The sequence below is a fragment of the Siniperca chuatsi genome, linkage group LG17, assembly GCF_020085105.1.
Source record: "Siniperca chuatsi isolate FFG_IHB_CAS linkage group LG17, ASM2008510v1, whole genome shotgun sequence".
Taxonomy (NCBI): Eukaryota; Metazoa; Chordata; class Actinopteri; order Centrarchiformes; family Sinipercidae; genus Siniperca; species Siniperca chuatsi.
This window is the reverse complement of record NC_058058.1, coordinates 19,115,035-19,259,213: the sequence shown is the minus strand read 5'-3', so window position 1 is coordinate 19,259,213 and position 144,179 is coordinate 19,115,035. Positions and strand designations below refer to the sequence as shown.

Sequence of the window (144,179 nt, the reverse complement as noted above, 5' to 3'; positions counted from 1 at the left end):
GAGTTTCTGGTGAACATGTGTCATGCACAGCTGCTGTCTTGGTGCCTGCCGGCGATGCTTTAGGCCTCAACTGTGGACATCACAATCCGGAGTGGGTCAGGGTAAGAAGGAAGGTAAAGATTCTGTGAGGGTCATGGTATAGAACACAGTGAGGCCATAAGAGCATAAGGCCACAGGGTGATGCAAAAAAAGACAGTAAGAAAGCACATTGTGAACAAGTGACACAAAAGGATATCTTGTACTGTACTAAACAGAATTTCTGTCCCTATAAAGCCTTTGTCTCACATTCCGAAATCACACATATCTTCCACCAGTCCCACCAGACTAATGGTCTATGACAACTTTTACTCTTCAAAGTCTGTCAGCAGTATGGGTCCATAGAGACTGGGCCCGTGAATTTATGGGACCAGGTTAGTGAGTGGTAAAGGAGATGACTCTGGGAATGAGTGGAGGGCCGTTTAGTTAAAGCCTCTGTTGCTCTCCCAAAGGTCCTCTTGAACATCACACTTGCCCCCTGGAGACTATGACTCAGTTCAGTGCTCCCTTGCTCCCATCACATGCTCATCATGTCACTGAGAGAGATGTGTGCCGGGGGAAGAGCACACACAAGAAAACACACCCACACCGTTCCTGTGCTTATATGTGATTTTCCTTGACATCTGAGTCTGTTCTCATCACTCTTGTGTTTGTGTCATGTTGGTAAATGGCTCAAGCGTTTGTGTATGCGCGTGCACATGTGAGTAGTTATATGTTTATGTGCCATATGTCTTACAATGTTGGTAAATGGCCCCCCGAGCTGTCCAGGGCCTGATTCCACTCTGACAGAGAAATGACCATCCTGACCGTGAGGATAAACCAATAGTTGTTACAGATGGATGTCCGCACTCTTGATGATGAAAGGGCTTCATGACCTACATCTAAACCAAGACTGAAATTGAGGGTTGGGGAGTTTACACTGTGTGAAGAGGGTTTTGTCCGTTTCACACAAATACAATCTGTGTGACAATCTGTGCTTAATGCATAACAACAATTTCACATTTAGTCTCCTTAGAGTTGTTTAGATTTGATTGTTTTATGTATAAAGTGATTAAGTGATAGTGCTTTCGAAATCCAGTTCTTGCTTCTTGACATACTATTTGACTAAGAAAAGAAACCAATATATATTAAAAGCAAAAACCACCTTTGTTTTAAGCAGATTTTATTTAAAAAATATCATATCATGACATTGAATGAGGACCTAAAAGTGTTGATTTCTTTCCAAAATGGATGTACACCATAGTGTGGCAATATTCAAATGATCAAATATTCTCATTCAGAGTGTGTTGACAAGCCTGATTGGATTTACTGTTGATGCACATCTTAGAGGCATTAGGCAATCCATGTCAAACACACCATGTTTGTCTTTGCCTCTCCTCGTTTTCATGTGCCCTTGGTGAAAAGCCAGATTTCTTCAAGACCCCACCAAGTCCTTGCTCTCAGCACACAGACAAATAGAACTGAGCAGTTTGGAAACTGTACTGTGTGTGTGTGTGTGAGAGAGAGAGAGAGAGAGAGAGAGAGAGAGAGAGAGAAAGTCAGTGTGTGTTTGTTGACCCACTTTCACACAGTGAGAGGTAGAGCTGTAAAAGTTTCTCCCCCTTCCTTCCTCTGCTCTACCTCCTCTAACTCGCTCTGCCCTAGCATCCTAAGGATGCAGCCGTGACTATGGCAACACTGCTGTAGTGAGTAAAAAAGGGGAGACTTCTTCTTCTCACTTATTCCTTTTCTCGCTATCTTCGTTGTTTTTTTTTTTCTTTTTGTCAGCTCAAGGCTGTGTCATGGGTATGCATCTAGATGTTGTCTTTATAATGACAAAGATCCCTATCTTCTGATTTATTTAGCACGCCTGCATTGGGATTTTTCTCAGCAGTGAGTTTCTCATTCGGCCTAATTTGCATCAAATCACTTTTCTACACTGTTTCATTGGGGTGGGTATTACAAAGGTAAAGAAAAGAACATATTGCATCACATTCCTCACTTAGAGGAGTGACTGTGGGTTGGTTGTAATGGATGCCACTAGAAAAGCACCCAGAGGACTATTAGGATCTTGTCCTGAGTACCCTGTTAATGTTAAGGGATACTGTTGTTGTGCTGTTGACTTTCCTTTCAGCTTCCTCCTGATTCCTAGATAACACCTCCTCTGGCCCTGTTCTTCCATTTGCTTCATATGTGTGTGTGTGTGCGTACCATCTCTTTGGCACAGTCCCACCACCCCTGCCCAGCAGTTTGAAGCTGAGGACTCCTGGCAAAGACAGAAGGGCTTTTGGGACCTGCAGCCATATGAATTTTTCATTCACTTCCCTCAGCCAACTCTCGCCCCCTCTCTCCCTTTCTCTCGCTCTCACCAGTCCTCTCCCTCTCTCACTGACAAGTATTGTCTCTTGCTCAGTCTGCGATAGCACACCTGGTACCCGTACAAGCAGGGGGAGTAAACACAAAAGCCTGCCCCTACACACGCGCGCACGCACGAAGACACACACATTCACACTTGCTCAAACACAGCATGTAGCCTGCAGACAGAGTAAACAGCTCCCAGACAACAGCGCTTGGTATTCTACTTTCTAGTGTTGTTTTTTTATTTATTTTTTTCTCCATCCTCTCCTTCTTCTCGGGGTCCCTAAGGCTGGGCATGTGGAGAGAGGGCAGAGGAATGCAGAGGAATCCTTTCTGCAGGAGTGTTAGGGGAAAAAAACACAAGACAGCAGGAGTGAATACAAGCTGGCATTGCACACAAGGCACTACAGAGGAGAGTGAACACTCAGCATCACTGCATCAACAAACGTTGTAGTACTCTGTGGTTAGTTTGTGGTCAGTCGAGGGGTTGACATATTTAAAAGAAGGAAGCCAGCAAAGATTTAGTGATTAAATCCTATCTAAGCTAAGCTACACAGATGAGATGGGCAAATGAAAGAGCAACCAAGAAATAAAGAATCAAAAGGTTTTCACTTCTGTCATCTACCTTACTCATCACTTCTGCATCCATGCACACACAACAGAGAAACAATGACTGTGCAAGACAACCTGACATGTCATTTTCATGGGCTAGGAAATAGAGCTGTCAAGTGGCAGTGGCACAGCCAAGCCATTGAACCCGGACAGATCAGAAAGCAGTTGAACCCCGAAGCCATGACATTTTAGATTTCAGCTCCCGAGACATTTAAGATCTCAGTAGGTGACATGTTACCTCGGTCTGCTGTCTGTGCTTGGATGTACATGACCTGGCAGGTCCTCGAGCTTCGGGTAATGTCAGACATACAGAGATGTTGTTATGTTATTGTGGAACCAGTTTGTGTGGTGGCTGTGGAGCTCCTCTTTGCGTGGGTCTTGGGAGAAAGTGAAAATGGTTGCCTCCACATGCTCCTTAGACTCTTTGAACAGTCAGAAGATTCCCTTGATCAATTATTGATCAAAGCCATTACAAGCTCTGCGAAAAGTCGCAAGTGTGTAGTGATTCATGGTGTCCATGTGTATGGGGGTGTGTTTCTGTTTGTGTGCCAGAGAAAGAAAATGGTAGAAACTGAGGGGCATACAGATAGGGAGAGAAAAAAAGATGAAGAAACAAAGGTAGAAATAAAGGACAGAAAGACAAAATATTTGAGCTATTTTAAGGTATTTTCAGATATGAGGAAAGGCATTGAATGGGTTCTCTTGGGGAAATGAAACGTCTCTAACTTTTCCATCCTTTACTTTTGTGCTACATTTGCTCAGAACTGAAATGTTAAAACCTGGGGTCAGTATTAACACTGAAATCCACTCTAAAATACATTTTGATTTTGGGTTTTTAAGTTTAAGATCTACAAGCACAGATTACTGTCTCCCTAAACTGGAAATCATAGCAAGAACTGGACTGAAAATGTCATCAGGTGACACTTTTTGGCATCGGTCCATTGACACAGAATTTGTCTCCAACTCCTTGGCCTTATAGAATTTTTGCTTAAGATATAATACATCCAAATGAGTTTTGTATGAATGTAGGGTCGAATTGGAACATGTTGCTATATCCCAGTAAACCACAATAGGTGCTGTTATACTCTCGTAAGATTTGTTCTATTATTAAATGACTATGGGGCAGCTCCAAGACTTGTAAATTATATACCGCAGTATTGTCTCTCTGCTGGCCAGCCAACATTTTTAAATGAACAGCTCAGTATTATGGAAATATGTGATTTCTTTCGAGCAAGAGTTTTCCTTTTAATTTACAAGAAAATTGACAATATGTAGTTGCAGTGGAATGGACAGATACTTTCTTGGGCAGTGACGAAAACCTAAAAATCACAACACTGAGTAAAGGGGGGCTTAAACAGTTTAAAGGGTTAAACAGAGCACTTGGGGTGGCTTAGGGAGACAGACAGCACTGTTTTTTGTATTGTGTTTTATAAAGAAGAATATAGTTTGTTTTGTTTTTTTTTTTGTTTTTTTACTAATGTCTCCTCAGGATCTGTTTTTTCAACAGATTTTTTTTCTCAAAAGGATTTATTGTTCTTCAGCAGAATTTACCCCACGGGTATGGTCTGATTTACAGTATTTTACTGTCAAAATGGAGCATGGCCTATTACATAAACACCAATGTTAGAGAATCTAAATCAGTAAGAGCAGGATTGTATCAGTCGCTAACATGTGAGTTAATGACAAGCGCATCAGCTCAATGGTCTCATCAGCATGTCTACAATTGCAGTTTTAAAAGCTGCTGGGTGGCACAGGTTGGACACAAACTGCAGGTCTAGAACTGCAGGGGCCAGATGAATAAATGCATAAGCACAAAATCCATGCATATTGAAACCATGCATAACTCCCACACATAAACTGGTATTTAGAAAAGAAAAACCATACACATGGTTGTCTAGAGCCAGCCGCAGGTGATATGGTGGAGATGAAATATAAGGTAAGAGGCATAATCTAAACAATAAAGCATTGTTTGTTTAGGTTGTTAGCCAGTTTGACTGATTGTCAGATTTATTTATGCATTTGGCCCCAGGTCTCAAACTGGTGGGGCTGCAGCTCTGCAGATGAATGATATTAGCTGGTACTGGCTTTGAGTGGTATGCGTCAGTGGAATTGTGTCCTTGTTTTTTGTTCTATAAAAAGTTCTTGACCTTGTCAGTAACAATAAAAGCAGCCACTATTTTAAAAAACTGCTGCATAAAAATAATTCTGTATAGTCCTGCTTCATTTCTATGCTTTTTTTCACAACGTTGTTTAATTTGCGCTTAATGCCCATTCTGCAAAAATCGCTGGAACTGTAACCTAGGAAAGCAAGGGAGAGTGAAGTGAGTGAGGAGAGGTTCAGTTGTACGGATTGAAGAATTGTACTGTCCTCTTAACACTGATAAGTGTTTATACCACTTTGTGTGTCCATCTTGCATTTTCCATGACTTTACCATGTCATGTTTTCAAAAAATTGTAGTTGTAGTAATAGGGGTGACTGTAGCTTGCTAAGAATAGCTCTTGTTTAGAGTTAGTAAGTTTGATGACGCATTACCTTGACCAACCATGAACAACAACTCAGCCAGCTCCACTTGAATTTTCTTGGAACCTGCAGGGGCAAAATTAAATTCCAAGAACTATATACTGAAATGAGTACAGAGACATCTTAACAACCCTTGAACATGGTTTTACAATGCATCACGGTGCTTTCGGTTTGGATCATGGAAATCTCAAGCCGTCTGTTTACTCCACATAATGAAATCAGAGCAGTCAGGCCTTAATAGCAGCGAGTGATTATCAGCTCCTATCCTGTTCAGTTATGATTGGCAGTTGTAAATTCAAACCCCTGTTATGTCTGCCCAACAACACTGATTACAAGTATTAGATGTTATGAAGAGTGTCAGGGGCTCATGATGACAATTGGCAGTATACATGAATAGAATAAAAGGAAACAATTAACCTAGCAAAGATGACAGTGCTAAATAACGATTTAAAATGTTAATAGAGTTATAAATGTTTCTCTCATAAATGTGCATTATGTCTCTTTCTGTATCACATTCATTCCATCAGACACATCGCCTTGACACCCATCTCTACAATCATTGTCAAGCCCATTAATTTATTAATTTTGCTGAAAATAGTTCTAACTATTGAAGCAACAAAGCCTCCAGTACCTCTGAAACTTCCGCAGGTGTTTTCATCAGATCAAAAGAACAGAAAACTACCGTTTTAATCTCTGTGAAGTTTAAAAAAAGGTCTATCCAGTGCATTAGTGAGGGGCTGGGGTTGTCACATCTGTCTGTTGATGTGTGTTTTGGACTCTGACTCAAGCTGAGTACTAATGGCCAATTCAAGCCAATTACAGCAGTAATTGCAGAGCTCTTGGCATTTGGGCTTATGAGGAGAGAAACCTGTTCTGATTGACCTGGCCAGGTACTGAACAGAGAGGGACAGGTATAGACCATTTGTGTATGAGGGACTGGCTCTGTCTCAAAAGTCATATTTGAACAGTTTCTACTGAAGAATAAAAGGAACAATTGTCATATTTAAGTCTGTCTTCATTACATAAAAAAACATACCTAATGAAATAATTACCAACCACATAAATCTAAATAAAACAGCAAAAGGTAAAGTAAAGTAAAAAGAAACTGGCTGCCTTTGGTATACAATGCTTGTGAACTTTTGCTCTAGCTAAGCTTATAGCCTTCTGCAAACATTTCTCTCACAGTGCCATGTTTTCCACGGTGACTTCTCACTGTCAGGGCTGTGATGGCTCCAGAAAGCAGCTTCTCTGTTTTCTGCCCACATACTAGAGGACCTGGCCAGACACACACTGCCCGAGAGACAAGCTGCCATTTCCACAAACCTGAACACTGAGGTGCACGCATACACACCCACACAGAATACTCTGCACACACATGCAGATCTATGAATGGTTTTACTGTATACCTATGCAAACAGACATTAATAGATGCATGCATTACACTAGCAATGACTGTAAACATCCTTGAGTTAAATATCCAGCTCACGCTTGTATTTTTGGGTATTGTAAACAAATCCCATTAAAAAACAACAACAACAACAATGCATTAGTCCACCTCTCAGTACTTTCCGACTTACCCACCCTGTTTGTAGCTCTCAGCTACAAGCCCATTCATTTCCACTGATGATGCACATCCTTTGGGTCACAAAGGAGAATTACATTTTTAGCAAACATTACACACAGGAGTAAATAGTGCATTTATTGGCAACTATTTTCAACTGCGGATTTGGTACGCTAGTGAGTATTTACTGCAGCAGAACGGTGTATATGAGACTGATTAAAAATACACTACAGTGCCCATGTTTATTGTAATGAAGAAACATGTCAGCCAGTGCAACTGTGTGGCTCACTGATGTAATTTGTAATAGTTTTTGGACAATGGAGCGCTACGGCACAGAGGAATAAACTATATCAAGCTTTGGCTACACAGACAATACTTATTAACGAGATCAGTTTATAGTTGGTGTTGGTCTTTACATGAGATTTGTTGACAACTGTACAGTATCACTAGACTTTTCCTGTAAAGGACAGGGCTGCATTTTACCTCTTAAACAACCTTGAATTCCTTGAAGCACTGCCTCAACTAGATGCTGGAAACTTTCCACAGGGATCTTGGCCCACACTGACTTAATAGCATCACACAGTTCCTGCAAATATTTCCGGAGGCACATTAATGCATCTGATGGCACATTATCCTGCTGGAAGCATCCATTTGAAAAAGAGTAGACTGTGGTGATAAATGGCTTAACTTGGTCAGCAAGAACACTGTTTAGTTGAAATGATGCTCAGTTGGTGCTATGCGATAGGATTTGTTGAACAAGGTGACATTTTTCGTATTTTAAGTTTCCAGTTATTGGCGATCACATGACCATGTAGCTTCATCTTATAGTTCTTAGTTGAGGGGAGTGGAGCCAGGAGGGTGGTCCATATGCTTTACCCAGGGAGTTCTGAGACATCCTTCTGCACACACTTTTGGTCTAAGCGAGTTTACATTTGTGGCCTGTCAGCTAATATGAACACATCTTGCCACTGTCCTCTATGATGCATTTTTGTCCCCAGAATTGCTGCTGCTGTTAAGATGTTTTTTTTTGTGTTGTTGTTGGGTTTTTTTTGTTTGTGTTTGTTTTGCTTGTGCTGCTATCCTCTGTAAACTTGGTAATGCGTAAATACCCCAGTGTGAAGGCTGTTTGTCAGATCCTGGAACAAGCGCAACTGTAATGATCATACCATATTTAAAGCAAGCTAAATCTCAGATTTTGCCCATTCCAACAGTTAGCTGAACAGCAACTGAGCCTCTCAACTCTGCCTGCCTGCCTTATGTCTTATTTACACATCACTCAGTCTGGGAAGGCATGCTGTTTGCATAAAAAAGGGAGGTATGAAGTGAGAGTATTTTTTGAGAACGATAGAGATGAAGAGAGAGGAAAACAGAGGGAGGGTAGCCTGCAAGCTGATATGACAACAGAAATACCAGACAGTTCCACTGGAGTCAGTTTTTTTTTTTTACTGATAATTGGATCCCACCCTCAATAAAAATGATTGTATACCTCATCATGCGGCAGTCAGCCATGATTTTGCTTCTCATGACTACACTTAACTTTCTTGACAGACAAACACCTTTATCGAACATGTAATTTCAGTCTTTTGAAAGTCACTGATTGATTTAAAGTGCTTTTCCTTATAAGATATTCTACTGTGATTCTCCTGAGGAAGCCCCCCCACGCACCCTAATGTTCTCTGTAGCCTTCAGTTAACCATCTGCTGGGAAGGGAGCACATGGCAAAAGATGTGTTAATGAATGCATAGTTATATAATCCAGACCTGTGGTGGAAGGAAAGACCGAGAACGAGCAGCAGCCAGATCCACATCTTTTGACAAAGTACAAGAGAAAAAGGTAAAGAGATTCTTTGTGCCACCAGTGCCCCCAAGTGGCCTGAGGTGGCATTTTCGCTCCCTTTTTTTCACTTTTCAAACATGACATGACAACCGCTGCTTTGCCTTTTCTCTTTTCATAAAGAAAAACTCAAGAGACATAGGAGCTAATGTATCACACATGACGGCGCTGATATACGGATGGTATTGCTTTTTCAATGCCCACTGTTAAATGGGCTGCATGCTGACATAGTAAACCACAAAGGACAACTATTACAAATCAGTCCCCAGCCCTCCTGCTTTTCTTCTCCTCCTGCCAAGACGCTATACCTGGCCCTTGCCCTGGCCAGCCATCATGCCCCTTATCTATCAAAGATAGAGCAGAAGTAGGGACAGACAAGGACTTATGAGCACTTGGCTCTGTCTCCCCATTTTCTTCTTTCTCTCTCTCTCCTGCAGTCAGTACATTTTTCTCTCTCTTCTGCATCTATCTGTCTAGCTGGGTTGGATGATAAATCCTCAGGCAAGGTATAAAGCACCAGCGGAGCAGAAACTGCCCAGGTTACACTCTGTTGACATTAGTTAATATACATAGCAGGTCACCATTTACAAGGATACCTGCATGCCCGTCCCGTCCTCTGCCCTTCCACCCACTTACAAACACATTTCTCTTTCTCTTTCTTTCACTTAGTTTAATTGAGTTGCTTTATTGACAACTATTTGTTATAAAAAATACTGCTGTCACAGCATGCAAAAAAGGCAACAAAACAACAGCTCATACTGAGCATTCACATCCTATTATTGGGTTTAAATTTTTTTTTTTTAGTTTGGACATTCTGAATCCTAATTCCCAAGTTACCAATATTGGATTTAAAGCTATAAAATGCAAAAACAATGTATAGACTCATACAAAAATAATCCCTCTCTATCATCACTTATGACCCTTTAGAAGCGGTGTGGCGTCTGTATGTGCAGAGACCCTGCCCTCTCCCTGTATTTTCTTAGTTTCTTCTTAGTTTGCTGTGTTCGGGATATTTCTGGGTGTCAGCCTTTGGTCAGTGGTGTGTAGCTCCAGCCAATGACAGCACACATGCTGTGAAGTCGGGACTCGTAACGTAATGAGCAGCTCGCTCCTTCCCTCAGCGTTGTGCGAAGGTGTGGGCGATTTTATTTGTGCTTCAGAACCTAACAGCCGCAAAAGAATTAAAAAAAAAAAAAACGTTTTATTTCTTTGATTTACTGCTTTGTTGTCGCCAGCACTGCTCTATCACATTTAGTCATTCTCTAGCTTGCTCTCTCTCTGTAAGCTGCGGAGGAGAGGACAACTTTGAATGTTGGGTTTACTGACCACATGGAAAAATCCTATTTATTCTGCCTTAAATTGATATTTAGACATTGGGAAATACGCTTATTCACTGTTGAGTTAGATATGACACTTTCATATCTAGCCGCTAAATATAAAGCTACAGCCAGCAGCCGACTATCTTAGCTAAGCATTAAGGCTCTGAGACTCTGTCCAAAGGTAACAAAATGCGCCTACCAGCACCTCTAAAGCTCACTATTAACTATGACGTTAATGTTTAAAACTGTGAAAGATGACCTCTGAAATGTTTAACACTAATAATTTGCAGAAACAATGGCATAATGATTTTCCATACATGAATGTATTAGATAATCTTAAAACAAAATTTTATAAACTGTTAAACTCTGTTAGTCTGACTCACAGTGGCACGTGTAGATGTCAATGCCATCAATGCAGACCATGTGTGCTCTCTTGCTCTCACAAAAAAAATAGACGTCCTTTGGGTTTGAATAGCTCTCCAAGCAGACAATGCAGAATTATTCATCTTCCTCAGTTTCATCCTCATTTTGTTTTGTGCACTTCTTTCTTTTCCTCTTTACATTTTTGTCCTATGCTGCAGATACCTTTTGCTTTACTTTGGAGGAAGATGTTTTGTTCTGCTTCTGGTAAATCCAATTCTTCCTCCACACTCTCATGCCACACTCTCTTCTTTTGCTCTTCCTCAAGGGAATTCCTTACTGATGTGTCTGTAAGAATTGCAGTGGTTTTCCTTTTTCTGGTCTTAGTTATCTTTCCTGGCCCTGCTTTTAGGAATGGTCTTACCAAGACAGGCGAGAAGTCATCAAGGATGAAAGAAGAGGTTTTAACATGGTGGAGGTAATGGAAAGTAGCCCAGTGACAGGCACACTGGAAGTGGTGGAGAAAAGCTCAGCAGTAGGTACGTTTAAGGTGATGTACAGTGGCCCAGAGATGGATGCAGTGAAGACAAAGGAGGATGTCCCAGCTGCAGGCAAGGTAGAGGGGATGGGAGGTGGTGCAGATGCAGGCAAGGTGGAGGCAATGGAAGGTAGTGCAGTGGCAGGCATGGTGGAGGTGATTGAAGGTGGTGCAGTGGCAGGCATGGTGAAGGTGATGGGAGGTGGTGCTGTGGCAGGCACGGTGGAGATGATGGAGGATTGCCCAGCAATGGAGGCAATGGACACAGTGGAAGCTGGACCAGTGAATGATGTCTCAGGATTGTGTGGATGGTCAGTGATGCAGGATGGTGCAAAATCAGCATAGCTGAAAATTTCCCTGTTGAAGCGCCAAATGCCTGTGCACCTGAAGCCAGCCTGGATATTTGATGGTGTGGCAGACATTGGGAAAAAAATTCTCTCCCAGTTGCTTGTATGTCGTAAATGGACATGGTCGTTCCAGGATGATGTCTCATCCAGCTGTCAGTGAAAGTGTAAACCATCTTCATGAAAGGGACAAACACATTGGGTCCAGTAGCTGCAACTTGTGGGAACAGTGCAGGGAGTAGGAGAGAAAAATTATGCCAAAAGTCAATCCCTCGCAAGGACATGTGGGAGTGATAATTGTCGAGGATCAGCAAGACCTTCTGTGTTGGAGAGGCTCTTGTATGGGTTTGGAAGTGGCACAAGAACTGTAGAAAATCTTCATCCTGCATATATCCTGATTTGTTTTCTGTTCCTATACAGCTGGGGGGGTGGGAGGGGGCATTCCTTTGTATTTCTCTGCCAGATTGGTGAAAAACCTAGACATGTTTGTTTTATTAAAGCTTGTTGCCCTAGCTAAGCTCGTGGCTTGTGGCTGTCTCAGGGAAAGGCTTCGGTGCCTTTTTGGGAAACCATCTAACCAGTCAGCCCCCACCACTCCTTGCTCAACCCATAACTCGGGGTGCTTGCAGTTTTGAGCCTATGCCAGCTCATAGGCAAATTTGCGAACCTGTATGAAAGCATTTGTGTAAATAAAAAAAAAAAAAAACATATATAGGCTACAGTAGGTCAACATAAACTAAAAAAAACTGTTCATTCTACACAAATAATCATGAAGCATAATGAATTCATCAATTTATTATCTAACCTCTTTGCGACTTAAACCATAAAATAAGTCCGCGCCCTGAGGAGGTACTCTGACAATATGGTCTCGAGTGCTTGTTCTTGTCAGTACACCACAGCATTCTGGATCAACTGAAGAGTCTTAAGGGAATTATTCGGGCAGCCTGATAATAAGGGATAGTCCTGCCTAGAAGTAACAAATGCATGGACTAGTTTTTCTGCATCATTTTAAGACAGGATGTGCATGATTTTTCCAATGTAACGTATATGAAAGAAGGCAGTACTTGAAGTTTGTTTCATATGGGAGTTAAAGGATAAATCCTGATCAAATATAACTCAGAGGTTCCTTACGGTGGTGCTGGAGGCCAGGGCAGTGCCATCTAGAGCAACTATATTGTTAGATGTCCTTGAATAGAATCGGTCCAAGCACAGAACCTTGTGGAACTCCGTGACTAACTTTGGCGTGCACGGAGGACTCACCTTTGTACAAACTGAGATCGATCTGATAGATAGGATTTAAACCAGCTTAGTGTGGTTCCTTTAATGCCAATTGAATGTTCCAGTCTCTGTAATAGGATGTAATAGTCAATGGTGTCGAATGCAGCACTAAGATCTAACAATACAAGTACAGAGATAAGCCCATTGTCCGATGCAATTTGTAAATCATTTGTAATTTTCACCAGTGCTGTCTCTGTGCTATGATGCACTCTAAATCCTGACTGAAAATCCTCAAATAAACTATTGTTATTTAGAAAGTCACACAACTGATTAGTGACTGCTTTCTCAAGGATCGTAGAGAGAAAGGGAAGGTTAGATATATGTATATAGTTAACAAAAAACCCTGGATCAAGAGTGGGCTCTTTAAGAAGAGGTTTAATTACAGCTACTTAAAAGAACTGTGGTACATAGCCTGTTAATAAAAACAGATTGATCATATCTAGTAAAGAAGTGCTAACAAAGGGTAAAACCTCTTTAAGCAGCATAGTTGGAATGGGGTCTAAGAGACAGGTTGATGGCTTAGATGAATTAATTGTTTAACCATTTGAGGGCAGGATGTGATTAATCTCTTCTCTAATAGTTAAAATTTTATCATTAAAGAAGCTCATGAAGTTGTTGCTACTGAGGGCTATAGGAATACATGACTCAATATGACTGTGATTCTCTGTCAGCCTGGCTACAGCACTGAAAAGAAACCTGGGGTTGTTTTTATTTTCCTCTGTTAATGATGATTAGTAGACTGCTCTGGCATTACGGAGGGCTTTTATATATGTGTTAAGGCTATCTTGCCAGACTTAATGAGATTCTTCTGTCTTCCTTGGCCTGAATCTAGGCATACTGTAAAGAAAAAAACGAATGCCAAGTTTTCTGTTCTAACTTCATAAAATATGTGCTTTTTACAAGTGAACTAATCATCCTCTTTGGTTTTGCTGGGTCTTATACAATCAAATCAATTTAAATCCACTATACAGACAAACTGACAATGAAAGTAACTTTGCTTTTGCAGACATATAATATTCACACTTTCTGTCAATATCTAATATTGTTTGAACACATAAAACACATTATTTTATTTTTATTGATGAACTGCTATACTAGAAAAAACACATTTATTACACCCTTTTTAAATGTAATTTTTTAATTTAAATTTAGTGAAATATGTTCGAACAGAAAAGTATGTCAACACAGACAAACAAGGTGCTTACATTGGACCATGTGGCTCTTGCATCCATGATAAAATCTCGTATGCTGGGCGACTTGGAGGTTCCTTCTAGGCCGGATGTTGCCTGCAGGCCGCCAATTGAATAGGCCTGCTCTATCTTGTTTCTGATTGGAGGAATTGAGTGTTTTACAATGTCCCCCATTACAATTGCGCCGGGTCTCCCCTACTTGTATGGCATATTTGGTATCTTTGAAAACCTTCGGATCTTCAAAGTTCTTCAAAATGAAGTCTTTTGAGCAATGCTTGTCTCAACAACAAGGATTTGTAATGGTGGACCCGCCAAAGAAGAGCTTAGGTTTTAGATTGTAGACCTGTTTATACTGTGTGTGAGGAGCTAATAGAGATAAAAGTAAAATCTCTAGTTATAATTAATAGTCTATTTTAAACATATAATAACAGACTGTCACAAATATTGATAATTTTGTAACACAGTTAGTAGTCAAGTTAGTATCTCCTTGTCTCTCTGCCTCTGCCTACAAATAACCCATCTAATAAACATGGACTGGGACAAGTAGAGAAGCGGCCCAGTCTCCTGTCTGCTTCACTGGACCTGAACACAACCATTTCATCTGTTGAGCCAGCAGGCCAAATCAAGTGGTCTTTATTAAAGTCGCTTTGATGGATTCACCCCTGGCTTCCCCTGCTGTGATCTATCGCCTGTCCAGCCCTTGGAGGTCGTAATAAACTTGTTTAGCAATGGGGTCACTGCAGAGCATGTGCGTGTGAGTGTGCAGGTGCCTTTCTGCTTGTACAGTATGTCATGTGGCTCAGGTCTATCATTACAAACAGTGCATTGCATATCCATAGCCTGCTGGCACTGGATCCACTTGTGATGCTATTTGTAGTTTCCTCACAGATTCTAGCATGATTGCATCATATATTTATACACACAGATTTAAGCAATGGTCAGGCACAGTAGCAGTGCTGTTATCCCTTTGAGTAGTTTTACTGTCTTGAGCAGCTCCTGCATATTTCCTAATAGAGTAGTGAATCAAAGGCAGTTGAGCCTGGGTAAGTCATTCACTGATTCAGTGAAGCCATACACAGAAAGGCTATTTATTTGTAAAAATTAATGATTTCATGTTTTGTCTAGAATATATTTTTCTCTGTGTTAAGTATCTCTGTGACTGACTTGAATAAGCAGGACATGTCAAAACAGTTCATTACGCTTAATATTTCATTTTTGCAATTGTATTACATTTGCAACAGTCAGAAATGAATCACACTTGGGAATTGCAATCAGCAAAAGAAGATGAGATCTTTAAGTGTTCTGCAGTGAATGAAGCACGAAAATTAGCAGGTGTTGTAGACATGGCCAGCCCACATCCTTATGTGTCGTCTTCCAGTTAACAACGGCTGCTGTCCCCAGCTTACACCGGGAACATCCAGGTCATTGTTAGTATAGATGAAACTCATCCGCTTTCTAATGGGTACAGCAGGGACCACTGTTATTGGATGATTCATCAGATCAATGGTAGGGAGTGCTCATCTGACTTTCTGAGTGCAGCATGTGTAGCTTGTTGGAGTTCATGTAGCTTACATGGTAACAAACACCTGGCACTGTGGATTATAGGCACCAAAGACTATATATGATTTTATTGTTTTAACAAAGTAAAAATTGAATTTACAGCTTTGTTCCCAGATGTTATTACAAATGTTTCATTTTTGAAAGTAAATTACACCAGTGAAAGCATATGATGTACTTTTATGAGTGAAATCTCTCACAAATAAAGTTTTATGAGAGGTGTGCCTGGAAAGAATTGGGGATATTTCATTCTTAAAAGCCCTTTGGAAGATACAGCAAAGGGCAAAGCCTGTTATTGTTGCTGTTCTTGGTGGTGTTGTTTTATTAACAATGGTAAACCATTGAAGTCACAGTAGGTTACCTTAGGTTATATTGTGTATGAATTGGGCTACAGTTTTTTAACAAGTACAGATGTTTTACAGTCCGGTAACACTACTGGAATATAGTTACAATCAGGGCATTGCTTAGGAGAATTATAATTTAATATCAGACATTACATATATCACGAATACCAAGTTAATAAAACATTTAATGAAAAATTAGGATTTTATAAAAGAGTAAAGAGTTATTTTGTATTAATTGACTTTCTGTCGTCTAGACAAAAGGCTGTGGCTGTGAATCATTGCAGTTTGGTCACATTGATTGAAAAATGTCTTTACAGGAAACAGACAAACACACAACATACGTTTTCATACTTTAATATAAAAATAGGTATTGCGATAAAGTGTCTCTAAAGGTTTATTCATTTATTAATTGAATTTAATTTGGTGTTGAGTAACTGGTCATATGTAACTGCATAATTTGATGTGATCAGTTGTGTTTTAGTCATCTGTAACGAATCTCATACCCTCTATCTCCTTCCTCTCTCAGATGAACAATCCTTATTAAAATGTAGTTTGGGCACCTTTGGGAATAGGTATTGTTAGTGGAATTTCTCACTCAGGAATTCACTAAAACCACAGTCATTTGCTGTGAGTATGCACATGTCCCCAGGCAATTGCTTAATCATCCCTTTAAGATGTCCTGAAGCTGAAACCAACAACAGTCTTATTCAAATGTCCTCCCAAAATATACCGTTTCCTGGATATTGTTCATTATATTAATCGGAGGTGACATTCACTTCATAATCTGACATCATGATTGAGCCATGCCATCAGAAGTTTGCAGGGCGCACCATCATGGTTGTCATGGTAGCCATCAGATTTGGACCCTTCCAATAGTACCACTTGATGCCATTGTAGCGAACCACACTGGATGAGCTAGGGTAATATATGCCATTCAGGTTAGATGGACCGCAAGCCTCAAACCACCAACCTGGAGAGGAAATGTGCCAGAGAGTTTAAGGAAAAAGTCCGGATTGATTGAATTCAAGCTCATGAAATGCAACATCCAAATGTACAGCTGTAAGTCAGCACTAACTTTATATGAGCGCAGAGGGAAAATGAAATGCACATTAACAAGGGGGTGGATAGCAATGTTTAACAAGATGGGTTACAAGGAGAGACAGATTGAGACAGGGGTAGCGGAAGTTGAGGGAAGCTGTGTACCTCCAGATGCAAGCTGGGCACACTTGCAGGTGCAGAGGTCGTTGTCTCTGTCCTTGGTGCTGAACTGGGTGCCGGTGTGCGTGAGACTGCTGGTCCGTCCAGCTGTGCCACTGAAGCCCTCGGCATGAAGGCTGGATTTAGGAGAGTTGAAAAAGAATTTCAGCAAAAAGCCCAGCCGCGGGCACTTCTATCATTATTTAAAGCTGTGTTGGGCAAATTTGCTTGTTGGCAGCTCCAAATGGCAGTGAATGGTTACTGCCCAAAAACTGTTTGAGCTTCAGTTTCTCTGAAATTTAATTTTTTTTTTTGTGTTCTTATGTCTATTAACTGAACACCAAAGGGATGAGAGAGGCAACATATCTAACTTGGTGAGTCCTAAACCTGCTGTTTAGGAGACAGTGTGTAGTCCCCTTTTAATTTTTCATTCTTTGTCTGACCTGGCATTAGAATTTCACTTTGGCAAATAGAGCAAATAGACAACATCTTAAGTAGGGCAAGATCCAATGATCTTGTCTATTGCAGCTCCACCTTGTAATTTAGAGTCTGTGTACAGCGATGTACTTTTAGATAAAGCTCTTGTCTAGTGCAGTATAACAAAAACTGTATAAATTATTTCACAATCAAAGATAATAAAGATCAATCCAAATTGTCAAAGAATATAAAGTTCTAAACATCTGTGAACCACTGGAGGAGATCATAGCCTTTTTAGTATATGTATAATACATAGTACCATCTCCCCTAGGTTTCCATTGTTGCCAAACATCAATACAAAACTAAACCTAAAGAACGACTCATTATTTTTCCTCCATGCTGTGCTTTGTGAAACAAACCAAACAGTCTAAAAGAAATATCTGCCAGAGTTAAACTGATTTGTTGAATTATTTTCACACAGCAGCCCAGCAATGGAGTCTGTGTGCATGTGTGTGTCTTTTTGTGTCTGTTTGTCTGTCAGTGTGTGTGTGCATCAGTTCGGGTTTGAAGAGAGTGGACGAGGAGGTCAGCCCTGCTGTCTGGCCTCTCCTTTGCCCTGTCATTCTGTCTAGTTAGTACCAGACCCTCCCCTGAGTTATGTGGCCCCCTCCCCCTCCATAGCCCAGGGCATGTTGTCTGTGATGACTAAATGAAGAATCCTTCTCTTGAATTTGTAAGTTCACAGGGCAGGGCAACACATCATGCAGGGCAGCAAGAGGGGAGTTTGAAATGACAGTGCTGGGGACGGGAATAATGATGGAATAGCAGAGAGGCTGGAATAACACATGAGGGGATATTTTGTTAAATGACTTAACTTTACTCAGCATGATGGAACTGTGATGTGGTGAAAATTAAAATCTATCAAATTAGACAGGATGGCAACCACAGGCTACAGGATATCCTATTGGAAAGAGTGGCCTGTGGACTGTGCCAGTTTTTCCTGCTCTCCAAAACATTTGCATTAGCCATGACTTCCAGATGTATTAGTTGAGCTATTCCACCAATACCGCAGGCCACAGGCTAATCCTTTTCAAGGTGACTGTCTTTTTATATTGTTATTGTATCCTTTAATGACAAATATACTGTTACACTAAAAGGAATGTCTGCCATTGGTTTTACTATAAGAATGGCTATTCTTGGCTACCTCAAAGGGGAAAGTGGTCTGTCATGCTGATGATTAATGTATGAATAATGTTAACTGAGTTGTAGGTGAAGACCTCCATATTGCTCTAGGGAGTGCACTGGCTGCAGCTGAGGAGGAGGATTGCTTTGGCTGACTGGCTGCATAGCACCATAGCTCTGGCTCGGGAGTTATAATCTAAACCTAGACACGAAGCCAGCATCTTCAGCATGCTAGTAAAGCTGGTACATATTGAACTTGTTACACAGAACATGATCTCAAAGGTAGCAAGCTACAGAGGTGATTACATTCATTCAGGTGCTTCACCTCACACAGTGTAGCCTACAGCAAAATTGTAAAACATTCAGTTTCATCGTGCTAATTATGTGGAACAAACTCAGGCAAATGCAATTTGCTGCACTATTAGGGATCTTGGAAAGCATACACCCACATATGATTATGATTTGTCATCTCTCAGAGCATCAATCTCCATAAACTTCCATAAAACAAGGGCAAATTCCTGTGAATTTATATGAAATCTAAACTGAACTGTTTTGGTTTATATTTTATTTCTGTCTGTTTTGGAGGAAGCATGGCTTCAGCACACCCACACATATAATCTTGTTAGTGATTGCAGGGTTACCGAGGAGCTTGGTTTGAGTTGTCAGCTCCTGGCAGCGGCAGGTATTGTCCTGTTATACTCCAGTGGATCTGGCTCCCCTTTGGGGATTTTCAGGGGCAGCGGTAGCCGCTGTGATGGGAAAAGAAAAATGGAGGCAGACGAAAGTGGCTGCGTGCCCTCCACTGAGCTCATCATTTTGAATGACATTCTTAAAAATGGTCCAAGTGGTTCCTTAACTTCAGTGCTTGGGGATAAGAAAGCTTAGAGAGCGAGAAAATATGAAGGAATTTGAACTGTTGATAACGGTTTCTAATCTGTCGTGATATTAAGAGTCTTACACCCTGAGGGAAGGCAACGATTGAAAGAGTGCTACTGCATAGCAATTACGCCTTTCACAATAGAAGGCTCTTAATAAAACACTTTACTGAAATAAAACACCTCCATTATAGTCCTATTCATGTCTGATTTCTGACAAAGTGAAAGAAAGAATTTAATTGGAGACCTGAGTGTATAAGAAGTGTTTTAGTTTAACATTTTGTCATGTCGTGTGCTATCATGTACTAATTACTAAACACTTTTGGTAATTGGATGATTTAACAATGCAGATGGATTTCGATTTGAGCATAACGTCAGCACACACCAGAATAAAACCTGCATGTTTAGTTATAAATTATATAAATATAAATTATATTTCAGGCTGTTAGGTTACCTGTAGTTGTTGTCCTCTCCGTCTATGTGGAAGCGATCGTATTGTGAGAAGGCTTCGTTCCCCTCTCTGTCTTTTAGCTGGACATGCAGACTGTATTCCTGGGAGCTGGTCAGCTTGTGGATGATATCATTCCCCAGCCAGTGTTCCCCAGACGGCTCTCCAAAGCCCTGGATTAGACACAAAGACAGAGAAACAATAGAACAAGAAAATATTCTAACAAGGGGGATGATCTTACCAGTGACCTGCCAAGTGTTTTTGGAGTTAATATGAAAATGAACCTCAATTTAAGAAGTCACATTTATCATTCTGATGGCCCAAGACAGTCCACTGAGTTTATCCCAAAGCTATGGTCCAGTCACCTGAGACTTTAATTTGCCCTAATATCCTACCAATGATCCATCTGTGCCTGCAACACTAAGAGTAAAATTAAATCTGGCTTTGTGGACTGATCCACTGTTTGTTTGAAATTTAGAGCTGGACAACATACGCTTTGTATTACATTTTTGGCAATGGTAAAGAACACTGAATGATCACTAATACAGAATAAACTGTGCAAGAAGCTAGGAAATATGAACAAATGTAGATGCTTGCATACAGGGCACAGGGGGTCACTAAATGGTTTGATGAGCATGAAGATAATGAGAACGATATCATATAGCTTTTGCAATCAGCAGATCTCAACAAAATTGAAAACCTATAGGCTGCAATAATAACCCCTTTAAAACATAAAATGTCCCATCACTACAAACCTCTGTGCACCACAAAATCAAGACCTGGATCAATGCTTTTAGCAGGCTTCTCATTTTTAGATTTTACAGGCTATATCAACATTTTTATTTATTTTGTGAGTTTGCCAAACTACAAAATGATGACTGTTTTTCAGGGAGTAAAATGCCCTTCTGTACCATTTTGATATTTAAAAGAATTAGCAAGGATCGTGGGGTTTTGCTGTTCATGAAGACCAACAGGGTGATGAGTCTCTCAGTCAACAAATGATCAAGTATTAGCTAACTGCACGTCATTTTCCAGGCCCATATATTGTAGCCAGATAGCAGTCGAGCAGCAGCTAACGCTAGTAGATAGTAAACAATAGTCGTAATCAGTTACAGGCCTGAAGGTCTGCGGAGATACTTTGCTCAAACTGTCCCTACAGTTGCTGCTGCGAAGCTAACAGCCAGAGAGGACGGGACGGTTTCCCAGAGCCAGCACAGCAGCTCCAGACAGCGATACTCACAACTCTCCTGCTACTATAGCTAACATCACAACAACAGCATATCTTGGCAAACTAGACAGTAAGCCGAATGAAAGTCATATAATGTTACCTGAAACACAAATCATGGCTGGAATAGTGTTGTGTGGCTCACTCCGAGCCACTTTGTTTATTTCCCATTTACAGAGCCAGGGCTGTGTACAAACACCAGAGTTTTTTTTCAGCACACACTGAACGGACAGCTAGCGGACCGTGAGGAGATATTCGCTGAATTTGACAAAAAGACGTGTATTGGATTAGAATCACATACCACAGCAGTCATCACTAAATATGCTACTTGTAAATGTAATGATTAGAATAATGAAAAAGTAATTTTAGTAATGTAGGTACATTATCATCACTAAATGTGAACTATAGTAATTTTATCTGGGTTCCAAGATACAGATACACTTTAAAATGTACGTTTTTAAATTAGTTATATGTCTAATATAATAGGTCTAATATAATTTTTTGAATTATTTTAATTTTATTTTGTGGCACTCAATGGTTGTACAGTTTTCACAGTATAGTTTATTGTCCCCATTCGATGGAGCAGTGACCGCCTCCCAGACAATTATGTCTCAAACACTGCACTTATTTTGGACTGATATGCTAGACAGCTGTCTCCACCACCATCATCAAAACATCAGTTAAGGGAATATCTTTCACAAGAATGGTGTTCATCCCTCCAGTAGAGTTAAGAGACTTTTGGAATATATGCCAGCGAGGACTGAAGTTGTTCTGGTAGCTTGTGGTGTCCCCACACCTTACTACGACACGCTGTGTTGGTTTTTCCTTTACTTTATCAACCATTTGTACATTTGCATAAGGAGGCGGAATATATAGAAACAGGTGTATAAAAGAGAAATATCAAGGACATAACTCTGCAGCAGGAGTAAAAGTTAAATGATGTTAACAGGTGGAAGGCACAGTAATATGAACATGATTTCACAAAGGAAACCGCAGCGTTAACTGAAAACATGGTGCCATGTGGGTGTGATGGCTTTGACAGAAATAGTTCACTCCAGGGAAATGACAATAACATGCAATGTTCCAATCAACGATATGCCTTAAGAGGAGGGACGAAATATAGCTTTGGTTAATGAATCTCATATAGGGCTGTCAAGTACAGGATGGCACTTGCTTGACTGACAAAAGTGACTGTGAGAGGTGAAATCACAGTGTGAAAAGGCCAAATGAATTTGAAAATGCATACATTAACTGGCATATAGCCAGACTGCATACTTGTATTATTACATTTTCAAGGCAAAAGAATAATCAAACTCTACGCCAGCAGATATTAAGCATTCGTTGTTCAGTCTAACAGAAGGACATTTTCTCCTTGTTTACCTCTGAATTCTAAGTCAATTTGTCTAGCTGTCAGACTCTCTGTTTGTTATTGGTCTTAAGTGAGAGTGAATATATAGTGAGAACATTGGAGCATTTATCATTTGACCAGCAGGCCTGGGTGCAACATTTGATCAACACTGACCAAAGTTTCTGAGAATATGGAGTGTGGACGGGGCAGTGAAGCATTTTAGTACATACGGTATCTGCCATCTACAGGGCCTCTGTGCTCCCACACCCCAACTGGAACCAAATATTTATCATCCACTTATAAAAATATTGTTCTGGAAAGAGGTTTTTAAGCTGTGTTTTTTACTTTTTTTTTGGTCTCTCTCTTTCTCACTCTTTCTGTTTGTAGTCACAGTCCTCTCTGCATTTTATTTCCAATCCAAGCTGTGGCAATTGATTTGTTGGCGTGGGTGAGAGACAAATTGCTGCTCCACTCAATCCCAAACTAACCTCACTCATTTGTTCTGTGTGTAATTTAACACAGTCGAAAAGGCTTGCAAGCATATGTTTTTCTCTGTTTTTCTCTATTGCTCACACAGAATATTGATTTTATAGAGAAAACTTTGTGATAACATTTAAAAAAAGCATTATCTAAATGTAAATCCAAAAGCCAAAAGGTGTTAAAACATGCTTGATTCGGCCAGAGCACTGGAGCAATTTCATAGTCTCTTGTGTTCGATTGTTTTATATCCAGTTTGTTTTTCGTAGCTTGTATTTGGAAATGCTGTTATTTTTATCCCCACACACTCATTTCCCTACGTAGGAAAGCTATTGGGATCTTAAAAGATGGATACAAACAGTAGTGCTCTGTGGGTCATTGAAGTACATGACATGTCTGTGTGTGTGTGTGTGTATATGAGTGTGTGGGAGTATGACAGAGAGGGGGAGCGAGAGCAGGTGCAATAACATGGGGGGTGGTAGAGAACATGAGGGCGGCCAAATCCAACAACCGCAGGTCAACTGGGATCACAGGCTAGCCGGTATCCCACGGCTCTCCATGCCAGACCAGCCTTGGATCATTATTGGAACCTCCTGTCCAGTCCCGCAAAACTGATCCATACTACCTGTATTGAGAATGATGCACCCTAATCCTACTCTCTGCTGAACTCACCATTTTGTAGTCCCTCCACCCACGATGGAAGTCAACGGAGCCGTTTTTCCGATGCTGCAGCACCGTCCACCCGCCACCTCTAGTCTTCATATCACAGAACACCTGAACAACAAGCAACAAGCATTTATTCCTTAGGGCTGGGAAGCAAAAATGAATGCATTTTGAGTAGGGCTGCACAATATGGTAAAAAAAATCATATTGCGATTATTTTGACAGATATTACGACGGTGATATGATTCACGATTAGTGAGAATGATTATTTTTGTATCGCAATTTTCATTTTCACTGAAAAAACTATTAAAATCATGATGATGTGACATTTGCTGGGGTCTGTACCAAACAAACATGTTTTCTTACATATGGAGAACAAAACTTGTAGGCCAGGGCATCTCTGCAGCAATACAGTACTTCATTATAATGCTGTTTTGTCACACATTTTACTTTTATCCAAAAATTGCAGCTTCTGGAATTTAGATATTGCACTTGGCCATATTGCGATTTCGATAATATTTCGATTAATTGTGCAGCCCTAATTTTGAGAACTGGACAAAATGAGTCAAAAGGTGTTGTGCATTGAATGTTGGCATTGAATGCTTTGTCTACTTTTGAAAGACCTTTGGCTTGTCATTTTTGAGATACTGCAGCAACAACATTGACATATTATCACCTTATGGAGTTTAAGCCACCTGGCAAATTATTCAGTAATCAATTATTCATTTCCTTTGGTCTCCACTAGCTGATGAGGAAAATATCTGGCTCTTTAGCAGCTAAATGCCCCACTATGTTAACCAGCTAGTCGCATACAGGTGTTTGGTGCTGGGCAGGTAATGTGTAGTCGGTATAGTGCATAGTGCAGCTTTAGACTATAAATCATATATAAAAGTTATTTCTTTTTAAAACTAAAGCTGTTTGGCCATTGGCCATTAAAAATAAATAAAACAAGGGCTAAAACATGTTAATATTACCTAGATAGAGGTATAATAAAAAATATATGTATATTGTTATGGTATCAGTACCATATTGGTACCAATATTGAACATTTTTGCAACAATATCCAGCCTTTTCCTATTTTCCATTTGAGCCATTTATCACTGACAGCTAATCAATCCAAAGTGACTGTGTCAATAAACTGAGATTAGTTTCAAGATGTCACATTTTACAGCTTGGGAGTGCTCTACAAGAGGAAAGTGGAGAGAAAAGTGTTAAGAAATTACATAAAGAAATAAAACACACTATAGTCTCTCTGTTATTTGAAGGATGCCTTGGAAGCCTCAGGAATGGGGGGGACCCAACATTTCAGGGTGTCACGCAATGATATGACCCAGGTGGGAAGGAAAAACTAACAAATCAGCATGTTCACTTATCCCCTTGAGTGGGGGTTGAGGAGGAGGCATCTGCGTTTTTGGTTACACACATTGTTTTCTTTCTTACTTGGCTGCACATTTTGTCATGTTGATATGTTTGAAAGAACAAATAGGAATGAATTGTACTCATTCATCTAGTGACAGCATTTGAAATTTAGACTTGTTAAGGGACTTGTTTTACATACGCAAGGTGTTTAACTGGACATATTACAGTGGTAAGATTAGATGCATTTTGTTACTGAGATCCGTTTTAATTGAACAAGTGTATTCAGTCTTCATACCTCAAGGCTACAGGGTGGGACTGTGTCAGTTTTCTTAGGCACTATGTTTGAATCTCTATGCAATGTGGTCACCTCAAATTATAGATATTGTCAGTGACTTTTCTGACTCGAACAACCTCTACAACCTGCAATGTGGATAATTACTGATGAAACAAAATTGATTTTCTTGGCCAGTTGCTTGAATGTTGTCCACCAAACAACCGCCCTGACTTGTCTCAAGAGTACAGATGATGGTGTGTGGACAGCATCCCAAGGGGTCTCTCTATTTCGACATCTCAACTGATTATTTTCTGCTAGAAATGAAATTAGATTTTCCACCACTTTCCCAGAATAGGAAAGCTAAATCAAGGTCAAAAGGCACTCAGGTCTTTTACATCAGAAAACAGAGCAGGCTGGCAATATGCTGTGATTATCCTCTGGCACATTAAGCCAATGTTCTGGCCATGCATCACAATGAATACAAAAACAGGGTCATGAAAGAGAATTCTCAATTTAAGTAATTTCCCAAATGTGGTTGTTACTTTGATTTAGACCAGATCCATATTTAATACTCCAAATTCACTTATTATCATTATTATTATTATTATTAGCCAGCAAGGAGTCAGTTAGGGCCAAACCCATTACAATAAAATGCAAAACTCCAGACAACTTAAGCATTATTGCGATTTTTAAAAAAAAAGAAAAAAAAGATTATGCTGTGGTTATTATTTGTAAAGGGCTTTCAGGGGACAAAATAAGTACTTCACAATATGTGTTTAGAGAGAAGTCGTAATGTGTTTAATTTTATGAGCCCGGTGCATGTGCAGCTCTCACAAGTACGTGCAACAGAGTTATGAAAAATTTAAAAAGAAGCTGATCCAAACTAAGAATTATTTGGTTTGTAGACATCGTCATTATTCACAACCTTGGTGATTAAAAGTGACATAGATGGATAGATAACTCATATGGACAAATCTGCATTCCACGCATACAGTATGTGTATGCTTTTCGTCTCTTGTCCAACTGAGAAAGCCTGTTTTCTGCTTTGAAAATAGGGCAATTTGTATTTGCCCCACTTTTATGTAGCCACCCAGATTGCCAGCCACATTAGAATTAGATGGCATAGATTGAAAGCAGCAATGATTTGGGGAGTACTAACTTGCATCAGTGGAAAGGCACATTGGCCCCAGTTGGCAGGAAACACATGGCACCAGAGCCTAACACCTGGCTGCCTTGCCCACAGGAAATGAAGAGGAAGAACAGAGGAAAACAGAGGCGATGGAAGATGTTGCCAACCAGCAAACTAGACTGAAAGTAATGAATAACGAAAAACTGTTTCACTGTTATCTTTCTTTTTCTGTGGTAAGCTCTGAGAGTGAAGATTACAGCCAAGAATGCTAGCTCTGATTCAAAGAAAGGATAGCCTGCTGGTGGATGCCATGGTTGACTTAGCAAGGGCTAGCTACTTCAGGTCAGCGGAGGTACCTCCTAAGCTTTTCTGACTTTGCATTCAGCAGCGCACACTCACCATGAAGCCTGCGGGGCATAATGCTTCTGTTGCTTATTATTTTAGCTCTTTGTAACCCAGCATGGCACTCGCCTCCCTGCAAATTACCATTACATCACACCAGTTTGTCCTTCCAGTGTTTACTGCGGTCCAAAAAATAATGATAAGCCCTCTGAATGTCATTATGAAGTTTGTGTGAGCATTACATTATGCAGGCCGGGCAATGTAAAATGATTTGAGTGCTAAATACTTCCAAAAAAAGTTTCATGTCACAGTCAGTTAGGTGATATTTGCAAGAAAAGGCCAATGACCTTTAAAGCCTTACTACCTTGACAGTCTGGGTGGAGTTGGGGAGGCGTATGCTATATATTCCACTCTCTGTCACTCCAGACCGCAGGATCTCCGCACAGTCCCTGAAACTAAGCAGCTCCTCCTTGGGCATATTGGAGATTTCTGCAAAAACATGCAGGCATTTATTTACAGATGGCAACCTTATGGGTTTTGCACACAAATCCCAACCCCATATGTGAGTTTTCTTGTAACGTTAAGATCTAGCTTAAGCCTGCAGTGCATGCATGTACATAGTGTGTCAAGATTTGAATTACAAGCTGCTCTAGGTGATATTTTTCATGTAAAATGAATGCTTAAATCACAAATCCCATGCTGATGAATTGAAATACTGTAGAATCCTCTTTTTGCCTAAATGAAATTCTGGTGATTATTGATACTATTAGTCAGTCTGTTTTTGCACTAAGGAAGTAATAAATGATGGGAATGCAATATTACTGTGTGCTAAATACTAGTGAGTGAATGGTCTGTCCACTGATTCACATAATATTTGTTATGTCTAATATTTGTTGTCTTATACACGTCTTTTATACCTACAGAACTTTTATATATTTAAATGTGTATCTTTTGTTTAAAATAACTGATGTTGTCAGTACAATATGCTCATTCATTCAAAAACTGTAAACCCCTCAGCCTTACCATTGCAGTGGTTGACCATAGTCAGCAGCTGCTGAACAGTGTCTGTGAGCACGGCCTGCTGTCTCTGAAGTAAGGTGCTGTTGAGCGTAGAGCTGCCCAGTTCACCCTGGAGCTGACTGACCAGTCGACTCTGCCTCTCCAGAAGCTCTTTAAGCTGCTGCTTTTCACCCTGCAAGCCCTGCAGCTCCCTCCCATACCGAGCCTCCAGCGCTAAGAGCCTCTGTTCCAGAAAACTGTCAAAGACAAAAAGCAACAAAAATCACTGTGTCTTGTTGTGTTGAATCTTCACAGTACACTGGAGTAAATCAGAAGAAGTCAAATCAAGTGTTAAGATGCATATTGAATGGTATGTGAAGATATAAGAGAGAGGGTGCATGTGGAGAATCCATCCATTCAGCATTTATCTTTCACAGCCGAGGTTGCACAAACTTGCACATTTACATGAGGATGACTAATAGACATCAGCGCAACTGTCTCATTGGGCTAACATCATATAAACACCTGTACTGCAGCAGCATTCACAGATGGGCCTGCATGCTAAGCCCCTTGATCATAGCCATGAGGCAACCAACAATCTGACAAAGTGTGTGTGTGTGTGTGTGTGTGTGTGTGTGTGTCTGTCTGCACAAGTGCCACACCCCCACCTCCAAATGAAGATCATAAATCCCTGCAGCCTGATTTTTATGGCTTTGACTAACGACTCTGCAGCAGTTATTTATTGAAACAATCCAGCCACCTAGATTGAACAAGCTACTTTTCAGCCCTGTGCACACGCAGCTGCTGCACTAAACGTGTATCTCAATCTCCCACCTTAGGCAGCGACTCAGTATGTGGCCTGGAAGGAAAGCTGGATCAATCCAAATACTTTTTTAAATCACTTCCATTTCATATTTGCTTTGTGGTAGAACACTCAATAAAAGTGGCAAAGAAAGCTAACAAATTGTTCTCCAATATGTGTATTTTTTTTTTTTTTTGAGGAACAGTCAAAGTGTAGAGTGCAGTGGTAAACCAGCACAGCACTGTTTAAACAGTTAGGGGCTTTGACAGAACAAACATGGCATTTTGTATCACATTGCATCCTGGGCAATTAAACTGTTATGCTTATGATCTTGTGCTATTTATTATTATTGCAATGTATATTGCTATTAGACTGCTCTCTACTCTCTCTCTCTGCAAAATGCTGCACTTCCTGCCAATAGTATTTTACATGAAATGCTTATGAAAACAATGTCTCTCTGCTCTTTTTAGTTGGCAGCAGTTCAAATACTGGCTCCATGCCCTCAAGGATCAGCAGCAGTAGCCCTATACAATCACTGCAGTCCTTATTTCCCTTTTACTCCACAGCTGCCTGGCTGAAAATCTCTTATGACCTTTCTAATTTCTTGCGTCCCATCATGATGTGTACCCATGTGAAGATGTATTCATTTATTGACATGACAGAGCCATGTCACTGACTTGAAGGACGAGGGCCAAAGGGCAGAGCGGGGCCAAAAAGGGCCTGATGTGTAACAGGTGTTGGAGCTGGGGCACTGTGTTCTCCCAGTCACACGTGGTACAGATGGATGGAGTGATAAACAATCAGTTACCAAAAGAAAAAGAAAACACCCACCCCCTTTCATGCCGCCCAGCACCCTGTCCTTAACCCCTGCTGGCCCTAATTTGACCTTGTGTTCCTAGAGAGAAGAATGGGAAACCCCTCCTAACATGCACTGCCTATTCACTGCCGAACACACACACACACACACACACACACACACACACACACACACATATGCTCACACAATACACATTATATTGTTAAGTGCCCTGTTTTTCAGATCTGGTGGAGTCTTTTCTTTTCCAGTTGTATGAAAAGGACCAGTTTCATACATGCACATGTACATATACAGTACACTTTTGATGGTCTTTATTTTTGCCACCCAATGTCAAGTAGCTTTTTCCTGAGAAAACATTCTTTGGTGAACAGGAAGAGATGCGTTTTATGTTTCCTACAGCAGCCACACCAGCTCATTTGGAATCAGTAAAGGCAAAGAAGCAGCTAAGTGGGCAAAGAAAATAGCACCACCTACAACAACTAAAGCCTCACTAACAGAAAATCCAAGAAAAAACACAACATTGTGGTAAGTACCCTTCTTGACGGATAGGTGATCTATCGGAAATGAAAAGCAAAAACAACTGCAGAAAACTTGTAATGTCCAAAAATGAGAGAAAAAGGGCCTCATGAATTGCCGCTTAAACTAACATAATGGATCTGAAAATGAAGTGCCTATACACAGAAAAACCCACCAGCGAAACAACCCTGGAAATCTTGCATTGACTAAATTGTTCTTGCCTGAATAATCTTTTGAAGTGTGTGTGTGCTCACCCGTTTTTATCACTAAGGCGTGAGATCTCCTGAGTCTGGAGGAGAATATGTTTCTCCAGCCGGTTAGTGAAGAGCGAGTACTCGAGCAGCTGGATCTCCAGGCGACTTGTCTGGTTTAACACCTACAGATTGAGAAAAAAAACAGAAGAATAACTCTATCACAATACATGCCGGTTGAGGAATAGATAAAAATGATTGATGAAAAGATTGGCAAAAAAAGGGTGCCCACCAGTTTAATTAATGAAAAGCACCCTTGGGGATAAACAATGGCGCACAGTATATCACAAGGCTCATAATGCTCATTATTTGATCTTTTGATGAACACTTGAGCAAGAATTATCTCATACGCACCTGTGACATGTTTTGAAGTTGATGAAAGATGAAACAAAAACCTGAACAAAGCAGATATTTGTACAGGTTGCGGTTTCACATCAACTTTGATAAGAGAAAAAGAAAGCATGAGGACCAAAACAGCCCAATCTGTAATAACAGCTCTGTGGCATGATTGAAGACACATCTGTGTTGTGCTACTGAGTTTTATGTTTTAATTGGCTTGTTGTCAGACGCCGAGCTCAACTCATTGTGTCAATCAGAGCCTGTAGAACCAAATACCAGCTGTTTTAAAAGCAGTTGCCGCCACCTTTGGCCATGGCTTCTCAGCAGGTTACTTCTAATTTACATTTAATTAGCTATTCGCCAAGTGTTTTACAAGTGACATCATTTGTTTTTGCATGGGTGTGACCCCCACATTTGGATTGGATGCAAACAAGTTATCTCACGCTCACTCAAATGCTTCCTCATGAGCTCACCTGGGTCTCAACGTCTGTCAGTTTGCGGGTCTGCTCGGCTGATTGGCTGAGGAGGTTGGTTCCCATTTCCAGCATGGCAGCTGTCTGGGTGTGTACCGCAGTTCTTTTCATTTCCTCCATCCCAGAGCGCACATTCTCCTGGATGAAGTTCTCTAGCTGTAAGGCGAACAAGCAGACTCTGAGAATATTATCCAGGATGTAAGATTCCCTAGTTTCATTGTGGTGATAACCATATTTTAGGAGGTAATGTCCCTATATGTTCACTGACAGCTTGATGCAGTGTGAAAGTGGCAAACTTGGAGTGAGAAGTCTTTTTCACCTCAATCTTTTCAGGTGCTATGATGGAGTCATGGAATTTAGTAACCCTAGGGTATCTATCTATCAGTCTGCAGGTCTACCTCAGGCAAATACCAACCCTTACATGAATAAAATCATGCAGTGTATAGGCATTTCAATGGGATTTCAAAAAGAGCAGTAATGATATACACCAAGAGGGTGACATCATGATGTTCGTGTGCAGGACTTCAGGGATAGTCGCCTACACTCTGTAATCAGTCACAAGCTCAGAGAAAGATATACTGACTAAACCCATCATATGTTGCTGCAGGAGTATAAATAAGATGGCATCCATCTTGCTCCAATAAAAAGATTTTCTTATTAATGTGGTCGGTTTGAGAAAACGGCATCTGGAAGACAAATTTGTCTTTTCCTGCCGTGAACGACAGAATTTTGGTTTGACGCTTAACAGGCAATGGCCTGTGACTTGCAATAAAGCAAAGTAGAATATTGAGCAGTTATATTTATGACTTTTCTGGGGAAAGATCGGACTTTACTCATTAAACCACATGACTGGAAAATGAAGTCTCTAAGGAGAAAGCATTCACAATTATCCAGCTAATGAGTGGCTATTTGCAAAAATCTAAGAGAATTCAAATGGGACTATGATGGTTTGTTTTTTTCAATACAAATGCCCATTTCAGAGAGGAATGGGATTATGCATAATGCATTGCCACAGGAGAGGGCTTTTTCTATTTTGTATGCATTATGAAAAATACTGATCCAAGTGGGCAAATAGAGATGAATCTGCAATTAAATTGTTTTCCTGCTTGTAATCTTTCTCTCTTTGTCTCTCACTTCCGCTTGATCTCTCTCACTAACTCCCTCTTTCATTCAAACTCTCTCTCTCTTCCCCCCTCTTGCTCGGTAAATCCGTCTCTCACATTTTGCTACTTCAGGACAACTGAGACATCAGAAAAAATCCCTCCATAACGAAGGTTATGAAGAGATTACCAAGCGGATTAAGGCCAACTCCAAAAGAAGAACCAAAGATCCCTGCATCAGAATCAGCCTCGTGTATTGAAGCTGCTATCAGCCGCCTGTCCAAAGTGTTGCTATTATAGCCTTCTGTGATAGAGCTCAATCCTGAGGTCTTAATACACTCCATCTCCCACTGCAAATTGCATTAATTGCAGCTCTGTCACATGCTCTACTATGCAGCCAGATAAATCACATTTGGGATGTAGCATTATTCTGTCTTATTGTGTCTAAGAGGGACAGAGTAGGGATCAGTGCTGAGAAAATCATAGGAGTTGTATCACTTCATATTTTAATTGTAGAGCCATTAGACACATTTGTTCTCACTTACAATTACAGAGGAGAGGGGGAACATATCTGCAGGGTGTTCTAGCAAATGATAATGATGGATCGAAGCACATTGGGATAGGTATGACTGTGAGGAACAGGAATGAATAAGTTTCCATGAAAAAGGTGACTTGATTGATGTGTCAACACCATGTGAATCTACTTTTTATGAGAGGTACAATTAAGGGTCAGTTTACCAAAATGACAAAGACACATATTTTCTCACTTACTTCTTGTGGTGTCTAACCATGCAGATAGCTTTGGTTTTATTCAGATTTCTCCACCCAACACAATGGACAAGAACGAAATTTTGTTTGTAGAAAACTCAACAGCAGAAACAATCTCCATGTTATTCTGGGTCACTGTGGCCAGTTTTCATTGGAACTACAATACTTTCTGTTGAAGAATTTGTCCCTGTGAAAATGTTTGACAGCATGTTCTATGGATTCTCCAGAGTAACCAGGACATTGTTTCTGGAAAGAGATGTTACAGTTATTTTCAGCTGGAGTCTCATCAAGGCTAATAGTGGCAGTGACAGTCGATCCACCACTTTAATCTCTACTGAAATATTTTTTTTTAAATTCTGGATGGATTTCCATGAAATTTTGTGCAGGTATTCATGGTCCCCAGAGGAATCCTAATGACTTTTGTGATGCCTGACATTTCATCTAGTGCCACCAGCAGGTCAACACGGAAAACTAAGATGGTTAAAAGTTATACCTGCTAAACATCAGCATGTTAGAATTGTCACTGTGAGCATGTTAGCATGTGGACATTAGCATTTAGCTCAAAGCACCGCTGTGCATAAGAACAGTCTTACAGAACCGCTAACATGGCTGTAGACTCTTAGTCTTGTTTAAATGTAATTTTTCAATGCTGTGAGCGTCACAAACAAAATTCCATTCACCCCTTTCATATCAGATATCACAGAACCTTGGCCAAATAAAACCAAAACCATCCTATGCCTAGATACCACTAGAGGTTAAGTAAGAATATATGTTTTTTGTAATTTGGACTCCTTGAGATGTTTCTAAGTCATAGGCCATAGTTTGAGAACATTCAAACGGAGAAAAGGTGTGTATGTTTAAGGAAATAAAAGAAAATACCAATTGTATAATGTGAGTAATGTGGGTGATTTTAATGTTGTCTTAATAAAATAAGACTGGGCCAGGAATTCCGGTCACCAGGGGTAGCGTCGCCACCTTGATCTCTATGCAATATTTCTGCATTAGCATAATCTGCACAGGCTCTTAAAAGCACTAACGAAAGCACGCTCACATCCCTTTTGCCAACCCCTCAGGGCAGCAGAAGGTAAACGGGGGGTTGCGTTGGGGGTTAGTACAAAATAAAACAAACACTAGTTTCTTCTTGGAAACACCAGAGAAGAATTCTGAAACATCAATACAGTCCTGTTGCACTCGTTCACGTGGAGATTCCTCTGCGGAACATGCTGGATTAGTATGTGTGCTCCTTAGTTTGTGTGTGTGGGTGTATGTTTTCTTTCAAGGGGTTTGGGTGGAAGGCTCACAGTAAGAGTCATACCATCCCAAGGGAAGCTGTGAGTAAGATCATACAAAGTTTCACAGACACACCGACACACTTGCCTCAAGCTCTTCCGCATGTATATCACCAGTTTCGCCCCAAACTTATGCAGCTAGGCTTAATGAGCTCCACAAGGTGCTGAAAAGGCTTTGCCATCTGGGGTCAAAGGTCAGCATACCCTTGTGCATGTCCCAAAGATGCTCTCTAGGGTTGTGCTATGTTTATTTGGAAATCCCACCTACAGTATGATCATTTATACATCACTAAGGCCTGGTGGGGGTAACTTGTTGAAAGGTTGGATCTTTGTGTTCATTCCAGTCTTTATGTGGAGGAAGTTTGGCAACGGAGCAAGATATGTGTCAGCAGAGCTTTTTCTGTGGATGGGGGGGATTTAAACTGCATCTCCTTCATGACCACTCATATCACAGCTCTGGTGGAGAGAGTGAAAGAGAGAGACTATGTTGCACAGAATATACCCAAGATATGTACAATATGTCATGCTTTTGTATTCTACAATGCAGCCTGTGCTCTGCAGACTGTATGCATGAATAATATATTGCACGCACGAGGGAAAGTGTGTGTACTCTCTCACTATCTCTTCCTCGCTCCGTCTCTCAAAGACACATATACATACAGTGTGGCCTCATGGGAGTCTTTTCATGGAAGCTATAGGTCTCCAGTTCATAGACTGAGCATCAGACAGAGTGTGCACAGGGGAACTGAGTGTGTGTTTCCAAGTGCGTGTCAAGACAGGGTGAGCAAGATAGACAAAGAGTTTGAGATCTGAAGTCAAGGTGTGAGATGAGACACATTCATCATCCCAGAGGTGCAGAACGGTCCAGATAGACGTAAAGGAGATGGATAGAGAGGAACGGAGTGTCAAAAGAAAAGGGAGACTGGGGAAAGGAAAGGAAGGAAAAGGGCAGACAATTTTGTGGTGAGTGAGAGTGGGAAGTGACAGTAGCACAGGAAGAGCTTTGGCATTCATAATACCCCATTTTCAAACCCTGAAATATAATCAACATGTTTGCTCTCAGTTGGCCAATCTAAACACTCGACACAAACCCATATAATGGGCCCGAGGATTAGTTCATACCATAAATATTCTGTGAGTGATGCAGACAAGAATAGAGAGATGGGTGGAGAGGGGTGGCGTGTCAGTCAGTCTGTCCTAGACAATGGCCCAACACTGATTCTGTGCCCTGATGACCTTAGCAATGAAAACACTATTGTGAAGCCACTTTTAATCGCATCATTTCATTTTAGTCATAATCCAGGCTAAACGGAATTGCAAAGGCCAGTGGCCCGGAAAAGAGACATGTTGAAATGTGTCTCCAGCAGATAAACACATTTTTTCAGTAAGAAACGTGTCATATTTTTGTGTCAGCTGAGTTTGCTACACAGAGTCTTTTAATGGGCTTAAACATGAGTCACGAGTGAAGTTTCTATGTACTTGTTGCCCGTGGGGGTGAAAATACTAATTTCACAGGTTTAACTGTGTGAGACATATTTGGCACCGTCTGATATTAGCAAATGTATTTCATCGTCATCTCATCTTTCTCCTCTCGCATGCAACAGGGAGTTCTGGCATCCCAGTGGTCTTAAATACAGACACACACTGGCGTTGTCATGGAGCCAGATATACATACAGCAAGCATCCAGGAAATCCCAGCTAAGCGCTGAACTTATCAATAATGAAGGCTTGTCAACAGATGTTATCGGATAGTGTACTCTGTGGACATCCCATGCTTTTTTCCCCCCAGCATTTTGTTTGAAGGTCTGCAGGCTAAAATAGGACATGTAATAAGGACAAGAAGAAGACTGTGACAGCAAAGAGGTAGAGTAAGACTGGTTAGATGACACAGGACAGAACTGGTTTTAGTCAGCAGTTCAGAGACCTTACCTTCTGCAGCCACAGGGTGTTATTCTCCATGGCACTCTCCAGATTCTCCAGCTTCCTCTCCTGCCAGGAAGGCCTCTCCTTTTGGGCCTTACCTGGCTTGGATTGGCTTGTATCTGGCTCTGCCTCAAGCGGGGAGTCCCTCTGGAGGGTGTTGGTGACCTGGAAGTCCTTTAAGGGATGGCAGTGCTCCACCTCGGGGAGGATAAAGGTGTAGCTGCAGGGGCCGTGCTGCACGCGGTGCTGTTGGCGCTCTGAGCCGATCGCGGTGGCCAGCAGGTAGGCCAGGTAGGCAAGGGTCAGGGCCAGCAGGCGGCCCATGTCAGGAGAAAGAGAGGGAAAGGGGAGGGAGGGAGGAGAGGGGGGGAAAAGAGGTTGCTCCACCTGGTAGAGCAGGGAAGTGGGTCAGGTGAGTTTCCCCTTTGGTCCTCTGTATCTCCTATATCTTTTTTTCGCCTCTTGTTAAAGTGCCCCTTAAGACTCTGACTCTGTCTTCCTCCTGTCTTCACAGTCCAACTCCTGCTGCTCCTGTCTCTGCTTTATCACTTTCTCTTCTTCTCTTTTGGCTGGCCCTCCTTTTTGCTGTTGCATCCAGAAGTCTTCTTTTGCCCAGTTCCTGCTCCTGCTGTTCCTCGTGAGGGTAGACAGAAAACACACACAGGAAAAGGGGATTGCCTCTTATTGTAACTCCAACACTCAGCCAGCGCATGCAGCTCAGTTCAGGAAACCAACAGCAGACTTCCCTCCCACCATTTATGTCTCTTCTGAAAAGTTGCTTTCCTCACTGCCTTCTTTTCAAGCTGCTGGAGTCCATGCGTTGGTCCGGAGGAGAGGTGAGAGGAGGGGTCGAGTGGAGAGTGGCCCGCTTCAGGATGTTGACTGAAGTGGTAAAACTCTTAAAGTAGAGAGAGTGGCGGACCTCTCCACACACACATACACACATGCACCTCCTTAGCACATAATCACTCAACCACCCTTCCCTCTTTCACTTTCTCCCTCCCTCTTACGGTACTCCAGTTTGCGGGGGTTAGAAGAGGAAGCTGCAAAAATACACACTGCTCACCACAAGAACAAGAACTAGGAACTTTTTCTGACAACTTTTTGCTCCCTACCATCTCTCTCTCTCTCTCTCTCTCTCTCTCTCTCTCTCTCTCTCTCTCTCTCTCTCTCTTTCTCTCTATATATATATCTCATTCTCTCTCTCTCTCTGAAATTCAAATTTCCTTTATTTGCATAACCAAAATTAAGTACAATACTGCAAACATATGTTATACACAGATTATTTAAAAAGGTAAAATAATAAAAGCATGATAGTTTAATGCCAGTAAAAAAAGACAACAAATGGTTTGTAATAAGATATTTTAAACTCAAGGTTCAGTTGCTAGATTTTTCCTGAGCTTTCAACCATATCTCACAGAGCTTTCGACCGTATCATTCAGAAGTAAGTGAACCTTGGGATTAGAATATTTTATTTTACTGAAATGAGATAGTTTAGTAAGGAGTTTGACAATGTTATGTAATGGTAACATGAGAACCATAGAAGGAAAGAGATAAAACTAAAAAAAACTGGAGGTAGATTTTAAAGGTGTTGTTCTACTGGTTTTCCCTCTGGCTGTGACATATTTTGCTTCCAAGGCAATGTCATTTTTTCCCGAAGTAAATATAGAATTTTGATTTAGTCTGAGAGTGTGTCGAATTATTGGTATTGGAGTTTTCTTTTGGTGAAGAACTTGGTTCTTCTGTTTTTACACAGGCTGCACCATGTGCTGCTCTGTCTCTACCTCTTGTTGTTGGCTGAACTGACTCTGTCTGTTTTCTCTGATTTGCCAGGTTTGTCTGTGTCCACCACTGTCAGTGGCCAAGTCTGTGGTCACTCAGTCTGTATTTAATTATTGTATTAGCCTATTGTTGCGGACATTTGAATTCCCCTCACTTTTTGTGGAAGGAAATATAACTGTAGTGATACAGCAGCGTCGTCTATTTTTCAAAAGAGAACAAAACGTTTTTGGATATATTTGTTGTCTAAGTGTCTAAGCTTCAAGACTAAGTGGGCATTTCCCATGGCAGTGTTTGACTGACATCTGAGAACTGTAGTGCGCAGCTGAATGGAGCATGTCATACTGTATGGGCTACGGCTGTTGCTATAAGGCATTTACACCTTTTCTATCGAGCCCATATAGTGTTGGCTATCAACTGTCAGCGATTTAATCTTCAAACTGTTCACTCGGTAAGTGGAAGCTCGTTAGCCCAGCTTGCTAACGTTAGCACTAATTCCCACTGGACATCACTTTCCGTCCATGTTATTTCAATACTTGCTAAGTCATTGTCCAGCTCCTGCACACTGTGTTGTGTTTGTCCCACATTATACAAACGAGAGGGATCTACCTAGCATTAGCTATCTCTGATCAATGGGTCCAGTTGTGTTAATGGCAAATGTCCAGACTGTTAAAACTCAGCAACGGTTTGTCCTGTAATCTCAGCACTCCGTGTTGGGAATCATGACTCAGAGTGATGCAGGAGGCACTGAAATCACAGATGGGACTAAGCAACAGCTAACAGCGTCACTATCCTAGCTAGTTAACAGTCTGTGTGGCTTTTGGAATTGATATCGATATTACGAGCTATTTTAATGCCCACCCACACAGATATTTTACCAATTGACTGTTCAGTGCTAAATAGCATTATTTAGCAAGTTTACCTTGAGTTTTTGTTGTAGATGTCCAGTGGTTGATGTACTTTCTTTTTTTTTTGGCTTAAGAGCAGCTGGATCCTCTTGGCAACATAGAATACAATGGTGGGAGCTGGGTTAAGTGCCTTTTAAGTCTTTATAGAATTGTATTACTTTTTTTTTAGGTACTAATTAAAAATATAAATCGGTCTACTTCATTGTTTGTTCTGTTTCTGTGGCCTCCGAGAACACTCTCTCTCTATCACTTACATTGTCATCTCCATCGCTTTCCATTTCAAATCAAATCAAGTTTATTGTCACATATACAATATCTATTGAAATTTGTTCTCTGCATTTATCCCATCCTAAGTATTAGGATGGGCAGAAAGGCCCTGTCCCGGACAGGATCCAAATCTAGGACCTTCGTGTCACCACGCTGCCCACTACTGATGTCCTTATCTCCCGCTGAGGTATAAAAGATTCTATCCATACTATAGCACAGATCATTCACTTAACCCATTAAGACCGGATGCAACATTTGCGTGTATAATCATAGTCTGAATGGACGTGGTCACAGCAGGGCACCAAACTCACTTTCAATACATCCTGCTTCTTTTTTTTCAATACTCTCCTGTGACAGTGATCATGTACCACTGACTCAAACAAGCAAAATAAAACTAACATTAGACTTTCAAATTAAACATTTTCTCTCTTCCTCAGTTTTGTCTCTCTTTTTTTTGTGCTTTTTCCCATGTTAATACTGCATTAGGAGACAGTACAGTAAAGTATGAAAGTCTTAATCGTTCATATACCTTTCATGCACTGTAGAGTCTTAGCCCTTATCTCCCAAGCATGATGAGCATTCCACGATGCCACTGTTGTGTGGACGTTTAATGACCCAGCAGCTTAAAACCCAGTGTGTGGCCCTATCACTCAGCATACCAATGGCTTGGATCTATAGGGATATGCATCATCTCATATACATCCCGGTCATTCATGCACAGCACCCACCTTGCGAACACTGCACGACTGATTGATTAGTAAATTAACTTCATTGCATAGATGATGGTGCTGATTACCCAAGCAGAGCTGTCAGTGTGTGATTTTAGAAAACAAGAAAAATAAAGGATATTTGACTTCAGCCTCAAACTATGGTGTGGTTTTGTTTTATTCTGCGCAGTGTCTCTCTGTAGACTGTGGTCAGACATCAAATTGACTTGCTGATTCAAATTAAATGACTTCCAACTACTGTTCAGGGCTGGGAGAATTCCCTGTAGTATCTATTCTTGCCATGGATAATAATCAGATGTCACCTTATGTTCAATGCTGTCCCACAATTGTGAAAATCTGGAAACTTGGATATGAGCAGCACAATAAAATTGAAAAAAAGATGTTTTCCCACTGAGATGATTTATGCATGCTTCTGTTTTTATCTGTAAAACATATTTACATGTGAGACTTGTTTGAGATTAAATGAAAGGTGGATATAGCAAGTGTATTAGGTAACAGGACGCAGCAGAGTAATGATCTCGTGCAAACTCACTGACACTGTGATATGCTGAAGGAGACCTCTGACCGTGGTTCCCCTTGTGGCCTCTTTCTGGAGAATAAAAAGAGCACATTCACATTTTATTGCACTTAGTTTTTCATATAAAGACAGACTGAAGAGGAAGATGGGATTAGATCTTTTTGGCAGAGGACGGGACCAAGCAGAAATAAACCAAGTGACAATCTAAGTCAGGTTGGAGAGAGATGTATCGATATAATTATTTATGGAGATGACTTGAACAATCAAACTGCCTCAGGTCTGCCTTGTGTCCAGAAATACAGTATGTATCATCACACTGTTTCCAGTGTGTAATCACAACATGAGAGTAAATATTTAATAATAAACAGAGTCTGCTTTCAGTTACGCAACTGGATATGAGCGAAAGTGAAAAGTAGACGTTGCTGTGTGCAGAGAGGAGTTTGACTGCCGTCCAGTATTCTTTCTTGAAACAAATATCTGCTCATAAACCAGGCCTACATCCCATTCTGAAACACTCCATAGAGTATCTCACATAATATATATCTGTGCATGTAGGTTAGCTGTTGGATATGTGGAACAAACTCTTAGGCTCTCTTCTCTTTCTCACATATTTCACATATACAGTACATGCACATCTTGTATGTCGGTGTATCAGGCGGTCCACCCACTTTGGTCCAGGCTGAAATATCTCAACTTTGTACAGACATTCATGATTCCCAGACGATGAATCCTACTGACTTAGGTGATCCTCTGACTTTTCCTCTAGCACCACCATGATCGAGTCAAAGTTTCTGTTTGTCAGATTGTTTGGTTCATGACCAAATACCTGCAAAACCAATGAAATATTAGTTAAATATCCTTCATTGGTGAAGGTGATGAATTATGTGCTACAATAAAAACCTGTGTTAATATATTTTCACATCAGTCATCTGCATTATTTTTAGATTTATCCCAAAAATTTGAAGGAAACATCTCATATATAACATTAAGTGTTTTGTTCATTGAAATGTACATTTCAAAGATATACACATTTTCTGCCATATAAAACAAAGTATGATATAAAAAGAAATTGCCTGTGGCCCATAATTCAGTGTGCTGCAGTTTAACGCTCTCCCAGGGGAATGCTGGTTGTTTAGTTTAGTGTCTCCTGTCAGGTCGAGGTATTTCCCACTGCTCCCTGAAGGCCCTGAATCAATCCGCCTGCTGGATTTGAAGGTGACATTCAGACTGGGTTTCTTCCTCGTCTGCACCACTTGTCACCCAACCCTGTCCCCCGAGAAAAGTGCTATGAAAGTGGCAGAAACAAAACCATAAAAAAAGACAAAAGGAGAGCAATCATTTTGTGTTAAAAAGGCTCAAGAAAAGAGAATAAACATGAGGTCAGTATTTTATTTTATTTTTAGAAGCCAAACTTGCTGAAAGTGTTCACTATGCTGAACCCATCTGTAGCCTCACGTAGTGGGACCCATCACTCCACACAGCAATCTAAACCTTCCTCTTGGGTAGGATGGAAAGACCAGAGAGAGAACAGAACTGCCCCAGATTCCACTTAAAAGTTCCTCCTTTAAAGGCCCGTCCGAAACACTTAACACCCTCATCCACTCTCATCCACTCAGGCTGTCACTCACAAATGACCATCTGTTTAAGATCTGTTCGTTCAGACTGGTATATGAGAGAAATGTAAGAAGTGTCCAGCTCATGCTGGCCTGTTACTGTCTGCAGTGGGTTAATTATAATTATAACAACAATAATGATGATGTTAGCATAGCTTACTTATACTGCCTCCCCTCATGCTGTTTCTGGGAGGACAAGGCATCCAGGCAACAGAGAGCCCAGGGGAGCTGTTCTGAAGAGAAAATAAAGTTTAGCTCCGCTAATTTGAACTGGAAATAAGATGAACTTGAATGAACCGCATCTGACAAACCAAAGAGCGAGACCAGTCCTGCTATAGTCAGTGTTCACTGAAGACATGCAGGGCAACTAAATCAAACTCCTGATGCATTCACTCCCTTGTGGGTCAAATCACTTGGGCAAAGGTGCTTGAAGATGACATAATCACAAACTGACAAGTCCAGAACAAATAAAGCTCCAAATTCAGAGCTGGAGACTGAATTATAATTCAAATGCCATGGAGAGTGATTCACCCGTGGACCCTTTTGATTGTGTACACAATGATACACATTCATTTCCATGGAGACTAAACAAATAGAATGGTTGGTGTTCCTCTTTCCCGATACAGGATAGCATTACCTCTCCTGACCCACCTATCAAAACAACCAGGCAGGCTGTTCTAAAGAGGAAATTCCTGCACTGGCAAGAAAAATCTATGACTGACCATAAAACCCAACCTTACTGCAATTAAAAAAATTAAATGTACTTGTGTGGAATTGATTGAGGCTGATGCAGACAGAAAAAATAATGGTGTTGACAAATGAGCACTTGGGAAATAACAGTTTCTCATTCCAACTCCAGCATTCAGTCGAATATTAAATGTAGACTGGTAAAAAGTTGTGAGAATGTAGCGCTCAGTCTATGTTTAGGCCTGCCAACCACTCTACATAGACAATTTAACAGCCCTCATAAAAACAGGAACATTAAGCAAAGCAGGTCCAGGTCCACGTCTGTCTCTCATCGACCTTCCTCATCCGTTCCCTATTTGATCCACTTCTCTTGAATGAAAAATGTCCTGACTTTGCTCCCTTTATAAATTTCCCCATCTAAATTGCTACTCCTATCCGTCTCTGACACATACGGTCTGCTATGTGAGAGCTGCCGGTTTCACAGCCTAGAGACCATTATTCATAGCAAGCTGTCTCTTGTAAAACACCACAAGAACCTGTTCGAAGCCTGAACGCAATTAATTAGAGAAATAGGCAGATGTGTAATGTGGTGAATTTTTACCACTGTTGCTTCCTGCCCGATGATGACTTTTGCAGAATTTTAACAGAATTGGTTGTGGTGCTTGGAAATGATGTGTGGCAATGTGTGTGATGATGGCAATGAATGATATTAAATGATGATGTCACAACAGAGACTAAACTGTAAGCCATCAGGAAAATCATCTGCTTCATGCAATCACACTTCATGTCACCTTTGCTCCTTTAACATGTCTGTTTCCATTCTTTCACCCCCTCTGGTTAGAGAGGTTTTCAGTGGCTCCACACGTGATGCAACTATAAAGACCTGTAATGTACTGCATATGTGATTTCAAACTGCAGTGTGTGAGGCAGTGAGTGTGTGTGCATGGTTAGGAGGCACCTCTCTTGTTGTGCAGTGAGATTACGGTTATGCAAAGCATTTTATGGATGAAACACATATTGGAAGCAGCTGCTTTTCTCCAGCTGTTCTCCCATTGCCTTTGTTGTGTGTTGGGGATCAGGAAGTCCACCCTGGTGCCCAATAGCCCAACCGTTGCTACCTTCCAAGCTAATGAAAAAGACATGTACTTACAGGTATGCAGGCTTGAATCTGTTGCTTTTACTAAATGTCATGGAAAAGTTATTTTGATGGCTGCTGTGTCAAGATACTGTTGTTGTATTACAACTGCCGTGTAGGCACATGTGTCTCTGCTTTGTAAAATGAGAGGGGTATCAATGCCTGTGTGCCTGAGAGAGAACCAGAGAAACATGGAAACAGTCTTATACACACTGCATATGGCTTTGCATGTCTGTACTTACATTAGGTTTCATGTGGAACACATGCAACATGACCTCTAACCCCTCACACACTCAGTAGTCAGTTTCCTTTTCCTGACACCAGCACCTGGGTGCAGTTTTCCACTTTGCCCTTTTCACTCTGGGGAGTGTCCTTAGTGTGTGTGTGTGTATATATACATGTGTATGTGTGTGTTTGTTTGAGCATGTGCACGTACATTTTAGGCCCCTAGCGTCCGGTTCTGGAGGTGGTAACACTGGTAACACTGATTGGAACTCATTAGTGTGTAGCCTTTCAGAGGACTTAGGTTCATTGATAAAGAGTTGTTTGTGTGTGTGTGTTTTGTTTGAGAGTGTGTGTCAATGTCAATTTATGTATTTACATTTGTATTACTTGCACGTTTTCCCATTTACAGAGCTTTGCCTAAAATGGCAAAGAGCTATAACTACAGAAGCACTGCAGTTGAGACAAAAGGGTTTAACGTTTTTAGGCTGGCCAGCAAACTGCATAACAGATAAAAATGTTGCAATGCCTTAATTGTATGCCATTTAATATTTACATATTCCATACAAGATACCTAAAAAGTGCAGCTAGAGTACTCTGCCTTTGGAAAATTTTCAGGGAATGCAAGGGAAATACTGTATGGTGAGACCCTTTGCAGAAACAATTTTTTTAATAAAATAAACTTTGGGTTATTTATAATTTTTAAAAAATTATAATATGTATGATATATGTATCTGTATTGCTTGGTCCGTCTGTCCATCCACTAATACGGTAATATCCATATTATTATTATTATTATTATTATTATTATTATTATTATTATTTATATTGTAATTGATATAATAAATGAAGCTACAATTAAATACATTTAAATGTTATTTTAAGGTAGTTTAACCACACCAAATTGCATGAAGTCCACTAAAGTCAAAAGCTTTGATGGCATTTACCATTACCGCTACTCTGTTACGCTGGTTAGCCTACCTTTTAGCAGGATCTTTTAGCTGTTATCGTTGCCTCATTTTGTTAACAACAACAAACTGAAATACCAGGATGTTAGTTCATCAAAATGGATATTTTTCAATTACAGATACAGCTAGGTGGAAAAAGTAAATGTAGCTTTAGCTAAGGCTAGTCGTGGTTATCTCAGTAGCTAGCTTTAACTTCACATGGCTCTCTCGTCCTGTATTAAAATGGTAAGTGCTTTGAGACTAGAAAGTGAGACATATGCGGCCTGCGAATCAGATAGAAAACAAAATGTATATCACACTTTATCATTTATGTATCTAAATGAAATGAGACATGGTGGGAAGTGGAGGATGGCAAATTCCCGCCTCGTTGAGATGGAGCATTTACAGCTGTGCTACATCTGCCAGCTTCTGGCTATGTCATTTTTAATGGGAACCAAAACTACACACAAAACATCTGAGTAAGATTTTAACACAGCACCAAGACAATGTGTATCCATGCCCACACAAGTAAACATATTGTACAGACGCCACTACATTCATTGACGTGTGCATAAACATAGATAATCTTACAATCTGACACAAACACACATACAGGACCATCTTAAGTGGATCTCACTGAAGTCGTAGGAACATTATGTCCCCGTGAATTATGGTTTTAATGCTTCATCCGTTCCCATTAGGCTATCCATCATAGCTGGGCTCGCTTAGTCGTGGAGCAGTTTCATCAAGGGGGAGAAGGATGGGGGGAGACGCGGAGACATGCACATGGATGAGAGAGAGAGCGCAAAGAGTTGAGAGAGGAGTGGAAAGAAATGGCAAAACGGTGAAGAAAATAGAAGTGAAAAAAAGGATGCACATAAGTGGTTGTAAGCGAAGGAATTAAAGAGAGGGAGAGAGCTAGGGAGAGAGATGTTGATATGACCTGGAGGGAGATCAAATGTGTGGATAAAATGGGCGAGCAACAGCAGCAGTGGAGAGACAGAGTCATTTAGACAGATTGATGGTGATGAGGGAGGGCTTGAGAGCTCTCCAATACTGATAACTACTCACGACTGCTCCGACTCAGAAAATGGGCCGTGCGCGGTTCTGCGTGTGTGTGTGTGTTTGTTTTTTCTCATTTACTCATTGCACGCCCCTTGCTGCAATAGTAGCTCTGGAAAAGTGGCCTTGACATCGGGTGGGATCCAAACAATATTAAAACACAGCATTGGCCTGTTTAGACTTGCATGAACTAAAACACCAATTTCACCACTGCCTCTGAATTCAATTCCAGGTTGTTTTTGAGTCAGCTTGCATTTGGTGGTAGGTAAAGGAAAGAGAGAATTGTGGTGAGGACAAAATGTCCTACGAATGCAAGCAATTGCAGGCTGAAACACACAATTACATTCACATAAATGAATCCTATAATGCATGCTCATTATAATAGCTTATGCCATGAAATTGTGGCATAAGCTGGCCCTTCTATCAAACATGTTATTAACCCTCTTGTAGATTGTCATTGCTGAGTAAATATTGATTTGCATAAGCCTTTGTAACTGCATGCCTCCATCATATAAAACTATTTTTGTTCAATGACCAATTCTCCTTTCGTAAGATCAGGGACAAATGAAATTCTTGCAGTGAATACAGATCTGACTTCTGCAAGCAGCTATTACCTCCAAACAAACAGCCTTGATAGTAGACCTTGTAATTTTCTTGTTTAAAGAAAAGTACATCTCACACAGTTGTGTTTGTTTGGCTGACAATCACGTGCATAAGGAAGGTACATTTAAATGGCAGTTGCCCCTAGTATCTAAATTTTACCTTTGTCCCAGCTGCTTGTCAAACTTTTTAAATTTATACTGCCTTTTTACTTTGTTAAACAAAATGTCATTAATGTTACATCTATTATGCAGCATCAGTGTGATGTTTGGATAAGCAATATTACAGGAACATGTTATGTACCATAGTCCACTGACCCTGAAACCATGCGATGCCAGGCCACACAGGTCTTTATATGCAGGAAGTATCAATTCAGATGGAGGTGTTAAAGTATAATGTTGTCAGCAATATGGATCACTGGCCACAGAAGGTTTCAATCAACCATGCAGTATGAGAGGAAAAGGTACAGCAACTCTCACCAAAATGTCAGTGACAAATGTGCAGAGCGAGTGCTCTGAAGGTTGCGTGTTATTGGGAGAAGAGGGAGGGATGACAAGGAATGAAAGAGTGGAAGATAAAGAGATGGATGAAGCCGGACAGGAGACAGCAAAGGGGAAATGGTCACAGATAACGCAAATGAAGACAAGTAGGAATGGAGAGAGAAAGAGTTCACAGAGTCCAAAGAAGGAAGAAGTTGGTTGGGGTATGAGAGGACACAAAGCCATAGGTTGGGGTTAAAGCTTGAAACTAGCAAGTCTTATCGTTCAAGATCAGCCTGAGGGATGGGATGAGAATCCTCTACAGTGGAGTCTGGACGAAGAGAGGAGGAGGAGATGATGGGAATGCTACAGCTGGTTTGTTTCAGAGAGAGAGAGAGAGAGATGGAAAACAGAAAAGATGCAGCAAGCCATATGCGCATTCTGGCTCACTATGTTCCTCCCCGAGCACCTAAAGAGAAACAACACTGTTCTCAAAATTAAATACTAGCTCTTGTTGTTCTTATTACTTTACACTATTATGTAGTTGTTTGATGTAAGAAAAAAGGCGTAGTGTGTAGTGTCTTGCCTGATCTAACCCATTGCTCAATTTGTGGAGAGCATGTTCTAGCTTTCATTACCATACACCGCAGGAAAAGTCAGCATCAAAACCTAAATTCTGCTTAATATTAAGCCGGTCATGTAGCATCTGGTGTTACTCAAGAGTCTGTGTGTGTTTGTGTGTGTGGGTGTGTGTGTGTTGTTTGGGGAATGTTGGTTATTAGCCAGTTTTAATGCTTTCTACTTAGAAATGAAATGTCAGACAATGTCAGCATGGGATCTTGGGCAACTCATTGAAAGTCTGAAGGTGAATTTATGTGTGTTTTGCCGTATGATCCAAATACAGATGTTTCTCGTTTCATTTGACGTGGTTACCGCGGTAACGCTGCGGTAATGCTGCGGTGGCAGTTAAGGGGGGGTGAACTGATTTATCCAGGAGTAGCTGCAGTAGCACTAATAACCACCAGGTGGGACATGACCTGATACAGTCTCTCCATGCTGGGCAAGCGGGATGGGGGGGGGGCTAAGGCCATGTAAATCTAAATGTTCCACTATGTTCACCAGCTAGCCGCCAACTTTGTCTGTCTGTGTCTGGTGCTGGGCAGGAAGTGTCCAGTATATATATATATATCTTTTGCACTGTAATGAGGTTTATGAGAACGGTCAGACTGAACCAAAACAGTAACATTTCAGGCTGTAAAACCAAAACAATGAGCTAAAAGATGCTAAAATGCTTCGTAGAGCAGATAGGAAATGCAGTCTGGTGGTAATTCTATGAGCGACCACTTTCACATTACACATACTCATTTGATTCATGGTTAATATAAAAATAGTGATTAGTGCAGCTTTAAAATGTATCTAAAATATAGTTAAGAGAGTCATCCTGTGTTACAGCAAATATGTTTGAATTTTGGGTGTGTGTGCTTGTCTGAGGTGCTGTTGGGGGAGTTGAATGATTCAGGGAACCCAGAGGTTGACGGAGATCCTGAAACATGCCAGGGATTAGATATTTATTGTGTCAGGGTTGGATTTGAAGTGTTGATGTGTGTATTTCTTTGGCATCTGTTCTGTGTGTCCTCAAATTTACCTCATGGTATATAGGCTTATATCTGTCAATGCAGGCTCAGGCAGCTCAGACGTTTTTCTGTTGCGTAGAATTGTTCACTGAGCGATTACCTGGACCATCTTGGACTAATTTGTTCTTAAGTACGTATATGATAATGAGAGGATGAATGCTAGGATATGATTAAGAGCTTGTGCCTACCACTTGTAAAAATGAATCACACTCTGCTATATTCTTAGCTTAATCCAATTCAGAGCTGATGTTGTAATGTCACAGCAGGCGTAAGATTTAATTACAGTTCTCTTTAACAGTTTAAATGTGGCATTGTTAACAATCCATTTGTGCATGCCATCCAGATGCAATACACTAATTATGATACGTCTTTGCTGTTGTCTATCATAATTCTAATGCAGAAATTGACTCTTAAGTTTAGTCTATTTTACTGGTAAATGATCCTCGGGCATGTTATATAAACATACACACAGCAGCCCATCTCTGACGCCTGTGGATATGATTGGACAGGGTCTACAACAGATAGAGGAAATCTCAACCTGATATGTTTGAGTCCTCTATTTGTGTCTCTTTCTCTGACAGAATATGCAAATATGCATTTTTTATCTCATTATCTCTCAGGCTGTGAGGAATGGGAGTGTATCTTTGTCTCAACCATGTCTGTCTAAGAGAGACCACATATACAGTCCTCTTCAGATTTTCTCTCAGCCATTTTACTTTTAGTCAGTATCCAAATCTGGTGTTGGAGCTGCTTAAGTCTTTGTGATGTTGGTAATACTAACAACAGGTAAAAGTGAACTCAGTGACACATCACCAGTGGAGTTGCTGTTCCTGCTAGCGTGATTCTTTAACTCTGTTGTACATTATCTCCCTGTCATACTGCCATCATTATCCATACATAGATAATACACATACTTTTGTCTAACCCCTTTTTAAAGCTGCACTAGGCAGTGTTTTTTTTTTTTTGGCCACTTGGTGGCAGAACTCCACAAGCTGAACATCAGACATTTGACATATTAAAACCTTAAAAAGTTGTTATGGCAAACATGTTACCAGTTAACAGTTGCATATTTACACATTCAGCAGAAGCATTCATTTAGAGGTGTGTTTCTGACCACCTGACAAATCTAATTCCAATACTCACTCCCCTTATAGCTCTGTTTTGGTCTTCACCAACGCCTGAGAAATATATCTGGATCTTTAGCTGTTAAATATTTCACTATGTTCACCAGCTCGTCCCTAATGTTATCTGTCTGCTGTTTGGTGCTGGGCAGGTGGCTAAAGTGGGTTTATCAAAGCTTTTTTACTGAAAACAGCTGGAGATGAGGTTGATGAGAGCAGTGAGACTGAACTATAACAGTAAAACCAAAACGGTGAGCGAAAAGATGCTTAAATGCTCCGTAGAGCTGAGGGGAACTGCAGAGTTTGTTCATTTTTTGTGGGTTTGTCACTCGACACCTTTCATATTACACATAGTCATTTGGGTCATTGTTTATATATAAAATATTGATTAGTGCAGCTTTAAGTTATATTAGTCTGGCAGGTTAAAGTTTAGAAGCAAAGGCATTTCAAATCCATTTTTAGAGTTAATGGAGGAGCAACATATTTTGCCTTCACTTTTCTTTTCTTCTTCTTCTCATTCCTGCTTTTCAATCTTTGTGCTATTTTCTTTTAAGGAAGAGAAATGGAATGACAAGTGCAATGTGTACAAAGACCTCCTCAAGGCCTAAATGCAGGAAATGAGGTTGATTACAGCAAACCTGCATGAAATTGTCCTGCCTCCTGTTATGTCACGGCACCACTTCACCAGAGTAACATCACAAACATCACATTTATCATCGCACATACAGTAATTCATTCATTTCGTAATTTGAATATCTAATAAAGAATATCGCTGACAATAAAGATAATACATATCAAATGTCATCTTAACTTTAAAGAAAGACACACCAGCTTTGTGGGATAACATCCGGCATGGACAGTGCCCCCTTTCTGTCCCACATACACATATTTGAAACTGAGCAGATACAGTTGAATCCTGGTGTATCCCTTTAAGTCATTTTTTTGGATCATCCAGGGGGCGCAGAGCTTGACTGTTTATGACCATTGTTTGGTTGCCTTGGCTCATTTTATGTGCAGGGCTTTTTGAGACAATATTGGCCTGCACTCCATTGTGGATTTCTTTTGATTTATTTTGCATTCCATCAATGCAATGACAGTTTCTGTGCTGCACGGTTGTCAGACTAACACAACATTTTTTACAAATTTTTCAAGAGGAGGGTACTGAAGGTCCAAAACTTATATCCCGGGACTTGTTCTTGGCTGGGTGTAGAAAACGATGTAGAGGGCAAACAGCAGTTTGTAGTGCTCTGTTATGCTAGAGCAGCGCGGTGGGGAGTTAAGGTTAGTTTAATGTTACTGAGTTTGGATTTTTCACAAGAAAGTGACAGTATATATTTGTAAGGAACGGAAAATGTCTGATACTTTATTGCACATTTTAAATCCATAGCCATGAAAGAATAGGAGGCATATTGTGCTGTAGTAGATCATCAGATGTATAGGAAGCTTTTCAAAAGAAAAAAAACCCAAAACAGATTAAGTGATATTCCTCAAACTTTATCTAACATAAAATAGGTGATATGCCAATAATTATTTTAATGGAAGTGTAAGAACACAAACATACAATTTAAGCGTATTTCCCAAAATGTCGAACTATTCCTTTAAGTGCACCAGCTCAAAATGTGTAACACATGTGGCTGCATAATCCCTAAAAAGCCTAAAAACATTACTTACACATAATCTGCCGGTTTGCAGTTTACATCTGCAACGCATCTTTTGTGATAACTCGGATTTACTGTTTGTTATTTATGATGTTTGAAGTTTGGAAATCTCACACTAAGAGTTCAAATAGGATTTAAAGACCACATAGCCTCATGCCAGACCACCTCCACAGGCCAGTATATATCACCAATTATATTTGCTCATCGCCCAAAAAGTTAAATCAAATTCAGGAGAGGCTGGGAAAACTTGTGGAAGATACTACTTTAATAGTGTATCTTGCTACCATAATGCTGTCAGAACATGAAATATCAGTGCGTGTTAGCCAATGTAAACACATTAAAGCAATAGTAACAATCTGCTGCCCCTTCCACCTCAAAGATAAGGGATCTTTGATGGTGGTGGAGCGCAGCTCTGTGCTTTGGTCCGACATGCGATGTGTGCCATGCTTTGTTGCTTAGAAACGCCTCACCTAGCTCAGACTGGGGTCAGTGGCTGCTAAACGGCGTGTTTTTTCATCTCCGCAGCAGTCATCGTTTTGTCAGGCTGTGACTCTGGGCTGGTTCTCACTGTACAGCTGGGTCTCGCCATTACATCAGGTTCAGCCAGGTTGCAGGCTCGGTGAGAAGCCAGATCTCACTCTCGCTGACTTTGTAAATGCACTTCAAGATCTTCAAGATTTGAAAGTGGTTTTGAAGTGCACAAACCGATGAAGATTTTGAACAAGAAGAGGAACAAAAGTCTGAAGGCATGTGTGAACATTTATGTCTGTCTTTACATCACACATGCATGCACACACCCTCAAATGTACTGCACTGTTAGCTTCATGATCGACAACCAAATCACACCACAAAATGCCTTCATCTGCTGAATTCCCCAATAATTTTACACGTCAAAGAATCTTTAGGCTTTGACTGACTAGAGTGATTTTCACACCCAGAGAATAACCACGAAACACCCTAATGAATATGTTTCATACCAGACAGACTAATATCCTCTGCCTGTATATCATCAGCCTGTCAGTGCATACCTCTCCTCCCCCTGCTCTGTCTGTAAACTATGCCTCTTCAAGAAGACCTGACACAGTACGGGCCTCGGGGTCGGCCTCAAACCCTGCTGGGCTGTTAATGACCTCCTCTGTTATCGCTTTGCTGCTACTCCTCACACCTGCACTCAAGAATAATATTTACCCTGTCTGTCATCATCATACGGTGGGTGTGTGTGTTTGTATGTGTCCCCCTGTCTTTGCGTCAGACTTTAATGATGACTTCCATTCTCCCCTTCTCTCAGGCGTCTTATTAGAGAGGGAAAGGACACAGCCTGTCTGTGTGAAAACAGATCTTTCTCAGGAAAAGCGGGAGCAGAGAGCTGAATACCAGTGCAGAACCGATACCTCCCTGGTCACTCGTATTATTTCAGTTAGGCACTACTTAAATGCATGAGCACGCGTGTGGGTGTATATGTGCGTGTATGCTTGCTTCGTTTGGTTTTGTGCATTTGTGCTGAGGCCATATGATAACTGGGTGGGTATATGAGGTGAGGATGTGTGATGATCACTTATTGGTTGAATTTGGGTGGCATGTTGCTTCATGCATCTCTCAAGAAGCTATGATAAGTATGCTGTCCACTCGTGAGACAAGATGTGATTGCTTTCATTTAGAAAAATAACAGTTAAGTCATATTCCCCTGATAATTTAAACATGAGCAGGGAGAAAGAGACGGAAAGAGAAAGATTCAGAGGGACTGAGAGAATGGGGAGAGGCCAATGTTTTCCTTGTCTGTTTTCGAAGTTTGATGAGGCTGGGGAATCGTTTAAATTGAGAAAGACAACAATTGGATGATGATTCTTTTCAGTTTTCACCCGTGAGAAGATCTGCACAGCCGGTTTTTGGATACGAATGCATTTCCATGCATTTGATCTCTCAGCTTTCTCAAATTCGATGTGCTTGTGGTCTCAGTGTGTTATGCAGTTTTGTGTCTGAGATTTTGATGTGAAAATGCAAAATCAAATAAGATAGAATTGGTGCACTGTGGCAGATTTTCACATAACAACAGAGCAGCACTAGTAAACCAGGCTCAGTTGATGTGTATGAGACAGTCCTGAAAGACTATTTGTTAGTTTATTTTAGTTTAGTTTATTTAGCTTTGATCAATTATATACTGCATGAAAGGGTTAATGGGGTCTAAACCAAGCTCTTCCTTGATGTTGCAATTTTCAACTGCCTGAAGGAAGTGACTCGTATGGATTACAAAAAAAAATACTATTTTGTCATGTGGATTTGCAGAACTTTGCTGACATTGTCACTTTTGAAACATACTTGTTAGAGAAGTGGCATTGAGGCAAACACTTCACAGTTCACTAGAGCATAATGAATTAGATGACCATTAACAGTGTCTGCTTGTGGTCCCTGCAAAATGCTGATTTGGTGCACTCTTTTTGGATACTGCTACCCACGGAATCAAGTTCCGGTGCCTATTGTACTTCAGTGCCAGTTTTCACTTTCAAAGATTATAGCACTTTTCAAATATTTTTCAAATACTGTTGCATTTCTTTACTTTCGGTTTGTGTGTGGCTTGGAAAACTGATGTTGAAGTGCAAAAATAGATAATTTATACAAAAAAAGCTCAGTACTACACTGTTTCTACATATTTAATTATAATTAATATATTTAATGACTATCATTTTTAAAAATATAACAGAGGAAAATAGTGTTCATCAGGCGATAGTTAAAGGGGCAATATGTAAGATTTGGCCACAATTTTAGTTTAAAAAAATCAAAAAAATGAACTAACATTGTCAACAGAATGTGAAGACATAACAGTTCTGATGTTATGTCAATGACGTCACTGTGTTTGTTGCAGAGATATCTACTGAAATTAGCATGCTAACCTGCTAGCCCCGGCGCGTCCTGTGTTGTAATACCACTTGTGCGATAGTCCGATAGTATAGCTCAGGTAGTTCCAGCTGGAAGATGTGTGTGAGTGGTGAGTTCACTACGTTACACCAGCTCTCTTAGCTTTGTTAGTCTAATAAATGAACAAAATAAACTCACAAAATGTCAAGAAAGGCAATAGTCTTACACCCATTTTCCTTATCAGACAGCAAAATACAACCGTACATCTTCTGAATTCACGTTTCTCTCTTTCACTGAACTATTACGAGCTCATCTTGTTTACTCATCGTAAAACACACTTCATTCAAACTCCACAGAAACAAAACACAACTCACCAAAACCACCTTGGTTATGTCTTTCCACTGTTCCAACACTCACCAACTCTGGATTGGTCAAAATAAATCCTTAATCCATGCGTTAGATGTGAAAAATGTTCTGGCACGCTGTCACTGCCTCTCTGCCCCACCTCCCTCTCGCTCTTCTCCTACTTGACGCCTCTCCTGTCCCTGCCTGAACGCGCCGTGTCTTTGTCATCTCTGCAGAGTGCTGGTCGGCGCTGCTGGAAATCACCTCCGAACTCACCTCTGTTGGTCTCAGATGCTGTGTTCGGTCCCGGTCTGGCCGTGTTCACTGGCAGGCTGCTGATCTCGGTTCCGTTGCCCGTTCTGGTGCTCATTCAGCTAATAGGACCGCTAAGTTAGTTGCATCGCTAACTGAGCTAACTAGCTAACGGCAGTCAGCAGCAGTTGTGACCTGATATGTGATATGCTGCCCCCTATTTAATTAGAGTATAAATTAGATAGGTGGAGAGTAGTTCTTACATATATTCTTTATATTTATATTTAATATATAAATATATAATATTTAATAATTTTGTGCAAATTATGAAAAAGACAATAACAACTCTGAGTTAGAGTTTGATAAATCTAGTAAGTGAAATTGTGCAAAACAAATACACTACAGAAGCCACAACTGAGCTGGTTTCCTAATTTATTTAATGGGTCTGTTGAGATTCCCTGTTGTGTGCAATAAATCTCAATTTACTAATAAATGCATCTAAACTCAGCGTCCTCAGTACTGTGTTTGGATGCATTATTCAGTTGTAGCAGTGGAGGCCTCCATAGTAACCAAGCTGCTCTGCAGACTGCCATCTATTAATGTGTGTTTGCTGCCATCTAGTGGACACAGAGGCAATTGCTGTTTTTGGTGCAATGTAATCTCTGTACAATAGGGGTCACTATAAGGTCTTTTTTCACATTTCCATGAGTTTTGCATATTCAACCTCAAAAAGCCACTTTGGATTACTGTGGGAACTAATCTGCTCTTAGTAAAATGACCACTAGATGTCAGTAAATGACTCAGTTTGAATAGGTCTTCAAAACATAAAGAGGGGAGTGTTAATCATAAGGTACAATATTTGCTGTCTCTTACTTTTCCCTTGTGTCATGTTTTTTGTTGACAAAGTGAATTCTGTTCCCTCCTCCCTAATTGAATGCCTTTAATTTATATGTTATTTACTCCAAGGAACTTTCCAGTTCCTCTCATCTATGCAGTACAAAACTCACATGGGAAATGTTTGGAGATATTTACACCACTGTGCAAATGATAGCCTCAGGGTAAGAGACGAACAAAAGAGTACAGTCGTAGAAAGAGACAGAAGCAAAGGTGGATAGTTGTTCAAAGGCCTGTGTTGAGGTGTTTTACACAGTTGGCGTTTCATTCATTGGTCCACTCCCACAGCTTTGGGAGGAGTTTGACTGCTGCTCAGCCCAATTGGCTTGAGAACTTTGTAAAAATATGCAAATTATTCATAAAGCATCCAATCACAGTGGCAGAAACCACATATTCAGAGAGTTTCCTCCCACCACAAATCTAATGTGAAAACATGAGGTTTGTATGTGTGTGTGTCTGTGTGTGTGTGTGTGTGTGTTTTCCACAGTGTTGATGGGTGCACAGTGTAATTTTTCTTCTGCTTTCAGGGCCGCCTGTGGGGCAGGATTACACCTCTCTCTCTGTCCTCCTCCCTCTCCACCTCCACCCCCTCTTCATCCCTCCATCCACCCCTCTCCACTCTCACCTCTCTCTTTCCTCCTGAGTGGATTTTTTCGGGGCAGTGCACATAGCCCCCCCCCCCCTCTCCTCCTTCCTCTTGGACAGCTTTGCACCACCAGTTCCACGCTGTGCCGGCCTGGAGAGGACTAAGGGAGCGAAAAGAGAAGCCAGAAGAGAGGATTTGGTGAACCGAGGAGAGACAGACAGGGGAGCGGGACCATGGCTGCTCTCTCTGCCTTGCTGAAGACCTGGGTAATACTGCAGACCTTGTGCCTGGCTCTGGCCCAAGTGGTGAGTGGACAGGGGAGGTTGAGACCTGCTCTGCTCAGGCTTAGCTCCTTTATTCTGGGGTTCAGTGGGGATAAGGGTCCCTGGAAAGGGCCAGTGAGCACTGGGTGTCTTGAGGTGATGTTATAGGTTGTGTGCTGTCTTGGTGCTGGTTGAAGTGATCAAAATGCTGGCGGTTGAACCAACAGATATATTTGTGTACACCAGCTGGCTTTATAGCATAGATGTAAGAGAAAGATGAAATGGGTTTTCTGCTGTGGAATGAAACCGGACTATCTTCTGTGGATTATCATCCGTATCGTGTATGGACTTTTATCACTTTTGAAGATTTAACTGAGGAGTTACTATTGAAGGCAAGGATTTGCCATTACTGGTGTTACTTCTTTTGGCCAAGAAGATTTTTATTAATCAAAGAATGAAGCAAAACATTGACGTTTTTTTTTTTCATGGGCAAACTCCCATACACACAAACGTTGTCCACTGAGCGTGAAAGGCCCTATTCAAACAGACACCTACATGTTATCCACTGGACGTCTAACAGTTATTACTCTTAAGGATTATTTGTGTTTGTTTTTACAGTTTACACATTTTTCTTGAACATTTGAACAATTCAAAGTTGGATTCAGTTATTATTATTATTTATTTATTTTTACCACCTGATGGACTGACTGATCCGCTGAGATGATATTCAAGACAGGCTGAGGAGACAGTGGGGTGGAGAGAGGGCGTGAGGTGGGGGTGGTGGGGGTAAACAGTGCCAGTCTCATGACCCCTCCTTCCACATTCCTCCTCAGTCCTTTGTTTTTGCCCCTCTCCTACACCACTTTTATTCAATATTATCCAATGTTTTCCTAATTTTGGTTCATTTTTTGTTGTGATGCTTTCATACAAGTTGGTGTCAGTGGACACAGTGCAGTGACCTGCCCAGAATTGACCGATTTAATGTAGGTCTACCCTACATCATATGACAAGTTAGCTAATATTGTTTTACTATTTATTTAGGTGTTATTTACTATTGGTGAATTATTTGTTATTTCCCATTTGATTGGTATCAACAATTGTTTTAATCTAATTATACGTTTTGGTATGATCTTCTACAGTATCTGCATAATATTCATGTTGCTACTGGATATTACTGTTTATAATATTGTTGTGATATATGTACAGTACCATATGAATTGCTTAGGGTTTACTGTTGTTTATTGCTTGAGAGTCCTAACATTTCTTTTTGCCTGTATTTCAGAGGGGTCCACCTGGACCTCAGGGCCAGCCTGGCCCACCAGGCCCCTCTGGCACCCCTGGGTCCGATGGCATTGATGTGAGTATCCACGCAGGTTTGCCCAGCAGATTTGTCACAAAGACCATCATTGTGTTGGAGAAATACCAACCCTGTGCTGCTCTGCAGTACTGGAGTCTTACCAGCAGAGGGCACTGCAAATGAAAACACACTGGCACAAAAGAGCTCTGTTCCCAGCAGAGAGAGGGGTCTTTGAGAAGGGACCCTTACCTCACTTCTGAGTTTGTGTCACAGTAATGTGATACATTTGAGATATTCTCAGGGTTAACTACACGAGGGTTGTATAAATATGTTACACATGGAGGCTGCTGGGCTAGTGGAGCAGGAAACACGCTGCCTGTAAAACCCTGTTCCTGGGGTCTGTTCCCTGATCCAAAATCTCATGTGATTAGATATTTGATTTGTTTAGATCAGCTAATACGTTTAAACTATTAGCAAATGTCTATGATCTTAAACTCTATTGTACCACCTTCATTATAGGCATTTTGACATGTGACTGATAGATTGCTGAGTTACAGCAAGTTCTCAGCATTAGGTTGCCACCAGACTTCAGCTGGGATAAGCTAGTATATTAACTCCTCCCATTGCAAAGAAAGAGATCAGTGTTGCTTGGTCCAAACTGGAAGGTGTAGCCCCCCCCCCCGTTTCTACACTGTGGCTTTTCATTTTTTGGGTCTCTGCCACAGGAAAGGTGGGATATCAATGTGATGGAGCGAGCCTTTTATATATAAGCTTTAGACTTGATCTAAAGATTGTTTACACCTGCCTGGAAGAAAATGATATTAATGTTGCAATATGTATTAATGCAGGGCCACCATGACCATCTCAGTAACAGTATAACTTTCTCAACTTGTCCCATGATGTCCATTTTCATCATGTACCCTAACTAGTCTAACACACAGGCCTGTGATAATGTCTTTATTTTATTTATTAACCTTTAATTAAACGGGTAAGTCACATAAGGTCGGAAACCTCTTTTGTAAAGCTAAATATGTTAAATGACCAAATACCAAACAAAAAGGGTTAACATCTCCACTCTGTCGCTCTGCAGGGAGATAAAGGACCTCCTGGGCCCCCTGGTCCACCAGTAAGTTTGTACTGTACTTTTTCTTAGATTTTATATTACAGAAACTTTGATGTTTGATTTATCAAGACTTGGTTTTGTCTATGAAAATAATGTATTTTTTTTATTGTAGGGACAAAAGGGAGAGCCGGGAGAGCCAGGTCCTGATGGAGCACCAGGAGAGAATGGCATTGATGTAAGTAACTGACTGATGTTGGTATTTGGTGTGTGTTTGAGAGAAAGAATGAGACAGAGAGAGAAAGAGACAAAGAGTGTAAGAAAGAGAGAGAAATGGTTTTGAAAATGCTAATGAAATTATAACAAAAACTACTTCCCAAAAGAAACCTTCTGAGAGGCTTAATGTAAAAAAAAAACAACTGCTTAATAAGGAATAGAAAATTGAGGATACAAATGTGAAAAAAATCACACAAAGAATAGTTAGATAAGCAACAGTGTAAAAGAAAATGAATTTAAAAGAACTGTCATTACTAGTGAAGCATTTTAAACAATACATCAAATGAAAGCGAACAGTCTAGGTTATCATGAACAATATGTCAATGAAAGAAAAGAATCAAAATTTATATTAAAATTTGTTTGTGTTGAGCAATGTTTTGGGTGGGTCCCTGTGTTGTGCACAATGACGCACAAACAAGCCAGGAGTTTGGAGTGATGTGATATACAGTCGTGCTGACTGGAGAGGGCTATTAAAAAAAAAATATATATATATATGTATATATATATATAGACTGCTTTGCAAATTTGACAGAACACTCCCAACTCCAGGTCCACTAATACTTAGTACTAGCTTTTTCCTGAGCTTTCAATAGTGTCACACAGTCTTCATCAGCAATGGAGTTTGAGGATGGAACTGTTTACTGTTTAAGGTGAGTTTAGGACGTATTAGTAGTTTGTCAAAACAATCAAAACTAAAGGTTCACTTACTCGGTTTTTCACAAGATTTTGATTGTGTCCGACATGGTCTGGCTTTGCAGATGCTTCATGAGGTAGAACATTTTTTAAAAATGTTACACCTTAAGGATCCGCACAATGAGTTTTGATGAAAAATGTTGAATATAAACAAAACTGTTTACAATCTAACCTCTGCAGAGTACCTTCAAGTCATTATAAAGTCATTAAGCCTTTTTTAGCTTTAATGTAATATTTAAAGGAATTTTGAATGCTTCCCATTTCTCTGGTTTGTTCTTATTTTAATATCTTTTTCCAATTCAAGATTTTTAAGGAAAACAAGGCCATTAAACTACATTAAGATACTGTACATTTGCTGAGTTATTTTCATATTAAAGCAGTCAGACTTTCCCTCTGTGGTCTGGGTCTTTATTTTCTAATGACAGAAAAACTCTCCTGGCACTTGCAGTGCTGACCTTTGAACTCCTAACTATTGGTTTATTGTCAACACAGTGATTTAGTAATTAAAGCTTATTTCACCATTTCAGTCATAGAAATGTGCATTGCAGGACTGAATGAATTGCATTTAGGACAAATTATTAGGAATACATATTCAAACGATGAGGTTAATATACGTTATGTCAAACCCATTATACAAGGTACACGGTAATTTATTTATCATTTTACAACACAAGGTCCCTCGCTGATTACACCTATTCAATCTCTAGTAATAGCGATAGTAGCGAGGAGTTGGAGATAGAGACAAGCAGATGAGTTTGAATTGATTTTATAGCTTTGATGCACTTCAGTTATTGATTTACCTGATGGTGCAGCTTTTCTGGTGGAAGCAAGTTGTTGCTTCAGTCTTGGTCTTGGAGGGGAATTGAGTGTCAGTTCTTCTTGGTCACGTGCTAACAGAAACACACTCACATGCATTCCTCAGAGATTTAGCCAGTAATCCGCCCTGGAATCTCAATCTTGGGTTTGTTTCCTAATTACTGACAAGAACAGTGTCAACTTCGATTAAATGTTGTAAGATGAATTCAAGACATATAGAGCCTGTGGAAAGCACAGGGGTATCTGATAATTTCTTTTTGAACCTCTTCAATGTTTTTCCTTCTCTATTTTGACCTCTATATACATGTCTAGCATATCTGCCTGCTAACATCTCTTACTGTCTGTCTCCAGGGTTTGATTGGAGCAAAGGGTGATCGAGGTCCTATCGGGAGCCCTGGCCCTAAGGCAAGTGTCTAAACCTGCACCTGAAACGATCAAATGCACCATTATACTGCTTTTCTGTGGAAAACCTGTAACTCAGACATTAACATGTGTCACCTTGTGGTGGTGTTGCTGGAATAAAGCGTTCATATTCCTATTATCTTAACTGCTGTCTCTCTAAGGATTTCTTTCAGAAGTAATGAAATATTATTTTGCCTCCAGTATGACATTGAACGTCATGTAAGCTAATTTCATGCCCTGAGGATATTGTCCTCATTTATTTGTGTGAGATTCTAGCATGTCACTACTATAGTTATATTGTTGTTTTCTGTTGTCTGCAGGGTCAACCTGGACCAGGTGGTGAACCTGGACCTCCTGTAAGTAAACTATTTATTATCTATCACCTTTTTGCTACTATAAAGTAGATATGATGAGTAAATATCTAATATATTTTAAAATTATTATCTTATACTGTATACAGTGGTTGAAGAAGTACTCAGATTCTTTACTAAAGTAAAAGTACCAATAGAACCATGTAAAAATGTAAACTCCAACTTAAGTAAAAGTACAGAAGTATTATCAGCAAAATGTATCAAAAAGTGTCAAAAGTAAAACTCTTTGTGTGATATGTTATTAAATATTACATTATTAGATTGTTACTGATGTATCAATGTGTAAGTAGCATTTTACAGTTGTAGCTAGTCGAGGTGAAGCTAGTTTTAACTGCTTGTTAGTTTAGTTCAGTCATTCCTAACCTAAGGGTCAGACTGGGTCACAAGATATATCTGAGGGGTGGGGTCATGAGATGATCTACTGGGTATAAAAGAAGAAAACAACATCTTCTGCTATATAAAATTGTTTCCATTCTTTGCACTTTTCTCTAACTTTGCTTTTCTGTGAACTATTGGATCATTTTGCCTTTTGGGCTCTGAACAATTTAAAAAAAAAAATATCTGAGAAGTTTAGAGGGGAAATGTCTGCTGCTAACTCACATACTCACATACATCTAAAACATGACGAGGAGCCCCAACTAGATACTGCTTTTTTTGTAAGGGGTCACAAGTCCACAAGGATGGGAACCACTGGTTTAATCTTTAATGCATTGTATTTTATAAGCTCATCATATGTTTTATTTTTTTAAATGTTGAATCTGAAAAAATAGATAGTAATTATAGTTGCCAGATAAATGTAGTGGAGTAAAAAGTACAATATTTCCATCTGAAATGTAGTTGAGTAGAAGTATAAAGTGGCATAAAATGTAAATACTCAAGTACAGTTCTTCAGTAGATGTAATTACTGTCTATTTATTTAAGGTACATATGACTAATTAGATTACACTGTGTCTCATGAGAGTGTCGTGATACTTATGAAAATGAGTTATGACGGGCTGAGTTAGGCATTGTTTGAAGCCTAGTCACTTTCCTAACAAACATATTGTAACCCATCTGGTCTCATAAGGAACCCTCCCGAGTCCCTTTTTCTTCATGCCTGAATGCCTGACCAGCTGTGCCCCCTTTTGGGTTCAATTTACCCAGATGTGGCATATGCCTTCTACAGCTGACATGAGCCTTATTCCTACACACAGTCCTTAATGAAGTGCTATCAATGATCCACATTTTATGCACGTATTATCATTAAATGCAACCACTGACTTTATGCACACTAGCAAATGCAAGGCCAGTCAATTTAACAGTGCATTGTAAGCGTACCAGCACATCATCTGTAACACAGTCTAACACCACTAGGTGGTGCTCAGTGTCCATCAATCAGACTTCATTCAATATATTCAAACATTAAGTCCAGAGTCATCCAATGTCATGCTTGAATGCAACAGTATTAGTTAAATCCTTTGTTTAGCATTAACAGGCATCCTGTCTGGGGGCTGTGCTTGTACACCCAGCTGCCATGCGCTGCAGAGACAGGAGATCCTGCCCTGTGGGCTGTTCTTCCTCCAACAAGGCTTACTTACTTAATTACTTTGTTTATAATTAATTCCAAGCAAAAGACGCAGCAAACATAAACTGATTGCGTTTTGTGTCTTTGTTCTTCCTCAGCACAGTTTACCCTGCGCCCTGACACTGTACACACGTATTACTGAATTGCTGCTGCTATTATTAATTGGTTTTCGCACATGTTAATTGATACTTGATGGATTGGCTCCACTTGTGATACAGTAATTTAACCCCTCGTCTCTTATGTCCACACAGGGACCCGGCCTTCCAGGACTTGCTGTAAGTAGCTTGTATGGTATAATACAGTTATGCCTTTATCACTTTGGCTTTGCTTTGGGATGTGGGAATAATTTTGTGGCTGGTGGGATGTGTACACATTGTTCTTTCTTGCTCTCTGTGTCTCTTTGTCTAGGGCGCTCCAGGGCCAATTGGTCTTCCAGGTGAAATTGGACCAAATGGACCAAAGGTAGGACAACAGCTTCAGTTGTTTTTAACTGCCTTCATGACTTCAAAGACATCTTATAAACAGATTATAAGATACCAGAACCCTTACATTTTCAGCTTCTTATTCACAGCTTCTATCCTTCCTCCACTTCATTTAGGGTATATTGGGACCACCTGGACCTCCAGGACTTCCTGGACCTCCTGGCAAGCCAGTAAGTGTCCACCCAGGGCTGTCTGTCCAGGAAATATCTTATCCATCCGTCATATTTGATCTCTGATTTTGTAATGGAACAAAGATGGTGTTGGTGCTAGAATGCCTTTGGAAAACCTGAGATCAAGAGGTTGGAGTGCTGCTGAGTATCATGTTGTTGTAGTGGGGATGGATTAAATAACAGGAGCATCTTCTGTACATACAATACATTACAGTAACAACATGTGAGACGAACACAAACTACCCCCTGTATTGCATTACACTGCATGTACAGTATCCCTATTATTTTGTCCACCCTCTGTAAATCCAAGCTCATTTATCGGCCAGCAAATGTATCATTCTAGCATTCTAGCTAATTGATATCTTTTCAGTGAGATTGGTGAGAACAGCTGTAAAAGGGGGTGAGAGATAAACAAGCTACCTGAAGCTCATTGGGCTTAATCAAGCATATAGTTACATCAATCTAATTGCAGTTTACTTATATTATTGAATGGGATCACAGTGTAAAAGTAAAGCAAAGACAAACTCAACATCACATCTACTAATGCATGTGTGTAAAGTGCAAAACCAGCAGCAGTTAATGTGATTTTAAAATGTACTGTATGATAACAAAGCACCTAGCACAGCCAACGCTCACTGCTGCTTGTACAGGTCCCAACAGACAGTTAGTGGTGAAATACCGCAAACTGTTTTGAGCGGTACACCTTCAAGTCTATTTTCCAGTGGTATTTGTACTCTCCTGTGTGCATCTCTGAGTGGTTCCAAGAAGGGGGGTGTCTTCATTGAGAGTGATGTTCCCAGCCCAGGGGAGTGTATTTGTTTAGCTTTAGTGCTGTCCTAGGGTAAATAAACCCCCATTAGATCAGTAGGCTGTCTCATCTGACTGTAGCAGGAATACATCATCCCCTGTAGAGATACTTTACTTTCTAACTCAATCTATAAACAGAGAGAAGGAAAGATGGAGGGAGAAATAGATAAAGAGAGAGAAAGAGAGGGTGCTGGCTCAGCTCATGGGAGTAGGGGCAACTGTGACCAGGTGACTTTCTTCATCTGTCTATCTCTATCCATCCATCTGTCTATCTAGGGTCCTCCAGGGAAGTTCATTGGTGGAGAAGAGGGCAGTGCAGACTTCCAGGTAAGATCTAATGACATCCCTTTTCTTAAAAATGTGTTTTGACACAACTTCACTTTTCATAATCCATATATTTCCTTCTCTCGTCAACAGTGTCCTCTTAACTGTCCAGCAGGACCTAAAGGCCCCCAGGGACTGCAGGGCGTCAAGGTGAGTAGTCTGCCTGTTTGTTTCAAGTCGCCCTGAAACACTAAGCTTACATTTTTTCAACATGAATAATTGTGTTACATTACAAAATTGTTATGACACTCTACTGATTGTTGCCCTCTAGGGACACAAAGGACGTGCTGGTGTTCTCGGAGAGTCTGGTAGCATAGGAAAAATGGTGAGCTCCACAATCTCTGCTCGAATGGATACACACATGCACTCAAACACCCATACATGTACATGTTGTACAGCCTTGCACACTCACCCACCATTCAGGACCAGCAGAAGCAAGGATTAGCTCTAATGAAGCCCCCCGAGGCACATGACTGGCACTAATCTGGCTGCGATTAGTCAGGCCTGGCCCGGGCCCTGCAGTAAGCATGCAGCGAGCCAGATGAAAGGGGTGGTGAAGAGCCAGGTACATGAAGGGGAGGATGAGAGAGTCAGGGTTTGCGCAGCCCTCTCACCTCGCTGTATTAAGCAGAGCTAATGAGCACACAGTGGGCTCCAAGGGAGCGGCTAGCCAGGCCCCAGGAATTAGCCTCTGATCTTCCACGCACAAGAAGCCTTAGACACTCAAAACACTCAACGCACCAAGTTATCAATCCTCCCAGGCAGACCAGTATTTTAGAAGACCTGCCATGACTCAAGATTGCACTGTGCCGTTCTCTCTTTTCTTCTTTGAAGACAGCCAGCACAAGCTGTTTACACCCCCACTAGCTGCTCAAACCAATACACAGATACCTTTTGAAAAAATAAACAAATTCTACTTGCTGTGTTACTGATGATTATGTGATGCCAAAGACAAGTAGTTTAGTGAGCAAGACCAGTATCACATTTATCTTTAGTCTGCTGAAAAATATAACTACACCAGCTAAAACTAATCGATGACCCAAGCTTTGTTTTGGATGGATTTTACTGGCCATAACTGGACAGGCATGGCATGATGCTGGTGAGGGTAAAAAATGAGCTAGTGACCAATAAGATTAGCTCAACATATCTTTTTCTTTATCGGTTCTTAAACCTTAGCAGTGTTGGTAGGAGTATTTTTGAACTTTTGCCAGAACCAAGCCAGCCGTTACCCCCTTCTACAGTTATTTATGCTAAACTAAACTAATTACCACCTGTCTCCAGCTCCATACTTAACAAACAGGCATTAGGGTGCTATTGATCTTCTCATCTAACTCTCAGCAAGAAATTGAATGATCCTCCATCAGGTACTTTGACTATCTCATGGTACGTTTTTTTTTCATTGTTTGACAGTTTTTTGACCAGCTAGCTTCAACTGGCTGACTAGCTTGAGCTAGATTTTTAAAAAGCTTGACATGCTGGTATGCGACCATCAAAAACCAGTTTAGACAACAAATGCTACCAACAACACAGATTGGTTTTCGGCTGGATTTTCTGTTGAGCTCAGAGTTTCTGGGGTCAAACTCTGTGGACATGTACACACAATCAAGACCTCCTACAGCTTTGTGAAAATGTTTGATTGTGCCATGATTGGTAGCAGGCAGCTGTGCCACAGAGAGCATCACAGAATGAGAACAACTAATCAGCCTGTTCTTTTTCCTTTCCTCCATCAGGGTCCCAAGGGAGAAGTTGGCATCTCTGGGGAACAGGGCATCCCAGGACCTCCGGTATGCTGAGAGTTCAACTTTTTTAGTCACTTGGCAAAGTTAGAAAAACACAGGCTAATGTATTTTTTTTCGCATGGTATTATGTCTCACCCTGTTTTTCCCTGCTTCCTTTTAAGGGTCCGATGGGTCTGAGGGGTTATCCGGGAATGATGGGTCCTAAAGGGGAAGCAGTGAGTCCTGCCATTTCTTTTTTCACAGTCACATCTAACTTTTTCGTCCTCTTTCTCTTTGGGTACAAGGCTGTTCTAATTCTTAGATGAGCACCAAGGAGGCACAGCCAGACCTGCCCCCACTACACAAACATCATCCATTACCAGCAATGGGGACATATGGAAATGATGCTAACACAAATCTCTCCCCTCCTCTAATGAGTTGGGGTTGTCTGGGTCCACAGTGCCTCCATCTGTAGTTAATGATCCGCTGTAGCCATCCGTCTTACTGTTAACATTAGCCGCGTTAGCCAAGTTAGCGCCCCGGCTTAGTGCCAAAGCAAGAGTGGTTGGCTCTCTGTGTAGCTCCCATTAGTGAAGTGAGTTAAGCGCTAATTACCCCTTTATCACAATGAATAGTAGGCTACCATGACTTTGCATCCTCCCTGATCTGAAGTGATTGATGGCACTTTTTTGTTTTCCCACAGGGGCCTCGTGGTTACAAGGGCATCAACGGGCCTGTAGGAATTCCTGGGCCTCCTGTAAGTACACACACACACACACACACACACACACACACACACACACACACACACAAACACACACAAGCAGACTAGACTACTCATATAAAAACAGGTACCCACAGTTCTCCTTTGGTCCTCAAAGTCTCTCTCTGTTGTTTGCAGGGTGAGGAGGGCCCTCAGGGACCGCCTGGAGAGGCAGGAGACAAGGGAGACAAAGTAGGTGACTCTTATAGAGTTTTCCCTTGAACTTTATTGTCAAAGCAGTGGCGCAAGACAAAAAAGATGAAACACTTCTCTGAACTTGAATGGAGACAGTGATCCTGACTGCGAATAGCCTGACGCTGGTTTGGTTATCTTCTGCAGGGCAGCCGAGGTATCCAGGGCCCACAGGGTGCGGTTGGCAAAAAGGGAGAGAATGTGAGTAAATGCACTTTTGTTTGTGCACTACACAGTTGCGCTGGTGTTCAGAGAGTGTGCCAGATGAAGTCCACTGACTCATCTGCCTGCTTTTTCAGGGTCTGCCGGGTATTGATGGAAAAGACGGCACACCTGGTATTCCTGGAATCAAGGTAAGTTCTGCCAGCCGTGATAATGATGATCAACTTCAATCTCAGTAAAAGATGGCAATTTACTCTTTTACTGTTCTCTTTTCTGCAGGGCAGCCTTGGCCAGGCTGGGATGCCTGGTCCTCCTGGCCCTCAGGGAGCAGCGGTGAGTGATCCTTCAGTGTAGTGGGGTGAAATCTGTTTGTCTGAGGATTGTTCAGCAATGCCACTAAAGGCACATGCAAATAAGCCCGTCTGTAAACACGTATTGTCACTCAGACCACGTAGGGGGTCAGTCTGTTCTCCTCCCCAATTCAGCAACACCAGAACACAGACAGGGGAAACCAGCGGTGCCTATAAATCTTAGTATGTTTTCTTTTATTCTCCAGGTTTAGAGTGACCCTGTGACCAACACTGTTTTAGAATTTAAACCACCTTGAAATAGCATTCTCCCTCCCACCGACAGTGATTTATCACAATCAGACCAGTGGGTATACTCGTGTGTGTGTGTGTGTGTGTGTGTGTGTGTGTGTGTGTGTGTCTGTGTCTTTGTGTGTGCGCGTCATTCTGACTAAGGAGTAATGGAGCATGAGATGCACACTTTGCTGTGTGGTCATTGCGGTGACACCAGCACTGCTGCAAACTCAAACACCATAACTTACACTGCTTTATGCCCTACTATGATATACCATCACACACACACACAATCACTGCAAGGTATATGCCGATAGCTGACACTGCAGCTCGGCCTATTTTCATTATAATTATTATATCAGGCATCAGCATTATTACCACCCACATACTAATACCCACATTCATTACAATTTGCATTTTCAGGTTCACTCTCTGTATTTCAAACATATGAAAAGACAGTATACTGTCTGAATACAAGAGGGACATTGCGACTATATGATTTGCATCATTACCACTAGGCCACCAGGACACCCAAGATACATACTTTGATTTGCACTCATTTCAGTCTTTCTGTCTGTAGGGATTGCCTGGCAGTCCTGGGTCAAAGGGAGGGCCTGGATCTAAGGTAAGCCTTTTAAAAACTCATATTACATCATGTTATGGTGACCGCATTTTGCTGGTTTTTATTTCTTTAAATGTATTCCTTTCTCTTCCCTTGTTAGGGCGAGCCTGGACCTAGGGGTCATATTGGCATGCCTGGTGCCTCCGGACCTCTGGTAAGACATTAACATATACACAATATATGGATGTTTTTTTTCAGGTATTGCAGTTGTGTTCTTGTATTGTGTTGTAGGGTGAGTAATTGTACTTTAACTGCATTCTCCTAGGGTGAGCCTGGTCTTCCTGGTGAGCCTGGTATGGAAGGAGTTCCCGGACCCAAGGTACAAATCCAGAATTATCACATGAAAGCACTCAAATCTGCAACTATGAGCCAAATATACTCACCTCACCTGATTTCAACAGGGTGACAGAGGCCAGCGGGGAGAAGTTGGGCCACAAGGAGTCGTCGGCAAGCCTGTAAGTTGCTTCTTTTCATTTCTTTGTCTAAAAACAAATTTTAGCTGATCTGCAGTTATACAAATTCTCATGTCTCTTAACAGGGAAACAAAGGAGAGAGAGGACCAATTGGTGTTCCAGGTGCCCAGGGTCTTAGTGGAACCAAGGGAGACAAGGTCTGTGCCTTCCTGTGCATGAACAAATACATATATTGCTTTGTAAAACATGTGCATCTTTGCCTATACACTTCAGAATAATTTAGTTACCCAGACTTGTCCATTGGGGGCAGTGTTTACCTATGAATAAAAGTTTTGAATCCACAATAAATCACTGAATGAGGCAGGCAACAGACAGTAAATAAGCAACATAAATGATAATCTAAGCATCCTCATCTTCCTTGTTTTAGAGATGAGACAACGTCTTTCTTACTTTGTGATCTGTGGTGTCACTGGCTTGAATCAATATTTGTTTTTTGTTTTTATTTTTTAGGATATTATAATCTAGATTTGACCACATTTACATACCCATCTCTCTTTCCAGGGCTTCCAAGGAAAGGTCGGGTCAAAAGGAGACATTGTGAGTAGCAGTTTTGCTCTTCTAAACTGGATTTTCATAAACCTATCTCATATTGTTGTATGTTGTTGTTCAGCTCTATGCTGACAAACATTTTCTACAGTCATCCCTCTCTCTCCCCCTCTTGATCTTTTTCTCTCTGTCGCTTTTAGGGTGACCCCGGTGTTGAGGGATTGGCTGGCGAGAAAGGCGAAAAGGTAAAAATCATGACTGCACAACCTGAAGCTGTTTCAAACTTTTTGCTATAAATAACAACAAAAGTCTGTGAATCTACTAAACACTAAAACTTGCAGGCTTTAAATAAGAAGGTTTAAACATTTGGTTCTGAAGGCATCAAAGCAAAGTGATATATAGCAGGAAATGTTATGACCATACTGAAGTTAAAAAGAAGAGGAAGTCTGTCTTTGAATTTGCATACGAATCCCCATAATAATCCAGATGGCAAATGAGCTATTTACATGACAGTGAAGCAATGATGCACGTTGGCTCTTTGAAGCAGCATTTTTCGACATTCATTTACAAGAATCATTCTTGAATTATTGCTCAATGAGTGTCTCTGAGGCAGAAATGATGGATGGAAGTGATGAATGTGAAAATGACAAAGTCTCTATGTTTGCTGTGACAGGGTTTGTCTGGTGAACCTGGGCCCAAAGGACAGGTGAGGTTCTACTATGTGAAAATCTCATGACTGTTCCATAAAAATTCCAGACTTGAGCTTCCTTCCTTCCTTCAATTGTTCCCTTCTTTCTTTCTTTTTTTTTGACTCTTAACATCATCGATTTTCATTGGCTTCTTTCTTTACTCTCCATAAATTCACTCTTCTTCAATTCCCCTCTTTTCACAGCAAGGAATCAGGGGTGACTCCGGGCACAATGGACCCACTGGAGACCCTGGTAAACCTGGAGACCAGGGACCACCAGGACTGCCTGGTCCCAGGGGACTCAATGGAGAGCGAGGAGTACCCGGCATGCCAGGCATTCAGGGCTCATCAGTGAGTTCAGTTCACTCTTGATCACATTTATGATGCGTGGAACATATAGGGATATTGATTGATGCACTTGGTCGGTTGCTGCCTCTTTGCGATGCTCAGTCTCCGCTTCTTCTCTCCAGGGACGGGATGCATCTGACCAGCATATTATTGAAGTGGTGTTGAAGATGTTGCAGGGTGAGCGTCTAGATCTGAATATTTACCTTTGATATCCATAGGGGAGATTAGATTAGCTAATTTCCCGAAACTACTTTCATCTCCTGAGCAATCAGTTGCCTATCATCAAAGGTAATTTAATCAAAATGATGATGCTGTCTGCTCTGTCACAGAGAGGCTAGCAGCAGTGGCAGTGAGTGCCAAAAGGGCTGTGCTTGGTGGAGCAGGTGTAATGGGACCTCCTGGGCCTCCTGGACCTGCTGGGTCACCTGGCCCTCAGGGGCCACATGGCTTACCTGGTGCCCGTGGCATTCCTGGCATGATTGGAGGACCTGGACAGATTGGAAACACAGGACTTAAAGGTAAAAATAGACCGTAGAGCATCGATACATTTACATATTATGAATACACAGTTGAAAGTATGGCTTTTTGGTGTACATCTGAGCCCATCCTCTTTTGTCTTCCCTAGGAAAGAGAGGGGCAAAGGGAGAAAGAGGAGATCCCGGTAAACCCCATCCAGGACCACCAGGACCCCCAGGAATACAAGGTAAGAGCTGAAGCTTCAAATAACTGAAAAACAATGGAACTGTGCAAGATTTATGCACATACATGTAAAACAGTATGTAATACTGACCAAAGTTTTGCTTTGAAGAGTAAAGTAAGGGTGCAACAAGAAACTGAAGGACTTGGCATTACAGCTGTTGCCACAGGAGAGGCTGCTCAGAGGCATTTTAAAAGCATCATTAACTCCAGTCATTTAACAGATGCTCTTGAATGAGAATGTAATAGGATTGCAACAGTACACATTAATTCAAACAGTGGAAAATGCACTCACACTCCCCCGTGCACACATACACACAATTTAAATATATGCATACATACAGTACACATCTGTAATCCAAGTCTAGAATGGGGTTTAGAGAGATTTTCTCAACAGTGATCTTGACCCCCCGGAAATCAGTAAAAATCCCTACTTGATGTTGAACCCTCTCCCTCCACAGGTCCTCCTGGTGTTGATGGTGTGGCTCGGGACGGCAGGCCCGGCGAGAGAGGACCTCAGGGAGCAGCTGGAGAGGCCGGTCGCCCCGGTAAGGCAGGTTCGGCAGGCCTCCCAGGCTTTTGCGAGGCAGCGATGTGTCTGGCTGCGTCAGCGTACACCTCCCCGAGACTACAGGAGGCGGGAACAATCAAAGGACCTAATGTTTAGAGTCCTGTCTCTCCATCAGCAGCTCACAACACCTGGGAGAGAGGGAGAATGAAAGAGAGAAGGAGAGAGACCACTCTTCTCAGTAGGACAACATCGAGAACGAGGGGTGGGGGACAATAATAGTGACTGGGTGTATAGCGCCCCCTCCTGAAACTGACAACCTGAAGTTTTGACTGGTGGGACATACTCTCATCTTAATCCCCCATATCACCATGACAACAGCAGCTCACAGCCACCCACATCCTTCTGAATTCTCTAGTGTTTTTGGATGATGTCAGTGTCAGTCCCATCCAAAAATCCCAGCCCTGCTCCAGCAGTGAAAGAGGAACAGATTTATATTGCATCTTCTTGTCTCCCACCACCACAGTATGAGCTGAGAGGAGCTGAAAACCAAGCGTGGTGAAAAGGTGCTTTTCTTTTACAAAGTGGTCACTTTAAATGGTTTTACATATGCAATATTTTGTTTGAGACGTGTTTTGAAATTTAAATGCCCTGCCTCTCTTGCGACATCACACCTGATGCCTTAAAAGTGTACAAAAAGGACCAATAAATGATTGAAGCCTAAATTTACACTCAGTACTGTACTGTATTGCAAAATGTATTATTTCCATCTGTAAACTTAAGTGAAATCCCTGATTTACCTCATGTGTATATTGCCCCCCCTCCCTTCCCCTCCCTGCTTTCTACCCAAGTCTCATTTTAGAAACTAACGACTAGCTTTATCTCTTCCTCTTGTTGCCTGGCAACAGCATGTCCCGATGGGCACTCCCATCTCCCACAATGCAGTGCTGTAAATCTTTGTAAATGTGTGTTGATTATTATGTAGAGAAAAAGGAATGGGTTACGATATGCACCAACAAAAATCCTGTGTTAATGAATTCAGTGAGTAATAAAAAGTTCCTACAGATATAACGACTTTTTCTCGAAACGAATCAGCCCAAATGTGCTTCCTATGCCACTGTCAGCTTTCCACAGGGTGTCAGCGATTGAATGACTGATTTATTTTCATCAACAGAAGCTATTTATTGTTCTTTATATAATCATCTGTAAAGAGGGTTTTTTTTTCTGGCTGTCCAGGTCAACCCTAACCAATAAAGAGGAACCTTTTATAAAATCGAATGCTCTTCTGTATCGTGTGGGGAATGGAAACAAGTCTCTTTAGTTTGGCTCACCTCTTTTAGCTCCTTTTCTTTTCATTTCTCCTAATCTTTAATAGTATCAATTAATGCATGTAAATAAACTCCCACGCTTCCAGATGCTGCAGATGCTCAGCTTTTATCAAAATTCTTGCACCACCAAGGCCAAAAGTTCCCACCACACTACAATAGCGTGCAGTACTGTACTAGACTATACAGTATAATTGTTCTAACGCACATGTGCAATGAAAAACAACCACACTTGTACAATGCTGCTTTCAAAATATATGTTTTTTTTATCAAATTTTCAATAATACAGTAAATATATATACGGGTTGGCCAACAATGACGGTAAAGAAATATTTACACAGGCTGGAGAGTTGATGGACACACAGATGGATTGCTGAATGGGCCTACCAAGCACAGGCCCAGGGGCCCAAGGGCTCAGGGGGGCCGTGGACCAGAGCCTCTGTTTGAGGAATATTTCTTGTTGGAAAGTCAATCAAACAACTACAAAACGACCACAAAGAGACACAAAAGACTACAAAGAGATACAAAGCAAATACAACTTCAGTCTGGGTCTGCTCCTCTGCAGGAGAGGTGGGGGGCCCGGGGGCCCACTGTCTCAGAATCCATTCATGGATGGACAACTGTATTTGAATAGTGTTTGATACAACACAGGTCGATAATGATAACCACATGATACAGCCTCTTTGAAAAGCAATTTAATTCAGTTTCAAGTTGAACATTTCCCATGGGTTACCTTTAGAGACATAGTTTAAACTGCCGATTAAAGATGGTAAGAGATGGTAGTGATTTAAAGGTCCACAGACTTCCACATATAAAAATTATATTAAAAAATAACAGAAAACAACCCCAAAATACAGTAACATGTAACACTACAAAAGCCGTTTGTGGTGCTTTTCAGAATATTTTCTTTATCTTTACGTGATTACGTGTGGGCTTGGTGGCCGTGCTCAGTGTGCTGCGTTACAGTACCTGTGGTGAATGGGCTCAATTATTGCTCATATTTTCTTGAACAAGTGCCTGGTGAAGCAGACAGATGGCTATTACAGCTACTTTGGAATACAAAATGAGATGAGATGCTTTAAAATGGCTATTTCCAAAAAGACCGGAGTTAAAATGACACAAAATGAACTTTAGTAACATAATTACAAAAGCCAATATGCTTTCTTGTGTAAATGCAATTTTCTTCTATAAATAATTTGTCTTTCACTGAACACATTATTCCATTTTAAAAGCTCATAGACCTTAGAAAAAATATTCCTTTGGTTAATTCCTTCTGTTGCTGCTTTATAACCATTGACGATGAAAAATAAGTGACTTGCCATGTGTATGCCTTTTATCAAATCTGTTGAAAAAGTATAAAAAGCCACTATATATATATAAATATAAATATATACAGAGCAGTCAATCCATCAAAAAGGGTATGAATGCAGGTTTTTGACATCTGTTTCTACAGAACTGAAATACATTTCTTGGGATATTCTCTTACAATTCAAATTCTAATATGTATCACACCACAAGCACTGAGACAGAATATTAGAAATGCATGGGATGCACTTCGAATGTGATTCTGTGAGAAAGGAACAAAGATATGAGAGGTGGAAGCAAAGTGCTACAATAATTGTGTGTATTCTCTTCCAAAGATTTAGACAGAGAAAATGAAAAAAAAAACCAGAGGGGGCGAGAATTAATCAAGGAGAAGAAAATACAGATTGTGATTCTTGTCACCTCCCCTGGGTAGTTTGAAAATGTACAAAAGCACTGAAACACAGTGAGAGAAAAAAAGAGGCGAGACCAAAATAAGAGGCAGTAATATAGCAATGAATTGGCATTCATAGGGAAAAAGAATGATGCAATAAAAATGTGCTGCTGGTGTGTCTTCGCAGGCCTCATTCCAGCGGGGCCCTTAGAAAGAAATTGTGGATTTTTGCCCAGAACTACAGTAGAAATCTGTGTGGGTAAATCTATACAATTCAACAACAAAGGAGCTCCTTTATTTCATCTTGTGGTCAGATTTAATAACTTTGGGTCACGGTCTTTGGCTTCCTGTCTTCTCCGTAGTCTCTTTGCATCAGTCCCCTCTGCCACTCTCCTCCATCACCTCTAGCCCTCTACCAGGGGCCCTTGACAGGTGGGCCCTTGGGGCTGTACTCTACTTGATGGCTCATACAGTCTCCAGGATTACACCGGCCATCATTTCCCTTTGCACCAGACTGCCCAGGAGGGCCTGGGATCCCAGGAACACCCTGCTGGCCAACAGGACCTGGGGGTCCCATCTTACCGTAGCCGGGGGGGCCTGGGACACCTGGAAGAACAAAGTAAACAGAGGGAATGTAATGATTTTGGCACTGTCACTGACCTGGTACTTTAAAGAGGGTATATTCAAAAAGATAAACCAAAACATTTTACAGAGAAAAGTTAAAGAAATACTTTAACATTTTGGGAAATAAGCTTATTCGCTTTCTTGCTGGCAGTTAGATGACAAGTTTGACACCACTCTCATGTCCTTCCGTTAAATATGAAGCTACAGCCAGCAGGAGATTAGCTTAGCTCATAGGGCCCTAGCCTGGCTCTTATAAAAGCACAAATTTATATTTTTACCCTTCGCATACATAGCGTGTTAGTTGGCAGTGCGTGTACATCGCAAGGCTCAGTGTCTCTCTTATATCCTGCACTTGCTTATTGCACTTCTGGTTAGACCTAAACTGCATTTCTTTGCCTTGTACTTGTACATGTGTAATGACAATAAAGTTGAATATAATCTAATCTAATGATCTTTAGAGGTGCTGGTAGTCACATTTTTTACATTTGGACAGAGCCAGACTAGCTGTTTCCCCCTGTTTGGTCTTTATGCTAAGCTAAGTGGCTACTGGCTGTAGCTCCATATTTCCCGTACAGACATGAGAGTGGTATCAATCTTCTCATCTAACTCTCGGCAAAAAAGCAAATAAGAGTATTTCCCAAAATGTCCAACTTTTCCTTTAAAGGTTTATTTTAATCCATCTGCTATACAACTTCCCCAAGTAAAGTGTTGTCATTTAACACTGCAGCACCAATGCAATGTAAAAACAAGATGAAGGACTTCTTAAGGAGATCCACTTGCATCACAAAATATGGAAAATCAAGTAAGTACACACCAATAAGTAAAGAATCTCCAATAGATGATGTTATTACCATTACCAGAGGAACATGGTGGGAACATTAAACTAGCATTAAAATCCTATTTTGATCATTTGAAAATAAATAACTGCTCCATGCTAATTTGCTAATTTAGCCAAGGCTATCTAAACTCCATGATGATTGAGGATTGTCAGATGTAGATCTGGGTGGTATGAATTAGCCTGGTAATTTTAATTGAGACAATTTAATGTATTCAATTACTTTTATCATTTACTAATCAACAACAAATGCAAATGTTTTAAGTAATTAGCATAATTTATGTAAAGTTAGCCAATTCTGCCAGAAGGGTTTAGCATCAGACGTAGCTTGCGATTGTGCATAAAGCACTTTAAATATCTAGTGGAAGATTGTTGCAGATGTCAGCGCCTCAACAAAATGTGACAGGAGAAAGGATTTACTGTAACTGAAATTACAATTCAAATGTTTGAATGTCTAAACTTTAAAAAAAAAAAAAAAAGTTTTGTCAATACACATGGTGAAATGTGCCAAAGTTGCTAACTATTAGCTACTGTACAGCTTTAAATAACACAATATGGCCGAAATGTGATAAACCAACATTTCACAACACAATGCACTTGCTAATGGCTGTCCCATATCACTGATGATCAGCCATGGACCAGTGGTCCACATTACCTGGTGCTCCTGGAGGTCCTACATCTCCCATCTCTCCAACACCCTTATCTCCTTTTTCTCCATGTGGTCCTCGTGGTCCTATAGACAGAGAGTCACACATTTTGACCACATGACAGTTTACAGCTATGGTGCTTGAAAGATTATTGGTGACAAGGCTCACCTGGGGGACCTTGGCCTCCTGGACGGCCTTGTCTGCCGATCTGTCCCGGGAGTCCAGGTGCACCTGGAGACCCGGGATTACCAGGCGTTCCGTCCTTCCCTGGGGGCCCAGGCCGACCTGGGGACGCCACCATCTCCACTGGCATCTGCATACGAGACATGTAGTAGGCCATTCTCTCTGGGGAGCGGAAGCATGCAACAATGATTCCAAGAGAAGAGGTGTCCCAGAGGAGAAATTGAATAATTCTTTAAAAGAGAGATATGATACTGAAGAGAAAATGTTGCTCTAGTCTAGAAACTGCAGCGTTATACACAGTAAACATTCACATAACAATGTACATTTCCAGAGATTAGCACATGCCCTCACCATCAAAGATCTTGATGACCTGCTGGCGGATGAAGTTCTTGATTTCATCATAATTGACTACAGCCTGTTTAAAAATAGAGAAACGAACAGAAAAACAAAACATTAATCAAGGTAGATAATTAAAAATTTCATTATTTACAAGAGCAGATGGAGCTAGTGAGTGCCTCTGACATCACCTCTTCTCACAGCCAAGCTGGATATTGCATGATTTGGAGCTGATTAAAAGTTAAAAAATAAATTAAAAGTCAGGCTACAGTGCTGTAAGTGTAATGAAACTGTATCTCACATCATTTCCTGGTGACCCTGGTGTTCCGGGGAGCCCTGGGGGGCCAGATGAGCCTGGGCTTCCCCTCTCTCCTCTGGGTCCGACTGGCCCAATCATGGGCTGTGCATCCTTGGAGTGGTAACCTCCACCACCAGGGGGCCCTGGTCTACCTCTCTCACCCGGAGGACCCCTCTGGCCTGCAGCCCCTGCCTCACCCTGGGAGACACACACACACACACACAGACACACAGCTAATGTTAGTAGATAATAGACAATGTCAGTCATATTACTTTTAGCTTAGAGAGTGGATAAAAATGGATATTCATTCATCGCATTATCCACATTTTTTTCATCTTTGCATGAATTTCTGGCATTGCGATTCTTATTATCACTGATTATACACATTTATCACTTCTTAAAACTCACTGTTCTGCACTTGCTTTGAAAGAACGATCTGCTATTGATGGCCTTTCAACTTTACCTTTAAGAAATAGTTCAATATTTTGGGAGATATGCACATCCACTTAGATGAGAAGATTGATACCACTCTTGTGTCTGTATGTTAAATATGAAGCTAAAGCCAGGGGATGTTAGCTTAGCTTAGCATGAAGACCAAAAACAGTGAAAGAGTTAGCCTGGCTCTGTCCAAAGGTAGAACGAATCCACCTATCAGCAGCTCTAAAGCTCACTAATTAATACATACAAAAACTTGTATTTGGGCTATGGCTATGGCTAGCTGTTTCCCACTGCTGCTACTCTTTGTGCTAAACTAAGCTAAGCTAACCGTCTCCTAGCAGTAGCTTCATATTTAACAGAGATATGAGAGCAGTATCAATCTTCTCATCTAACTCTCAGTCACAAAGCAAATGGTTAACTATTATGTTCTTACGTATATTGCTTATATCTGTTTAATTATTTTGCTAATTTTGAGAATTATATGGAGATTATTATCAACCCTATTTCAGAGAAGAAGAAGCAGGCCCTTTAAGACAGCTTTTGGCTACATCTATATCACTTTCCACACAAAAGAGCCCAGCATTCGGATTGTTTAAATACCATTAAAAAAACAGCCCTGCTACATTAGCGACAGTGATTTATCGAGGACAAAGCAGCCCATAATGGACGTCTAATGTTTACATGTCACCAACAGACAAGCTGCTCTTGAAATAGAGAGGAGGGAGAAGAATAGAGGAGTCCATTCTTTTCTTTCTCCTCTGTTCTCCTCCTCTCTGCAGCTAAAACCCTGACAATGCCGTCCTGTCAGCGTGACAAATAGTCTCATCTAGCATCTCCCCTCATGCTTAATAGCATTATCCCAGAGGCAGAGAATAACTTTATCACTGTATCCACCTACAGTACTGTAAGCCTGTGTCTGAGGAGAGATCCAACAGGCTCTAGCAGGCGGCCGGCTAACAGTTTGGAGAGGGGTGAAGTGAGGTGAGGAGGAGGAGGGTGTCGGTGGGAGGGTCGGAGGGTTAGTGAACTGATGACTGTGTTAAGCGTGGGTGCTGAGCGTGCAGAAATGGAGAGAGCAAGCGTGTTCAGCACCATAGAGTGCCGGCCTAAGTCTCCCTGAGCTAAAAGGAACAGAAAAAGGGTGCATCTCGCTGCAGTCAGATGGTCTGCAGAGGTAATGGATGACTGATGCTCGGCTTGACAACACACACACATAATATACTGTGCCACCCTGAGTCGGCTCTTACCTTTTGACCTGGCTGCCCGTTGTCCCCTGGTAGGCCTGCCACTCCCTGTCAAAACAAAGAAAGAAATATCCATCAGTGGAATGAAATATACACATCACCACATCGATCTGTCTCCATTATACTTTAATGGGGACAAACACCACACCCAGACATTACTCACATCTTTACCAGGAGAACCGTCACTGCCCGGCTCTCCCTAAAAGACAAAGTCAAAGCAGGAGAAAAAAAGGTTAAGTGAGATATATTGGCATGGTAGCAGCTTGAATAATGTTTAATTAAATTTACTTCATTTCACAGGGCAAATTTGGAAGTTGATACACATTGAGAGGTACTAACCATGGCCCCTGGGTGCCCAGGTGGTCCTGGGCTTCCACTCATCCCTGGAAGACCCCTCTCACCAGCTTGGCCCTTATCTCCTTTTATACCCTACAGAGGAAAGATGGAGGATTCAGATTCTCTTCTATTGATTGCACTTTTCACAGCAGGACTTCACCCTCTCTCTCTCTCTCTCTCTCTCTCTCTACAGTATAGTTCATAATGCATCATTTTAACACTTTCTTAAGGCGCAAAATTTTTAACTTTTAACTTTAAATGAAGATATGATACACATACTGAAAAAAAATAAAGAAGATAGATAAGGATATGGTCCTTATCTATTTTCTTTATTTTTTTCAGTATGTGTAGCTTCTGTAATTACTTACTGTAATCATAATTAATGTTGGTATTATTTGTCATGCTCTGTGCTCACTATTTACAGTTTTTTATTCTGATCTCCAACACGTATTTGGCTGCTGAAACAACCCATTTTCCCCTTGGGAAGATTCAGCGAATTTAATACTATCATCCATTTCTTGTTTATTAAAATTATGATGGTCACGTTTCAGAGCATTTTCTCTTACCAAACCTGATGGACCAGGAGGCCCCGGTGGTCCAGCTGGACCTGTAGAGCCCTATTGGGGAAGGTTAACACAGACATTATTCAAATTTAACACACAAACATACCACAATATCTACAGATCATACATGTAGAAGCTTAAAACAGCAGTGAACATACAATGTGGCCGGGGGGTCCAGGTCGTCCCAGAGCTCCTGGGGTACCGGGATCACCCTGGAAATGTCACAGATTGACCTTTAGAGATCTGCATGGTTACACTCACTATGATATATATACATACATGCATATACATACACAAGTTTTGGGCTTGTATGCACAGATTATCAATGTGCTCTCTAAAAAGACGGTGTAGTCCCTCATTCGTCCAGGAGTGTTCTATCGTAGAAAGGTTTCAGTCAGGAGTGTCTGGACACTGTTTTCATGTTTGGCTCCCATCCGGAGGTCATTCTCGAATGACCTCCGGATGGGAGCCAAACGTCTTGATTCTGAAAACAGTGTCCAGATGACTACGACTGAAACCTTTTCTACGATGTGCTCTCTAATCTTAAAACAAATCGACTTGGGGAAATGATAGAAAGCAAAAATACTCACCTCATGTCCAGGTCTGCCTGATGGTCCAGGTGGACCTGCAGGTCCAACATCACCCTGAAGGAGTAATGAAAAGGCAATGATAAAACAACTTAGGCTAATGCACAACGGACAGCAACGGTAAGTAGACAAACAGACAGACATAGTGTGACGTTAGAGCAATGAGTTGTTGGCTAACCTTCTGTCCAGGAAAGCCAGCATGGCCAGTTTTCCCTTTGAATCCCTGAGGAGAGACATCAAAGAGAATGAGATTTGGTACAGTATCAAAATTCACAAAGTCGAGGCTGCCAAAGAACAGGCAGACGTATCTTTGAAATCCTGAACACCTGCTCTTGGGTCGAACACAAACTGAGATACAGAGAGTGTGCGAGAGAAATGAAAAAAAGAAGAGAGGCTACTCTTCTCTTCACTGAAGCTGACTAAAGTGTGTGAATGTCACTATCTCTGCTGTGTCCACATACAAGACAGAAAGTTGGAAAGATCTTAGAAGATCAGAGGCTTAGAAGTCTCAAATGAGGTCACATCACCAGTGACACCTACAACATTAATAGGACAAGTGCAATAATGATTGCACATGCTAATGTAGTTTGCCAACATGGGTGAGGTGAGTGAAATATCAGAGTCACAGTCCATGATAATTTAATTAGGATCTGTACAAAGCTCAAGAATTTAGATGATCACACCTGTCTTGAGATTTTTCTACACATTTTAAATCCAAAATGCAAGTCAAAATCTGAGGAGAGCAAAATATTCCCCCATTGCTGTAAATCCATCTCTCCATTAAGAGCTTTAGATAGGCTTTCAATGAAAAAGGTTTAGTCATGCAGGCTGATTTGCATACTAGTTTAGAGTTTGTGAGACCGAAGGTAAGCCATGGCAATGCAATTCTAATGCACTGTGGCTGTGGCTTAGTGGTAGGCGGCGGAAGGTCGGCGGTTCGATCCCGGCTTCCCTCGGCCCACATGAACCCGAGGTGTGTGAATGATTAAGTAGTTTCTTTGTACTGATGAGCAGTTGGTACCTGCCATCAGTGTATAAATGTGTGTGAATGTGATATGTAGTGTGTGAAGCATAGTGTCAGACGACTAGAAAGGTGCTATACAAGTACAGTCCATTTACATTTAATCCATCCAATAGTTGCAGAGACAATTTACTCAAAACCACAAATGTGAACCTCATGCTGGTGCTACACCATGGAAAGTCAGGGGATCTCCAAAGTGATTACGATACATTGTCTGGGCACCATTAATGTCTGTAAAAAATGTTGTGCCAATCCTTCCAATTACATCAGGGGATCTGATGACTGTAACTGATGACTATAACTTTGTAGAATCACTGTAGAACCTTATTTTAATCATTGTATTAATGTGCTTTAACAGTTGAGTTAGTTTAGTCTTTTCTTCTTTTTTTCATAATATTTGTTATGAATATTATTTATTTAATTTTCCACTCTCTGTGTTGGCTGGTCACCAAGGGGATGGGGCGTGGGGGGATGCAGATGTTGGCAAATATATAATGTATATTGTGTAAATGTTAAACTTATGAATAAAAAACACATACTGAATTAAAACCTTGTCTAACTGTTAATGCATGCTTTCAGATTATAATATTAGATTGATCTTACAAATAAACAACACCAAGTGGATACAAATGATCGGTACAAAAAATGCATTATTCTGCATATCATGTTAAGATCTGATTTGAATAGCATTCAAGATGTTCAAGATATGCACAGTACACTTCTCAAGCCGAATTCATTTTGTTTTCTGCACTGGACGGAGAGAGAATCAAATCAGGTCATGTAGATGTTAGGTGATACTTACTGGGATTCCTCGTGGTCCTACTGGGCCTGGAGGGCCAGTTTCTCCCTGATAATGAAAAAGTAGCCAGTGTCAAACGTCAGCTATTAAATGCATGTCTTTAACTGTACCAACTATGGCATGACCTCAGTGTGTGTTTGGATATTGTGCTTGTGTGTGGGCATGCCAACCATGTGATGCTAACTCACCCGCACCCCTGGTTTCCCATCTTTTCCATCCATTCCCTCAATGCCAGGGGGGCCCTTTCATTGCAAACACAGACAGCGAGTGCAGATGAGTATACAGTTCATAGATATGTTGGAATGTGTCAAATTTACATAATATACAGCAATATAACATGCATTTACCATCAGCCCTGGGGAGCCTGGTGAGCCTGGGGCTCCAGTTGGTCCCTGAGAGCCTTGAGCGCCATCATTGCCCTTTGAAAGTTGAGATTTTCAGTACAAACAAATGATAAATCTGGATGCAAATCAGAAACAGCTAGATGTGTGATTTGTACTCACCTTTTCACCTTTAAGCCCAGAGAGCCCTTCCCTTCCAGTTTTGCCAGTAAGACCTGGGGAACCCTAAAAATATACACAGTAACATACAAAGTCACTACAACTATTCCAAAGACAAGAATTTGCCATAGAGGAGGTAAAGCATTTACATACTGGTGGTCCTGGGAAACCTGGTTGTCCTTGGAAACCCTTGAAATAAAAAGAGTGACATATTAATATGTGTTTAATTTGTTTCTAATAGTCACATTTTCCTATTATGTGTATGTACAACATGTGTTACACATACCTGATCCCCTTTGGCACCAACAGGCCCTGCTGGTCCTGTGTCTCCTTTAATGCCCTGTAGACACAGAATGGCTCACATTATTCACAGTTATTTAAGTTTGGAATGATAAATCAATGTCAGGCTCTAAATACTGCTGAGCAAAATTTATGATGAAACACTGACCGGTGAGCCAGCCTGTCCTTGGTACCCAGGGTTACCAGGAGGACCCTGAAGAAGGGCAGAAAATGTTAGCCAGTGATATACAGCACTAGCTGCATGATGCATTGTGTATTACAAGGGTGCAATGTCTTACTGATTCTCCTTTCTGACCACTGCTTCCTGGGCTCCCGCGTTCACCCTTCAGTCCCTGACAAATACATATGGACAGTTAATCAATGTCAGTTCACATATCAATGTATCCACCTATACATTCATTAAAGCTGTCAGATTGTTGTCAATCCCATAGTTTCTTTATAACGAGGCGGTGAGAGTAACCTACAGGCAGTCCAGGTGGTCCCATGGTTCCTGGATACCCTGACGTCCCCGGAGGGCCCTGAGGTAAAGATCATATAATCTATCAAACAGGGAAAGCGGTTATTTTCCTATATGTTATAATTCCAGAGAATTTGATTGGCAGATACTTACCTGCTCGCCCTTCATTCCTGTGAGGCCGGGTGACCCTCGCTCACCCTGTTGACCCTGAGGATGACGGGAGTGAGGAATGATTAGAAAATGAAGGAGAGGACGTGATATATATGTCAGGAGGAAATGAGCGAAGGACAAGGCAAGTCGACATCAACGAGAGGGAACAGGTATCTGGCTTGTGCCATCTCCCTTTGGGACTGCCTACATTTGATTTTGTCCTCTGCTCTACACCTCTATGAGGCTTCAGGATGGTGATTTAGTTCTGTGGTGGTGATATTCTGAGGCTGAACGTTGCCTGATCAGTCCAGTTCGTTGGCAACAAAAGACTATGAGTGAAAATTAGCTGTATAAAGCAACACAATATTGTGATCACATTACAGACTGACTTTACTTCTGTTATGGATAACATTTCAAGAGAATGATTCCATGATGTATTGAAAACCTATATTTCACTGTCTACTAATTAAATATTGAATGTTGTTTGACATAAATATTAATATGCATGTGCAAGTGTGATCTGTTGCCTAGCAACAGCTGCTGCAAGCGGAAGACAGATGAGTGCTGGGATAAAAGAAAGAGAACTTTTTTAATATATGAGTGAATAAAAGAATGTCAGTGGAAGCTGGGCATTATCCCTAAAACAGAACTTCAAAAAAAATGGTAAGAAAAAGATTTTGCAGTGTATTTGGTTATTAGAGTGATTACTGAGGGTTGTAATTTAGAGAAAGTAATTTCTACTTGATCATAATTAGAGAAACTAATTAGTAGCTGATCATTGTGAGCAACTTCCTCACCACCAAACATAAGGGTCACACTTCTCTCCCTCTCCCTCACAAACAGTCCACACAGATACACCACTGCACACAGCAGAAGCAAACACCTGCTGTAAAGTGCTACTACGCTGCAAATGGATTCCATGCAGCGCTCACACAGCTCAACCATTTAGCATCTCTATTCTCCTAAAACAATAAATCTGTATGAGGAGAAAGGGGGGTGGGGGTGGGGTGGGTCCTCTGTCTGCACAGCAGTCCCACTCTCCATCACTTAGACGGGGGGAATAATTGAACAACTGGAGAAAGACAACCAAACCTTTTCCTCATCTGAAACAACTTTCATTAAAGAGCCACGGAGAGACGCAGGGAGGATGCAGAGATGGCAAAGGCGGCATAATCAATTGATGCTTGATTTAAACATGAGATGATCTGTATTTAAAAAAGCCAAAAAGACAGAGAAGACTAGAGGTACTTGTATGTTACTTTACTATTTCTATTTAATGCTACTTTATACTTCTACTTCATTACATTTCAGGAAAAAAATAGCGTACTTTTTACTCAACTTAATTTATTTGACAGCTATAGTTAAGATTTCACATTAAAAATGTTTTAAATATCTAAGATGCAATGCATTGTTAAATACAAAACCAGTGGTTTCCAACCTTTTTGTAGGAATTGTTTGCAGTTACCAAAGAGGGATTTCTCCTCTAAACTTCTCAGATGGTTTCATTTAAATAACAGTTTGAGGACAAACTGCCCACTTAATCTTCTCACAACCCCCAGAATTTATCTTGGTGCCCCTGTAGGTTTGGAATCACTGCACTATACTGTTCATAAGATAAAACTAGCTCCATCTCAAAAAGCAGCAACAGTATAATGCTACATAAGCATCAATACATCAGTATTAACAATTAAATAATGCAATTAAAAGAAATACTAATAAACTTTTTTACAATTAACACTTGAAATGATGAAGGCACTTGCAAATGTCAAGGTACTACAAAATGTAAACCATACTTTGGTGTTTAATTGTTACCTCTTTACTTAAGATTTCATCAAACTATTTTTTCTTATTCTGTCATCCACTACTAATTAAAAGAGAGTAAGAGCGGAAAAACAATAAAATGAAGTTGGATGTGTGAATAAAACTTACAGGTAAACCAGATTGGCCCGGAGGACCTGGGAAACCAGGAGGTCCCTGTGGACAGAAAAAGAAGAAAGGAACACTTTAAAACAGCTGAGATTAATTTAGATATCAAAATAAAATCAATTCACACCTCTGGTTAAAGCAGGTTCAAACGTGTTCCTGACAGTGATGTGAATACTACAAGCACTGTAGTATTCACATTTCTGTAAATCAGTATTCAAGATGTTATTGTGTTGGGCCACATTGTACAACATTTTCACTGAGACCAGTAGGGGGCTCTCTGAATTCATGGAAACACAAGTTCCTCTCAAGTCACTTCAAATCTAAAGCTATGAGACAAAAACCCAATAGTGCTGTCCTAAAATGAAACAAAAAATGAAACAAAAAATCACAGAAGTACTAATGCAAGGCAGAGATTATAATGCACTTTATAGTTTTCAAACACTTTTGAACTTTTGTAGTGAGTGGTAAGTTCGAAAACAATGTCATCAAAGTAGGCACATCCACACAGTAGATGGGGATTTCAGAATAAGAGTCCACCTTTATAGCTTTCTAGTCTTGTCATTAACAGGAAAATATGCGTTTTAAATCTTCTCTACTATAAATAAGCTTCGTAGGAGTTAAAGTTTAGCTGTCTGGAATAGTTCAACAAGAGAGAGTTATGTTGCTAAATCCTAAGGTCTGACAAAGCCTCACCATGATTCCTGGTATTCCAGCTTGGCCTCTGTCTCCTGGTGCGCCCTGTAGTAAAGATAAAAGAAAGAAAGGTGATCCTAAACTCTGTAAAGTCACTTGGATATGCATACTTGGACAAACATACACCCTCACATTAAATTAACAGTATGTATGTTAGACTCACTGGCTCTCCTTTTGTTCCTGGCAATCCAGGCATTCCAGGAACCCCAGGTGTTCCTGTGCAGGATCGGTCATCCTGTGAGGTAAATAAGTAAAATACTAGGAAATGTGCACATATGTCTCTGTGAGTGTATGCATGTGTTTCTGTGCATGTCCTTAGAATATGACAATGATCTCAACTGACCACTGCTTGTGTCGCCTGCTCTTGCTGCAGTCTCTCCAAACACTAGAAGCAGACAAGAGAATAAGTTATCAGAGCAATGCCTTACTGCTGGCACTATATCAAGTCAGACTGATAGCTTCTCGCATCAAGCTATGCAAACTTGAATACAATGCAAAATGAGGGATTGCCATTTTGCATTCATCAAAGCACAACAACAAACACAGTGAATCTACTATAGGTGACATTTCATATGATTCTGGATATGGAAAATCATGTAGCGAAGCTGGAAATGTTTCGACAAGAAACTCCCTGCCCCGCCAAGTCTCACCCTGTCACAGCTGTCCAAGGGGGTTACACCAGGCTTGCCCTCATCTCCTTTTTCTCCCTTGGCACCAGCCATGCCTGGCACCCCTGGCAACCCTTGGGAACAGCCCTCACCACAGTCCTCCTGTGTTATAGCACACACACACACATGCATACATATAAACACAAACACATTGATCCACAGTTTTCATGCCAAGAACTGACAAAGCAAAAAGAAAGGAAAGCCACTGAGTACAATAAAACCCCATTTCCCAAAATGCATTTTTACTCATGAACGTACATCAACATCTCCTCCAGTAGAGTCTTGAGGCAGCTGGTGTGGTCCAGTGGGGTTCTACAGATGGCAGGGAAATGGAAATTAAATTAATATTCATTTAATTCTTAAGAACTTTATGACATCAAAGATAATTAAGGAAAACTCTATTTATCAAAATCAGCTCTTTTCTTTGAGTTGCCCAATATTCTTCTCCAAATAGAGTTCAAGGACAGTGTTGCAATGAAGTATTGTTTCTTCCACGACTTCACACCCTGATAAGATCAAACACAAGACCACGCTTCTTCCCACTTTCATACACCGTATTGTATAACAGTCTGTCACTAACACTGAGATGGATTTTGAGTTCCGTACATGTTTATGACTGATGAAGACACTACCTTGGTACAGTTGAGAGCTACATACTAATTCTAACCCGGATAGGTTTGTGCAATCACATGGAAGCAGTAGCCAAATTAAGTACATTCAAGGATGTCAGTATGCATACACAATTTGCTCAATTTTAATTCAATGTTGATGGACACTATTGTTCCTCCATGCAATGCACAGATGTATTGATTATGAAATGGAGAACCTACTTACACATGATCTCATTTACATATTTCATGTTTTTCTTAACTTTGTTGTTTATTGTTGTTTTATACAATGGCACACAATGTTTGTATTGCAATTTGCTGAGTCTATCAAAGAGTCATTGAAATCTTGATGGGGTACTCTTCACTTTATCACCAAAAGCTACAAAAAAAAACCTGGTATAAACTGTCACAACCTTTCCAAGCAATATGTGTGTCAGACCGTCTCATTCAGTCCAATGTCAAGACAAAATTGAGGACTATTCACTCCTCATCCAACTGAGTATTTCTTTACACCACGGTACTGTACTCAATCATATGATTCTTTTTCCTAACTCTACAATTACAAAGCATTTAATGGTGCAGCATAATAATATTTCGTAATTATTTCTGTAAAAATCCAACTTAATTTACACATTAAAATAAAGTGGCCTAGGCTTATTACACCCTCACTGCACCACATTCAACCCTCTGTTTATTGCCATTAGGCTCTATATACAGTAGTAAGTTGAGTAAGTTTTGGTATGATTTTATGGCCCAAAAAAGCCTCTAAGCCTAAAGTAGCCTACATGAGCCCTAGAAAGTCAGAAGTGTTGACCATATATGCTGATACTTGATTCTCATAAAGAGTGTGACAAATATGAATTGGTTAAACAAAACAATAGCAGATAAACCCGAAAAAAGACAACAAGACACTAAGACAAGAAAACCTCAGTACCCATTTCAACTAATGACTGGGAAACTTCAGCACCAGAAAAGTTTACAATTCAAAGAGCAGAATGTGGCACCAAGAAAGCAGAACACATAACTGGCTCTGCTCACACATACTGTACATACACATACTGGATATGTGCAAGTACACATAAAATAATAAAACAGAGACAAATACCACAATGGAGTTATGCTGTCTATTTATAGTGAGTTCTGAAATAAAACCGGCTCACTCCACAAGCCCAATCACATTTACTGTGAAAGGTGGTCTGCTCCCTATCAAAGCAGTGGGACCCTTTCCACTGAGAGAGTCTGTCAATAGCACCTGGCCTGGTTTCAAAGTCATTACAAACCGATTTGACATTGTTCAAATTGGAGCCATTAGCTAGAAAGGCTATTTTATGCTGCATGCTACTGGCTGTTTTACGGGCTAGAACAAGGCCTTGTTCAAAAGAGGGTTCTCTATAATTATATGTCACTGTGCAATGTTCAATTCTGCCACACTCTAAAGGGAACTGCAAACTGCTAACTTTGTGATTTCTCTGAGTAACATGCTGTTATGTAGTTTTTGAGGGTCCTGAAAGCTATGCTGTCACTTTGAGTGACATAATACCTGAAGAACCATGAAAGATAGGAGGAGGCATTGATGGGTTTATCTGCCAACATTAAGGACAAACTAAGTCTGGACATGTGTGGGCAAGTGAGTGCATGGGGGCTAGAAGGTGCCAACTTTTCAACTGCAGTCCAATGTCTCATTGTGGGTAATAATATCTAGCAATTCTGCAATAAGTCAGAGCTTACACTATGACTCAGTCAAATTTCAGTGCATCTCTTCCTTTCACCCATGATCCATGGGTGCATTTAAATATACAGATCATGGCTGTTTGCAGTCATTTTAACAGTAGAGGTGTTACCTAATATGCGATCAATCAACACCTTTCTGCAGACTTTCTGTGCGATCAGTCTCAAATGTTTTCCAGAGTGGTCTCCTGATTTTCCAGGACCTCCCTTTCCTCCATCAAACTTCTACTTTAATTCCTGTGTTGAAGGTGAAGTTCCCCTTGAGTGCTGGCTGGAGATCAGCATTGATGTTCCCTTAATGAAATTAAGCCTTCAGCAGACTTGAAAGAAACAACACTGACATCATATAAAAAAAGAATCCACAGATAACTTCACAGCACTCCACCTCATTTCTCCACTTTGATCTTGTCCTTGCACTTACAGTAAGTAAACTTTGTCCACAAGAACACACAAGACCTTCAGAGGTTACAAACAGACGTTAGGCCAGATGCAGAACAGGCTAAAACTCTGAATATGCATATGTAGTGTTGCGAAATTCCTGTATGTATGTTTCACGTAATATATCTCAGTCACCATGAAATATGCAGGCATATGCACAAGCCTTATGTCCACTCCCACAGTAATCCATAAATATATATCAACATAACCATTTTTCAGTATTGTGTGACATAAACCAAATTTGCTCTGTCCCTGGTCTGGCATCAACAGCATCATTTAACAGTACAACAGCAGCACTTTTGCTCAATATTTATAATTTAACAGTATGTATGTACTTCTTTTTTATATAAATACCAGTTCCTGACACATGCATTTATTTTGTGCTTTTGCATCATTTTATATAAGGCCCCAGATCTCGAATTAGTCGCCTCTCTAATTTTACTTACGTATCCAGGTAAACCCGGGTTCCCCGGTATCCCGTCGTTTCCAGGGATACCCTGAAAGAAGGAACTGAGGTTGAACTGGTCTGTTGCCAGTCAAGGGTTAGCCACTCCCATCTCCACCAGTAGTCAAGGCAGAGTCAAAGGGTCAGGGCCAAAATGATCAAACCTGTTCCCTCTTCTGCCATGACTTATGAAACTTTAAAAATCTGAAAATCTGATTGAATTCAGGGAATCTATTTTGCGTTCAGCGATTATTCCAAATGCGCCCTTGTGAAAGACATGACCTCTTCCATTCAGTTACCATCACCACTTCTGATGTCTTTCTTACACCTTTGACTCTTGCAACACAGATCACAGTAACACTTTATTTGAAGGTCTGTCTGAATTCCAAACTTTATAAATTCATCAAACTGGCACTTTAAATAAGCATTACTTTATTCTTTTACATTTATATTTAAAACCAGACCTTCAAATAAATGTTCATGTCTTGACGGACATTCCCAAAGCTCGCTCAGTTGCTTCCCACATGGGTTAAAGCTTGAAGCACCGTATGGGTTAGTGCATTTATCATTTGATCCTGTTTTTCTAAGCCTATTTTAAACCAAACTATTACTACACATTCAGTATATAATGTCGCTCCATGTCCTACATGCATATTATGAACTTTATTTACCCATCAAGTTGCAAAGCATGTCAAAGCATTGCCTTTCTTAAGTACCCCAAATGCCCAAGCTGAAAGCCTACATCAGCCTTGTAGTTCAATCCAGGCTGATGGAGCAGCTACTGAAGTGAACTGAAGAGGGACCCCCCCCTCACCATCCTACTGCCCCTTTCTCTTACTTGTGGTCCTTGGATTCCATTAACACCCTGAGGCCCAGGTGGGCCAGGGGGGCCAGGAGGTCCTGGTGGGCCCTACAACACACAAAGACATTGTCACAAATGACATTACACATTCACAGTCAAACACAAATGAAGAATTCTATGATTTTTCGAAGCAAACTTTGCAAGGTAACAAAAGAAACAAAGCTTGCAAACAAAGCAAAGTTATCAGACAGGACTGCTGGCTGACAGGGCAGACCTGAGGCCCGGGCTGCCACGTGTTTATTGGAGTTCCTGGAGCTCCCTGGAAGGCAAAAGTAGTCAAAATCAGAGCAGCGCCGGTGCTTGCACAAACAGAATATACAGAAAATGCACAGTGAAGTTAAGAATAATGCAACAAATGTCAAAGTACAAAAAGATGCACAGGGGAAATAACTGAGCATGAATGTTTCCTCAATATGTCCCCTGTGGAGTCATAATAAACCCTCTGAGAGTGTGTTTAAAAAGTCAATGTGTATTCAGACTCCTGTTGTGAGGCAACAATTCTCTCGATTAAACTAATTGTTTGCCCACGTGTTTATTTCAGCGTGTGTGTGTGTCTGTGTGTGTGTGTGTGTGTGTGTGTGTGTGTGTGTAAATGTGTACTCACAGGTCCGCCTATGCCCGCGTGCACTGGGATTATGCAGTTGCACTCTCCAGGTACACCCTGAAATATGCATTTAAAAAAAAGACCCATAAAAAAGTGAAACTCTTTGCACAATTTTAAGCACAGGCTGCAAAACCGAGTCCTCATTCAACATTAAAACTACTCTACTTACTGTGAGAAAGTCAGAACTCTTTGAGCTTTCAGGGCTCTTTTGTGCAGTTTTGCCAAATCCTGAAATCTTATGCATCACTAAGACACTCAAAACGGCAGGGGATGAAATGCTATGAACGTTTTTTTATACCACTTTGTGAACTTAAAAGCATTGCATTACATACATTTGTCCCTAAAACCTTAATGTAGTGCAGGAATACAATGAATGTATGGTACTATGATGCAAAGAAAGGTATAATTCACCTAACATCTGTAATAAGAGGAGTCTATACAATCCTTCCCATTCACCATAACACACATGATCTCCCCACACACACACCTGCTCTCACTACTTTCCTCTAACATCCAAGTTGGGTTTTTACAATATATATGAGCTCTCCAACAGTAGCTCCAGACTGTATGAATACACTGAATAAAGATCTTAAATCATCTGCAAAATGTTTCCTCTTTTGCTCATTCCCTCTCAGTTTTCTCGACTTTTTCCTCTTCAACTGTGGGCTCCTGTCCCACATCTCACACCCATCCCGACCCTTAAGCATGGCCTCCATCACTTCTTCATCTCTCCCACTCTCTCAGTGACAGTCTGGACTGGTGGCTCTGATGAATGCGGTAATTAATAGTCTCTCACACACTCTCTCTTAAGGCCCCGAAACTCTTCTTGTCTGCCAGTACACTTGTCACCTCTGCTGCTACTCTATCCGTGCCCCGAGGCAGGTGTGTGCATGTGTGTGTCAGCGCATGTGTGTGTGTTTGTGTGAAGCGAGAGGGAAGGGGGGCTGTTGAACCATCTCTTGCGATTACCATCTGTTCCACCCCCTTATATTCAAACCCCTCCAGATCCCTTCATCCAAACAAAACGGTAGACTTACCTTGTCCCCCTTAGCTCCATCAATTCCCTACAAGAGAAGGAGACAGCGCAAATGCACACACACAGACAAAGACACACACACAAACACTTAGTTACTCTTGCTTTGTTGTTCCAGAGGAAAGCTCACGGGGCAGTGAGCTGAGTGTAGATCAGGGGACAGAGGATGAGATGGGAGCAGACGTTGCCTCTGTTATGGATCGAGGCAGACATCCTTGGTTACAAATAATGCCTAAATCAAGGACAATTCCCAAAGAAGCTCAAAGAAAATTAAAACTCTGAACAGACGCTAACAAAGAGGCAACAACCCAATTTTGCAACTTAAATTTCTTTAACATCTCTTCAAATTGTTGATGCACAAACAATACACACACATTAGACAATAAAGGAACAAGACAACTCACATGTCTGCCATCAGCTCCTGGCAATCCTTGAGAGCCGGGGGCTCCATCTCTACCCTGTGGGTGAAAAAGTAAATAGGAAACAGTGTTTGACAATATAACAGCAGGGCATTATATTCCCATATGCACATGCAAAAAGATGCATTTATGTCCTACTGGGGGTCCTGCTACTCCAATGCCCACAGGCCCCTGTGGTCCTGGAGGCCCGACATCTCCTTTGAAACCCTATGAACAGGAAACAACCAGTGTTAAGTCACATGGTTTCATTGTTTCAAACAAAATGAGGTACGTTTGATTGCATATTGCAACAATAAGTTGGGCTTCCACCTCTCTATTTTATGCTACCTTTTCCCCTGCAGGGCCAACAGGGCCAGTCAATCCTCTGGCTCCAGGAGCTCCCTGTACAAAACACACAGATTAGGCCAAAATCTAAATGTGTAGTGTATTGAAGTAGGACTTTATAAATATGAGAGAAACTTACTACAAGCCCTGGGAGCCCTCTTGGCCCCTCTTCACCCTATGACATAAAGGAAAAAGACAAAACAAAAAGAGGTTTAGGTGGTCTGTGGAGGAAACAAAGAGTGGAAATTTGCGTGAGGAGGCCTGACTGCAAGAGATGAGTCACAGTGGAGTACTAGGGAAGGACTGGCTTCCCCATGTCAACAAAGAAATGAAGATTCCACAATGAATCAAAGGATTTGAGAGCCCAGGATCATTTTAGACAGTTATTTACAACCTCATGACTTGATTGTTGGATGTAAGAGGCAGGGAAACTCTGATATCATGGGAGGATATGGTGTTCATTACTGAGATCACAGCAGGACCACATCCATCAGCTGTTGACATAAAACTACTTTACTGGTCCAGATGTGTTTTTTTAAGGACACATCAGACTTACTTGTGGTCCTGGAAGGCCGACTCCTGCAACTCCAGCTTCTCCCTACAGGAAGGAACAGGAGAACACAGATTAGAATCTGTCAGTGATGCATGAAGAGACACGATCCTCCGCATGTATTTATAAACTTGATAAAAACAATAAATGGAAATTCACACCTTGCCTCCTTTGGGACCGGCAGGCCCCTGCACACCTGGTAAGCCTGGTTTTCCCTGAAAAGAAAACATGTAAGATGATCATCAGCCATTCTCATAGTACAGAGAGCCAGAAGTAAATATATAAATAAATACACAATTCCCTCACATTTATGCCATTTTTCCCTTGTCCTGGGGGACCAGGTTCTCCTCTCTCTCCTTTAGGGCCTGGCACAGCTACACCATCACCCACTGCAATGCCTAGAGGAGGACAGCTGGTACAAGCATCACCCTGGGAAAACACAACAAATCCAAACTGTGATCCAAGGACCTTTTGGAACTATCGAACTTTTAAAAAATGACAATGCCCCCATTTAGCCAATCCGTGTCCATTTTTAACCAGTGGAAACCATCATTGGTCCAAAAGTGTGACCAGTGGTATCTTAGATATCACCTGTAATTTGATGTCTCTGTGGATGGAGAGACAAAAGCCAGATCCATATGAACTCAAAAAGACCCAGCTAGATCTCTATCATATATGGTCTGTGGAAGGACTGTGCAGAAAAAATGGCTGCTACTTTTAATACTTTACAATTGATGCAATAAATGTTAGTATTAAATCAGTCAGCAGATTAAGGTGCAACAAACTTGATTAAACAGTTCAGGTACTCTGTACCTTCTCTCCTTTCAAGCCCATAAGTCCGTCCAGACCAGGCTGTCCAGGCAGTCCTGGGGCTCCTGCAGCTCCGTCCAGTCCCTTATCTCCTTGATCTCCATGTTCACCCTGGTAACATTGACATATGATAATAAGAGGCCCTGACAGTCAACTCTATGTACTGTAGCTCTCAAAACGCTTACATCAAAGGTACCCTGTGGAGTTTCTGACCACTAGTAGTGCTATGGAGCAATGTTTTTATGAGTGAGTCCCCGTTTTGTTTTTACCGTGTGCGCGCATTAGGCACACATGCATGTGTTATTGGTCTCACAATATTCCACTGATCGACAGGTGGTGGCGGTAATGCGCCAATATAGGTAGTTAAGAAGAAGACCGCTAGTGAGTAAACAGGGATGCAAATAATGCAAGATTCATCAAAATCAGCTTTGCAAATGTTTTATGAGGAAGGAATGCACTCCACACGTTTGTTAGACCTCAAGGTTACTATGTATGTAAACATAACTTTTGTTTGTTTACAAGAAAAGTTGTAGCTGCATTGTTGATATTAAACTAAAGTATTACTTCTGTTATTACTGGGCTGATTTGAGTTTTTGTGTTTTATGAGCTAAATAAATCTCATAATAGTAATGGTATCAGCCTAAAAAATCCTGTATCAGTCTGGCTCTACTTTGACGTCCAAGTAAAGTGATTGTGGGAGAGCTTCAAGGTAATTTAAAGCAGCCTGGCTCTGTTGATGGCAGATTTATTTCTCAGTGTTTTGGATAAAGTGATGTGAATGTTCCAAAAGACAGACTTGGTGACCTGAAATAAGAGTGCCTGGGCTGGCTTGAAATATTATTCAGTACCATGTGGGGTGATTTTCCTGCAGACATCCTTAGTCCCAGTGGATTTCAAACAAGTTAAGAAAGTCTGACTGCCTCTAAAGGCCACCAGTGACTCCAAATAGTTTAATTCCTCCAGGTTATCCAATAGGTTATTTAAGCTAGACTGTTTTGGGTAAGTGGACATTGAGCTATTTAAAAAATGCACAGAATGTTGAAGAGACATTGACTAGTTGATTTTAATTTCTCAGCTGACATCAAGGCTGTTTAATGTGGTGCGAACTTGTTGCTGGGTCATTGATGCTATACACAGCGTGTGAAAATACATATAAAGAACAGCTTTTGCAAGACAAGTTCTATAAGAAACTTACCTTTTCTCCTTTTGTACCAGCAAGACCTGATGGGCCCTGTGTAAGCAAATTGAAGGTGATGAACAAACACATGCAGTTATATGATACACATGAAGGTGCACAGCGAATTCACACACCCACACTCAAATATCTGCAAGTATCGTGCAAGCCTCTATCCATTTGGGTAAAAATAACTGTTGACATAAAGCTAACCACAGAGGCACACAGCATGTCACTGGTAGGGGTGACAGAAACCAACAGAGATTTATTACACTTAGTAACAATTCTGCAGTAAGAAGAGAATCCCTGCATATCCTATTTGTACAATAAGCATTATGGTTATTTCGCCCTTAGGGTGAAATCTTTCAGCATCTCATACTTTTCACTCATCCAGATGCTGCTTCAACAAAATAATTTTTGGCAACAAAATAGGATAACAAGACGCTGCTTTGGTTTTGTGAAATTTGTTTGATTTAATTTCTATTATTAATTCAGATAAAGATAGATCATTCTGACACTGGCGGTGTATGCAGTATAGACTTCTACTGTTTAACTAAACTGTTAAAGGATTCTATCAAATAGTGTTTCTGGTTCTTGAGGAGATTGGTTGTAAGCTACAGTACTGTTTCATGTTCATTTAGTCAAGTTGTATTGTTTCATTTCAGGTTCATGAGTATGATCAACAATAAAAAACACAATAACATAATTTGTAATAATATGAAGCACAATAAAACAAATGGTCGCAATATATACAATATACAATTTAGACCATTCCGTATGATCAGACAGGAAGTCAATAACTTAATGAACTTCAACATAAAGTTATGAGTGCAATATTGTCAATACAAACACAAGAACCTAATTATATATGTTAATTTAAGCAGCAGGGATTAAAGAGTCCTTGGTTCTTTTGCTCTTGGCTTTAGGTCCTCAGAAAGCATCATAGTGCCCTCTAAAGGGACCAAGAAAGTCTTGAGAGGCCCTGACTTTTCCTCATCTGACAATTCATACTGTGCATTTGCAGTATGCAATGTTGTGTGTGCAAGGATAGCATCAGTCTGTTTTCTAGCCCTTTTGACCAGTCTCACTGGTTTGCTTCCATTGCAAGCAAGCCAACGATGCAAACACTTCAAACAGATTTAAATAATCTAAGATAAACCTGCCTGTGTACTTTTGTATACAATTAATTTTAATTCAGCTTCTAGATATTCTTGTGCTGGCCATCTTTTTCTTACAGAGCAATCGGACCTGTTTGCCATCAGCTCCGAGATGCCACATACAATTGTTTTAGTTTCCAGCAAACTGCTTTAAACACTAAAAATGTCCACATATAAGCTAACATGGCATTGTGGCAATGAGTTGTCTACCCCCCTGCTGTTTGTAAAAGGGTAACTAGTCTTTACCTTGTATATTATTTTCTAAGTAGTGCAGTACATTATTAACAAAATGGAAATACTCTGACTACAAAAAAACAAGACTGGACCTTTCTAACTCTAACATTGAAGCTAAAATCCAGAAAGCCTTTTTGAATGCATCCAGCCTCCCGCTGCACAGTGACAGTTTGTCGCTCTATTCTCTTACCTTTGAACCTTTCTGTCCATCCTTGCCACTGGGTCCCCTTGGTCCAGGTTTTCCCTGCCAAATGGACACATTTGATATAACAACATCACTGAATCAGGATGTGAAGCGAGACATTCTGTTTCAAAGAACTGAACCTCAACTTACCGGCTTACCATCAGCTCCTTTGCTGCCTGCACTACCCTGCAGACAGGTAAAAAAAAAATATCACTACAGTATCTGAATCTCACAAATTGATAAAAATGGATGGGTCTTTTCAATTGGTAATTCACATTTCATAGTAAGGAGCACCCTGCAAGCAGCCATGTCAAATGATTCTGGTTTTCTCACTACCTACGCCTTTCACTAATAAGTTCCCCACTGAGTAAAATCCCTATGGCAGGCAGTTTTGCGCCCTAAAATTAGCGCACTGCTGTGATTATCTTCCTCATGAAGTCTACTGAGAGCCCCATTCAGCAACCTACTGAGTGAGTTCCCCTTATGTAAGCCTAGTCTGCTATTGAGGTCACCTACTCTCAATCCTGTTTCTTTTTATGTTACTTACCTTCTCTCCTCTAAGGCCAGGTGAGCCTACAGTCCCTGGCTCCCCCTGTGGAGCAGAAAAAGCCAACGATACATCATTTTAATGAAGGTGCTTATCACTGCTCACACATGCTAGCAAACACACTGACGTTAACAAAATCAGAAACAGACATATAGTCAAAAAAATTAAATAAAATTAGCCAATCAGTTCATCTGTTATATATCATTGTTTCCTTTCAGTGAGACCAAAGTCATTCAACAAGATAAGACTGTTTGTTATTGTTTTCAACTTGGTTGTGTTTATGAGTTTTTATTCAGCACACGAATCACATTATTTCTTACAGTACTAGAAGAGACTTACTTGCTCTCCTCTCTGTCCAATCCCAGGCTCTCCCTTCTCACCCTTCTGCTGCAGGGTGTGGGCCATGACACCGGGGACGAGGTTAGGGGGTAAGTCTCCGAGAGTGGGGCACACAGAGCATGGCTCTCCCTAAAGCACGTAGACAGATCAGACGTGGGTCAACGATTGTCTCATTCAAATAAGGTAAATGAACATGGTTAGAAACATTCTGGTGCTCCAAGACAGCTGCAACAAATGTTATATAAAAAATGATGTGTACAGGTTTAGCAATAAATACAATGTTCACTAATTAGGGTTCTCTATCCAGCTGACAGCTGAATTAAATAGCCTAAACAAGAAATCGTTTAACCTGAAGCCTAATAAAGACACCAAGCTGACCTTTTCTCCTTTGGCGCCGTCTGATCCTGATTCTCCCTGCCAAATACAAAAACACAGACATCCAAGGAGGCAAATTAGTTCCAGCTCACCCTGATGAACATGTTTGCTTTGATATGTCTCAGCATAGCTTTGGAAGCATACAGTGGTGCAATTAGGCAGATGTGGGAGTATATCAACAATGTGTGGGTGGGTAGGTGTGGGTGCGTGGACTTAAGCAGGTTGGCATTCATGCACATACGGGTATGGACCTACTAAGGTGGTCGTGTGTAGGAGTGCTGAATGTGTGTGTGTGTGTGTGTGTGTGTGCATGCTGGTTGTGTGAGTTTAGTTCAGCTAGTTTGCTTGCATCTGCTTTAGGAGAGAAGCTCCTGCCCTGCTGATGTTAGCATATCTGAATGTGTAGGAATGCCAATGAGCTTGTATAGGTCATGCTTCCACAGAATATGAATGAACCACAAGTTGTAAATGAATGAGGCGGAACTTTAAATACCTTCTGTCCTGCCTTGCCATTTGCACCTTGAGGTCCCTGGTAAATATAGGGAAAGAAAAGACAAGAGAGGATCAAATAAAGTAAGAGTGTTGTTGGTTCAACTTTGCTAGAGTGAGGTCATATCTCCCTCTCCCTCTCTGTGGCTCTACCTTCTTCTCCTTCTGCCCTAACCAGGTATGACAGATGGATGCTGACATTATTGGAAATCGTTGCACAGAGAATCTCATGAGGCTCTAGATTTATATTCTTTTTTCCCCTCACAAATCATTCCCCATTTCATCTGCTGGGGTAAGTGGGAAGATGCAGAATGAACAAAAAGAGAAGCACAATGCACAGTATGTTGAGTCCTGACTCACCGGAGAGAGAGAAAGATGCGTTAAGATTACATTAACAAAATGACCTTTGCCTTGGAGAATAAACTTTTGACAGCATATCACGCTTTCTTTCCTTCAGCTGCTCCAACACTGTGAGAATTACAAGGGCAAATACAACCCCAAGGTAAAAATAAACGTCATACTTTCCCTCAGAATGATAAGAAAAATAAAATACACTATTAAACAAGTGCTCAAGGTTCAATCGTCAGCTACAGCTCCCTAATAAAACATCTAGCAAGAGCATAAAAACATTCAAGTGAACACTCAAGTTCAGAATACATTACAGTTTGACATTATGGTGAAACTGTTGTACTTACAGGCAGTCCCCTCTCTCCTATCCCTGGTAATCCAGTCTCTCCTTTAGGGCCTGGCTTTCCTTGCAGAGCCACTGTGTTACCCATGTCTATAGGCAGCACAGGGCACACTTCGCATGGTTCACCCTGAAGATTGAACACGAGTCAAAATCCACACAATATGTGGATGAGAGACAGGCATGCAGATAAAGAGATTAAAGTTTATATTGATAACATTTTTATGTAGACGAATATTTTTAAAAAATCACTACAGTATCTGAATCTCACAAATTGATAAAAATGGATGGGTCTTTTCAATTGGTAATTCACATTTCATAGTAAGGAGCACCCTGCAGGCAGCCATGTCAAATGATTCTACCTACGCCTTTCACTAATAAGTTCCCCACTGAGTAAAATCCCTATGGCAGGCAGTTTTGCGCCCTAAAATTAGCGCACTGCTGTGATTATCTTCCTCATGAAGTCTACTGAGAGCCCCATTCAGCAACCTACTGAGTGAGTTCCCCTTATGTAAGCCTAGTCTGCTATTGAGGTCACCTACTCTCAATCCTGTTTCTTTTTATGTTACTTACCTTCTCTCCTCTAAGGCCAGGTGAGCCTACAGTCCCTGGCTCCCCCTGTGGAGCAGAAAAAGCCAACGATACATCATTTTAATGAAGGTGCTTATCACTGCTCACACATGCTAGCAAACACACTGATGTTAACAAAATCAGAAACAGACATATAGTCAAAAAAACAATTACCCAATCAGTTCATCTGTTATATATCATTGTTTCCTTTCAGTGAGACCAAACTCCTCCAACAAGATAAGACTGTTTGTTATTGTTTTCAACTTGGTTGTGTTTATGAGTTTTTATTCAGCACACGAATCACATTATTTCTTACAGTACTAGAAGAGACTTACTTGCTCTCCTCTCTGTCCAATCCCAGGCTCTCCTTTCTCACCCTTCTGCTGCAGGGTGTGGGCCACAACACCGGGGACGAGGTTAAGGGGTAAGTCTCCGAGAGTGGGGCACACAGAGCATGGCTCTCCCTAAAGCACGTAGACAGATCAGACGTAGGTCAACGATTGTCTCATTCAAATAAGGTAAATGAACATGGTTTAAAAAAAATACATCCACAGAGCTTTTAGGAAAAAAAATAAAAATAAAATATATATATATAAAAATTTTGACGGGTCCAAAAGAATGTTTTGTTTATTTCTGTGTGAGATATCTGACGTTTACTTCCTGCTTCTAACAAGGCTTGTGAGCCAATAATATAACGACGTTGGTATCACGTGGTATAGTTCAGTTAGTGTGGAAAAAAGGGGACACTGACGTTAGCACATATTAGCTTAATAGTCCGAACAACAATAACCCATAAAATTACAGTTTTGCATATTTAAACAAAATGTACAGTGATATTCCTGAAAACCTTAACTAATGAGTTGTCACCAGTTATCACCAGATTGTCAAAGGTAGAAAAATAACAGCTTCAATCTCTAAGGAGCTATGTTAGCATTGCGTCCAGTTACCTAACGTTATAGTTCCCTCAAACAATGTAACGTTCTAACGAAGATGTATATAGTGGGCCAGGGTCTGACATAACCGATGGCCCGGGGCCCGTACAAGTTTATGAAGTGCGACTTGATTGATCACTCACTGGTCCGTCCAGGCCGGTGGCGGACTGGTCCGCTTATGAAGAGATGGTCGCTCTTCTTTAAGAACGGAGTGGATGTGGGATCCCAATATATTACCACTGTGTCATGTAGAAGGTAAATTAAAGTTCTGAAATCTGCATTCTAACATTAGCCCAATTATGAGACACTTCGTTGAGGTAACGTTAACTTACTTGTGGCTAGCTAGCCATGTATAGCCAGTTTATAGTAATGCCATCTGTATATAATGTCCATAGTACCACTTGTAAGATATTTTCACAATACTGCTTTATCCTGCATTTATGCACATATTTTATATCCTGAACTTGTATATTGCACTTCTGGTTAGACCTAAACTGCATTTCGTTGCCTTGTACTTCTACATGTGTAATGACAATAAAGTTGAATCTAATCTAATGTAGCCAGCTGCGTTGAGCTCAACAGCTACAGTACTCAAGTTAATGTAAAAATCTGAAAATACTGACATGATCATACAATCGTCCTTTCTCACTCTAGCCATTGTTGCTGTGTGGTGCTCAGCTGTTTTTTATAATCCGCATTGAGATTTGTTTTCAGCAAGAAAACACTACATGTTAGGGCAACACTATGCTAACACTCATGCTAGCTAACGTCAACTTCAATCAATGTTATCAATAGCATCTCTAAAGACAACGTTTACCAGTACCTTCTCTCCTTTATACCCTCCTGGTCCTCTTGGTCCCTATGAAAACAGCAGAATCACAGTCAAACACTGATGTAGCAGCTCACAGTTGGAATACTGTATATTGGAAGCTCATGCATACATTACTGACGATCAATCAATGTTTAAAAGAGTCTCTCACTGGATCTCCTGGCAATCCATTTTCTCCTGTAGGTCCTGTATCTCCCTGTTAACACAAATCACTGCATTTGTCTTAAGAATATTGTTACAGTTACCCAGAAAACAATCCTCAAAAAAGCATCTTTGTTTTGTTTTTCATGTCTAGTATGTCATTTTGGGTTTTGCTAATCTAAGAATGGTAATCCTACATTATCATGTACCAAAGGGTGAACCTACCTTGTCTCCCTTTGTACCCGGTTCACCAGGAGAGCCCTGACAGGAAAAAAGTACATAAATCTTTTCAAATGCCTTTCTTACAACGCTTTTAGGCTTCTGTCAAGGGCAATGAATGCTGCACCAAAAGAAGGAGTCCTGCCAAGTCCTGCCCTGCACTTCTGAGAGCAACGTCTAATAAAAGTACTTTTTGGTCAAACTGAGGCCATCTGTAAGTGTGAGTGCAAGGCCATTAAGATAACCAGTGAAATGACACCATCCAACAAGTGCATATAGGCTTCTTTTTTCCTGCAGAGTTCTTGAATTAAAAAAGACACTTACTGGTAGGCCTGGCTTTCCAACTCCTGGTGGGCCTGGATGTCCGGGCTTCCCCGGCTCCCCAGCCAACCCTTCGGGACCCACCAAACCTGGGGTACCCTGGGAAAACAAGTTCAACGCAGCTCTATTAAATCCAAACTGAACTGAATGTATGTGACAGACAGGTTGATGGTAGAAGTTCCCAGACTTAATGCAGACAGACCTTCTGTCCCTTGGGGCCGACTACACAGATGGACCCTGCTCGACCCTGGGAAATGGTGACAGACAGAGAGGGAAGTGACAGCATCAGTACGGGTCAGTGACATCATCAGTGTCAGGACAGAATAATCAAACAAGCTCTACAGAAATATATCTCCCAAATGTCTTCATAAATTGTTAGACACTTGTTGATTTCCCTCATTTGTTTGACATTTTACAATTGGAAAATAGAAAGAGTCTGTAAGATGTATTATCTTCAGTGGTGCATATGCAATATTTTCCGCCTGCCTGATTCAAGTCACATCAACAAGCACATTCATATTCACAATGTCAGATGGATGGGAGGCTTAAGAAAATCTATCCTCCACCAAATCCATCTGTCCACGACAAGCACTTAGCCTGGTGAACAGCTAAATGTGAGCACGTCTGATGCCGAAAACCAGGGGAATATCTCAGAGCACACACATGTTGTAATTTGTTCCTCAAAACTTTTCATGCGTCTACAGGATCACTGCGCTGAACAGGGAAGATTATAAGGTTTAAGTCTTCCTGAATAGGCGCCTGCCTATGTTAGAGACCAACAGAACAGTCAATGAGGCAGCATTGATTGTGCAAGCTTTGTTGCTCTAGCATAATCTAACAGGCATTAACAGGCTGACTTAACGCCATGGGAAAGAGGAGGGGGGAGAACAGATATCAATGGGCGTCTGAGCTTAAAGAGTAATACCATATAAGTTTACTAAATATCCGCTCTTAGCCTGATAAACGTGGCTGTGTAAGTGGATGTGTGGGTATGTGTGTGTGTACTGTAGGTGTATTAGTGTGTTTGTGAGCGCATGCTCACTTTAGCATTTGTGGTATTGAAAATGTACAATTCAAGCTAACTGTTACTTAACCTCAAAGCAAATGTCATGCCTGAAAGACACTTTTACTGATTCTTATTATAGAAACTCTGTAAGACAAAGTAAAAGAGAACAAAAGACACAAAAATTGCAAAATAAAAAAGACATACATCCTTCCCTGGAGTGCCTGTGAGACCCTGTGTACCGGTCTCTCCCTTCTGACCTTTTTCTCCCTAGACAGAGCCAGAGAAGGTGAGAAACATGCAGAGAGAGAGAGAGAGAGAGAGATAGAGAGAGAGAGAAGAGAAAATAATAAGGGGTTAGAAATTAATTAGATGATCATTAAAAGGCCAGATCTTCATTATTTATCACCAAAAGATGCTTAAACCTTTCACCTTGTACCCAGCTGCTTCGCCCCAGTTGGCAGGCAGCGCCTGTGGAGAGAAGGAATGGAGACAAGGCCCAGATCAATGACCTGGCTCTAAAGAGACATTACACACACACACACACCACTGGAGCATAGCAAACAACACAGTGATCAGTCAGCAACCTGTATGGACTACCAGCAGGACCCATATGCTCTAATGACACACACACACACACACAAAACCTGAGAAACAATCAATATAATATTATCATCATCAATAATCTGAGGTATATGCAGATGCATATATGTGAATCAGATACATCAAACTCATTCTTAGACACATACACATATGCATTAACACAGTCACAGAGACCTGCACACATACATTCATGCACACACAATGACTCACCGGTAAATAAACATAGAAAGCACACACTCATTCCCACTGCATAATTAATGTTGGGACTGGATGCTTGGAAATGAGGTTTTGAATAAAGATCAGACTACATAGCTGAAGGGTTAGTGGGGTTGGGAGGCAGTGGGATGTGGTGCTATAACCTGTAGCAGAAGATTGGCACTCACCGGCTCGCCTTTCTCTCCCTTCAGGCCCTTGGATCCCTCTGTGCACTGAGGTTAGAGACACTTGGTTGGCATGTATTATCACAGACCACACTTTTTGGCCAAATTTCAGGTTCATACTCTGCTGCATGCCAAATAACGAGACAATAATTTTCTGCAAAACGAGGTGCGAGCCTGAGACCCAGTGGAAAAGTTACTTACTGGACCTGAATGGAAGCCAGAACAGCCGTCGCCCTAAGATGGAGAGAGGCGGAAGAGAAGAATGATTGCTTGTGAGCGAAGAATACAATCAGTGAGCACTGAAGAATGCATATCAGCTAGGTGGTGGATTGGTCCATAGCCAGCATCATATTAGACTACAACGGCATCCGTGTGTGTATGAGTGTGTATGTGGATAATGATAGGCATCATTGTTCAGTGCTAGGCATGTCTGGGCACATGTGATGACATAACACATTTTGCTGATTTTAGTCTTACGAGCATGTCTTTCACACTCACCCGGTCGCCTTTTTCCCCTTTCAACCCAGCAAGTCCACCAAGATTTACTACCTGAAACACACACACATAGTGTTACACACTATTATATGTTTGACATATTCCAATGGAAAGAAGTGAAAGTAAAGATCAGTGATCCTTACATTTTCTTCCCTATTCAGGAGTAAACAACCAGCACACTACAGACACAGGGAGAGAATTATTATTAGACTGTATTTAATGTCCTTGAACGAGTTGTTTGTCTGAGTAAAAGGACGTTTGTGAAGGAAGTCAATGGGTTGAAGTTTCTGTAGTCACCAGGTGGTGGCACTGTTACACAAAATTAAACTGTGCTGATCCCTGTGCTGTTACGGTGTGCGGTTAAAAAGGATGGGAGGTGGGCAAGTGGGCACACAAACACACACACACACACACACAAACACAAATCTCCCATGGGAGAAGGAGATCAATAGGAATGTCAGATTCCCACAGCACAGGACTGAGCAATCCAGCTGCTCCTCACAGGAGGCCACTCACACATCTACATACACGTACCATATAAGAATAACCATTATAAATAACTGAAGCATTTTTAGCGGAAGCGGGTAATTAAAGCCAAATCCCCCGCCCGGTGTTTCTGTGAGTCTTGCTTTCACACACCAGAGCTTGCTGAGACCAGTTGCAATGACGAGTCACTCTTTCCGAGCTCATGTCTGACCGGGCTTAGTCGAGTCCTCATTTAGTTCCACTTAAAACCTCAGCGGCTTGCCCTTTGTTGTTTATTATCTACATTCAGCTTTGAAATGGAAAAGTCAGATTGCTGTAAAAGACAGCATACTTTCTCTGTGCATTATGAAATGGCACTACAATATTATTGTAATTAAGCCCACTTTGCTGTCATTAAATACTCTCAGTTAAGATTAATTAAGATTAATTAATTGGGAGCAGAACTGAAAATCTCTGAACATCAAAAAACACTATTCCTACTGTATTAATAAGTTGGTATCGCCATAGGTTTTGTTTTTGCTGTTTGTATTTTTACTGTCTATTTGTTTGTTGTCCCACAAGCACATGAGCATCCAAGCTGTGTGTCTACCTCTCTCTCTCTCTCTCCCTATTTTCTCCTCCTTGTCCTCTCGTTTCACTCAGGCTGGACCATTGGCCGTCCTGGGACCTCCCTCTCTCCCTTGGCTGTCGGTGCCTCATTCCAGATATTTTGGATCTCGATCTTCGTCCTCTAGGAGACTCAGCCTCTCCTCTCTCCCTTGTCTGCACGTTGTCTCGCTCTCCCTCTCTCTTGGTGTGTTTCTTTCCCTTCTCCTATCTGTGTGAATGGTGTGCTTGAGCCTCTTCCCAGGTCTCCATGGGGGAAGAGGAGGTTGTGTGACTCAGGTCTGTTTGGCGGCACCTGGAAGTTTCTCGACATCCTCCCGGATCCATATTTTTCATATATGTTTACAATCTACTTGGAATTTTGTCATCCTGATTGTCCATACTCTAAATGTATTATGTTGGTCTGTTCTGTACACACAACATCTACTGCATGTCTGTCTTAAAGTTGCAATAATTTTATTTTGGCCACTGGGGGCCAAGGAACAAGCATGTAACACAACATTAATATTACCACCTTAAAAATTTGATACAAAGAATGTGTTAGCATACAGTTGGCTATAACATATCTAGCTAACACAGAGCAATATTTGCATTCATTTGGAGTCATGTTTCAGGTGACCTGTCAAATTTAAGTCTAATATTCACTCTTATTTTAGCTCTGTGTTGTGCTGTGCCAACACCTACAGTATGCTCATTTATTAGCTTAAACATCTCACAGGCTGAATTTTTGGCACAAACATCCTGTCAGTGAGTCTTGTTCTTTGGTATTAAATCCCAGTGGGCTCATTTTTTGGCATTGTCTCTCTTGCTGCCAGGCATTGACAGAACAAGGGCAAGACCCAGCACACACTAATGACAGTCTAATAGCAGTATAAACATAAATCTAACTAATTTATAAATAATTTTCAAAATATGTACAATCGATTATATTTGGGGTTTCTGTGCAAGTGCCACTTTCTCAAATGCATGATAACTTACTCGCATGACGCATGATCTAACAGTAAAGAAAGGAAGTATATGCTGGGATTTCAGTTCTGGCATAGCCCTTTGTGTTAATATATTCCTGCTGATTGGTGGAGCTCAGCCTTTTGACTCGCATAACCAAGAAGACACTGATGTAGCGAGAACAAGCCATAGAGGAAAAGCTGAAGCTGCATGACATGAACACTGTGATAAAAACTGGTTTCTGACTGAGCTTTAGGATTGTGCAGCAGAAGCCAAATCTACCTCTTGTTCAGATCATTTATTACCATAATCATATTAATACATAGGCTTGGCATATTTGTTGGTATTTGTGTTGCAGTGCATAATATCAGGTTATATTATCAATGGATTCCTATGGGTACTATGCCTTTTTTTACACTGAAAAAAAAAAATGTTGCCTGTGTAATTTGACCAAATTAAATTCACAGAGCAGAAGAAAATTCACTTTTGTTTCTTTGCAAGTGTGTCCCCCACGGTGGCGGGGCAAGCTATGTGCTGCAACCCAGGTAATAACCTACATTGGGGAAGTCAGGGGAGGCGACCAGCTGCATTAGTAAGCACACACAGGAGCAACATAATGAAGCGTCTGGAGTTTTGTATTCTATTTGTGAAAAGAACATACCTATTGTAGGTGAATGACAAAATTAATAGGCAGCAGCAACTCCCAAGTGAGACTCAGCGCATAATGACGTGTAAATCAGTCCTCGGTCAGTCAGCAAGCTGGGTACGTATGAGGGAGGAGGGAGGAAGAAACAGAGATAGACAATTGCTTTTTCTAACCCCATGCACAACACACATACACACACCATAAAGGTGCACACACACGTACACACATATGCCCTGCATATTGTCTTCTTAATTGAATTACAGCAGCACACACATGTTGGAGGTCTATTTATCCATCCATATGCTTGCTAATTCTGGACCCTATTTCAGGATGTACTGGGTTAAAGGAAGGGTACACATCTGACTGGTCGCCAGTGCATTCACGTTGGAGATTTAGAGTCTTCAATTCACCTAACCTGCATGTTTGTGGACTATGGGAGGAAACCAGAGCACACATGGAGCCACTGTGCCGACGTATGGTCTGAGCCACTGTGGCGTCCAACAAGTTCTTTAATACTGCAAAATCAAATATGTGTATGTGTGGGTGTGAATTGCGAGGCTTACTTTCTCTGCCAGATTCTTGGATGCAAAAATATCCTGTTGGTAGAAAGAAAGATAAGAAAAGACAAGAAAGAAAGAAAGAAAAGGTCAGGCCTTTTTTTCTTTCACATCATATCTGAACATGAGCTCAATATTACTGCCATTTCTGGCTTCACATTGGTCCACATTGGTCTATGTTTAGACGCTAATGCTGACTTCAATAGCTTTGAAGGCCATTCAGAGAAGTATTATTTAGTCTGTTTTTCTCTATTTTGGCAGCACTGTAACCTACTTCTTATTTAAGCCCTACTCCTTGCTCAAATTGTATCAAAATAAAAATCTACATTTTCGAAATTCTTCTCAAACCTTTGAGCATTTAGTTTATATTCTCAGGCACTGGCAGCTCTGCTGCAGTTCATAGTAATTGAATCTCTTGAAGATGTTCCCAGGAATGGCAGCAATTTCAATTGAAAGTCTCTATAATATCAACATCATATGACATCTTTGGCATAGGCAAGTTGTTGTTTTCCTGTCGCATTTGCAGTGCATCCCTTTAAACCTCGTTGCCATTACAATACATTGCATCAGATACTCAACAAAGAAAGGAGAAATAAGGGCCATCTCAGTTTCACACATGGGTCATTAACAGTTATTCTTTATTCTGAGTGAAAAAAGAGATGAAAGAGGATGAGAAGAGCGAGCAAGAGAAGTACTGTACCTCGTGAGCCCAGAGGCAAATGAAGAGATGGACCCTGCTATGCACAGAGTTACAAAATCGGACAAAAAAAGTCAACAACAAGAAACATGGAGGACAGACTGGAAAGCTTAACGGAAACAATTTGTTCAAGGCAGCAAGTTAGAAGGAGAGAAATAAGGAAGAGTTTCAGCAAAGGGAAGAAGGGAGAAGATATTTTACAACTGGTTTTGGACTTCAATATAAAAAGTCGAGTAGAAACACACTGAGACTGGGGAAACACAAAGTAGACACAAAGAAACCTCTGTGTCTACTGAGGACTGGATGACCTTTCAGCTGGGAGCTGGGTTGAAAGCAAGGAAAAATAGATTTACGTGTTGGAAGATAAGAAACAGTGTGGGTGAGATTTGTCATACCTCAGGAAGGCAGTAACTTCTGTGACCCGAATGCAGACACAAGGAATGACACACACCTCTGCACCAAACCTGATTCGCCTAGTAGTTGCAAAGACGGATTTTTTAACATCACCAGAAGATGTGGTTTCTTACTGTATGTCAGTAAGTAAATTGATCCCGTAATCTTCACTGACCAGCTAACAAACTAATGCTGTACAGCCAAACCTTGTTCAAGCCTTCTTTGTTGAGTCTTGGGTTGAATATTTCACTCAATGTAAGCATGATTTAGCTTGAATGAAGAGTTGGAGCAAGCTGTGACAGAATATGTATGTAGTACTTTCTGATAGTGTGGAATAAGATATGCTAAGCCAGTTAGCCTAGCTAACTTAACTGAAACACTCTGTTCGAAAGTAGTAAAATCCAGCAGCCAGTACCTCTGAAGTTTTCAAATTAACAGGTTATGTCTCGTTTGAGTAACTGCAAGGCAACCAGTGGAGACATCAGGAAGTAGCTTCATATTCACCGTACAGACATGAGTGGTATCAATCTTCTTACGTAACTCTCTGCGAGAATGCAAATAAGGGTATTTCCCAAAATATCGAACTATTGCTTTAAAAGACTACCCCACCGATTTAGCATTGCACTACTATAAAATTGTCAAACAAAGTCAATATCGATGCAGCAAATCCAGAGATATGGTCTTTTTTAATCCACGCATTATTCTTCCTTGTCAAAACCTGGCGTCATCATTACCCACAATGCAACTCGACCGCAGACAGTTCGGTTGGAGATTCGGGTGTGTTATGCTAGTATCAGCTAATGTAGCCTCGAGCCTCTAGCAGAGATGCAGAGATGGGGAGCGGACTACAGAGGTCTGGTAAACTCACTTCTTTCAAACTCCACACCTCCAGATTTTTTTCATTTTCAAAGTTGTAGTCTTCTGCCCCAAACACCATTGCCACCAAGTGACATCACTTGTAGGCTTAATACAAACAATACAAAGGCTTAATACAATTTTTTCACACATTCAGCAGTACTCCCCAAGGCCTGTAAACAGACTTTCATGTGTAAATTGGTGGACTTCCCCTTTAAGGCTACTTCAACAACTGTATGTTATGGGGTTATCAAAGGAATATACATCCACAGAAATAGTAATTTACCAACAGTTGACCCCAGTTTACACTGTGTTCACTCCATAGCAATAATGTACATACTCTTTCCACATACAGAACACATGACATTGCACGTATGCTGAGTTTAATTCACTGTCATTCAGTGAGGCTTAGATTAATGGAACAGTGCTATGACTCAGAAACATCTGGCCTGCACACAGGAATTTTGGATTACATTGTTCATTTGCTGTGTATAAAGCTAAACTGCTCAAATTAGTCTGCATGTATGTGCATGTGTGTAAATGGTCAAAATAGAGCAGATGAGAAAGGTGACAGAATAGATATTTAAAAAATGGGAAATGAGGACAGAAATGTGTCTGGGCTGCATTCATGGCATTTATGCATGACTGACAACACAGTAAGGAGGAAGATAGTCGTAACATTACTAGGTCTGGAATATTTTACTATATAAGGATAAACATCATAAAACACATTAAAACAGTCAGTCTGCAACAACTGATAGCAGAGAAGAAGGAGAGAAAGAATGACAGGTGAGTGAGAGAAAGAAACAGAGGGAGATGCCATGCCTGAGTTATTGAAACTGTGTTTGCCTGGAAACATCTATGGGATTGATTACTCCTGAGGTCTGCCAGAGCTCTAAGTTAACACCAGCACTCCACAAGACAAACACCAGGCCCTAATGAATAGATAATTGGATATAGATCCCATTAATATGAATGATGAAACAAGCGGGTGTGGAAACAAAAATGAATTGCCTTTACGTTATACTGGACGAACTTCATGTATCACATAGCATTGAAGCAACCATAAAAAACACCATGGAAATTTGCGGATAAACTGCTCCCATGTGTTGCATAAGGCTCTATTTGTCATGCATTCGATGCTGCCCGCGGACACTTTGAATGATTACTACCAGCAGACTTGAACTGAAGTCATATAAAACTCAGACTGCAGCACGGTAGAAAACATGTTTTCCACGGCAGAGTTTCAAGGGAAAACAACTACGCCATTTGGTCTAAGTCCTACAGGCCAGTGTTTGCTTGCCAGCAGGAGCATATAAGACAACTTAAACTGTTTCAAGAACAAAGCTGTTTGAGGCCAAGTGCTTGTCCGTGTCTGTATGTGTTATGTCTGTGCCTGATGGGAACCATGTGATAATTCATGATGAGGAAGTGACTCTGACATTTCCCCTCAATTTGTTACTGGATATAAGTGCTTTTCATTGATTTTACAATGATCAAAGCATAAGAAGTGTATTTTAGTGTATGTGTGTATATGTTTATGAGTTTGTATGTGATCACACATGTTTTGCACTGTTTTTTTTTTCTGTAAGAATCTTTGTGTGCATTTGTTGGTGGGTGCAGGCTTTGACTTACCTGGTTAAATGTGTTTTCCAACAGGTCATTCTCAGCAGCACGGCGGCTTTTGGGAGTGTCTGGTGGGCACTGCAAACATACAATAGACACATAATGGGTAAAAGAACACTTTGGTGATTTCCAACCTGAATCCTATTCTTCTACTCTGGGCAGGATGTAACAATCTGACATAAAAAAGATCCCCCTGCATTTTGTGCCTATTGTTGCTGGTTGAGCTAAATCGTCAGGACTGGTAATCTGGCAGATGATCTAACCAGAAGTAGAGAAGTGAAATATTTCCTGGTTTAGTCTTATGTTTTACTGTAGTTATTGTATAGTCCAATATTTGTAATATTGCACGACACATTTTTATCTGGGATAAGTCTCTTCTTGTAAATCATGCGGTGCCTTGAGCTAAATGCTAACGTCAACATGCTAACATGCTCACAATGACAATGCTAGCATGCAGCTGTTTAGACGATGCTAGCATTGTAGCAGTCAAACTACAAGGTCAGAGCTATTGACAACTAGCAGTTCTAGCTCTTTCCTTTGTGTTTCAAGGAGCTGCAGCCTTCATGGGTATGTGAGCATGAGGGTGAGCGTCTACATATGTGCACACATGCTCCTCCACTTCTTATTTCAAGCAAAGCTTGAAGGGAGCTCTGCAGCACACATGCATTGGGCAAATGAGAAGAGGTTTCCTTCTTCAGCATTCAGTCCTTCCTCCAGAGGACTCTACAGTTTCAAACGTCTGAGGGAACTTCTCACCCTATTTGTATCTTTCTCATAAATCCATTTGGTAATGAAAAAGACACATACGCATGCACACACAGACACGTAAGCACAGACACCCTGGAGAATTCTGACAAAAAGTTGGCTGAGCACAAAAATACCTTCAGCTTAAAAATAAACCCAAGAACTGGCCGTTTGCAGTTCTTCCCATAACAATCACTTACTCTGTTTTGCCTGTCTAACAGAAACATTTAGGTCCAATGAATCTGTTTTCTATTTGATAAGGCTTTTGTCTGAAGCCTGCAAAAAATAACTGCACAAAAATACTGATCAAGACTAGAAGTAGATATGCAAGAGAAAGAAAGGGATATATAAAGAAAAAGTGTAGAAAATGGTATTTCTGAAGCTGCAAGAGAGCAAGTGATACTTTCAATTAGGCTTTTGGTCACACTTTAGGAGTACAAACAATATTGGCAAACCACAGTTGATGTGACATAATTGCACACAATGGAATTACCCTAAACCCTAGTCATTTGTATACATAATACTCTATGTTAAACAAAGCCTCTGAGGAATATTTTGTTAACTAACATAATAAGACAGGCGTTTTAATATTTGTGGAAGCCTAAGTCAAGTAACTGAGAGTGTTATATAGTAAGGGCTCTCCCTGCATATCAAAATCTAAGGTGGGCAGCTATATTTTTTTCTTCTTTCTGACCACCTAAAAAGGGTCGGAAGAAAAAAATTGAGCATGATGCAAAGTGTTGCTGATTAACAAGAATAAGCCTCCAGAGCAAACGCAGAGACTGTTTAGGGTGTTTAATTCTGATAACGCAAACTCAGCTTTTCTTGCAGCTGTTGCACAGTAACCTTTCAGCCAATAACTGACTTTTATTGTGAAGCAGCTGCAACAAGTGCTGAGTTATAGTCACCAGGGTCAGTCTAGATTAGCACGGTGGCACAGTGGTTAGCATTGTCGCCTTACAGCAAGAAGTCATGGGTTCACTTCATGCAGGGTCTTTCTGTGTGGAATCTGCTTGTTCTACCCGTGTTTGCACAGGTTTCCCCCACCATCAAAACATGCATGTTAACAGAGGTTAGAAGGTGCTCCAAACACAGATTTTTTCACTGGATCAGTTGAAGAGTGGCAGGCGCCTAATGACTGAAATTAAGATTTGTGTGAGCCTGAAACCTCTAAAGGCACAATTTTAAAGCCATAGCAAAGCCCTTTCCTGTGACGATGTTGCTCCATATTCATACCCGACCTTAGCCCCATGGAGACTGGGTTAGACCAATAATTTGAGGTGGCAAGGGGGCCAACTGGTTAAAATGGATGCCCTTTGAGTTGGCATAAGAGGTTCACACCCCTTGTTGAGAAACATCAGCACCACTGAAGAATTTTGTGAAAGTCAGTGAATTCTTGGCAGGCAACCAGTGGAGACTCCTGGAAGTAACAGCTTCCAGCTAAGAAATAATCAATCCACTGTCGAACTGTGAATTGTTGTTTTCACACTTTGTTTTTTGTAATGAGATATAACGTGTTAATTAGTGCTGTTTAGAGCTGCTGGTAGGCAGATTTTGTTACCTTCATACAGAGCCAGGCTAGCTGTTTCCCCTGTTTCCAGTTGTAGTGCTAAGCTAAGCTAACTGGCTGTATCTTCATATTTACTGCACAGACACGAGAATGGCATCTATCTTCTTATCTAACTCTCTGCCAGAAAAGTAAATAAAAATATTTGCCAAAAAGGTGAACTTTTCGTTTATATTCCAGGTTTACCATTATTTGCATTTTATAGGATAACGCAGGAGCAAATTCACTGTAGAGCAGCTGTGAATAGTCTCTGCTCCACACAAATCCCTTGTTATTGTTAATCAATCATTTATCAGTTAGTGAGTGTTGCCAGTCTCACCCTTGCCCCAGGTATATCACAGCAGGCCTCCTGAATGGCGAGGGAGGGGTCACAATACAGCATCACCTGCTGAATGTCCATCTAAGAAAGAGAGGGAGAGAAAGAGATTGTGATTTATTTATCATGCAGGTCTCCATAAGTCCTCTGTGTTGTTTATTTAATAATGTAAATAAAGTTTAAATAACCAATTCATTTCTCATCTATATAAACCATTAGGAAAGCACTTTGTCAGGAGGTTTAGATGCGCGTGTACGTGTGTGCGTGTATGTATGAACACGTCCTACCTGCGCAAACAAAAGACCCTGGCTGCTTTCTAACTAGGCCAGTTAATTGATCGTCAAACTAAGTGCCTGGATTACGGGATCTATTCAGCGTTAATGGTCCCGGCTCACTACATGCCCATTCTCCAAGGTAGTCCACTCGCTTTTTTAATCAGGACTGAATAAGAAGAAAACATACACACACATATAGATGTACACATACACACATGGAGAGAATGAAGGATTTCAGTACAAAAGTCTTTATGCGAGGTTGGTCCACTATTTCACTCTGTCCTTCCTGCTGGAAACATGGCTCTATAGGGGAGTCTGGAAAATTTTAATTAATTAAAATGCCAAGTGTATATTGAATTACATTTTGTAAGCACTATCATGCCATTTTCCATGGTATAGATCCCAATAAGGGAATTTGGCTCATTCAAAACACTTCTGAAACGGACAAGTAACAGTTTGCTCTAAAGACTAAAGGTCACCACACTTTCAAATAGTAAGTTTAGATGACATTTACTTTGCAAAGCTTAGCCTTGATCAAAAGCTCTTCAATGCCAAGATAGGGCAGTCAGACACTGCATGTTTAATCAAAAGCTCACACAAATTCTCCTCTCATTTCAGTATTTTCTTTTCCAGTTCTCCATAGATCCGTACCTGCACAGGCGCAGCATCTGAAGCCCGAATGCCCAGCAGAGTGTGTCCGTCAGTGGGCAGAACTCCACGGGGCTCCAGGGGTTTGGTCTCAATGGAGCTGCAGTCCACGTGGAGGGAGGCAGTTCCGAGTTGCACGCTGAGGGCCACCTTGTGCCAACGCAAGTCCAACAGGGCTTCCACCCCCTCCCCGGTAAAAATGCAGCTCACCAGGTCAGCTGAGGGGTCTACCCCCCTGGCACGCAGGGACAGGGTGCCATCAGGGCTGTTAAGGTCTACAGAGAGCTGGGTTTTGGGTGGCGATGTCAGGGTTAGGGGAGAGAGAGGAGTGGAGGGTATGAAGATGAGAGGGGTGGGAGAAAAGTGATGTATGAATATGCACAAGTGCTAATTAAACACACACTATGTTCAATATGTCAATGCACAAGAAAAATGTACTGCATCTCAAGTTGTCTGACTGGAAGTGGCTTCAACAAAAAGTAATATGTACATGCTGCTACCACCTAACAGAGCTGTAGAACACAGTAGCAGAGAAGAGGTAAAGGGGAAGACATATTAATTATACACATGAGCAGTACAGCCAATCAATCACTCCTAATGAGGCGACTTGGCCTCCATCCATCATACACATTGAGTATTTAAATCTGGCATCAGACTCTTAGTGATTATGGGTACTCTGAGGGACTCCAGTGCTTCATCATGGAACACACATGAATAACAATGAAGGTGAATGAAAGAGGACAGCAGAAGATGATCGAGGGAAGAGCGACCGAGAGACAGGGAGCTAGAGAGACGGGGATCGGAAGAAGAATAAGAGAGGACAAAAGACACGTGGAATGAAAGGGGGAGAGAATTGAAAAGGTGTCACAAGAGAAAATAAATCGAAGGGGAAAGTGGATGACTATGCAAAAGAGAGATGAGAGACAGGAAGAATGAGAAGACAAAGGGCATGATGAAGAAAAGGTAAGAGATTAAGGAAGAGAGAGAAAATTGAAGGAGGGAATGAGACAGGGAAGGAATAGTGATAGGAGGAAAGAGAGGCAGGAATGCATGAAGGCGATGGGGAAACAGAGGTTGAGCTGCACCTGCGGATATCCCTGCTGGTCAGATATCTGGAAGAGGTAGATGGTGTCTCTCAGGGCAGCCTTCTTTAACGCCAGGGTGAAGATCAGGGTGAACTCCTCAGGCAAGCCATGAGGAAACACCTGACTGGAACACAGAAGTTCAGAAGGGTCAGGGACACGTCACTCCTCCATACGTGGCAGCTGTGAAACGGTGAAGCTAAGCACAGGAGAGTCTACAGTCTGGAGGAGCTTTGTTAAGTCTGAGAAAATAACCCCTGATGAGGTTGATTTTGTCAAAGCAGCCCTAAATAAAATACCTTATTGAATAGATGTATAGATGAATAATGTTGGACATGTTATTTGAAAAATCAAATCAATTACTCATTACATATTACTCACTGAAAACGTAATCACTCCACAGCAAAAGTAATTAGTTCCATTACTTGTTAATTTAATTTCATTACTCAGCAAAGCTCTATCAAATGTGACTTTGACTAACTCCAAAACCTCCAACACTGACATCTTCTGTACACGACACTGTGGTTTAACAAGCAGCCAGCCTACAGTATGGAAGTATTTAGTGCCCTTCAACTGCGAGCTTAGCCCCAGTGACTGCACACAGCTCTCCAGACATCTCGTCCTTACAATGAAGCTGTGGTGTTGTTCACACACCCTCCAATTCTGAATAAAACCCAGGTGATTCCAGATTGTAGGCTCACTGGCCAAAAAAGGAGGAAAAAAGGAGACGCAACATGTAAATAAGAGAACTTTGGAGTTACTGGTACATTTCATCTCTTTAGGTAGAAGCTAAACACTTTTCCACACCTCCAGACCTTGTGCCAATCTAACACATGCCAGACCAGTCTGACCACACAGACACAAAACTGATATCAGCTCTCCATCCAAGTGCAAACAGGATTAGTAATTGTAGGAAATGAGTTTCAATTTGTAAGCCTTTACATTGTTGGTTACTAAAAAAAGAAATAACATTACTGTAAAATGTTACTGTCCAACACTACTGCAGTTGTACAGTAGGTCTGTACTGTATGTGTGTATACAGGTGTAGGTAAGGGGATACATGTAGGAACATGTGTGTATAAGTGCATATGTGTCAGTGTCCTGGTGTATATTGTGTGTATTTGTATGTTTTTCATTTGAGACTAGTGTAAGCATTGAAAACAAATTTCACTCTGGGACAATAATGACTATCCATCTGTCTTGACATAAATGCAGTTGGTAGCCAGAGAGCTAACTCAGCTAATTCAATTGAGCTTTTGACAAATTAAGACAACTTTTGGGTTCACCTATCTTTTTTTGATGTCCTCATGAGTGAAGTGACAACGTAATTATATGTGTGTTTCCTGTGTGACCTTCTTTATATCCTATGCATGTTTGTTTTTCTTTCCCTATTTCATTCTTTTTTGCTTGTCTCCCCACAATGTGTGACTGCAGCCAGCAGTACAATGCAGTGCCCACTGTGTGTAACCCCCTGGCATTCATTTTCATAGCAGATACAGTCTGGCGAGCCTCATCCCTCAGTTTTGGTCAAGGGCATCTAAGCACACAAATATACACACACACACACACACACACAAATATTAACCGCCATGGATGTGTGTAGATGTATTGAGAGATGAAGGGTTCACAAACAAGCCCAGTGAAATGCATGCTCACTGAGTTGGTGAGCACTTTGAAATATTCTCTCTTGCTCTATTTCTTTCTCTCTCTCTCGCTTTGCACACACAGACACACACACACACACACACACAGAATTGTTGATGCTGGCAGCTGGTTTCCCGCTCCTAGAAGTGGGGTGACAGTGATTTATGACTGAGGGAAGATCCAAGGGAAAACAGCCAACTACGGGACGTCAAAACAAAGAGAGGATGAGTAGGAGAAAAGGTGAGAAAGAGAAAACGTTGAACCTTGAGATCTAGAGAGAGAGAGAGAGAGAGAGAGAGAGACAAAGAAAGACAGACAGAGAGAGGAAACTACAGTGAGGGACCAAGAAATTCTACATATAATATAAAAATGCATGAGAGTTTGGAATGAACTAATCCACAGAAAAGTATGTAGGTAGACAAAATGAAGATGGAAAGAGAGTGTGTGTGCAAGAAAGAGAGACAGACAGACGAATAGAGAAAGAAAGAGAGAAACCAATGTTGAGAATAGAGTTGTTTTGCTGTCGATTAGTGACACGAGCTGCAGGGCGCAAAACCACTCACAAACTATTGACTTTTAAGTTGGAAGTACCTCACCTTGGCCTCTTACGTTCAGAGTCCCGAAGAAAAAAAACACACAAACCCCACAGACACACACGCACATACACACAAACGTGCAATGGGGAGATAAATCACTCAGTATGGGCCAGACAGATTCAGATCTAGCCTCTCCCAACTCTGAGAGAAAGTTACTTCTGCTTCTCTTGTTTAAAAAGAAAGGTAGAAGAAAGTCTAGTGCAAGCCAGAGAGGCACAGGGGAAGAGGGGGAGAGGAAATCTAATGTTGAAAAAGCAGATCTTTGGTTTAAGATGGGAATATCACCTGGAGAGATGTACAGGCACCCTTACACTGGGTTCTAACTGTGTTGGAATCTATTTCTTTCAGTGGAGAGGGTTTCTATCCCTGAATGTATTATACACACCTAACTGAAAGGAATTTTAAACAGCTCGAACCTGACACATAAAAGGAAGAACATAGTTTCACGCTACTGTATAGTGGCCAAATTTTGTTACACGTTGCATTTTTTTTCCTATGGCTATTTTCTTTTTTTTTAACAAAACTTTTAAACAACTTTAGGAAGAAAATTAACTGTGTAGACAGCAGCACACACCTTGACAACTATACTTTGGATATGGGAATTTCTATAGGCCTGCTGCTGATAGTGCCCCACTATGGTTCATATCACCATTGGCAGCACTAGCCAAAGCCTTTTTGGGGGCTTGAGCAGAATAGCCCATTCTCATTCCCAAGGTGTCAAATACCAACATTTTGTCACGCCCCCTAGCGTCATATAAACATGCACAAGGTACCCTTTAGCGTCTATTAGATGCACAGGGCTGCCAGAAAGCCTTTATGAAATCAGGTGACGGAATTTAAAAAGTGACAAAGTCCGCTTAAGGAGGTGGTGGGGTGGTTGGGTGTCAGGACTGTCACCAAGGAGTCCGGAGTTCGTGTCCTGTGTGAAACCAAAAGTTAACGTTGACTTTAAAGTTTAAAGTTGCGTTACCTGACTTCCTACTGCCTAACCAAGTGGCGTTACATCGTTTGTGTAGGCGTCTTCTACTAACACCAAATGGTACCTTGTGCGTTTATATACGAGGGGCGTGACAAAACGTCTGTATTTGACGCCCTGGGAATGAGAACGCGTTGGAGCAAAATTTGATTCACGGTGAATAGTAGGTGAAACTCTGAACAAGGCTAGTCCAGGCTAGTCAAGGATAGTCTAAGTTCAGCATGCTAACATGCACACAATAACAATGCTAACATGCTGATGTTTGGCAGGTAGAATGTTGTTTGGTTAATGCATTGAGTCTGGTACCACAAATTCAGTCTACCAATCCTCCCCCTTCTGCAGATGTAAGCTGAAATATCTTTATAGATGCGCTCCTCATTAGCCCCTTTTATACAGCCTGTTCAAGGTGGGAATATTGTGCCATTATTCCTTCTTGCCATTCTGTACGAACACGGAATGGGGGGGCATTGTCGTTCCGCTGTTATGCCGGCAGTGGAGATGGTAACAGAACTGAATCGAGGTCTGTAACTGGGGGAGCTGGCACGACGCGACGCCGTCGCGTTAGCCGTCATGCCTCTTTTGGTTCCAGCGTAATGACGGTTCTTCATTACGGCAGTATTGCAGTATCTCTGTTTAAAAAGGGATATTCACTTATATCCCCTTTTATTCCCCTCCTACATGATAGCTCTTTTATGATCCTTCCATGGTCACAGAAACATTTTAAGAGCACCAGTGCACTCCTTATCCTTGGTTGCTTAGAATTTTATTAATCTCTTAATATAAATTAATTCTACAGTTGTGCTTATTAAGTAATTCCTGCATAAGAACAGAAGCAAAATGCTTAATGTGTCAGCAAACTGTAAATTGTACCACTTTTGCTATGTGATAATGAGTGCCAAATTCATTAAACGCATTTCAGTTCTGTCATAAAGAGTTGTGATCTTGGCCTCATGCCATAATATCACTCTCCTACACGCTGTAGCTGCATAAAAGAAACAGGCCCAAAGCAATCAAATCATATTTTGCTGAAATTAAAATGCATGTGACCAGCTGTGACTGGTGCCCATTTCACTGTCAGCAAACAACTGAGAGAGGCGAGAGACAAGTAGCTTCATCTGGCTGTCACTCATCTGTGTTACCCTGGATTAGCTGAATGGATTAGCCTCTGATACAAAGCAAAACGCTGCCTTCCAATTACTATACACACGTCTGACACTTCAGTCAACCTCACCGGCGATGAATTAAAAAGCTGTTTGAGTGACAGGGCTGGATGGGAGCCATGTGTTATTCAGTTTCAGAAATACAGTATATACTCTGGGACTGGGAAAGGGGGGACATCCAATGTAAGATGCTGCAACTGCACACATACTGTACACACACAGACAGATTTAAGCAGAGAAGCACACACACACACACACACACACACACACACACACACACACACACATATGCTCACCATCACACACACAAGCACACACATGCATACATGCTGAGCTCACACATACTCATACTGTTACTGAGAGAAAAAGCCACAGAACAAGCCTGAAGGTTTGTTCTGATGCATTCACTTACTGCCTGGATTCAAAACTTTAACCCTCTTGTTCCCTCACCACTATATCCCAACGCCCATCTGTTCTCCGCCTCCACTCTTTTTTTCAAAATGCCTGAAACCCTTTCATATAACACACTTTAAGTAGGCAAAAGCAAAAAAAACAAACATTAAAAGCAAATAATTAACAAAAGGGAACATTAGGACTAACTGATGCTGACAGACAGTCCTCTCTCATCGTCTACTTTTTGGTGAGGCGAGAAGGCAAACAAGGAAAAGGCAAATGGAAAAAAGCAAGCATCTCCTCTGATTCTGTTTAGTCATTTTGAGAAACATGTATAGAAGACAGTGAGTTCTATGTATAGAGAGAAGCAGAATGAAACGCAGACGACAGCAAGGCTGATATGCTAACATTGATTGTTCTCTGTCTGAGTTAAAAGGAAGTCACCCAGGTAGCATTCTTCATTGATAAAACTGACAGCAAAGCTCTCAATGGCATCACAATTTCAATAAACGCTGCACCATAACAAAATCCCAAACCACCATCACAGAAGAGATAGAGAATGGTGTTCTCGTCTTCTCTCTGTACGGTTAGAGGCAAAACAAAAACATCTTGGATTTTCCTCTTTGGCTCCAAAGATACTGATTTCCTGAGAAGTGACAGTTTTTTAGTGTTCCCCCCACCCGTTTTCATAAGGACAACTACTCTCTAAGCCAGTGACAAACAATATATGTGACACTTTTAGAACAAAATGTCTCTACCAAAAAAGAGTGTTTTGTCGACAGATTTATCGGGCCTTCAAGCAAGTGGAGCTCACAGTGCTGGACAGAGTGATAAAATACTCTAGGCTGACCCAATTGGCGAATTCTGAAAAACTGCTTTATCGGTGGGTAGAAAGAAGCTCAGCCGTCTGAAAACCAGCTATAGTTTGCAAGAACTGAAAAGAAAACACGAGGACTGAAAAACAGCCAGCACAACCCCAATAAGCACTTGTCATGCAATTCCAAACATAATCAACACTCAACAACTGTGTAATAACAACATGAAAACCCAGGAAAGCATAATTAAACCATGTCAAGCTGCAAAACCTTGTTGTGAAAGGAAGCCGTGCTCTGTTGGATTTTATGGCTGCAGGTGTCTTCACCCAGAAACAAGCTCAGGTTCTCAAATGCGGCTATTAAATTCATACCCTTGCAACTTTTTGATTTTTTTACTGGCAACTGCCTACTAATAAAGGCATCACTCCTATAGTTTGTGCTCAAGCAAATAAGCCAGACATTCCATTTGAAAACTAGTTACAATAAGTATATGTGGTCACACCCGGAAAACCAAAATGCTGTTACAGTTCAGTTTTACAAGCCAGTGTCAGTGGTGAGGGAAATGAAGTGGGCTTTCTGGAAATGCAATCAGAGATTGACCCGTGGAGTATGGTTTGCCAAGTGTCTGCTTTTTACACAACAGCCATTGGACAGCACTGACATGTTGAGTGAGGGTTCAGAGGCTGATTAGCCATAGGGTGTTCAGTATCTCTGCCTTACTCTTTCTTCAGACATGGCATGTAAAGCGAGAGCCTGTCGACATAGGCCTAAAGAAAGCTGAAAATCCAGCAGAAAATTCACTTTATTTCACTTCCTGTAATACATTCTCCAGCACCTAAAGCTGTACACGATGTGTTTGTGCAAGATGTGTTTGTCTGTAGGTGCTGGAAACTTACTCGGTGGGGCGTAGGAGTGCAGTCTTGCCCAGGCGGAGGATGACGGGTCCTCGAGGGTTGCGGATCTTCTTGACATCGACACTCTTGAGCAGGGAGAATTGCCTCACCAGATTAAAACCTGATAACATAATGACATTCATCAGCACCCACGTAAATTAAACTTAGAGAAGCATATGTATCTGTTTGAGTATTTGAATTTGTCTTTTCACCAGTGATATTGTGCCTGGGTGTCTGAGGAAACTTCCACTCATCCACTTGTAAGGACGGGCATTGTACATCTTTGGAGACAGAAAACACAGAGGGTTATGCAAGAAAAAAAGTCAAAAAGTAAAAACAGCAAAAACCCTGAAATGTACTATAATGCAAGAATTCATGAGAAGAAGAGCACATCGGTCTTTGGAGGTTATCCCAAAAGTAACCTTTCACACTTACTGCTGGGTGAAATGGACCGAGTTTGTACAAGAGAGAACAAGCAACTTCAAACATCCATACATTTGAGAGTAACAGAAATATTGATCTAGAAGAAAGAGAAAGGGAGCTGGTAAGGGTGAAAAAAAGAGTGTAAAACACAGAGTGAGATGAAATGAGGGCAAAGCTGTGCAGAGATGAACACAGCCCAGTCTGTCAAGTTGTCTAGCACCAAGCTTGTCTGTCGCGGTAGCCTCTGTTTGATGGATATGTTCTCACCCTGTCAGGGGAGGTTACAGAGAAAAGTGTTGCCTGTCAGAGCGGCCTGCCTCACTAGAGGGGGGAGATGTGAGATGTATCGAAAAAAAGGGCCAGTACAGGTAGAAATGAACCCTGTGAATCACTCTGATCCACAGTTAATTGATCTCTTTGGGGCCAAGGACCAAGGCCCCAAGCAAGACGTTCTACTGGGCACAGTTTTTCATTTTTTTTTTTTTTTTTTACAAAGACTGCCCTGCGTTAACCAAAAATAAAACCTAATAACTTTCTCTGAGCTGTGTTGCTGTCACTAATATTCTAAATCATTAATGTGTGCTTTATGCCAAGGCTGAAGGTTAGATATTTTAATCTAACCTCAAAAACACAAAAGTGTAAGGACTAGGATAAACTGCATGTTTATCGTTTAAGGTAAGCTGCAAAAATTAGCATGCCTGGCTAACTAGCTACCTAAAATAGTAACTCATAGCATTATTACCAGAGGCAAGGAGCAGTCACAATATAGGCTTTAGCTAACTATATTATTATATGGGTAACTTTAGAAAAATACTTGTTCAGGACTTGAACATCCACTGCTTGGGATCCAATGTGCTAATATATAGAGTTTTGAGTAAAGGCAGCTCTGCCCTGCTCTTTATTTGGTTTGTGGAAGTCTACACTCCAACAACTCCTGTTAAACTTGCTTTAGATAGTATTGTGTACTGCATGGAGAGTAACTCATTGCTTACTTCTCATCCTCAAAGCCTTTTCTCATGTAAAAGTGACGCATACTGATAAAATTCAAACATTAAAACATAATGTTGCTTGTCCGAGTATGTTTTTCTATAGTTAGCTTTCAGCCTCAGTCTTTTAACATTATATTATATTGTAGATAGCTTTCATGCACATACCCTTCTTGTTTTAGTTAGCTGGAGATAGCGTTTTCAACCAATTCAGTTTTAGTGTTAGCATTAAATTACGCTAGCTAGCTACAGCTGGTAAAAATCTGCTAGCGACAGTTCATTTCAGCCGACAAAATCCATGATCGCCGTCTAGAAATCAGAAGCATACTTTTGTTTGCCTCTGTGTGAAATTGAAGACCTATTTTTTCACAAATTACTGCAATTTTCAAGTGATACATCTGCCACCGTTGTCACTGTAAACTGTAATGTGCGAGATCAGAACGCTTGACAGGAATCGTAACAGTAACTAAGAGGGATGGGGCTTAGCTAATGGTCTGTTGTGTATGCAGGGACATAGGTGCTAACTCAGATTGGTTTGAAGGTCACTATTGATTGGTGCTGTTAGAGAAGAAGACAAAAGCCTGAAGAAAAAGCTCTTCAAACAAAAGTAATGTTTTTGTGTCTCCGAGCTTTATGGATTCAGTGTAATAAAGTTGTTGAAAATGTCTTTTTGATGAAACAGTGAGTGCACTGCATGGAGAGTAGCCTTGAAGCGTGCAACGGCAACACACTGTCTATGCTTCCAACCACAATTTAACTTTATCCAAGCTGGAAGTCACATCAAAACGGGGGGAAAGAGTCTAATATAATTACTAAAATAATAGCATCCAACTGACTTTAATTAAGAGTTAGGAATTTAATTTCATGGAAGCCGACTCAAGAAAGAATGAAATCACATTTAGCACTTCATCACCTATTATCAAGTTCATCACTTGACACCCTACAGCTTCTGCTCATCTAGGCTTCAAAACACAAAGACATTTTCAAAGCGCAGGACATTTCAACCTGTCTGTTGCACAGTGTCATTCTCTTATTGCTGTCCACAAGTAAAAATCAAGGTGCGGAAAAGAGATGTCAAACAGTGGTGTTATGGGAAACTGAGAGCAACTTGAGATGAAAGACATTTCATGAATTGAATGTGACTTCTGAACAAAGTAACAGATATAGTGGAGAGTACAGGAAGTATCAAGTACAAGTTTAGAGTCTTCTGAGTCCTCTGATTCTCTCGCTCACTCTATCTTACATTCTTGACACTATTTGTCTCTCTCTCTCAAATTCAAAGGGGCTTTATTGGCATGGGAAACATACGTTTACATTGCCAAAGCAATTGAGAAATAAAAACAAAAGTACATAAACAGTAGAATTTTGGGTTTGTAATTCTCTCTCTCTCTCTCTCTCTCTCTCTCTCTCCCTCTCTCTCTCTCTCTCTCTCTCTCTCACACACACACACACACACACACACACACACACACATGCTGTATTTATAACTTGACTGGCCCATCCTGAAGTCTTATCTGCTAACTCAGCACACAGTACACTCTCTGCAGCCTCACAAAGCCACTACTGCCTTTTAAAAAAGTCACATACAGTGCATATTCACACACATACACCAAGAGCTTATCTTCATATCTGCCATCCCAGGTTTTTTGAAGTCAAGAGATGGTGAGATTTATCTTTCATCGCCGCTTACTCTTTCTTTTTTCTTTTCCTTTTTCTGTTTTATTTATTTATTTATTTTTGGTTTTTCATCACCGCTCCATTTCCATCAGACAGAATCAAGATGAAGGTTTTTGTCAGGAGTAATCTTGGCTGGAGGCAAGCGAGCAGCCAAATGAGGTGGAGAGAGGAGGAAGATCGAACACAAGAGAGCGAGGGGGGGGGGGGGGGGTGTCGCTTGAGGAAAACCAACTTGCCCTTCACACCCAGACTTTCTGAGGTGACTGGCTGACTAGAGCTTCTATCCTGAGATAAAGACATAAAGTTACATGGTGGTTTTTAACGTAAAGACTGTGTGTCATCTCTCCAGTGGCCATTTGAGGACATCTCAAACTCAGTTTGTCAAGCTCATGCTCATAATTTTCATCAGTCTAGCTGTATTTTAGCATGCTTAAGTAGTTCAACATGCTTCAGCAACTTAGCTGTACAGTAGATGGAAACCGTTAGCATAGCATGCTAAAGCATTATGTTCACACAATACAAAGACATTAACTTGCCAAATTAAAGCTTTAGTATGTTAACATGTAAGCATTAAGCTCAAAATACAGCTGAAGTTGATGAAGCAGAGCTAAAGCTAACAAAGTACATTCAACCCTCCCACACATACTGTTGTGAAGACTGGAGAAGGATGTCGTCCATTGTGACACACTGACATCAGCCGCTGAGACTCAAACATCAAGCTTTCAACTTCATGCTAATGTGTGCTGATGTGCAGGAGTGACAACAAATAGCCTCTCCTTCACTCCACAATGTAAAGGAAATGGAGGAAAAAGTGACCATAGCGGCCAACAGCTTTCCAATAATATATAGCTTTAAACCCAGATTTAAACTTTATTTTGGCCACTTGGCAGCAACCGACCAAGCTGCAAACACAACATTGACAATATATCACCTTATTATGTGGCTTAGAGGTAGAGTGGGTCGTCCACTAATCGGAAGGTCGTTCGATCCTGGCTTCCTCCATCCCGCATGTCGATCTTGCATGTCATCAGTGTATGAATGAAGTGAATGTGATATGTCGTGTGAAGCGATGTTGGGCCTCACCTCGCCTCACCACATGTAAGAAACAAAGACAGGCCTACCTGGAAAAGCTGAAGCCTCGACTGAGAAACAAAGGACAGACAGTAGAACGGCGCCAAGTCCCTATAGCCGTTAACTCACACCCAGGTGTAAGACTGACGCGAGATCCCAGTGGAAGCCAACGCGAGATCTCAGTTGAATCTAAACACCTATTGGACAAGACACGCAATACAGCGCATGAAATCTCGGCGCACGGCTGTGACGACATCGCGTCTATAAAGCCACACACTGCTCGTCGTCTGCGCATCGCGTGAACTTTTCCTAGGAGAGTCTTAACTCTCTGGACGAGCAACAGGCTGTTTTGTGTTTGCTGAACACACTTTTCGATCCTTATCGTTTATTCACCATAACGATCCCATATGTGCAGAAGAAAGAGATACGGACTGACCGTTTCTTCATGGAGAGCAAGACCGCTGCTGAGCCTCTCTCCCCACCGACGTCGACCACTGCTTCCCTTTGCTGCAACTTGAAGGAACAGTTTTGCCATTGGAGCCGCCGATAGTGTGGATCCGGCTCCGTTAGCTCGAGAGGACTTCCCTGGATAACCAAAACGGACTGATGCATAGCATCGCTAACCAAGAGCGATTTTCAAGTAAGAGGCTTGTGTCTGGGCAGAGATAGATTTTATAACTGCATGTTATTTCAACTAAGCTTCATTGTTGTGAATTGTGTTTTGCTTATTTTGGAGAGTAATGGACCGCCATGTCTTCAATGCTGTGTGTTTTTCTGTTTTTCTTTGTGTTAGCACGTTCCATTTTGTATGCTTATTGTGTTTAGACTAGACGGTAGTAGTTGTTGATTGAAGTTATTGATTGTTAATCAGTGCTATGGTTAAATAAACGCTATATATCTTTTAAAGAGCAGTTGCATGTTGTTATTGTGTGTACGTGTTGTGATAAGAGCTGGTTGTGACAGTCAGAGCTTGGCTCTCACCCTTCACTGTCCCCCTTATTAAGTAAGACAGTACTCTAAATATCAGCATTTTTAGGTGGACAGCCACCTTGGTGGCCACGTTTGGTTACTGGTCCTTGATCCCAGGGTGGTAATTATTAATCCATCTTAGTAATTTTGATAATATTAATTATTGTATTAATATTCATAAATACCTTTGATATTTCTGCTAATAATCCATATTAGTATAAATATGAACATTCACTCCTGTTTTAGGTCTGTTTTGGTCCAGCCAGTCGCCAACTTTGTCTATTTGTCATTTGGTGCTGGGCAGTTAGTCTATAGTGGGTTTATCAGAGCTTTTTTACTCTAAACAGCTGTAGGCCATAAAACCAAAACAATGTGCTGAAAGACACTAAAACGTTTCGTAGAGCTGAGAGGAGCTGCCGTTGCGTGATAATTTTCTGTGGGTTTGTTACTATAAATGACCCTGTTCACATTATATATTGTCACTTCAGGTTATATATATATAGTGTATGATCTGCATTTGCATATAGGTAAATCACATTAGTAAACAATTTTATAACATTTGTTACCACTTTTAAAGCTGTGAATCATGTTAAATGCTGTGTTGTAAAAGCGTCACACTTTTGCTCACCCTCATGGGAGAAACATAACTTCTACATAACTTAGAGGATGGATGATATTTTAGTGGACTGTTGCGTACTCAGGCACTTTGGCAGTTTGGCAGAGGACACACTGTGGAACTTGAACCCCATTTCCTCTCAAGCTGTGATCAAAGGAAAGCATTTGCTTGTTGACAAGCTAATTAGCACATAGTATGAGTGCCACTCCAGGATCCTGCTAGTAGCTGCATGTAGCCTTAAAGAGATTGGATGGTCTTGGCTGGGTTCACTTCCTCATTGATGGGTTATGTTTGAGTCTTGCCAAAGCAGGTAATGATACTGCACTGGCAGTCATGCAGCACACTGCTGAGTGTTCACCCAAGTCTCCACCTTGCCAAAGATAAAAACTCAGGACATTTTAGGTCTTTAGAGAAGTGAAACACTACTTTTTGATGTATACAGACTTACATTTAACTTGGAGGGGTACAAGTAAAAGGTGTCAGACAAGGACAACATGAGAACATTTGATTATTGTAAATGCAACAATATACAAAAAGTAAGGAAACTCAATTATTACTTGTCCTCAGGCCAACGACTAGACAAAGATCTACCACTCAGGCATTCATTATAACAAAGAACAATATAAGTGTAAGTATCAACTCTAGCTGACCCACTGCAATATCGCAGCTAAAATAAGCAATGTGTGAATTTTCTTGAATCATGACTGATATTTAACCACGTTCAGAAGGTTTAGGAATCAATGGCCTTATCTACCAATGCCTTGTTGTGGCCAGAGTCTACTGAAACCAACTGCCTCTGAGTTGTAATTCTGTTTTCAAAGAAGCAAACACTTGGCAGAGTGCTTTCATGAGAAAAAAGAGGTCAGAAAGGTGCTCACAGTGTGTGGTGTGTGGTTTGTAATAAGAAAGAGTATGGTAGGTATTGAATGTGCTTTACAATGTGGCATTCCAAGATAATTGTACTGGGCTGCTGATCACTTGAAAGTCAGACTCAGAGGGAGAGTCTTCCAGGTCCCCGAGGTATTAAACACTTCCAACATATGAATGGAAAGGGGTATGCTGTGTAATGTAGATGATGATACAATACAATGATTCAATGTAGCCAATGTGTGGCTAAAATGAGGGGGGAAATGATGAACTGAGAGGGAGCTTATAAGGAAGGAGGGATTGAGACAGAGGGAGAGAGTGTGTGTCTCACTTGCCCTCTCGGCCAAATGAGACAGACAAGAGAGAACATTCCTGGTTGTTTTCCAGAGATAAAATTGCAGCACAGAGGAGTGGAAAGACTTAAAACGTTGCACTTCAGAGAGATGAGCTCACTCATTTTCCCCTTGTAGGCCTCTGGCTCACATTCAATACACTCTCACAAGCTCACACACACATAGGCTGGACTCATGACACACACATTTACAAGCTTTTCACAACGATAAACTTAAGACAGGACATGCAGAAGTCTGCGCACTTCTCAAATTAGATTGTGTTGTTTGACAATGTCTGGCAACCAGTGTGCATATACATATTGGTATGTGATTAAACTGTTTACCTATATGTCAGCTCGAAACGTTCAATATTAATTTTAAACATTTTTAATTATATGTCTGATCACATTGATCACTTGTTGGTCATTTGTATGCACTGTGCAGTATTGAGATGTGACTCAATGCTACTTTACTGAGTACTCATTATGCTCTTTGTATGCAGGTCTGATGAAGCTCCCAATGCATTTTTTTTCTGTAGAGAGTAGAGACATCACAGGACAGGTTCATTCATGAAGCAGCAACCCTGAAGCAGTTACAAGTGTTTTTCTCAAGTTCATTTCTTGCCAATGACATACAGAAATCACTTCACTTTCAAGAGACTTAAAGCTGCACAACTCAGTATTTTTATATTAACAATGGATCAAATGACTACTCTTCATGTAACGTGATAGGGGTCGCTCATGGTAACCAACCCACCTGACATTAGATTTGTCGGGTGGCCAAACACACAATTCCAAAGGAAAGGAATGTTGCACTGTGTCTGCTGGATAAGAAAATAGGCAGATGTTTGCTAATAGTTCTAGCCATGTCAGTTTTATAAGGAGATGAGTCAATGTTGTGTTTACAGCTTGCTTTTGCACCCATATCTTTGAAGAAAAAAATACCCCAATGCTACTTTCTTGGAAAACTGTCATTTTACATTTTTTTATGTAATCCCACCCTTCTACCTTTGCCCATCCTATGAATCAAACAGCTTCTCTGTTAACTGATATTTTATTGGTGTACACTTAAGTAGGTCATTCTTTGTGATGTCCCCTCCCAACATCCTGTTTCCACAGGCACTGCATTGTATTAAGAAAGTAAAGAAACCCTTTAATGTTTTTTTAACATAACCCTAACCCTCACATAGAAAGTCATCTGTATGTGAAGGAATAATTTACTTATTACTCACTTATTATTAGTATAAGTAAGGGACAACAGTATGCAATCAGTATCATTATCAGCATAGAGGCAAATCATACAGTTGGCGTAATCATTTATATCCTAACCACAAATAAGATTCTCCTAACCAGGCACTGTAATGTATCTGTTTTTACTGCAAGCTGCTTGTTTTCTCTAACTTCTGTTTCTGTGCAAATTAGCTTATTACTACTACAATTCATTGGTACCAGAAAACATACAACTTAGCTCAAATGCAGACAGAGAGAAACTGAGTCAAAACAAATCAATACATAAATCCATTACTTCAGACTGTGTAAGGTCTGTGGTGCAAAAAAAAAAAACAATATCAGGCAGGGAATTTCAGCAATTTAATTTAACTACGGGGACTAGTCTCTCCGGCTGGTACACTGCAGAACTGCAGTGCAATCATCCAGCTCGACTCTTCAACACTAGTTTTACTTAAACCTGCTTCCTTGCTGTAATGTCAGCAAATTACCAGTAAGTAGAGATTTGGATGAGTCAGAAATAGTGTGTGTATGTGAGTGTGTGTGTGTGTGTGTGGGGGGGGTGCTTGCTGTGACAAAGTGTTATAGCTGCACTTGAGAAAGCACTTTTCTTCCAACCACTGGGGGAGAGGACTCAGGGGAGCTGCAAGCTGACTCAGTCTCATCTGAAAAGCTCTGACTAGGGTCTCCCAAGAGGGACCCCCCTTCTCCACAAAGCTCCCTTCAGAGCTCCACGAGCTATAGAGGATTGTTCGGCCCCATGAGTGATATCACAGAGCCGGCCCCTGAGAACACACTGACAGTGCGATGAGGGAGTGTGACAGTTCAGAACAAAATAAATAAATAAAACAATAAAAGAGATTTCTCTGCCTCTTGATTTTTTGGTTGTCTGTTTCTCTGTCACACACACAAACACACACATATACACACACATACACCACATTCATACACCTGGATACAAATAGAAAAACATTCACATTCTCTCCAACACGCCAACAGACAAATAAACTAGCATTTCAACCAGCTCGCAATCACATATATGCACATACAGATATTCAAAATCATAAAAACTCATGTTTCTCTTATACAAATACACAGAAAGTCAGAATGATTGATGGCTTGTGAAAAGGAACACAACCGCACATGGTAAACACACACGCCTCCTTGCCACAGCCTAACTACCCCACCACCAACAGCCAGTATCAAACAAAAATTACGCAAGCTGTAATTACAGTTCATTTTCGTTGTGGCCTTGGGCCCCATCACACATACAGGGCACAGACGGACACAGTTCCATCAAACGCAGATAGGTTCCAAAGCGTGACGAGTTGGTCAAGCATACAACTCCAGATTGAACATTTTAAAATAGTCTCAGCTATAACTGTTGTAATGGTTTTGTGACTTTTAAGCATTTAAATGAAGATATAAGGACTGTTCTGAGAAACAGGTGGTAGAGAGCAATTAGTCATTTTTTGTGGCCTTTAACATTTAACATTTTTATTCACAGCTTCAGCAGCAGTAATGTTGGATAAAGTTTAGTTGGATAGAGTTTAATAGAGATCCACAGTGGATATAAATGTAATGCAGTGATTTTATGTCTTATGATCATTTTAATCTAATTTAAAATTTTAATTTAGTTCAAGCAATAGTTCAACATTTTTGGAAATATGCTTATTTTCTTTCTTGCCGAAAGTTAGATGAGAAGATTGATACTACCCCATGTCTGTATGGTAAATATAAAGCTACAGCCAGCAGCTAATTAACTTAGTTTAGCATAATGCTTTAACAAAATGAATAGTTTGACAGACACTCATTTGCCTTCTTGCTGAGAGATAGTTGAGAAGATGGATACCACTCTCATATCTATCCTTTAATTATAAGGCTACAGCCAGCTGCCAGTTAGCTTAGCTTAGCATAAAGCCTGGAATGGAGGTAAACAGCTAGCCTGGTTGTGTTACAAAATCAGCCTACCAGCATTTCTAAGGCTCACATGTTACATCTCGTTTGTTTAATTCATACAAAAACCAAAGTGCTTGACTTGACAAGTTGTGATTTGGGGGTTTTGTGCCAGATTATTTCTTTGGCGCAGGGACTTCCACTAGGTTGCCAGGCAGCCAGTGGAGGCTCCAACCCACAGCAACTCTGAAACTCACTAAGTTGCTAAGATAGCAAGCTTTAGAGATGGGCAGATTTTTTTTTACAAAGCCAGGCTAGCTGTTTTCTCCTGTTTTCAGTCTTCATGCTAAGCTAAGCTAACTGGCAGCTGGCTGTAGTCTTATACTTAAACTATTCCTTTTGTTAAAGCAAGACATTTCGTTTGTTCTGAATATCACATCATGCATAACCACTACTGCAGTTTACATTTTTTTAAACTCCAGCAGGGATGAGGAAACTCACCTTGCTCTGATGTCAGCATGTCACATGATCCGAAGTTGAGGGCCAACAGAGTCAGAGAGGAGCAGAGAAGCCACATGGTTTTACTCCTCCAAAAACACCTCACCCCAGCCACCAGCTGATGGACGAACAAAGAGAAAAAGAGAAAGTCAAAAAAGTCAAATCCTTACTACATTCTGTCAGCATGCCACCCGGTCTGCTCAATCTGCCGACAGCTGCACATTATGCTTGACTCCTAAATAGACGTTGATGTATATTTATGAGTCAGTCACAGTTGATGTGTTAATTATGTGGTATGATGCAGGCTTTGTTAGTGGCATATGAATTAACCAGAATGTCCCTCATTAAGGAGTGTAACTCTATAAAGTCTGATCATTGTCATTATCCTGTCCAGCTGGTTGGCCTTTGACTGGGCAGCTGCTACATACACACACCCACACACAACTGCATGTAAATATGTCTTTGTACACTTAAGTGCACAGACACACACACGCACGTGACCATATCTAGGAAACCATTCATGAAGTCAAAAACAAAGTACACATACTGCTGCAAATAAATATCTACTGCATATGCAAGACAACAAAGCAAAATGAACACATGAAAGTAAAATGATTCACATGCTGGCTGGTTGGTCCAGAGTCAAACAGACAGTGGGGCCAAAACACACAAACACATCTGGAGACTATTCCACTGGAGCCATGGTTGTGTTGCACCAGATGCTTCCACGTGGCCCAACAACAAGCACACACACACTCACACACAGATTAAAATGTGTGCCACATCTAAATAATCATTATATTCAGTCTGCAAAGTCCCTCTCCCTTACTACAACCCCTTTTTCATAAACACACACAAGAACGCACACACATAAACACCCCACTCTGACTCGCATAAACACAACCCAGCTGACCTGGACTTGCCCTCAGCATGTGTGAGGACCCCATAACTCTGCAGTGTTTACAGGTACAGCAGGGCCCTCAAGGCAGGCAGGCAAGCAGACTGTGTCTCTGTACACACACCTGTCCCGTCTGCCAGGAGAAATGACCCCCACGCTCCCCCGGGGGTACACAATGTGGCGCTCCTGCCCGGCCGAGGACACGGTGTGAATACCATCTAGCCTGACCTGACTGCCTGCAGCGTGCTGCTAACAGACAATGTGGTGGTGGAATGTTTCAAATTATGCTCTGAAATAACAAGGACAGCTTGACATGCCCCACATTGTGAATTATGCATTCAATTTTGTGGGCTGCTGATTTAAGGTGTGGTTGCTTCCCTTGTTTTCTTACAGTTTATAAGGCCAGGTTGCCATTTTATGAAATGAGCAAGATCTATGCAAGATACAGTATAATCATGCTATGGCACAATTTATCTGTGTGCACAACTGGTGACAAAATGGACACTTTTAATGTAAACTTAGCTGCAAGGTAAACAGCTTAGTTTAAAAAAAAACGTTTTCAAATGCGGTCGGATGGGTGGAAGGTTAATCAAAGCCTTAGACGGCTGAGTTTGAGCACTCTAAAGCTGCAGCCATTATTATAGGCTTCATGCCACATGATCACAATAATAAGAAAGTTCACACAGTACATAATGCATCACAGTCCAAAGAACACGAAACACAGGCTGAAGAAAAAGTTACAGCTCATTGCTATTATTGTCTGGCCATAATCCAAAACAATTTAATAGGCTTCTTAATATGTGTTGCTATGGATGTCTCCCTTTCTCCTCTTCTCTCTGCACTCCATCTGCAGCTTCACGGCCACCCAGCTGGCTACAACAGATAAAGGCAGCACGGGGTTAGGCCACTGGGCTTGGCCGCCAGGCTGGCCATGAGCCCGGTAAGCAGGCCTGTGAGTGATCGGGTCACTGAGTCCGAAGCCAATACAGGAAGGAAAACAATGACAGATTTGAAAGTCTTCCAGCAATACAAGTCTGAAGACCAGCGCTGGACAGAAGTGGTGACCAACATTGACAATCACAGCACAGGCCTCATTCTTTCGGCTTGGACGTTTTTTACAACAATATGTCTCCCTTGAAGATGCAGCACTGCTCCATAGTTCCAGGACTCATATTGGTTTTAGGTCCAGACCCATTGCCTGTTTTCTATTTCCAGTACAGCTATGAGTCCCAGTACTTTTAATAGCTTGAATTCACAGACAAAAGAGGAACTGATACTGTCCTATATAACAATGGAGGTAATTTGTGCTCAGCAATTTTTGTTGTCACACATTTCATCATCATTGCCACCACTTACAGATGGAACAACAGCCCCAACACAAGCATGTTTAGAGGAACACACTCTGACAGATTTAAATGAAACATGTCCTCTCTATGGCCTGACGAGAGAATTGCTTATTAGCCACGAGACACGGATGATTAAATAACAGTGAACCAGTAGCCCATTGTTTAGACTACTTTGTATCTCTTTAAATGGGAAAACCCAGCATAAATGTGTCAGTCATGTAATATTTGAGGCTTCACTGTCTTTCCAGCTGTCTCTCCCAGCATACTGCAGCAAGCCGACTGATGGACAGCTCACTCGCAGGGTATCTGCTTCCAATCTACCCAGCTCTATCTCACACATACAAACACACACAGCCTAGAGAGGTTTTGGTGCTGGGCTGTGAAAACAACCTCCTGATCAGTCTGTGGGGTTGTGACCCTGTGCACAAAAAGTTGACTGGAATGCAGCCATAAAACAGAAGGCCCACAAAATAAGTAGACAAGTAGATGCGAATGCATACATTCATTGACATACAAACACATTCATATAGAATACAGCATGTGTGCCACAGAAGACAAAAGGGGCAGAGATACAAAGACGTGGTCAGACAGAATATGAAGTCTGTTAGACAGACAGAGAGATAGGCTAACATCTGTGACACAAGCCATTCTACATCGGTCTTATTGTGAGAGAACTGAAATGATTGTTGGACTGTTTACAGCCCTGTGACCATAAATAGAATAAGTGATTTAGACAGTCTACAGCCATGCTAGCAGGTCTATGAGGCAGTACTTAAGGCCAATTCATGGTTTCCGCATCTATTTTTTTTTTTTACTTTCTCATGTTGTTCTGCCAAATTCAACAAAGGAGTTATTCTTCTTGCTGTCAGGAGGCCCCCATTATGTTTTCTAGCATGCACGTGTGGAACATATCTGAATACACATAACCCCCGATTGTAGTACGTATAAAAGCATGTGTGCGTCTGTGTGCAAGTCCGCAGCTGTCTGTGCCTGTGTCCGTCTTGGAATATGATCAAGGCTTTTGGCACAGCAACGTTTTGAGCTAAATGCTAACACCAGTATGCTAACATTCTCAAAATGACAATGCTAACATGCTGATGTTCAGCAGGTCTAAAGTGTACCATGCTCACCATCTTAAATTTGCATGTTAGCATGATATTTACTAATTAGCACTAAACACACAAGTACAGCTGATGCTGTTGCAATGTCATTAGTTTTACAGGTATTTAGTCATAAGCCATAAGAAAGTAATAGACAAATTTAAATTTTGATCTGATGATGGCACTAGGTGAAAGGTCAGGGCATCACCAAAGTGTACATTACAATTAAACCTGAGGGGAACATGAATGTCTGTTGCAAATTTCGTGACAATCCATCCGATAGCTGTCGAGCCATTTCACTCAAAACCACAAATATGAATCTCATGATGGAACTATAGGAAAAGTTTGGGGATCACCAAAGTCAGTGGGACTCAAAACTACAAAATTTCATAGCAATCCATCCAGTAGTTGTTGAGATATTTCAGTCTAGACCAAAGTGGTGGACTAACCGACCGACACTGCCATCTATAGAGCCATGGTGAAAGGATGCCAAAAAAAAAATATTGATTGATAGATAAATATGCTGCTATCTGTTCAGATATTCCCAGAGTTCTTTTTGCCAGGCCGTATCAGAGCATTTCTGGTGAATGTTTTTTGACAGTCAGAAGCTTCTCTTTACTGTAACTCTGATATGTCATCATGAACACAACAACGTGTAATGGACACATGTACACTCTTGGCTCCTGAAACTTCAGATGTGCTTCAGGCCAAACCTGCAAACGCATTGCAGGCCTGTTACAACGGGAAACTAGGAGTGAATAAAGTTAACTAAAGATGCCCTGAGGCTTTGATAGACACTCCAGATATCCACTGACTGGGAGTAATAGAAATTGGAAACTAGCAAAGGCAATATCCAAACCTATATGAAGGCAAGTTTTTACTAGTCCTACATTCTGGGCAGTGTCTAGGGCCTTAACTTGAATATTTGTGAATGAGAAACAGACCAGCACAGTTGCAGACTGTGAACAAGAGTAGGGCGTGCTGAATACATACAGCCCTCCCTCTTCTCAAAGTTCCACTGCCATGGACCCTTTTGGTTCCACTTACAAAAGTAATGATGATGTAAATGATGTAAAGTGACGCATTCTCTGATGACATGAACTGGTTGGCCTCAAGCCCATGCTATGTATGGTTGAGCAGGCAGATGTCCTGCTGCTGTATTTTACATTTCTGATAGCTGAACGTTCACTTCACAGTTGACCGGAATAAGCAAAGAGTCAAGTGGATGATACAATTAGCTGCAGGCCCATAGCACAGGCTAGAATTGGAAGCAGTAAGTGAAACAGACACTGCATGGCCCACAGCTAATGCAGTGTGCATGTACAGCCTGCAACAGGTTAAGTGAGCAGCACTTAATGTGTAGTTAAATTCTAGGACACCAATTTGTAACGTTTACAGGACTATATTCCCCAAGGTCTGAAGAAGGAGTAGAACCTGTTACTGCAGGGGGGAGGAGAAAGAGTCCCTGGAGATACTGCAGCCCATAAGGGTTTTCATTATTTTTAATGTCTAAGGTCCTTAGATTATGTTTTTGTTGAAATTACCCTTCAAGAGAAGATTTCTGTTTACTGAAGGTGAGGAGGTAGCAATGTAGAGAATGACACCTCTGATCAGACAAATACATCTCATTTTCTCTGAAGAAGCAGCTCTCTTAAATACATGCAGCATCGAGCTGTTCCACATTTTGCGGGGGCTCACAGAAGTTCAAGAGACCCTAGGGGCTTTTTTGTGGGGTGCACAGACAGGATGCAAAAGACAGCAAACATGGGATGGCTGAGTCATGAGGAAAACAGATGTTCCTCCTCAGCACTTTCTTCCCAGGTAGAGGAAAGAAGTTAGATTTTGGACACTAATCTCTGAAATGAGTGATATGCATGTAGGAGATCCAAACACAGTGCTGCTCGGAGGCTTTTCCATGCCACAGGGGTTGGATGCAAGCCACAAAGATTTACAGTAACTACTCAGCCCATACTGTGTTGTGTTAAGGCCTGGCTCGGAAATGAATGGAAAATCAGCATCACTTTTGCCAGCAGCTAAAGCCTATCAACTAGCTGTGGTTTAAAAGTTTCTGCAAAATAAAATAAAGAAATACAACAATACTACCATGAGTCAGGTAACATAATTTAATAATCTCCACTGGGAGAAAGTGAGTTTATCATGCTTATGTTTTATGGTATTTTTTCTCCTAAAATCATTACACTTTTCTTTAGTATCACTATGATAATCCAATAGGGACCTGCACTGTATCTATGGTGCTCAATATTGAGTTTACAGTGAGTTAGTGGTGTTTATTTGGTCATCTGCTGTATAATACGCCTATAATATCCCCATGCGATGTACTGTATTGAGCAGTCTTAGTCTGTTGCCATATAAACCTACTGCAAAAGTTTCACCGTAAAGTTTCACTGCAGTCACTTTACTAACTGCAGTCTTCCATAATTGCCTTTACTGAAACGTTTCTTTGGCAAAAACAACAACTTTCAAAATTCACGTCGCTTTTATACGTTTCAAGCATCGCAAACACGTCCATAAAAGTCCATAAAAGCCATACCTTCAACTATTGATAAATCCCACAAATTTGCGACCACATTAATCCGTTAGTAAATGCGCGTAGGCCTATGTATCCAGGGACCAGATTGGAAATCTTGTGGGGCGATGCAAATGCAAATCAAATGTAATCCTGTGTGATTTTTTTTGTCCCGTTGACTTTTTTTCTTGAGGCTTCTTCCACGGAGAAAGGAAAGAAGAAAAAAGTTACTGCGAGATTGTCCGTGTCCAATTTTTCCCCTCCCCTCTCTCTCTCGCGGCTGCACAAACTAAATCCCAAATCCCCCCGCCCCCCCCCCTTTTTTCCTTTCTCTGTGTCTCGGTTTCTCCTTATTTTTTCTCTCAGTCTCTTTCTCTTCCCCCTGCCTATCTCTCTACCTATCTCTTTTCAACACCTCCCTTCCCCTCTCTGTGGGAGATCCCTCAGTGAAACGTGTAGTGACATCACCTTGTCCACAGTGCTGGAGAATGAGCCTGGGGCATCTCTCTAATCTCTCTACCAACCTCTTCCAGGCCTCTACCCTCCCTTTGCCCTCTACCCCTCCACCCTCTCCTCCTCATCCTCCCTCCATCTCTCCCTCACCTCTCACTGTTTGATTCATGGCTTACTGGAAGGTAAGGAAGACTTGCTTCCATTCTGTCTGGGTTAAAGCACTGTATTAAGACAAGAAATAGGGATAATGGCATCATGGCTGCTGCATTATTGAGAAGAATTTACTCCATTAAAATTAATGAACTTACTTATCATACTTACCTTTGATTGACGACCAGGTCCACAGCTTCCATATTGTTTTATCACTGGGTTTTATTGCATCCAATCCATAAAGTGGCCCTCAGTTGCAGACCCTGACCATTCAGAAACACTCGTCTTAATAGCCACATAAATTCCACCTTTATTGTCAGTAAGTAAATAGTTCAGGAGACGAATAAATATCACTTTGGTATTTGATTTATGTGTGCCTCCCCCACTGCTGTGGCTGAACAGGTACTGAGGATTGCTCCCATCTTCAAGATATTTATTTCTGTCCTCTGCTCAGAGGTCAACTTCTCTACCAAGCCATTGTCTTTCACTTTTTCATTAGCTTCAACCTCTAGCTCAGAAAAAGAAAAAAGTGTAAACAGCATAATCAGAGCGAAGGCTCAACAACAACTTGGTGAATTCCAGCAAAGCCTGTTTGACTTGTGTAAGCTTACGCTCCATCAATGACTTTTGCAGCTGTCTAGTAGTGCTGCAAACTTAGAACTACATGTTCACCCGGATGTGACCTTTTTGAACTAACAAAATCGGTGGAAACAAAGTCATTTGATGGGACATCTGGAAAATAGTGTGTGTGTGCACATGTCGTTATATATGCTGGTGGCACAATAATATGGACGCAAAAAAGCCCATAATAATTAAAATTTTATGAGTAACTGTACACCTTGTTTTTTTTACCCACTTCTGAATACTGAAATTAAAATACCACTGAATTAATAGCAGTGAAATAGTTTGCTCTAAAAACCATTACTCTGAATTTGTGTGGTTTGAATTCCCCTCTTCGAAATTGTTATGACTGCTTTAGCCGCCCTAGGGTTTGTGGTCGAGGTGGGGGCCTTGTTACTATCTATTGGAAGCATTTAAAGTGTAACCTCATAGCTTGCAATGATTTTTCCTCCTTTGAAGTGCTCATGTTTAAACTTGGTAGCCCACTTCCGGTCATATTTGCTATTATTTATCGCCCCCTAAACCAGCTGGCTCCTTCTTGTTGGAACTCCCTGAGTTTTTATCCAGTCTTGTTTTAAATTATGATAGAATTGTTCTTTGTAGTGATTTTACTTTTTATGTTTATGACTCTTCTAATGCCCTTGCTGCTGATTTTTTAAATATCACTAACTCTTAATTTACAACAACATGTGTCTGGCCAAACTTATTCCCGTGGCCACACTTTAGACCTAGTTTTTAGTCTGGGCCTGAAAACTCCATCTGTGGAAATCAGGGACATATTTGTATCCAGAATCAGAATCAGAATTAGAAATACTTTACTGATCCCCGAGGGGAAACTCTTTCATTACAGCTACTCTCTATCACGTCAATGCACACTTGAGAATAGAAGGACTAGAAGTACTAAGCAAATCAAAATACAATACACTATAATACAGGTAAGACAAATTAAGTACAAGTGGATATAAAGTATAAAAGCTAAAAGCTCTGCATTGTTTTTATCTGTGAATTACAGGCTGCTAGTACTGTCTTATCCCGCTCTAAGTACACACGCATCCTTAATGAGCATAGTGCCTCAAAATTCTGTCCATTGTTCACTTCTCCTGGAAATGTGTTTCCTGATTCCTCCAACACCAACGATTTGGTTGATTCTTTTAACTACCTGTGTTCTTCAACCTTAGATCTCATAGCTCTTAGATCTTCAACCTCTGAAAAATAGATCAAACCCAAAGACTCGGAAACAGCCATGGTTAAATAACAGTATTCGAAGCTGTAAAAGGAAATGCAGAAGAGCAGTACACAGATGGCAGAAATCAGGTCTCCGGGTCCACTTTGTGGCTATGAAAGAGTTATTACTCTTTTATAATGGGATGGTGAAAGATGCAAGAACATGCCATTTCTCTGCACTTATTTCTGCCCATCAGCACAACCCCAGATTTAAGACTGTTGATCAGTTAGTTAACCCTGCCTCTTCTTGTGCCCCTACTGATTGTGATGCTGACTGTGAAACGTTTCTTTTGCAATTTGCTGGAAAGGTAGAATAAGTAAGATCTGGTATCACCCCCAATCCTTCCTTTAGATGTGGACCACCCGCTCAGGGATTCTTTGAGCAATGTTTCTACCTGAACTCACAGACATCATGTCTCTTATGAGAGTATCCTCCAGCCCTCTGGACAAAATCCCAACTAGGTTTTTATTGGAAGTTATGGATTGTATTGCGCCCCTTTTACAAATTATTTTTAACAGCTCACTGTCTACTGGCTGCATCCCAGATTACATTAAAACTGCTTGCGTCCAGCCAGTCCCAAAAAAACCTGGACTTGATCCCACCCTCTTGGATAACTATCGTCCTATCTCCAAACTAGCTTTTATTTTGAAGGTTCTCAAAAAAAATGTTTCTAAGCAGCTTCTTGATGCTGTGGAAAACAACAGTACCTTTGAAAAGTTCCACTCTAGTTTTCGTCAGCACCATAGCACTGAAACAGCCCTTCTCAAAGTCACTAATGACCTTTTGATGAATGCAGACGGAGGCATGTGCTCAATTCTTGTGCTGCTGGACTTAAGTGCTTGAAACAATTGATCATGGCATTCTTCTAGATAGACTGAGCCACTGAGTGGGCATATCTAACACTGCACTAGGCTGGTTCTCATCTTATCTGTCTAGTAGGAAATTCTGTGTCACCATTAATAACTTCATGTCATCCTTTTCCCATATCAAGTACGGTGTGCCTCAAGGTTCAATTCTGGGACCAATACTGTACTCCTTATATATGCTCCCCTTGGGTGATGTCATCCGCAGACATGGTATTTCTTTTCATTGTTATGCGGATGACACACAGTTGTACCTCCCTGTCAAGCCCACTGACCTCAGTATGCCGAGTTCACTG

At 41.0% G+C, this 144,179-nt stretch overlaps 3 protein-coding genes across 9 annotated transcripts; 1 reads left to right on the top strand and 2 right to left on the bottom strand.

Annotated features, from left to right (window-relative positions):
• Positions 1-15,529: 15,529 nt before the first annotated feature.
• Positions 15,530-40,314, bottom strand: angpt2b (angiopoietin 2b). 2 transcript variants are annotated; one of them, XM_044171034.1, is made up of 10 exons: positions 40,258-40,314; positions 36,050-36,671; positions 30,964-31,119; positions 30,155-30,276; positions 27,790-28,022; positions 27,131-27,255; positions 23,672-23,773; positions 19,956-20,122; positions 17,034-17,164; positions 15,530-16,800 (listed from the first exon to the last, which is right to left on the bottom strand). In XM_044171034.1, the coding sequence occupies exons 2-10, from the start codon at positions 36,365-36,367 to the stop codon at positions 16,640-16,642; spliced, it is 1,515 nt and encodes a 504-aa protein (XP_044026969.1). In that variant the 5' UTR covers positions 36,368-36,671; positions 40,258-40,314; the 3' UTR covers positions 15,530-16,639. The 2 variants fall into 2 exon arrangements, with proteins under 2 accessions (XP_044026969.1, XP_044026968.1); XM_044171033.1 differs by lacking the exon at positions 40,258-40,314 and adding an exon at positions 36,797-37,164.
• Positions 40,315-56,432: 16,118 nt separating this feature from the next.
• Positions 56,433-73,370, top strand: col9a2 (procollagen, type IX, alpha 2). Of its 2 annotated transcripts, XM_044171031.1 has the most exons (32): positions 56,435-56,635; positions 57,876-57,950; positions 58,981-59,016; positions 59,126-59,188; positions 61,087-61,140; positions 61,458-61,493; positions 63,324-63,347; positions 63,481-63,534; positions 63,671-63,724; positions 64,808-64,858; positions 64,949-65,005; positions 65,127-65,180; positions 66,586-66,639; positions 66,756-66,809; positions 67,277-67,330; positions 67,475-67,528; positions 67,676-67,729; positions 67,828-67,881; positions 67,970-68,023; positions 68,852-68,896; positions 68,994-69,047; positions 69,159-69,212; positions 69,295-69,348; positions 69,432-69,503; positions 69,868-69,903; positions 70,053-70,097; positions 70,526-70,558; positions 70,745-70,891; positions 71,011-71,065; positions 71,218-71,406; positions 71,514-71,591; positions 72,046-73,370. In XM_044171031.1, exons 1-32 carry the CDS (start codon positions 56,564-56,566, stop codon positions 72,249-72,251), a joined length of 2,076 nt encoding a protein of 691 aa, XP_044026966.1. In that variant the 5' UTR covers positions 56,435-56,563; the 3' UTR covers positions 72,252-73,370. The 2 variants fall into 2 exon arrangements, with proteins under 2 accessions (XP_044026967.1, XP_044026966.1); XM_044171032.1 differs by lacking the exons at positions 58,981-59,016; positions 59,126-59,188 and having other exon boundaries at positions 56,433-56,635.
• A 290-nt stretch (positions 73,371-73,660) lies between these two features.
• On the bottom strand, positions 73,661-140,856 carry col16a1 (collagen, type XVI, alpha 1). 5 transcript variants are annotated; one of them, XM_044171026.1, is made up of 71 exons: positions 140,596-140,856; positions 134,704-134,818; positions 124,352-124,420; positions 124,143-124,260; positions 117,666-117,789; positions 116,584-116,865; positions 115,661-115,741; positions 113,040-113,108; positions 109,466-109,498; positions 106,363-106,398; positions 106,223-106,273; positions 105,926-105,958; positions 105,728-105,772; positions 105,174-105,212; positions 104,949-105,011; positions 103,941-103,985; positions 103,742-103,837; positions 103,424-103,459; positions 103,209-103,253; positions 103,052-103,087; positions 101,632-101,760; positions 101,300-101,344; positions 100,734-100,856; positions 100,043-100,078; positions 99,553-99,588; positions 99,175-99,303; positions 98,836-98,880; positions 98,439-98,474; positions 98,295-98,348; positions 96,735-96,770; positions 95,543-95,650; positions 95,036-95,158; positions 94,891-94,944; positions 94,736-94,777; positions 94,319-94,354; positions 94,183-94,236; positions 93,994-94,062; positions 93,841-93,894; positions 93,441-93,467; positions 92,404-92,460; positions 92,014-92,058; positions 91,776-91,847; positions 90,939-90,989; positions 87,977-88,030; positions 87,701-87,820; positions 87,394-87,435; positions 87,214-87,285; positions 87,051-87,095; positions 86,361-86,405; positions 84,435-84,488; positions 84,289-84,342; positions 84,103-84,156; positions 83,973-84,017; positions 83,811-83,864; positions 83,678-83,713; positions 83,528-83,590; positions 83,372-83,443; positions 83,213-83,266; positions 83,028-83,072; positions 81,383-81,427; positions 81,208-81,261; positions 80,776-80,829; positions 80,621-80,671; positions 80,058-80,147; positions 79,882-79,917; positions 79,722-79,766; positions 78,040-78,234; positions 77,754-77,817; positions 77,388-77,564; positions 77,228-77,305; positions 73,661-75,719 (listed from the first exon to the last, which is right to left on the bottom strand). In XM_044171026.1, exons 2-71 carry the CDS (start codon positions 134,777-134,779, stop codon positions 75,526-75,528), a joined length of 4,830 nt encoding a protein of 1,609 aa, XP_044026961.1. In that variant the 5' UTR covers positions 134,780-134,818; positions 140,596-140,856; the 3' UTR covers positions 73,661-75,525. The 5 variants fall into 5 exon arrangements, with proteins under 5 accessions (XP_044026961.1, XP_044026963.1, XP_044026962.1 ...); XM_044171028.1 differs by lacking the exon at positions 90,939-90,989; XM_044171027.1 differs by lacking the exon at positions 106,363-106,398.
• Between the last annotated feature and the right edge of the window lie 3,323 nt (positions 140,857-144,179).

Coding starts and splice junctions, on each gene's coding strand:
- col9a2 (XM_044171031.1), top strand. CDS start 56,564: ATGGCTGCTCTCTCTGCCTTGCTGAAGACCTGGGTAATACTGCAGACC. Junction 57,951..58,980: donor CTGGGTCCGATGGCATTGAT/GTGAGTATCCAC, acceptor GTCGCTCTGCAG/GGAGATAAAGGACCTCCTGG. Junction 61,141..61,457: donor TCGGGAGCCCTGGCCCTAAG/GCAAGTGTCTAA, acceptor TGTTGTCTGCAG/GGTCAACCTGGACCAGGTGG.
- angpt2b (XM_044171034.1), bottom strand. CDS start 36,367: ATGGGCCGCCTGCTGGCCCTGACCCTTGCCTACCTGGCCTACCTGCTG. Junction 28,023..30,154: donor CGCCTTAGTGATAAAAACGG/GTGAGCACACAC, acceptor TGTCTTTGACAG/TTTTCTGGAACAGAGGCTCT. Junction 23,774..27,130: donor ACTCCACCCAGACTGTCAAG/GTAGTAAGGCTT, acceptor CTTGTTGTTCAG/GTGTTCTGTGATATGAAGAC.
- col16a1 (XM_044171026.1), bottom strand. CDS start 134,779: ATGTGGCTTCTCTGCTCCTCTCTGACTCTGTTGGCCCTCAACTTCGGA. Junction 105,012..105,173: donor GCGAAGCAGCTGGGTACAAG/GTGAAAGGTTTA, acceptor GGCTCTGTCTAG/GGAGAAAAAGGTCAGAAGGG. Junction 94,778..94,890: donor CCGGTCCCAAAGGAGGCAAG/GTGTGAATTTCC, acceptor TCCTTCCTGTAG/GGAGAAGCTGGAGTTGCAGG.